The 112,982-nt window shown below is 44.5% G+C and overlaps 4 protein-coding genes across 4 annotated transcripts in view; 3 read left to right on the top strand and 1 right to left on the bottom strand.

The window, feature by feature from the left end:
• Positions 1-11,979, top strand: part of LOC135873247 (high-affinity choline transporter 1-like) — a 14,130-nt gene extending 2,151 nt beyond the window's left edge. The window contains exons 3-8 of the mRNA XM_065397642.1: positions 4,669-4,824; positions 5,313-5,461; positions 7,065-7,208; positions 7,660-7,813; positions 9,492-9,709; positions 11,503-11,979. Coding sequence (XP_065253714.1) covers positions 4,669-4,824; positions 5,313-5,461; positions 7,065-7,208; positions 7,660-7,813; positions 9,492-9,709; positions 11,503-11,979 — 1,298 coding nt within the window. The remainder of the gene's footprint in view (positions 1-4,668; positions 4,825-5,312; positions 5,462-7,064; positions 7,209-7,659; positions 7,814-9,491; positions 9,710-11,502) is intronic.
• A 9,606-nt stretch (positions 11,980-21,585) lies between these two features.
• LOC135895231 (high-affinity choline transporter 1-like) lies at positions 21,586-63,721 on the top strand. The gene is made up of 8 exons (XM_065423309.1): positions 21,586-21,763; positions 35,599-35,712; positions 44,322-44,477; positions 47,256-47,404; positions 52,412-52,555; positions 57,352-57,505; positions 60,247-60,464; positions 63,188-63,721. Exons 1-8 carry the CDS (start codon positions 21,586-21,588, stop codon positions 63,719-63,721), a joined length of 1,647 nt encoding a protein of 548 aa, XP_065279381.1.
• Positions 63,722-69,003: 5,282 nt separating this feature from the next.
• Positions 69,004-88,753, top strand: VSTM5 (V-set and transmembrane domain containing 5). Its single transcript, XM_065407084.1, has 4 exons — positions 69,004-69,322; positions 86,548-86,877; positions 86,970-87,107; positions 88,710-88,753. The coding sequence occupies exons 1-4, from the start codon at positions 69,004-69,006 to the stop codon at positions 88,751-88,753; spliced, it is 831 nt and encodes a 276-aa protein (XP_065263156.1).
• Positions 88,754-94,518: 5,765 nt separating this feature from the next.
• On the bottom strand, positions 94,519-111,782 carry MED17 (mediator complex subunit 17). Its single transcript, XM_065405929.1, has 12 exons — positions 111,545-111,782; positions 110,378-110,544; positions 109,491-109,710; positions 107,206-107,342; positions 107,023-107,107; positions 104,348-104,500; positions 103,280-103,410; positions 100,520-100,704; positions 99,597-99,734; positions 97,612-97,729; positions 95,954-96,113; positions 94,519-94,972 (listed from the first exon to the last, which is right to left on the bottom strand). The coding sequence occupies exons 1-12, from the start codon at positions 111,780-111,782 to the stop codon at positions 94,767-94,769; spliced, it is 1,938 nt and encodes a 645-aa protein (XP_065262001.1). The 3' UTR covers positions 94,519-94,766.
• Positions 111,783-112,982: the final 1,200 nt, after the last annotated feature.

A 112,982-nucleotide genomic window follows, 5' to 3' on the forward strand; every position in this document is an offset into this window, starting at 1 on the left:
GGTAACTGTCAAATACTCAGGGCTGTTTAAATTATTCTGAATGAAGTGTCAGATAGTGGACATCCAAAAAGTGATATCATTGGCCTTTATTGGACTATTCTGCATACATACAATAGATTCAGGATGAGAATTCAAGGGATTAATAATTGCAGGATCAGGGCCTAAAATGCAGAACTCAATGGGGCTCTGTGCAAGTGCAGAGATTCACCTGCATGAGACAATCTACAGCAAAATAATCTTACTTGTGTGTTTTGCTTGCATGTGATATTCTGTGAATAGTGTTTTTCTCCAATATCCTTTTGGCAGCAGGAACATCAGGCCCTCAACAAAATGTAATTCTTTCTTTGAAATGTTTCGGGAGCTAAAAAGTATCACCATGATTTCCCCACCAAAATACATTCTCCTAACACCTTCAATCTCAATGCATGTTTGTTATAGAAGACCTATCCAAGTCCCTTAGTGGACAGTCATCAGTCAACTGTAATTGTACTGATTTTGGGCCCATGTGCTTCCAAGCCAGCTGGATCTGGTCAGCATCCAGTCACTGCTTCTAACTCTGGGCCTCTCAGGGTATGTCTACACAGCAATGCAAGCCTCAGATTAGTGGGACTCAAGTTGACCTGACTCAACCTTGGGTCTGAGCTTTTATATTGCATTTTAACCCCAGGTTAAGGATTTTCTGACCCCTGGTGCGCACACTTGTAACACTGACAGACCCTGGTCAGCAGCGGGTAGGATTGAACCTGGGATCTCTGGAGCTAAATACATAAGCCTCTACTGCAGGGGTCGGCAACCTTTCAGAAGTGGTGTGCCGGGTCTTCATTTATTCACTCTAATTTAAGGTTTCACGTGCCGGTAATACATTTTAACGTTTTTAGAAGGTCTCTTTCTATAAATCTATAATATATAACTAAACTATTGTTATATGTAAAGTAAATAAGGTTTTTAAAATGTTTAAGAAGCTTCATTTAAAATTAAATTAAAATGCAGAGCCCCCCAGACCGGTGTCCAGGACCCAGGCAGTGTGAGTGCCACTGAAAATCAGCTCGCGTGCCACCTTCAGCACGCGTGCCATAGGTTGCCTACCCCTGCTCTACTGCATGAGTTAAATGCCATATGGCCCTTAGCTAAGGCTGTAGAGCAGATTCATTAATCTCTCTCTAAGTGGTATTGGTGCCACTAGATGGGACAGAACACCACACCCAGGAGGTGTGTGGGTTTCTCACACACACACACACCAGTGTCAACACTCTAGGCTTAGGAATGTGTTGCACTGTGAGAAAATTCTACTGCCCATGCTGTTTCCTAACTGTGGCGGAGTTATTGATGGGACTCAGGTGCCCATAAGGATAGGGTGACCAGATGTCCCGATTTTATAGGGACAGTCCTGATACATGGGGCTTTGTGTTATATAGGCGCCTATTACCCCCCCACCCCCGTCCCGATTTTTCATACTTGCTGTCTGGTCACCCTACATAAGGATCACATGAGTACATAAGCTGCATAATTAGCTCCTTTGGTGGCTGTCTCAACAGAATGACTGGGGTTTGAGATGGCTTTATACTGAGCTACCATCTAACCAGACAACTAGGCTGTCCACCTCTAGGCTGAGTCACTTTGGCAGGAAAATGCCCCTGTGCAGCTGTCCTGAGGAGAATTAGCACATCAGGTTCCCAGGCTGTCAAGCTATGAAAGTGAAACTTGGCAATTTTTAATTTCTAAAATGGGATGTTCAGTGCAGGTGTTTTTATTTGGCTGTTTTTTTATTTACTTTTGTCTGTTTGTTTCGAAGTTTGACATAAAAGGCGGGTTTCAGAGGAAAAACACTCCAGCCCAGCTGGCAGCAGAGCAGTGAAGTGCATCCCCAGGGCTTGGGGTACCGTGTGCTCCAGCACCTCCCAGGATCCCTTATCCCTGCCCTGACACACCCTGGGAGGCACGGATAAGAGATCCCTGGGAGGCTGTGGGGAAGTTTTGGGGCTGGCTCCCACTTACTGCCCTGACAGCACACACTGCCTGCGCACTCTGCACATGCAGCCCCAGGGGGGCCAGAGAGAGGAGTGGAGACCAAGCAGCAGCCCTGCAGGGAGTGGGAGCAGTCAGGGTAATGGGGGTCATCTGTCCCCGGGCCATGCTGAGCTGGGAGCTCTGCTCTCCCCTCTCCCTGCAGGGCAGTCGCTTGATCCTTGCTCTGCTCTCAAGGGCCCCCGCCTTCCCTAGGGTTGCATGTTCAGTAGACAATGGGTTACCCGCTAATTCAACCTGCTGCCATTTGCAAAGGGAGGTGCAGCTTCCATTTGCAATAGAGTGCAACAGATGACATCACAGATTGTCGGCATAGAGAAGACTAAGGAAGTTGCCCCAAGGAACTCTGGGATACAGCCGGAGGACTTCCAGGACCCAAGTCAGGCTGGGACCCTGTGCACATAGGAAAGCAATAGGGCTCGAACCCCAGGTCCCAGTGCCAGCTTAACATGGGCTCCGACCCTCCAGCACCTGCAGGATCCTGGGATCCTAGGTCCGAGCCCTAGGTTAGCACAATTGGTGTGTGGACGCAAGGGGAGTTAGATTTGAGCCCAGGCTCAAGCCTAGGCTTACACTGAGGGGTAGACATACCCTAAGGCCCACTACTGGGTGCAGACCTCTTGTCTGGCCCCCTCTCTGGGTGCTCTGGATTGTAATTTAACTCTTTGGGGACACATGGCAGGTAAAGTAAGGAACACAGGCTTTGCTTTGGAGTTTTTAAAATCACAGTAACCTTTGCTGTCAAAGCATACAAGAGTTACAGATCTCTAGGAAAACAACAGACGCCTGGATGCTCTTTTCCCTGCGTCTCTGCCCATCCCTTCTTGTGAGTCCTTAGGCCTAGTCCATGTGTCCAGCAGTTAGGCCCCGTGGGCCCTTTACCTTCTGCAGTATCAGTTGTCCAGCAAGAGAGTGAGAACCAAGAGCAGATCTTGCCTTTAAATAAGGTTTCAGTCCCCTTTGTCATGCTATCTACTGACCAGCTTCATCATCTCAGTCAGGTGGTTGAAGTCCTACTCCCCTGGGAGACAACCTGGGAGAACCAGTTTCCTTTAGCCTGGCCACTGGTTTCAGCAAATCCATTGTTCTGACAAGCACCATTGATGACTCTTGTGTTAGTTGCTTCAGGGGGGCTCCCTGGATTACAATAAGCTGCCTTGGTCTGTCTTTGGCATCTCTAGGCAGGCACAACTACACACTCCAATGCAAGTCACATTCTTCAAAATGGCAGTTACAATGTCAAGGGCAGGTCACAATTAGATACAGCCGTACACCAGCCCATCACATAAAGCTGGAGTAATGGGTGTGCAACAGTGCCATTTGTGGGCAGTTTCCCCCAGAAGTGTGTAGTAGGAATTTAGTAGAATCCTACAAGTAGAGACAAGGAAGAGCTGCTCTTACACTGGGAAATATCTGCCCTGTGAAGAGAACTATGAGCATGAGCCAAAGCCCATTGAAGTCAATGGAAAGATGCCCATTGACTTCCATTTCAGTCAGGCCCTAAAGCAGTAGCCTATGGGCACGGCAACCCTTTCTCATGTGAGTAATCCTTACCAACACAAGAAGCCCCATTCAGAGACTGCAGGTCCAGTCCAGCACCCCTTCCTCATGTCAGTAATCCCCAGACAAGCAGTCCTGTAGGCATCAGGATTTGGCACTACATACATTCATCAATTGAAATGGGACTACTTGTTTGAGTTAGGAGTGCTGATATGAGAAAGGAGTGTAGGACTGGGCTCAGTTCATGAGATGCTGACATTAAAAACAAGATAATTTAATTTTGGAGGAGGCATAGGGGAGCTGCAGGTTTCATTGTATGTAACTGAGGGCAGCATTTATCTCAGTACGTTGCATGGCATCTAGCATTCACAAAATCAAGGACAAACCTATTGTTTTCTATTGACCAAAGCGGGTAGTATAGGCAGGGGAAGGTTGTGCCTCCCCAAACAGCCTGGCGTGATCCTGCCCACGCTTCGCCCGGAAAGCCCCCTCCTGCTTGCCCTCATCCTTCTCCCTTCACCCCAGCCCAGCTGGTCACTCATCTTCAGGGAAGCATTCTGGGGCTGGGGCTACGGTTAGGGTGGCCATGGCCGGGACTTGGGGTGGCTGGGGCCACCCAGCACTGAGGGGCCCCCGGGCACTTGGGCCACGCCACCCAGTGCTGGGGGGAAGGATGCCAGAGCTGGGACTGTCCGCCCTGTGCTTGGGGGCGCTCAGGGGCTGGGGGGAGGGGTTGGCGGCCATGGGGAGGGTAGGGCTCTGGGATCCAGCAGGGCCTCGGGCAGGGGCTAGCCTCCCTGAGCCAACGGGTCACCCGCCACCCATGCCAAAGCACATTTTTTTCAGATAATGTAAGACCCTTTACAGTGAAAACTCTTTAGGGCCTTGCATTGCCTGAAGGAGATGGTTATTGATGAGAAATGCACTTTAAAAAGCTTGGTAAATGTGGATATTTAATGAATTGTGGAGGTGATCAGCTGACGGACATTTTAATGGGGAACATTAGCAAATTATTGCAGTGTGACCTGTGAACATTGACTAATTCTGGCTTTAATACAGATGTCATTTAGAACAAGAGGACAGTTCTGACAATTTCTTAGGAGATTGTATAAAATTCAATGACAATATTATCATTTTTGATAGGTGGCCTCTTCTTTGTAAATCCAATGAGATCCAAAAATTATGTGACAATGATGGATCCTCTCCAAGAAACATATGGGAACATGATTGGAAGCCTTCTCTTTATTCCACCATTAATAGGAGATATATTCTGGTTTGCAGCTATTCTTGCTTCATTAGGTAAATATATTTGCTCTGCTGTTGTATTTGATAGAAAGACGATGTAGCAAAACACAGAGGACAAGGGAAAGCCAGCCATGGATAGCTCTGCTTTACACCACCTTTTGCGGATTATGTGTTCATCGCTCATTCATGAAAATATATTGTTTATTCCCTTTCCTAATGTTTCTTGTGCATATTTAAAGTAAAACTGATGGAAATATAAAATTCACATCTCCATAGTACTAAGTAATGCTGTGTATTTATTTATTATCATCTTGATATTATAAATGTGGACTGAAGTGCAGAGAGCGGAAGTGACTTGGCCAAGGTCACAAAGTTAGTTGGTGGCAGCACAAGAAATAAAACTCCGGAATCCTTGGCTTCTAGCCAGGTGCATAACCACTAGACTGCATTGCTATTGGTATCATTTAACCACTTATTTGTATAATAAGAAACTTGCACATATAAAACCTGTTATGATTGTTCAAAACTGTCTTTGTCTGCAGGGGCAACAATGAGGGTCATTTTGGATATCAGAGGCTATTTGGCCATCATCATATCGGCATGCACTGTTATACTCTACACTTTACTGGGAGGGCTGTACTCAGTTGCATACACAGATGTGATACAGCTGATTTTTATTATGCTCAGCCTGGTAAGTTCAATGCATTTCTGGGTTTTCAGTTTTCTCAATATTGAACAACTAAAGATGAGACACAAAATTCCTCTCGCATTTTCACCGGTCTCAGTCCAAAGTAGGTCCATTGACACTGGTCTCAGACCCCAAAGCTCTACTTTAGGTGTAAAAACAAAAAAGGCCCCAGGACTACATTAAGCCAGTTTTCCAACTCTTACTTGGGTTGAGTAGCATTTACTCATGGGTGTAGTCTACTGTCTATTCACATGAGTAAATGCTAATCCATTTAAGTAAAGATTGCAGAATCTAGCCCATAATTATCTTGGTTGGAAATAAACAAAACTCAATAAGACGACTAGCTAAAAACACCAATTAATTTAAATAAAGCAACCATGCTCTTAACTACATGATTCAAGACACGAGACGTAATTCTTCCAGTCTACTCTGCATTGATTAGGCCTCACTGGAGTATTGGGTTCAGTTCTGGGAGCCACATTTCAGGACAGATGTGGACAAATTGGAGAAAATGCAGAAAAGAGCAACAAAAATGATTAAAGGTCTAGAAAACATGGCCTATGGGGGAAGACTGAAAAAAATGGGTTTGTTTAGTCTGGAGAAGAGAAGACTGAGAAGGGGACATGGTAACAGTTTTCAAGTACATAAAAGGTTGTTACAAGGACAAGGAGGAAATTTATTCTTGTTAACCTCTGGTTGGACATTAGGAAAAACTTCCTGTCAGGGTGGTTAAGCACTGGAATAAATTGCCTAGGGAGGTTGTGAAATCTCCGTCATTGGAAATTTTAAAGAGTAGATTAGACAAACACCTGTCAGGGATGGTCTAGATAATACTTAATCCTGTCTTGAGTGCAGGGGACTGGACTAGAAGACTCTTGAGGTCCCTTCCAGTCCTACACTTCTATGATGACCAGGCAGATGCAGGACTGGGCCCAAGAATGGGGGCAAACAAATGACTCTTTGCACCTCCTTTGTGCCTGGTGCACAGCTGAGAATGTGCTCAATCTCTCTGTGTCTGAGTTTATCCAACATTACAACGGTGATAATAATTCATATATGGTGGCCCTTTCTGATGGACTCTACTTTTCCTGTTGATAACTGAACATTGACATACCACATTCTTGACATAGAGGTCATGATACATGGAGTGAAGATTTTAACCTTAATGCATTAGTGAATTACACTGGGCTGGCACTAGGGTGACCAGATAGCAAGTGTGAAAATCAGGACAGGCGGTGAGGGATCATAGGCACTTATATAAGACAAAGCCCCGAATATCGGGACTGTCCCTATAAAATCAGGACATCAGTCTAGCTGGCACTGAAAGGCCTTGTAGAACAAGAAGGAATTTGAATGAGCTTGAGGGAAATGCTTAGGAAAAAGGAGAGGGAATGAGATACAGGAACAGGAATAAAGGGTGGCATGAAATGAAGATGAGCAGGAGGAGGAGACAAAAGGGACAGTTAGGCAGCAGGCTTGGGATGTTTGTAGGAGGCAGGAGTGGGAGAGGAGAAATTAGAGCAAAGGCAAGGCCAAGAAGCTTGAATAGGATATAGAAGTGAAAGGAAGCTAGTGAAGAGATTCAGTGTTTCCATTTTAATCCCAGTGGATCTGTGTCCCATTTGCCCTGCTCAACTCTGCAACAGAAAGCATTTATTACACTGCTGCTCAGGAATCCTACCAAGCCCCTTGGATTGGGCAAGTACAAACAGAATATCTTGGACGGTGGCTGGATGACTTCTTATATCTGGTAAGAAATCTTTCTTGGAAGGGCTGGTGGGGTGGGAAATTGGACTGGGTGAATGGTTTCATCATCCATTCCAAAGCCAGTCCACAGAGTTGGCAAAAGACTCATCCCTGAAACAAAGGCCACCGCCCTGCCAAACTTCAGCTCTCTGCTCCCAAGCATCAAGGCGTTAAGAAAGAGTCACAAAAAAGGCATTTTTCAGTGGCCACATTCTCAGGAAACAGCTGGACCATTCTGGCTGAACTTAAAAAAAAAAAAAAATCAGCTGGAGGCAAGAATTTCACCCCAAACAGTTAAAGTTTGTTAAAGGTATAAGCAACTTGAAACTAAGCTCTTATAATGATAAGTGTCAGGTAACCTTGATAACAGAAGGTGCTACTAACCTACCAATAAATAAAATAATACTAATAGGCGAGGAATGTTGTCTCACTGCATTAACATTTAAACATTTCAGGTTCTTGGTAGTATCCCGTGGCAAACTTATTTCCAACGAGTTCTCTCAGCGTCCTCACCAAGACAAGCAAGGCTCATTTCCTATCTCTCTGGACTGGGGAGCTTTTTAATGGCCATCCCCTCTGTGCTCATAGGGGCCGTAGCAGCATCCACAGGTAAAACTAAATCATGTGGCTTTAAGAAATGTACTTTTTTGCTCAAGATTTAAAATCAGTGGCCATTTATTAAAATGGGGCCTAAAGATAGGACTCCATTGTCCTAATTTAGGCACCTAATAAAGCAGCCCGGTTTCAATGCTGAGCATCTAGTAGCTCTTATTGACATCTGTTGGAGCTGCTGGATGTTTAGCATTTTTGATACTCAGGCCACTTATTTAGGGGCCCGAATCAGAATGCTGGAGCCTTAAAGCTTCTGATTCAGGTGTTCAAGTACCTAATATATATTTAAATCTCAGTTGTGGGATCTCCATTAGAGTATCAATGTCTTCCTTATGTTTTATGTTAGGTAAAGAAGGGGGCTGCCATATTTCTATTCTGTGCACAGTACAGTACATACACTTGAGCGCAAAAAGAAAAAAAAGACCAATAAAACTTATTTTCCCTCACTGCTTTATACTCACTATCTTCACTGAGTTGTGTCGGTATCATTGATCATGTTCAGGGGAGAAAACGCTCAAAGGAATGTAAAGGTTCAGTGATAAAACCAAAAGAAACAACTCCCTCTCCCTTCCCCTCCAAAAAAATCACAACCACCCTAGTTGGAGCAGGATCAAGCTCTTGTGGAGGTAAACAGCTTAGTAAGAATCAGAAAAGAATTTGATATTTATGGGCTAAAGCTGTCAGAGAAATCAGTGCAAAGACCCCATCTCTGGGCAATCAGGGTCTGGAGAGCAGACAGACCTCTCAGTGCCCCGTTCCCAGAAGCAGCAGAGGAGACACGCCTGCAGGCACATTGTGCACTGGACCAATCATCCCTCCAATTGGTTGACTCAGTTCACTGCCAGTTTACCCAGCACTATTGAACCATTGTGCCCCTTACTTGTCTTAGGATTTGGCATTAACAACATATACATGCTTTCTAGCTAGGTTTCCAAGGACTTTCAGTTCTCGTGCTTCAGGACATACGAACATAAGAATGGCCCTACTGGGTCAGACCAAAGATCCATCTAGCCCAGTATCCTGTCTTCTGACAGTGGCCAGTGCCAGGTGCCCCAGAGGGAATGAACAGAACAGATAATCATCAAGTGATCCATCGTCTGTTGCTCATTCCCAGCTTCTGGCAAACAGAGGCTAGGGACACCATCCCTGCCCATCCTGGCTAATAGTTTATCTAATTTATCTAGTTCTTTTTTGAACCCTGTTATGGGCTTGGCCATCACAACATCCTCTAGCAAGGAGTTCCACAGGTTGACTGGGGGCATTTTGTGAAGAAATACTTCCTTTTATTTGTTTTAAACCTGCTGCCTATTAATTTCATTTGGTGACCCCTAGTTCTTCTGTTATGAGAAGTAGTAACCAACACTTCCTTACCTACTTTCTCTACACCAGTCATGATTTTATAGACCTCAATCATATCCCCTCTTAGCCATCTCTTTTCCAAGCTGAAAAGTCCCAGTCTTATTAATCTCTCCTCACATACTGATACACTGATACATGATCACTGATACACATACACTGATCACCAGCTGGAGTCAGGAAACAACCTAATCTAAGTACTAGAACACAGTTTTTAGCTGCGCAAGGATGGCTCTTTGTAGAAATACAGCTCTGAAGGCAACAAAAGCATGAATTAAATATTTAATTCTTCACCTCCTTTTATTGTTCTGTGTTCAAGACTGGAACCAGACGAGCTATGGTCTTCCAACACCAGTGGAGAGAGGAGAGTCAGCTATGATACTGCCATTAGTGCTGCATTATCTCTGCCCGGCCTACATTTCCATTGGCGGCTTGGGAGCTATCGCTGCTGCCGTCATGTCTTCTGCAGATTCAGCCCTTCTCTCTGCCAGCTCTATGTTTGCACACAACATCTACAGAAAAATTCTTAGGAAACAGGTGACAGATTCATCACTAGTATTTACAGCGGGGAGAAACTGCTGAAAATCTGTGCACATTTTTTGCCATCATTTCACATGTCTGATTTCAGATTCCCAAAATTTCAACTGATTGTCAAATTTAGGGAGACTGGAATTTTCACATGACATTTGCTCTCCCCACTACAGCACTGCTCTCTGCTGGAAGCCTGGAGACCCCAAAATTGAATACTTGTCTGTCATGCCTGGGATATGTGACCTTGTCCAAGTCATTTAGGCCCAGATTCTTAAAGGTATTTAGTCAATTGCTGTACTCAGCATTGTAAGGCCCAACTGATTTAGGAGCCTAAACTAATTTTCAAAAGTGATTTAGGCCCTTAAGAGTCTAAATCCCATTGGCTGCCTGGTATTTTGGCTCCTAATTGCCAAAATCCTGTTGGAAAATGAGATTTGGTTAGGTGCTGCAACACTGAGCACAGCAATGCCCAGTGCTTAATTTGTAAAGAAAGAGGTGCCAGGATTCAGGCAGTTAGGTGACAGGTCTCAAGCAATTATTTTACATTCATAACTGATGCAGCAAGCCCAGAGGTGCTGGGGCTATGAACTGCCAAGCCTAGAGATCTGGCACAAATTAAGTACTGGCAATGCCTAAAAACCATTAAAAATCTGTGCCTTGCCCTCTGGGAGCCTTGTTCTCCTATCTTTTAAAATGGGGGTAAGAACATTTAAGTAGAAGTGTTGTGAAACATAAATGTAACTGGGGTTAAAGGTCACAAATTATGTTGTAAAAAAGATGAAATTTATAGATCACACCTCCATATCTCACAACAACCGGGACTGATTAATGCTTTAACAGACTGTATGTTATTGATACAACACTGAGGGACTGATCCTGCTCCCATTGCAGAAAATGGGAGTTTTACTATAGACTTCAATGGGGATAGCATCAAGTCCATAAAGGTATATAAGTCAGAGGCGGTAACAGAGTCCAGGAGCTACTGATTCCCATTCCTGTGGTCAGCCAGCTAGCCCATGATGCCAAAGTCAAATTGGGTTTTGCAAAAACAACGGAAGTTTGCAGAAGTTCTGTAAACTCAAAATGGCAAATGTTTTGATTATGGGTACGTCTACACAGAAACTAGACACCCGCGGCTGGCCCATGCCAGCCAACTTTGGCTTGCAGGGCACGGACTGCTGGGCTGTTCTATTGCTATGTAGACTTTCAGGCTCAGGTTGGAGCCTGGTTCTAGGACCCTGCGGGGTAGGAGGATCCCAGAGCTCAGGCTCCAGGCCAAGTCTGGAAGTCTACACAACAATGAAACAGCCCCACAGCCTGAGCCCCGTGAGCTTGAGCCAGCAGGCACAGGCCAACCACGGGTTTTTCTTTGCTGTGTAGACATACTCTATGTTGCTCAGCTCCAGTATTTGATAGTAAGTTCTTACTATATATTTTACTATGTACTTTTTTATTATTATTAGCTACTCTAATTCCAAAGATGTCTTTCAAAATGAACATGGCCCCGAGGTTTGAATGTAGAGTTTTTCTAAGTCAAGACTAATTCAAATCCAGCCCAGGTTAGTAATGCTTACAGATAGGTTTCAGCTGAAGAATTTAGTTCTAGATCCAGATTTTGAACACACCTACGTTCTGAGGTATTTGGATCTAGAATTTTGGTTTGGCCCATCAGAAGCTATTTGTAAAATTTGGATCTGGATATTATTTATATGATCACTGTAAACTTGAGATTGGATTCAGGGTGAGATTAAAAAATGAGCCAATGATGATTTCTACAACAATACTCTCTTATTTTACAGGCTACGGAGAAAGAAGTTGTCTGTATAATGAGGGTCTCCATGGTGGTTTTGGGGACAGCAGCTGCAGGCCTTGCTTTTTATTCCCATTCTATTTATGATCTGTGGTTCCTGAGTGGCGAGCTGGTGTACGCCCTTCTCTTTCCCCAGCTCTGCTGCGTCCTCTTCATTCCCAACACCAACACATATGGGTCAGCTGCTGGATTCCTCTTCGGGTTCCTGTTAAGGCTGTTGGCAGGGGAGCCTTCCCTGAAAATCCCCCCTGTAATCCACTACCCAGGCTGCTCCCTTGTGGACGGGGTCTACGTTCAGCTGTTCCCTTTTAAAACCTTCACCATGCTTCTCACTTTGGGGACTATCGTCGCTGTTTCATACCTGGTGGCGTTTTTGTTTAAGAGAAACATCCTCCCTCGCAGATGGGATGTTTGCAGTGTAATAGAAGAAAATAGTGCATTCACCCACCCGCCCTGCGCCAGATAGAAGAACAGGTGGATTTACAAGCAGCTATGCTACTAGAGAATCAGGCTTAAATGCAGGGCATCACTGAGCATTCTGCAGTTAAGTTACCAGGTCGATGACATTTCTTTTCCAGTCTTCTCTCGCCAATCATGAATTATTTGGTAGATTCATAAAGAAAACAAGAATTCCATTTGCACTATGAAAAGGAATGAAGTCAGAATATGCAATGATTTAAGGGCCTCTGGTGAAGGAACTTGATCCTGCAGTGGTTAGAATTGTTAATATAATGAACTAACTCAATGCTTCTGTGTGTGTTCTTGGTAGCAGGAGCTTGAAAAATGCAGTAGGGATGAGAGGTTACAAAGTGAGTTGCCACAGATGTGAACTTCGTACATGACACCTCCACATCGCACAACAAAGGGGACTGATTGATCCTTTAATAAATTGTATTTTATTCATAATACACACACAGGTTGATCCTGCTCCCATTGCAGCAAATGGGAGTTTTACTACAGACTTCAATGGGGATAGCATCAGGCCTATGAAAGTATATAGACAAGTATGCTACATTTTGAATTTGATATAGTCCCCAGTGAAATGGCAAAGCCATCTGTTGGGGGAGAGATCAGATGTGGAAAAAAAATAAGTCACCCACTACTTTTACAATGCATAAATTATACATTGGACCAACCAGGCTATTGAAATCAATACTTTACATTAGTTATACTGAATTTTATGGAGCTATGGTCTAATCACAGTTTAGACAGAAGTCTGGGAGCCAGAAATTCCTGAGTTCTATATATACCTTTGCCAGTGACTCCCTCTTGTGGTCTTAGTGAAGTCATTTAAACTATGCTCCCCAGTTTTATTATCTGCAAAATGGGGATAATGGCCCCAATTCAGAATCTCACTTAATCACATGCTTACCTGTAAGCAATTGAGCAATCTTATCTCTGTTTAACAAAGCACTTAAGCACATGCTTAAAGTTAAGCATGTGCGCAGTCCCTTTGACTTCAGACTTTGAACATGCTGATGTGCTTTGCTGAACCAGGCACGACAATACTTATCTACATCACATGAGGCAGTGATGATTAATTAGCTAAGGTTTGTAAAGAGGTTTGAAGATGAAAAGTTTTAAGTAAGGATCCACCCACTCCAGCCTGCTAACCATGCTGGTGGCTAACATGGACAGTTGTCAACTAGGATCTTTATTTAGACCAACTCTTTGTGTATAGGTTCTCTGATCATCAGTCAGATAAGGATTCTTCATCATTACTAGGGCCCTACCAAATTCAGGTCCATTTTGGTCAATTTCACAGCCATAGGACTTTTAAAAATAGTAAATTTCATTATTTCAGCTATTTAAATCTGAAATTTCACGGTGTTGTAATTGTAGGGGTCCTGACCCAAAAAGGAGTTGTGGGAGGGTCGCAAGGTTATTGTAGCGGGGGTTGCGGTGCTTCTACCCTTACTTCTGCACTGCTGCTGCTGGCAGTGGCTGCCTTCAGTGCTAGGCAGCTGGAGAGCGGCAGCTGCTGGCCGGGAGCCCAGATCTGAAGGCAAAGATACCGCCAGCAGCAGCGCAGAAGTAAGGATGGCCTGGTATGGTATTGCCACCCTTACGTCTGTGCTGCTACCTGAAGACCTGGGCCCTCAGTCAGCAGCCACCACTCTCCGGCCGCCCAGCTCTGAAGGCAGCAGTGCAGAAGTAGGGGTGGCATGGTATGGTATTGCCACCCTTACTTCTGTGCTGCTGCTGGTGGGGTGCTGCCTTCAGAGCTGGGCACCCAGCTCTGAAGGCATCACAGAAGTAAGGGTGGTAATACTGCAACCCCCCCTAAAATAAACTTGTGACCCACCCCCCCCCCCCCCCCGCAACTCCCTTTTGGGTCAGGACCCCCAATTTGAGAATCGCTGTTCTCCCTCGTGAAATCTGTAAAAGGGTAAAAACACACAAAAGACCATATTTCATGGGGGGAGACCAGATATCATGGTCCGTGGTGCGTTTTTCACGGCCATGAATTTGGTAGGGCCCTACTCATTCCTGAGCTGGCTGGATTGGAAAGACAGCCCTAGAGGTAAAAATCTATTACCAACTTGCTGCACCATCTACTGCCCACTTCTGTGATCCCAGCCATGCTAAAGTTATGCTAAGCAGAGGAAAAGTTTCTTGGGAAGAGACCTCTTCCTCAGTTGTTATTAATATACAATGTTAAAATGCAATAATTTTTATGTGACTGAGTGCTATTGATTATCATTTTACTTTACCCAGACAAACTCTATGATGTCATGGCTTAAACTTAATAACAATTGGACCTCTCTGAACCTAACCCAAACCTTTACAGACCTGGCTTCCAACCTGATCATGTCTCCTCAGTTTCTTTCCATATTCTCTTTCTAATTTGCTGTTGATAAAGAAACAAGGCTTGTGGCCTAGAGACTTTACAACTTTCTCTTCTAGTAGGGAACTTGAAAAAGCTAGCCAGGTAATATTACTATTTACATTATGGTAGGCCCTAGGGGCCTGAGGACCCTCATTGTGCTAGGGACTGTAAAGACATAACTAAGAGGCAGCGCCTGCTTTCAAGAGTTTACAGTGTAAGCCAGGTGTCTTACTGCAAATGAAGACTTAAGCAAATATCCCTGGTGCTTTTGTGAACTAAAGGACTTTACATCTACTTATAACTGCCTGCAATTGCGATTGAAGAATGTCAATCAGTGGACACAAAGAGCTAACTAGACTTGCCAGTCTTGTCAAAACCTGCCTAGATGGATGAGCAAGAGGTGGAGGAGCGAGATAGAAGAGGAAGTAGACTGAAAGACTACCAGATGAACCTTATCTGATGGAAGGTTTTTTATGCTCTCTCTTGGCTTGTCTGTTTTTCTTCAACCCAAAATGAATCATTCTAACTGTGGAAAATGCTTTGAATGCAGGAGGTTTGCTCTAATTAAGATTACAAAGTGCATGGGTGTTTTTAGTTTCCTTTAGAAAGCAAAAGCAAAAGAATCCAGGCTTTAAGATCCACGTAAGTTGCTGTTAGCATCAATATAAAGCTACAGTGGGAGCCAGTTAGGCTGCATGTTAACTAAAAACCAATCATCATGCTAGAACCCATCATTCTGATTGCAAGATGAACTCTCTCACCCAATTCTAATGATCAGGTTTGCAGTATTGACAACCCAAATCATGATTGGCTTAGAAATCATCAGAGTTAAAACATAAGCTTTTCACTGCAACCATGAAGACTAGAAATTTACTTTTTAAACAAAATTAAAGTTGGGGGTCTCATGTAGTCACATGACTCCAGTAGCTGGGGTTTTAAGACAAAAACACCATATATTGTGAGACTTGCAATAAAATGGTGAATCTTGGCAACACCGCACTTGGGGACAGATCCTGGCATGTTATTTCCTTTCTAGGCTCCTCAGTTGCCTGTCCCTCATATGGAAGTTGGATCAGGCTCCTATATGGAGGATAGTTTCCACTAGCAACTTTTGCTGCTACTGCAATCACATGGAACTACCAGCAGTAGGGCATCTGTTTCAAGCACCAACCCTTCCTGCTCTTTTCCTATTGCACAAGACTTACCACCAGCATCCTGGCTTTCTCCATCCTCCCACAATAAGGGGAGAGTCCCTTTTGCCCCTGGTAGCCCACAGACTAAAGAAAAAAATGTAAACACTTAAAAACTTTTCCCACAGCAGGTATCAAAGCTGACCAGCAAAAGCCACAGCTAGTGCCTTTCTGTCCAGCACCCAGCTCTGCCCCGCTTTGCTCCATGGGGTATGCCTCCCCACAAACACTAATATGTTTAATGCTTTTATCCCAGTACCACATCATGGCGTGGTGTTGTGCACGGGCCTGTACTCTACGTTGTCCAAGGTAACAAAAGTCCAACTCAGCCTCTTACATACAATTGTTTATAAAAGTCAGCCACAGTTAAAGACAGCCAGCCTGAATTAGCCCAAACAGAAAGGTCTGCTGATACCACCCAAGGACTGTGATGAGATTATCTGTGGTAAACAAAAGGAGGATGGAATTGGTGTATTGGAAATTAGGCCTAATGGAGAATGAAATAATGAGGGGATGCGCCATTCTACCCACCACCCCCTTTTAAGGTCCTTTAAAAAAAAAGAAAGCGAGACTCTGGTGGGAATTGTGGATGGTTGGACTGGTAGAAATGAGTTTTACCATCATGGCAGTCACCATCTCCTGGGACCCTAGGCAGAGGTGTCATTTCAGATAAATCCAGGGGTTGGGGGGGAACCTGCATCAGCATAAAACATTTTATGTGAATAAATTGAATCCTGCAAAATCTCCCCCCCCCAACCTCCCTCACAAAAGTGGAAGATATAATGGAGCACACAGACTTATGAACAATCTGGGAGGAGACAACTGCCCCCCCTTGCTTCATAGCAAATGATGCCCCAACCCCAGAATCCATTGTGACACCATTGGGCCTTTATCGCCCTGATCCGAAAAGGTGTTCTGGGTAGACTGGGCCAGAGAGTGAGCTCTAGATGACACAGTCACCTCCACCAGTTTTGGCTAAATCCTGAACACCACCTGGAATGTGAGACTTGGGTTCCTGCCAGCCCCCCCCCTGTGTCTTTTCCTTCCCCCACTTTATTCCTTCTCTTTTATCCTCCTTTTTCATGCTGTTTATAAAGAGTCTGGCTTAGCCAGCCAAGACAACTGCATCTTTTGCAACACTCCTGTGAGCCCATGACCAGAGAGGCAGCTAAAAGCACCACATTTGACAGCCTAATGCAAGTTTGCCAGGTCTTGGGGTGTCTGAAAAGACCATACGCTGTGCCCAGGCTTCTCCACCCTGAGGTTACAATTTAGAACTACAAGTCAGCACCAAAGATGGAAGTGCATTTTCTATCTTTAGTGTTCTTTTCTCTCCCCTGCACAGGCGCCAGCTTCCTCCTTTCCCCAGGAGTGCTCAACCTCAGCTCAGCCCCAGGCCCCACCCCCACTCCACCCCCCAAGTTCCCGCTCCCACCCTGCCTCTTCCCACCCCCGCTCTGCCCCCGCCTCTTCCTACTCAGTTCTGCCCCCTCCCCCAAGCGCACCCTATCCCCGCTCCTTCCTCTACCCCCAGTGCCTCCTGCATGCCGCTGAACAGCTGATCACGGAGGGCAGGAAGTGGGAGGAGTTGATTGGTGGGGCTGTCAATGGGCGAGAGGTGCTGGGGGCAGAGGGAGGAGCTGGCTGCCGGTGAGCCCTGGAGCACCCATGGAGTTGGAGCCTATACTCCCCCGCCTTTTGTGGGTGTTTGTCTTCAAGGAAGCAGGATCAGACTTAACAGCTCCAGCCTATCTCAATTATCTTTTTCTCTTTTCCTTCCGGAAAGGATAGTTATTACCATCTTTAGCACCCTTGAACATACTGTGAAATGGTGGTTTCCTTATATACAATCTCTACAACTACAGGGAAAAGCAATAAAGGGTATTGTTAAAATGAAAGCCTGACTTAATATTTTACCTTTACAATGCTTTTGCTGTTTTTCCTTCTTTTTCATCATATGTAATGAGGTAATAACGATTTTAATGAGGTATTCACCATGGAACTAACGGGCCAAAATCTCTGTACTCAAAACCCTAAACCTTGTTTAACTGTTTAGTGCTGTACAGTGACAGGGTCATGTTAACATCTTTGGCTCTCTGGGCCCATTTACTCCACCAAAATTAACTCAACAGTGGCAACTGAGCTTTGTCCCTGTATGTGTTGCTAATGGTAACCCCAGTGCCCCTGCGAAATTGGAATATCCTCTCCTTTATCATGGTCCTGTCTAGGCTCCATCACAGATTCCTCCATCAACTGTTGTCTTAACTCCCCCTGCAAACATATACAAATATACCACTTCTAGAGACATTTAGGGGGGAGGGATAGCTCAGTGGTTTGAGCATTGGCTGTCTAAACCCAGGGTTATGAGTTCAATCCTTGAGGGGGCCACTTAAGGATCCAGGGCAAAATCAGGACTTGGTCCTGCTAGTGAAGGCAGGGGGCTGGACTCAATGACCTTTCAAGGTCCCTTCCCGTTCTAGGAGATAGGATATCTCCATTAAATTTAACTATTCCCCCATTCAGTATGCAAGATGTGGGGAATAAGACTCTACACCAACTCTTGGGCTGTGCATCCAGCAGTGGGCTACAAAGGGCTACTTTTGCTTGGAATAAGCACTCTTCTCTTTGGGTAATGGGCTGAGTAGAAAGAACCATTAGCATGCTAGCACTGTGATGTGGAGATAGAACAAGGGCTGGCCTTGTAGCAGAAATCTGCTTGTTCTCACTGCAGTTCCATAATAGTTGCAGGGAGAACAGCAAACATGGAACTACCGTGTCAGATTACACCTATATTCAGAACACACAGTGCACTTCACATTCATTAATTTTACAATGTTGGGTAAAAGCATCATTATCCCTGTTTTACAGATGGGGAATCCAGGGCAGAGAGAGATTAAGTGGCGTGGTGGTCACAAAACTAAGTGATGACACAAACAGGACTAGAACTCAGCTCCCTGGCCAGTCTCCATTTTACTGGACCACTCTGTGGAACGTTTGGCTGAAAGGCAAGTGGAATGCATTTTATCAAATTATGATTATGTCTATTGCTTGATACCAAGTTGTTCTCCTTTTGCTGTTGTTCCACTTCCATATCCTATTTGGGGGAAAAAAGGACATCCAGGACCTTAAACATTTAACCTACTTGTGACATCACACTGGGATAGTCATAACTTCCCAAGGACAGACTTGACAGCATACTTTTGCTGACAGCAACTTCCCAAAGACAGCATACTTTTGCATTTCATGCTGCTGGCTATTGTATAAGCAGAGGGAAATGGGGGTTTTCCACTTATGAAGACCCAACCTCACTGTACAATTACAAAGATACAATCACTTGCAACACTCTTTAATGCTTATATCACACTTCCCATTTTCAAAGCATTGTACAGTTACTAATCAGTCCCCAGAACACCCCCATGAGGAAGGTGGTGAGTGTTACTATGCCCATTTACAGATGGGGAAACTGAGATGCAGAATGATTTAGGGACTCACTCTGGACTCCATATTAAGAAAAAGTGAACGCTTAAGGTGCTCAGGTACCATGCTGATGCACCTGGTCTAAAAATGTAGAGTTGAAAGACACTTGTTGGAATCACAGGTTCAAATCACACTATGATCAATTTGGTCTCTCACTTTTCTGAGGTACAGGGAAACCCGCTATAACGCGCCCCGCGATAATGCGAATTCGGATATAGCGCGATCATAAGGTGGCTCCCGCTGCCCCAAGCACGCAAAAAAAAAAAAGGGAACGTGCCTTCCCCACTGCCTCTTCCCCCTTACCCCTGCTTCTCCTTTTGGCGGGAAGAGCCATTCTCCTCCCCAGCTGCTCCTCATTCTTCCTCTGCCCCTTGCACATCTCCCCTGCTCCCTGCCCAAGAGAAATTGACCGGCTTGAAACTGACCGGCTTGAAATGGTAAACTTTTCGTAACCCCGCTATACCGCGACCCCGCATTTATCGCGATCGAATTTTTTGGCCCCCAATCATCGCGTTAGAGCGGGGTTTCACTGTATCATGGATAAAGATCCAGTCCTAAAAGCCTTTATTGTTTAGCCCAGACTTGAAGAAGAGGAGCTCCGTGGAACTCGAAAGCTTGTCTCTTTCACCAATAGAAGTTGGTCCAATAAAATGTATTACCTGACTCACCTTGTCTCCCCCATTTATTCAGGTGAGCAGTCTCTTTGAAATCAATGGGTGAGAGTATGCCGGATCAGACCCAAACAGAAACTCTGGCAGCTTTACTGGGTGTGATGTTTTCTTAGGAGACTTTGAAAACTGAGATCCTATCAGCTTTGCACAAACAGTAAAGATCTTGTATCTCACTTTCCAAGAGTGGATGGGGTGGGATCTACTGCCCTTAGCCAAATTCCACCTCTCTCCCACTATGAGTCAGTTGCTTTATTGCATTTCAATGGTGACAGATTATAGAGATTAGATAAATAGTAAAGCTCTTGGGGATAATGGTGCTCTATAAATGTAAAACATAATTAAGAAAGTAAGGCCATTGTTTTCTGATTTGAATTTTAAACACATGAATTAATTAAAACCAGCTATAAATAAAAGTGAATTTAAATCTTCAGACCTTCAGCTGTTAATTAAAACCCTGACTCAGATTTGCAGGAGGCAGGGATATTGCAGATTATGGTTTGAACAGTATAAAATACCAAGACTCCTGGCTCTCTTTTTTAATATCTATTTTTCCATTGCTATGACAGCACAGTTCTTGAAATATTATTTAATATTTTGGGATATCGAGGTTTTTAACTATTGTAGAGAAGAGACATGGTGATCATTACATTGAAATTGAATATTCAGGCTGATCTGAAAGTGAACATCAGTTCAATTTAGGAGCCTAAGTGACCTCGGAGCACAAGTCCTATTGAAAGTCAGTAGGACTTATACATCTAAGTGATTTAGGTGCTTTTGAAAAATCTCACCCCCTTACTGACTAGGACAGTCACTTGTGCCAGCCAAGTTTTCTGTTCTATACCTAAGGACAAAGGCTTATCTTTAGCTTTAAACCATCTATCATCTATTATTTTATATTATGATGTTTAATTACATGTGGGGAAAACCGGTTCACAAACTTGAACTAGTTTTCTGAATGCAGTATTACAAAAAAAAAAAAAAAAAAATGCTTAGATTCTTCACAAATAGAGCTGGAAATAGGGTAGGCAAATTGTCAGAGAATATCCGTTCAGATTTCAAAGTGGATTTAAACTGACTTTTTGCCTTCCACAAACATTCGATCCCCAGTGACAATTAAAAAGACAGACTTTGGAAGGACAGTCTGATCCCTTCTGCTCAGGACAAGCACATTGGCAGTGCTGTCTGGGGAAACCTTGCCTTGCTATATCTCTTCTGGAGACAGAGGACTGGAGTCTCCCAGGTTCTGAAGACTTGATGCAAAGCCCATTGACATCATTGCAAAGACTCCCATTGATGTCTATGTGCCTTGGATCAGGCCTCAGTCTGGTACTTTACTCAAGTACCACATTCAAGATAATCATTTGTAAATGCTTTGATGTCTTATTTTGTATTCATTTTGTGCATATTTCATAGTCTGTGTCATTTCCCAGCTGATGTGGGCCTGGATTCTGCTGTCATTTAAGTCATTAGCAAAGCTCCCACTGACTTTAATAACAGCAGGATTTAGCCTAGAGCCAAGAAATGTCTCTTCTCCTTGACCTATCTACCGATGCAGGACTGGCTATTTCTTCACTGAGGGCGGAGTCTGAAAAGAGAGTGAGAGTCTGAAGGGAAAGAGCATGTTTCTCTTGGTGCCAGTCTGGGGCATGCTGAGTGCACGTCAGCTTTTGGATCATGTAATCATTCCTATCACTTTGGGAGACCACTGTTATTTCTTCCTCTGGGTTCTTACAACTCAGCAGGAATTCAAAGTGAGCTAATTCACCACAATAGGGCATTTGTATATAAAAAACAAAACAAAAACCCTTAATGCTTTTCCAATCATAAGACTTTTAATCTTCTATGAGGTGCTTCGTGTTAGTCCTGGTGATCAGAATTATTTTATAATACAGCCTTTGCAGAAAATGGCTCTAAACATCCCCGGTCTGGTAGCCACGATTGTGTTCTATGCGATAATGTTGGCAACTGGGATTTGGGCTGCTTGGAAAACCAAAAAGGAGGAGAAGAATGCAAACCGAAGTGAGGTTGCCATGGTGGGAGGCAGAAACATGAACATTTTTGTGGGATTATTCACCACAACTGGTGAGTTTGTTTCTTAATATTAATTCCTGTTCTAGTTTATAATCTATATTTAGATCAGTAAGTGTTTCTTAAATTCTGTTGTGTATTCTCCTTATATAATTAACCTAAGGAGCTGTCCTCTACATGTATTTGGTTTCAGATTTTTTGGCTAGAGGAATTGTTCTTCTATGTACCTACTTTAATTTTATTAAAAAGCAACGGAGGGTCCTGTGGCACCTTTAAGACTAACAGAAGTATTGGGAGCATAAGCTTTCGTGGGTAAGAACCTCACTTCTTCAGATGCAAGATACTTCTGTTAGTCTTAAAGGTGCCACAGGACCCTCTGTTGCTTTTTACAGATTCAGACTAACACGGCTACCCCTCTGATACTTTAATTTTATTGGCGCTCTTGGTTTGTTCTTTTTTTCCAGTAGCACAGGATATCAACAGGTGATCAATGGCTCCATGTCTAGTTGGCAGCCGGTATCAAGCAGAGTGCCCCAAGGGTCAGTCCTGGGGCCGGTTTTGTTCAATATCTTAATTAATGATCTGGAGGATGGCGTGGATTGCACCCTCAGCAAGTTTGCAAATGACACTAAACTGGGAGGAGTGGTAGATATGCTGGAGGGTAGGGATAGGATACAGAGGGACCTAGACAAATTAGAGGATTGGGCCAAAAGAAATCTGATGAGGTTCAACAAGGACAAGTGCAGAGTCCTGCACTTAGGACGGAAGAATCCCATGCACTGCTATGGACTAGGGACCGAGTAGCTAGGCAGCAGTTCTGCAGAAAAGGACCTAGGGGTTACAGTGGACGAGAAGCTGGATATGAGTCAACAGTGTGCCCTTGTTGCCAAGAAGGCTAACGGCATTTTGGGCTGTATAAGTAGGAGGATTGCCAGCAGATCGAGGGATGTGATCATTCCCCTCTATTCAGCATTGGTGAGGCCTCATCTGGAGTACTGTGTGCAGTTTTGGGCCCCACATTACAAGAAGGATGTGGAAAAATTGGAAAGAGTCCAGCGGAGGGCAACAAAAATGATTAGGGGGCTGGAGCACATGGCTTATGAGGAGAGGCTGAGGGAACTGGGATTGTTTAGTCTGCAGAAGAGAAGAATGAGGGGGGATTTGATAGCTGCTTTCAACTACCTGAAAGGGAGTTCCAAAGAGGATGGATCTAGACTGTTCTCAGTGGTACCAGACGATAGAACAAGGAGTAATGGTCTCAAGTTGCAGTGTGGGAGGTTTAGATTGGATATTAGGAAAAACTTTTTCACTAGGAGGGTGGTGAAGCACTGGAATGGGTTACCTAGGGAGGTGGTGAAATCTCCTTCCTTAGAGGTTTTTAAGGTCAGGCTTGACAAAGCCCTGGCTGGGATGATTTAGTTGGGGATTGGTCCTGCTTTGAGTGGGGGATTGTACTAGATGACCTCCTGAGGTCCCCTCCAACCCTGATAGTCTATGATTCTATGATCATGTCAGAAATCCTCCCCTTTCTATCTCTTATACCCTGGAGGCAGTGCCATCTAGGGGTTAGGGTCAGGGGACTAAGTATCATGGTTTCTGTTCTCAACTCCATAACAGACAGTATCTTAGCTACCTCTGTGAAGTGTTTTGAGATCTTCAGAAGAAAGCTGCTATGTAAATGAGGAGTGTTGTTATATGAAATACAAGTGTCTGTCTGCAACTGAAACACATACAGGCTTCACCACCCCAAACTGTTGAAAATTCTACTCAGTTCTTACACATAAGTGTAATAAAATAAGTTGAGCCCTCTATTCACTAGGACAGTGGTTCTCAAACTTTTGTACTGGTGACCTCTTTCAAATAGCAAGCCTCTGAGTGCAACCCCCTCCCCTATAAATTAAAAACACTTTTTATATATTTAACACCATTATAAATGCTGGATGCAAAGCGGAGTTTGGGGTGGAGGCTGACAGCTCACAACCCCCCATGTAATAACCTTGCGACCTCCGAGAGGTCCCGACCCCCAGTTTGAGAACCTCTGCACTAGGAGAAATGACAAGTAAGGCTGAATATCAGGCAGAATGTCTTCCCATTGAGACTGTGGAACAGCCTCCCAAGCGGAGTGGAGCGGATCCCACTGGCGCCTGCAGATGTTCAAAACCGGACAAAGCCTTAGAAAATAAACGGAAGGGAACACTGCATGGCAGGAACATTGACTATGGCCTGATCCTGCAAGTCACTGAGGGGGAGTTTTACAAAGGCACAAAGGGGAGTTAGGCGCCCAACGGTGAACGCCTCGGAAATCTCCCCCAAGTGCCTCCTGCAAATATCAAGCATCCTCAGTGCCCATTGCAGTCAATGGAAGGTGTCAGTCATTCATACATTTGAGCCTTAAATGACTTAACAGGGTCTTTTCCACCTCTCTGATTGGTTAATAGAACTTCAGCAAATTGATCCAACCCTACCTGGAGCAAGTAAACAGAAGGTTCAGTAGAACCACCCAGAGGCAGATTGAAAAGAGTTACCTGAACTAGGGATAGGAAGGAACCCATTAAAATTTTAGATACAGGGTTTCCTAAAATGAGATTTGGCCTCATAACCACATCAGAGACATGATTGTATATAAATGTGTGTATGGTAGTTGTGAGGTTTGTGCCAGTGAAAGTATAATGTGTGTATAAATGTGGGGTATAGTAATTGTGAGGTTTGTGCCAGTGGGTAGGTACTCTTAGGGTACTTAAATTTTCACATCCTTGCTTCTGTGGGTTGTGAGAGTTATGTTGCTGTGTAGCAACCTTACCTGTTTCACCACAAAGTTTTTTGTGTATAATGTTTAAGCATTTGATGTTGTGCCTACATTCAGATTATCTGGTGTCTCCTGCTGGGAGAATGGGGGAAGGTGGAGCTGCATCTGTAGCTGCCAAGAGGGGTAAGGCAAGGATGTGTGCCAGGGGGGCTGGGATCCCTGACAGCTGTGCAAGTGGTCTGATAGCAGAATTTAGACAACTTTCTATGATGGCCATTGCTGATAATTTCAGCTATTTAATAAATGATTGGCACATCAGGTGGCAGCTCCCAGGGGGTTTCTGTGATCCAACCCATCACAGACATATCTCTCTATAGGGATCCAACCCCATAGTTCACAGATGGGTTGGATCACAGAAACCCCCTGGGAGCTGCCACCTGATGTGCCAAGACTACTTCTGCCCCCTGTTTTCCCTACCAGCTCGGGACCCCAGCATCCTGTCTTGCTGAGCCAGACACTCCCCTCTGCTCCAACAAAGACCCAGGGTCTGAATTACTTGCCCCAAAGCTGCAGGTTTACCTGAAAGCAGCTAACAGAAGTGTCCCTGTCTTTAACACTCAGATGCCCAACTCCCAATGGGGTCTAAACCCAAATAAATCCATTTTACCCTGTATAAAGCTTATACAGGGTAAACTCATAAATTGTTCGCCCTCTATAACACTGATAGAAAGATATGCACAGTTGTTTGCTCCCCCAGGTATTAATACATACCCTGAGTTAATTAATAAGTAAAAAGTGATTTTATTAAATACAGAAAATAGGATTTAAGTGGTTCCAAGTAGTAACAGACAGAACAAAGTAAGTCACCAAGCAAAATAAAATAAAATGCGCAAATCTATGTCTAATCAAACTGAATACAGATAAGATCCTCCCCAGTTCCAGAATGCTCCCTTTTACAGACTAATCTCCTTTTAGCCTGGGTCCAGCAATCACTCACACCCCTTGCAGTCACTGCCCTTTGTTCCAGTTTCTTCCAAGTATCCTGGGGGGTGGAGATGCTCTCTCTTTAGCCAGCTGAAGACAAAATGGAGGGGTCTCCCAGGGGTTTAAATAGACTTTCTCTTGTGGGTGGAGACCCCCTCCTCACCCCTATGCAAAGTCCAGCTCCAAGATGGAGTTTAGGAGTCACCTGGGCAAGTCACATGACCATGCATGACTCACAGTTTTTACAGGTAGTATCCATTGTTTACATGCTACCTTGAACATCCTCAAGTAGACTTCTTATGTGGATTGGAGCATTCCAAGATCTATTGTCCTTTAAGTGTTTCTTGATTAGGTACTTAATTTCAACATTCCTTTCTCCGGGAACTGACCAAATGCTCTACTAAGGTTATTTAGAAATCAAGCCAGTACACAGCCAACATTCATAACATTCATAACTTCGAATACAAAAATGAGACGTGCATACAAATAGGATTAATACATTCAGTAGATCATAACCTTTGAGATATGTTACATGGCATAGGTAGCATAAAACACATTCTAAGCATATTTCCATAAAGCCTTATGGGAGATACCGTCACACATGGTTACTGGGCTAATTGCACGTAATACACCTCCTGGTCTCTCCAAGCACACCTCCTTCTAGGCTTGAGAAAGAAGTGATGGCCTTAGTGTGGAAACTCTCAGACCAGTTGCTGGGCTGCAGTTCCTGGTGTGTCAGCCATGATCACCTTAGCAGGTCTGACTGCTCAGACCCTGCAGTTCTATTCCCTCTGGGACGAATTAAGGTTACCAACATTGTATTTCAAAAATAAGGGACTCTTTTCTTAGCACCCCTGCCCCACCCACCTCCCGATATTATTATCATTATTATCTTCATGATTATTATTATTAATAATAAGCAGTACCCACCTACATTCACCAGGGGTATTTCTTGCTGCTTTTTGTAGCACTCAGCAACTCCCAATCTTGTTGTGCAGAGATGAAGAAATAAGAGACGTCCCTTCTAATAAGGGACTGTTGGCAACCCTACGAGGCAATGACAGTGGTAATTAGAGATCAAGCAGCTTCCTCAAAGCAAAGTATTATTTACTTAGAACAGTGGTTCTTAATCAGGGGTGTGTGTACCCCTGGGCGTATGCAGAGGTCTTCCAGGGGGTACATCAACTCATCTAGAGAAATGTGTCTTAACTGGGGGGGGGGGGGTCACAAACCCTAGGGGGGCGGGTTTGCAGGATAGGTTTAAGGCGGTTGCAAGTGCAAGGCTGACATTAGAGGGGCAAGCAGGACAATTGCCTGCAGAGGTGGATTTACAGTAAAACACAGGGTGCCCTGGCACGGGGGCCCCCAACGACAGGGGGCCCCAGGCAGGGCCGGCACTTCCACTAGGCGACCCTAGGCAGTCGCTTAGGATGGCAGGATTTGGGGGGTGGCAGGATTTGGGGGGCGGCATTTTGCCGCCCTCGGTGGAAATTCGGCGGCGGGGGGTCCTTCCGCTCCGGGTTTCGGTGGAAATTCGGTGGTGGGTCCTTCACTCGCTCCAGGACCCACCGCCGAAGTGCCCCGAAGGCGCGGAGCGGAAGGACCCCCGCCGCTGAATGCTCAGAGGAGGAGCGCTGCTGCCTAGGGCAGCAAAAACCCTGGCGCCGCTCCTGGCCCCAGGGCCAGGTGGCTGCGGGGGCAGAAACTTGGTCCTGCCAGCTCCAGGGGCTCCTGCTGCAGGCTCCACCCCCACTGGCAGCCAAACTCCTCCCTCCCCCACCTCCTCCCCTGAGCATGCTGCGTTCCCACCCCTCCCCCTCCCAGCTGTTTCCCTGCATTCAGGTCGCTCTGGGAGGGAGGGAAGCAGGGGGAGGAGCGGGGCCACAGCGCGCTCGGGGGAGGAGGGGAAGAAGAGGCAGGGGTGGGGCCTTGGGGAAGGAGGTGGAATCGGGGCAGGGTGGAGCAAAGGCGGGGCCCCCGCACTCTCTCTGCACATATCCCACCCCAGCCCCAGGCCGTGAGCCGCTCAGAGCAGGGGGCTGGGAGCACCCCCACGACCCCAGCCCCCCCACACCCCATGCCCTGACTCCTGCACCTCCCCACCCTGAGCACCAAATGGGAGCTCCTGCACACACACACACCCACATCCCCACCTGCACCCCTTGCACCAAATGGAAGCTGCCCCAGGTAAGCGCTCCACACTCCAACCTCCTGCCCCAGCCCTCTCCTGCACCCTAACTCCCTCCTAGACCCTGCACCCCCAGCCGACTCCTGTATTCCCCTCACACACACCCAGCCCTGACTCCTGCACCCCCCTCACACATCCTCAGCCACCTGCCCTCCCCAACTCTTTTGATCGCTAGTTCCCAGCCTGGCAAAACAAGGTTTACAGTGGTTTGGGATCACAACAGAGGTGAATTTTAAGTGCGAACAGCAGGGTTTAGATGAGCGTACTCACTACTAGAGTGCCCCCTCACGGCTGGGCATAGCAGCTCTCTCCTTATCTAATGCTCCCCGCCAACACTCGCTCTGGTCCTACAGCTGTCTGCCTCTTCTCACAAGTCGGCCCTCATGCCAGTCCCACCCATCCAGAGTAATAAAGTCCAATAAACAACCATCCAATGTCCTTACAAAAGGTCTTCAGGCCTGACTCTGGGCCCCGTGGCCCATGCACCCTTCTCTCAGGGCTCTTAGTCATCCTTATCCCTTTCTCAGGGGCTTCACATCACCTTATCAGGGGCTGATGGGGAACCCAGGCCCACCCTCTACACTGGTCTCCCGTCCAGGGACCCTAGGACAGGAAGTCAAGGTTCACGCTGCCAGACTTCTTGCTGCTGCCTCTTTGGACTTCAAGAAGGCTTGCCTGTCAGCAGGCCTCTCCCACAGCCTCTCTAAGTTCACCCTTCTCTCAGGCCTCCCCCTGGAATCCCACAACAAAATCCAGAACTAAATGTAAATCCATTTCTGCCCTCCTCAGGCTTCATGTTTCATTTCTCTTTGCTCATCTGATGAACACGTCTCAGGGCTCTCTCCCTGGAAGTCCAGATCCTCCCCTATTATCAGGGCTCCTCACCAGAACTTGCTTCACCCCAGTTGCTGCTCTGTGTCTCTGCTGGCCTCCCACAAGACTTCTCAGGAGATGATCTTGGGATCCTTCCCCCGGGGCTTTCTAATCACAACCTCTCTAGTCCCAGAGAGTGACTACAAAGTTCTCCCTGCAACTAGGGTTGCTCACAGTTCCTTATTTCTTCATCTCTCTTCAGCAAGATCAGGAGCTGCTGAGTGCTGCAAAAAGCAGCAAGAAATACCACTGACAAATGTAGGTGAGTCCTGCTTATTGTTAACAATAATATCAGGAGGAGAGGGTGGGGCAGGGGTGCTAACTAAGAACACAGCCCCTTATTTTTGAAACACAATGTTGACAACCAGACCTGCAGCCCCCTCCATGCGGTACTTCCCTTTTTTATAGCCACTGCTCAGCTCCTTCCCCAGCTGGGCTTCATCATTCATTAAACCCTCGCCCACCCTTCAGGTGCAACCGGAGAGCATAATTGGCCTGGCAGGCACACATTAACCCTTTCATTGCCAGTGTGGGGTACATATCACATCACACAGGGAAAGGAAGTATTGTAGTAGAAAAAAAGCCAACAGAAAAAAATACCTTGTAGTCTTTTCAGGAAAGAATAGGAAAAAACAGGGAAGATGAGTTCTGAGCAACTCAGGAAAAGTCAGTTGGTGCAGTAATGCAGGGAGAAGAAGATAAACTCTCAAGAGCAGACAAAGACCAGCTGGTTTGCCTACTGTACTCCGAGGACCAGAGAGACTGATATTCCACGACCGGGAGGGGACTCAAGAGGTGCACTGGAGGCTGAGGGAGAAGGAGACCAGAACAGCCCCGCAGGACTGGAAGATCTTGGAGACAACCTCTTAGAGGATGGCAGAAGCAGCAAGTTGGCACCATCTAAGCCAAGCTCACCTCTCCATCAGCAACTGTCATTGCAAAGGCTGCAGGTTGAGGAGTTAAAGCTGCAGCTTCAAAGAGACAAGTTGCACTTTGAGGCCAAGCAACTTGCCAACTGGGAGTAGCAATGGCAGCATGCACAAGAAGAGAGAGTACAGAGAGAAAAGGAGCATCAGCATGAACCTGAAACGGAGAAAATGCTCCAGTTGCACCCTTATGCTGGAGGTGGGGGCAGACCTCAGATACCGGGGTCCTCAGACTGCATCCTTTCTAAACTGCTGCCTAGCCTCACTATAGGAGGGGGCTGACATGGATGTGTTATTAAATGCTTTTGAGATGAGCTCTGAGTTAAATTGGGCAGCCATCGAGGACTGGTTCAGTATCTGTCACCCTCACAGGCGCCGACTTTCCAAAGTGCTGGGGGGTGCTTGACCCCCAGCTCTGCCCCAGGCCCCACCCCAACTCCACCCCTTCCCCAAGGCCCCACCCCCACCCCACCTCTTCCCACCCAGTTCCACCCCCTCCAGTCCTGGAACACTCACGGAGTTGGTGCCTATGGTCACCCTTACTTATGGGGAAGGCCCTGTAATCTCTTCTGCAAAAGTTAAACTGACACCCAAATCACTGTAAAAGCTTGAGAAGGTTCAGGGAACCTGACAGTGGTTATACTGCAGGATATGCCTTTTGATCTATTGCTGGGATGTGATATAACTGATTTGAACCTAGAAGGCTCAGATGCAAACCCCAGTGCTGATAGGGAAACTGAGGCATGGCTGAAAGGTGCTGTGAAGACAAACTCAGGTGAGAGAAGGGAAACCAAGGCAGCTAAGGATCATTATCAAACCTATGGCACCCATCAGAAAGAAGGAAAAGCACAAGATAAGTTAAAATCATTGCTTGGGAGAATGCAGAGACTGCAACAGCTAAGAAATAGCCTGATTTTCAGAGGCACTGAGCTCCCACAGTTCCCACTGAAGCCAACCAGGCACCAGAAAAGCCACTTGCCTGCACCACCAGAGTTGGACAGGATGGAAAAATACTGCTTACTGTCATTTACATACTGAAAGCACCTCAATCCTTTTCTCCTCACTAATCCTCCTAATGGTCCCATACAGGGGCAGCCTGTCCATATAGGTGTACTAGGCAGTCACCTAGGGTGCCAAGTTAAATGGGGCGCCAAATTCAAGGGAAAAAAATCAAAATAAAAAAAAAAAAGATGAAAAAAAATACAAATAAAATAACGAAGATGACGTCACACTCCAAGCGGGTAACCGTGAGGAAGGGGATTACTTTCCAAACAACCAGTGTCGGGTTATAACATCAAAAAAGGTCATTTTGTTTCCGTGTAAATGCTGTAACTAACTGTTTTAATAGGTAAGTGAGTGTATGTTACTAATCGTTGAACGTTTAAGCAGTGAAAAGACGTGTTGGGATGGCTTAGGGTGACCAGATCACCCAAGTCAAATATCGGGACGCGGGGGGGAGGGAGGGGCGTGATGCGGGGGGGGCGTGGCGGGGGGGCGGGGCAAAAAAAACAACACCACCCTTCCTCCACAAGCTCTGGAGGGAGGCCCTGGAGACGCAGGGGAAGCGCGGGGCCAGGGTGAGTGAGAGTCCGGCCTGGCCCCGAGCAGGCAGGACTCAGTCGGGCAGTAGGGAGAGTAGGGGGGCGGCCCGCGGGACCAGGCGGCGGCTGTTCTCCCCCCCTGGGCAGCGGGACTCGGGAGCAGCCGCTGCTGCAGCTCCCACTGCCGTGGGGGGAGGAAGCAGCCATGGCGCTTGGTGGCTGCGGCTCTGGCGCCCGGGCCCGAACCCCCCGAGCCCGGGCCTGTTGCGGGGACCCAGCAGCGCGCACGCTGCGCCCAGCCCCGTTCGTTCCCCTGCGGGACCCAAGCAGGATGGGGGGGGGGCTGGGGCCTGCTGCCCCCACTCCGGGGCCGCCGTGGGATAGCACCAGCTGGGCAGCAGCCCAGACGTGACTGGCCAGGGGCTGGGCGCAGCGTGCGCGCTGCTGGGTCCCCGCAACAGGCCCGGGCTCGGGGGGTTCGGGCCCGGGCGCCAGAGCCACAGCCACCGAGCGCCATGGCCGCTTCCTCCCCCCGCGGCAGTGGGAGCTGCAGCAGCGGCTGCTCCCGAGTCCCGCTGCCCAGGGGGGGAGAACAGCCGCCGCCTGGCCCTGCGGGCCGCCCCCCTACTCTCCCTACTGCCCGACTGAGTCCTGCCTGCTCGGGGCCAGGCCGGACTCTCACTCACCCTGGCCCCGCGCTTCCCCTGCGTCTCCAGGACCTCCCTCCAGAGCTTGTGGAGGGAGGAGGAATGGTGAGCCTGGGGAAGAGGCGGGGATTCGGGGAGGGAGCCAATGGGGGGAGGAGGGGGCGGAGTCGGGGGGGGGGCGCGAGCACTTCCAGGCTCCGAGCATTTCCTTGTTTGTCCAGTGTCCCGACCGCACATTGGTCGGGACGCGGGACAAACAAGGAAATATCAGGACAGTCCCAATAAAATCGGGACGTCTGGTCACCCTAGGATGGCTGCAATGTGGTTTAATCGCCAAAGATGTGGTGTGTCAGCCATCCTTAACGCTATAATGCTTGCAGTCGGGAGCACACTATATAACAATATTCAAATGCCCCATGGCAGAAAGAGGAAAAAGAAAACCCTCAGGAGCTGAGTATCGTAAACGAAAGGCTGAGAAGGAAAAGGACCAAGCAAAACAGCAGGGATCCTTCCTGAAATATCTTCTCTTTAATCCAAATAAAGATGGAAGTAGTTCACAGCATCCAGATGAAGCAATTTTACTTGGAGAGAAGGTTAGCTCACATCCGCATGGAAGCAGTTTGGAACATCAAGATGAAGGTATATTACTTCGAGATGAGGGTAGCTCACATCCACAAAAAAGGAGTTTGGAAACTCAAGATGATGGAAACTTACTTCTAGATGAAGGCAGCTCACAGCATCAGACTGATATGGAAGTGGAGAAAATGTATTCACCTTCAGAGACACATGCAGAAATTGAAGTATATGAAGTAGCAGGAAGAAAGGATGAGGAAGTTACAAATAAGTTACAGTATAGGGACCCAGCTTCATGGCCCAGATGTGATGACAGTGTGCGGCAAATTCTTGTGGAACATGGACCTGAACAAGTTCATGAATTTCCCTTCCCGAAGGATGGAAATAAAAGAAAATTCTCTGCTCAGCATTACAAGAGGAAACTCATTAATGGGGAAGAAATTCATCGAAACTGGTTACAATATTCAGCGTTGAAGGACTCTGTGTTTTGCTTTTGCTGCAAATTGTTTAGAAATCAAGCAATTGGTACATCAATTACTGAAAATGGTTCCAAGGACTGGAAAAACATATCTTCAATTCTCTCTTCACATGAAAGAAGTACAGAACATTTGGAATGTTTTCAAAATTGGAAAGAACTTGAATTACGATTGAAAAAAGGAAAAACTATCGATGAAGAAAATTTACGTGTGATCAAGGACAAAGAAGAATATTGGCAACAAATATTAGAGAGTCTGATTGCTTTCGTGAGAGTTCTTGCTGGGAAAAATGTAGCATTCTGCAGCCACAGTAGAAATGAAAAAGTATACACTCCAGGTAATGGAAACTTTTTTTAAAATTTGTTGAATACCTAGCTTTGTTTGATCCAGTCATGAAAGAGCATCTACGTAAAATAACTGATCATGAAACACAGGTTCATTACTCAGGAAAAAATATGCAGAATGAACTGATTCAAATCCTAGCAAATGCCATTAAAAAGAAAATTGTAGAAGCTGCCCATTCTGCAAAATACTTTTCAATAATACTGGACTGTACACCAGATGTGAGTCATGTTGAACAAATGACGATGATCATTTGTTTTTTGGATATGGAAAAGTCTGCGGATGAAGATAATGTTGAAGTGCTCATAAAGGAACATTTTTTGGGTTTTGTACCACTGAAGGAGACGACTGGAGCATTTATGACTGAAACTATTCTACAGGTGCTTGAAACAATGTCATTATCTGTTGAAAACTTACGTGGCCAAGGCTATGATAATGGAAGTAATATGAAGGGTAAAGACAATGGTGTGCAAAGGAGAATGATGGAAATCAATCCTAGGGCCTTTTTCGTTCCTTGCAGTGCACATTCTTTTAATTTGGTTGTCAATGATGCTGCTAGATGCTGTTTGGAGGCAAGCAGTTCCTTTGACCTGGTGCAACGTGTTTATGTGTTTTTCTCAGGCTCAACACGCCGTTGGGAGATTCTGACTCGCCGTGTGAATTCTCTAACTGTGAAACCATTTAGTCAGACAAGATGGGAGAGTCACATTGATGCTTTGAAGCCTCTTTGCTATGAACTTGGAAACATTTATGATGCCCTAATTGAAATTTCTGATGATACTACCTTTACTGGATCATCTGGCAGTACGGCACGTTCAGATCAGAAGTTCTTGCAAATGGCCTTTCCAAGTTCAAATTTGTGACTTCACTTATTTTGTGGTATAATATCCTTTTCAAGATTAACTTCCTGAAGCTGCTTACTAGTGAGAAGAACTTGAACATACAGTCTGCTATTCAAAAACTGCAGCAAACTAAAAATCTTCTGGAGGAATTCAGAAGTGATGAAGAGTTTAAAAGAACACTAGTAGATTCTCTCGAGCTTGTTGAAGAAATAGACTTTCTGACAGAATTTGAACCAGAGCCAGTTCGCATTCGGCAAAAAAACCAGCAGTTTTTGTATGAAGGATGAGACATACCCATTCAGAACCCAAAATAAAGGTTCAAAGTGAATTTCTACTTCACAGTCCTTGATACTGCTATTCACTTGGTTGACAAAAAATTTCAACAGATGCAGCAGCTAGAGTCAGTATTTGGCTTTCTATATGATACCCACAGCTTGCAAAAGAAAACAGCAAAACAGATAAGAGAATTTTGTATAAAACTGGAGTCAGCATTGACTCATGAAAATTCAAAAGACACTGATGCTACAGATTTGTGTAGTGAGCTTCAGACTTTTTCAAGATGACGTAAGAAACATTCCACTCCTGAAGAAGTACTGAAGTTTGTTTGTGAAAATAAACTCAGACAGTTCTCCAAACATTTTTATAGCTCTACACATTTTTTTAACTTTGCCAGTTTCCGTAGCTAGTGGGGAACATAGCTTCTCAAAGTTAAAATTGATAAAAACATATCTTCGTTCAACAGTGATGCAAGAGAGACATGTTCGACTTTCCACAATGTCAATAGAGCATGAAATAGCCGGAAAACTGGATCTAAAAGAACTAGTGACTGAATTTTCAAAACTTAAAGCAAGAAAAGTCATATTTTAAGAGCATAGAGTGTTTTTTATTTGGAGTGTTTTGTAAATACAGGTTAAAGTTCATTGAAGAGTTTTCTTATTTCTTTCTATATTGGATGTGGTGGTAATGGCAGTTAAAGCAGGATAGCATAATGGATGATTTTGGATTTGTAATAATAAAAATTATAATTAACATTTTTAATGCATTTTTATTTGAAATTGGACTGAAATATAATCTAGCTGTTGTGTACAAATCTATTCTGAAAATTTCATGTCTCTATTTTATCTGAGCTCAGAAACATTGGTTGGACAGACAGATGGACGGACAAACTGAATAATTAAGCCTCTGTTTAAAAAATAAAAAAACGCTTAAAAAACATTAAAAGGAAAAAAGCAGCAAAATGTTTCCCAGTTTACCAAAAACCTCAGCCTAGATCTGCCCTTGGGGGTGGGGGGCATCGATTGCATGGTTCGCCTAGGGCGCCAGTTGCTGGCAGCTAGTCTAGGGCCGCCCCTAGTCCCATACAGGTTAAGTAAGAGCAGCAACTGCAGAACCATACATCACATCAGTGGCCAGCATGAATTATTTATCAAAGAACTTTTCTAGTAGCTTAGTAGCTCCTAAGTGTCTTGCTGAATAGGGATGGATTTAAGTACTTGTGCTTAAGTGCTTTGCTGAACTGAATGATAGGCACTCAGCATCTCTGAAAACCAGCCAACTTATTTAGATGCCTACCTTTAGTGGCCCACATTTTGAAAATTCGCTCTGTAACATTATGTCCTTGAAGTTCTATCTTTGCTTCTGCTTCATATGCCTTATCTTCTAGCACAAAATATGATGGTAGCTCTGAAATAAAGGAAAACCATATGCTTTCTTCTTTTTCTCAATTTCCTCCTGCTTTTCTTTTTTTCCAGCAACTTGGGTTGGAGGTGGCTACATCAATGGAACGTCTGAGATCGTGTACCTTCCTACACGAGGGCTGGCCTGGGTCCTGGCTCCAGTAGGATATGTTCTAGCTTTTATCATTGGTAAAAACAACAATTCGATTCTTAAATGTTCTCATTGCAAAGCAGTTTTAGCAACATGAAAATTTAGCCTTCTTGTTGTTCAGATGCCTGTAGTCTGAGTTGTCCAACTCCAACGGTTGCATAAAAGTGGTTATGAAAGTCAGCAAAAGTTGGACACAGACAGGCACAAACTGGATTGTTCACATTAAAAGAACTCTGTTGAGGGGTCTTCAAGGATCCTGTTAAACTCCTGGTTTGGCTTAACAACAAACTGAAAGATTCTAGAAATGGGAGAAAATTATTATCATTTAAATCACCAAAATGCATTTTGATTGGTTAATTTTAACAAAATGAGGTTGCTCCCCCTTCTTGGACACTGCTTATTTTGGGGACTGGTAGGAGTGAACTTTACCATCGTGGCTGCCTCTCCCATCATTTCCTGGGGTTACCCGCACACAGTAGGATCACCCACCTTTACCCTGCTCCTAGGGCTCAAGGCATAACCCCACACTCTAGGGCAAAGGTGGTCAAACTACAGCCTGCGGGCCACATCTGGCCTGCGGGACCGTCCTGCCCAGCTCCCGAGCTCCTGGCCCGGGAGGCTAGCCCCAGCCCCTCCCCTCGTGTTCCCCGTCCCCCGCAGCCTCAGCTCACTCGCTCCGCCGCCAGTGCAATGCTCTGGGCGGCGGGGCTATGAGCTCCTGGGGCAGCGCAGCTGCAGAGCCCAGCCTGACCCAGTCTCTGTGCTGCGTGGTGGCGGCAGCGGCATGGCCCAACTCCAGCCGGGTGGCACGGCTGTAGCGCTGCCAGCCACCGGTGCTCCAGGCAGCGCGGTAAGGGTGTGGGGAGCGGGGGGGGGTTAATAGAGGGCAGGGGAGTTCAGGGGGGTGGTCAGGGGGCGGGGGTGTCGATAGGGGTCGGGGTGGTGGTGGGGGAACAGGGGGTTGAATGGGGGCAGGGATCCCGGGGGGGGCAGTCAGGAAGGAGGGGGGGTTGGATGGGATGCCAGGGGGCAGTCAGGGGCAGGGGTTCCGGGGGCAGTCAGGGGACAGGGAGAAGGGGTGGTTAGATGGGGCAGGGATCCCAGGGGGGCCGTCAGGAATGAGAGGAGGCATTGGATGGGACGGCAGGGGTCAGGGAGCAGGGGTGTGTGGATGGGGCAGGGGTCCCAGGGGGCCATCAGGGAACAGGGCGGGTTGGATGGGGCAGGAGTCCTGGGGGGGGAGGGGGGGGCAGATAGGAGGTGGGGGCCGGGCCATGACCCCTTCCCCTAACCGGCCCTCCATACAATTTACAAAACCCGATGCAGCCCTCAGGGCAAAAAGTTTGCCCGCCTCTGCTCTAGGGCACCCACCCACCCTTACCCTTCCATGGGCTCAGGGCATAACCTTACACTCTATGGGTTTGCAGGGTGTTTTACCAGTGAAAGAGCCTCACACAGTAATATCCTTAACCTCTATTTATTAACAATCACCAAAACAAAATGCACATGCAAAGCATACAGTGCTCACCACTCCCAATAAAGCTGATGAGCTTTTCCTGCTGGCCTGTCAAGATCAGGTCATCCAGGGACTCCAGCTTCTGCACGATATAGTTGGCAGGATGTTGAGGCTATGTCCCGGAGTTGGTTCCAAAGAACTTCCTTTTGGACCCCAGTTTATATAGTAAAACTTGAGTCCTGCTTAGCTATTCCTTAGCCAATCATTTTACTGAAGTATTACATAATAATTCTTTGACCAATCCTAACATATTGTGAAACAATTCTTCACCCAACCATGTCCCACCACTTTAGTTGATTTACACCTTGCAAAATTAGTTATGTAACAGACAGAAACAAAGAACCAGACAGAAACCATGCAGATAAACAATAGAGAAGTAGGGACTATCAAGGCAAAACAATAGCGATTTCACAATCACAACTGTTGATAAATGATTCCTTGCCAGACAGAATGCTATTAAACAAAGTTTTCTTTAAACATCTTAAGATCTGTTTTTTTATCTGGCGATGGTGGCTACTATTAGAACAGGATCTCCTTCTTAACAGCCTGATATTACATTATTTTAATGTAATTTAGACGGAATGTGAGGATGTGACTTTCTGCTTCTTGGCTCATGACTACTGCTCTCCTATTATGGTTGCAGAAAAAGGCCTCAGGCCTTACACTGGGGCCTCAGAATCTACCTTGATACCATTGGGTTGTAATCATTCTGATCCTGAAAGGCTACCAGAGCAGACTTAGCCAGATGAAATTACCACCTCCACCATTTTCATCTAAATCTTGACCACCCCGTGAGTTTTGAGATTTGGGTTCCGGCCATCATCCACCTCCCTCATATATTATTTGCCCTCTCTATCTTGTTTCTTCGCTAGACTATCTTTCTCATCCTACGTTCTGTCTAATAAGAGTCTGGCTTAGCCAGACAAAACAACTCTACCTTTTGAAACACTGCTGTGAGCCTGTGACCAGAGAGGCAGCTAAAAGCAGCGGCCTCAGACAGCCTGACAGAGGTACAAGTTTGCCAGGTCTGAGTGACTGATAAGATGGCATGTGCTGGACCTGTGTTAGTCTAGAAGGGAAGTTACATGTGAAAGTCAGCACCAGAGACAGAAGCTGCGTTTTCTCTCTTTGCTATTCTTGTCTCTCCCCTTTTGTGTGAGTTTGTCTTGTATTTGGTTTCAGTGTTGTAACTGCTTTTCCTTCTTTTTCTATGTTTTGAATAAAAGATTTAAAAATGGCTAATGGTGGTTGTTATAGTGGAAACAAGCCAGCTAAACCTGAATACCTGAACTGCACATAATTATTTAATGTTGTAACACTGAACAAGGGTTTTATTAATATTTTATCCCTTATTGGGCCCCAGACACTGTCCTATCAGCACACCAGATACCAGAGTCCAAATCAGAATGTGAAGGTTCTACTCATTTGTGCCTGATCCCATTGAAGCCAATGGAAAGACTCTCATTGACTTCAATGAGTGTTGGATTAGACCCCAGCAACCTATTATTTATGAAGCCCTAGCCTTGTTCACCTCAACTTAATGACAAAACTCCCATTGACTTCCAAGATGCAAGACCATCATCTTAAATTATTATTATTGTTATTGTTGGGCCAAAACTTGAGGTCTTTGCTCAGTACATACTCAGACACAGTTCTACTGAAGTCAATGGAAGCTTTTTGAATGGAGCTTTCAGTTTTCAGAATGGAGAGAGGTAAATAGTGGTGTCCCCCAGGGATCTGTACTGGGCCCAGTCCTATCTAACATATTCATAAATGATCTGGACAAAGGGGTAAACAGTGAGGTGGTAAAATTTGCAGATGATACAAAACTACTCAAGATAGTTAAGTTCAAAGCAGACTGTGAAGAGCTACAAAAGGATCTCACAAAACTGGGTGACTGGGCAACAAAATGGCAGATGAAATTTAATGTTGATAAATGCAAAGTAATGCACATTGGAAAACATAATCCTAACTATACATATACAATGATGGGGTCTAAATTAGCTGTTACCACTCAAAAAAGCGATCTTGGAGTCATTGTGGCTTCTTCTCTGAAATCATCCACTCAATGTGCAGCGGCAGTCAAAAAAGCAAACAGAATGTTGGGAATCATCAAGAAAGGGATAGATAATAAGACAGAAAATATCATATTGCTTCTATATAAATCCATAGTACGCCCACACCTTGAATACTGCATGCAGATGTGGTCGCCCCATCTCAAAAAAGATATATTGGAATTGGAAAAGGTTCAGAAAAGGGCAACAAAAATGAATAGGGGTATAGAACGGCTTCCATATGAGGAGAGATTAATAAGATTGGGACCTTTCAGCTTGGAAAAGAGGCGACTAAGGGGGAATATATGATAGAGGTCTATAAAATCATGAGTGGTATAGAGAAAGTAAATAAGGAAGTGTTATTTACTCCTTCTCATAATACAAGAACAAGGGGCCACCAAATGAAATTAATAGGTAGCAGGTTTAAAACAAACACAAGAAAGTATTTTTTCACCCAATGCACTGTCAACCTGTGGAACTCCTTGCCAGAGGGTGTTCTGAAGGCCAATACTATAACGGGGTTCAAAAGGGAGCAAGATAGATTCATGGAAGATAGGTCCATCAATGGTATTAGCTAGTATGGACAGGAATGGGTGTCCTTAGCCTCTGTTTGCCAGAAGCTGGGAATGGGTGACAGGGCATGGATCACTTTATGATAACCTGTCTGTTCATTCCCTTTGGGGTACCTGCCACTAGCCACTGTCAGAGGACAGGATACTGGGCTTCATGGACCTGTGGTCTGACCCAGTATGGCCGTTCTTATGTTCTTGAGGAAGGAATTCAAGATTTTGCCCATTATCTGTTAGCATTTATATAGCACCAACAGCATACTAGGCACTTCAGACAGAAGATAGGCCCCTTGCTCTGGGGAGCTTACACTGTAAATATATGGCCATAATAGATGAAGGAAATGACAAAAGAGGGTGGAACAGCGAAGAGGATAAGCATTCATCTTTGTGATTCCAAGGTTTTCTTTGTTATCCTCTAATAAGAGAAAGACTAGGGCCTGATCCACACTACTCAGTTAGGTCAACTTAGCTATGGAAGTATCTTCACTTAAATTTGACTCAGAGGGAAGAGTGCCACCTACTGCATTTGGTGTGAACAGTTTCTTCTACTATATTGCACTCTTCTGATGTGAAATTAACTCAGCCAGACAAAGATGGGTTTATACATGCTTGAGGGAGCTGAGCTAAGAAATGCGCCTCCCTGTAGGAGGTTGGGAGCCCCTTGAGACTATGGTTTGGGTTGCTTGCATTTCTGGAACTGACAGAGTCCTTCCGCTGCTCGGGGTATACAAGATTTTGTCCAAAAAAAGAGTTCCTTTCCCCCTATCCGAGGGCAGGGAGGAACAAAGTAAAGACAGGAAAAAGAAAAAATAGATGCTCAGTCTCTTGGGCAGTCTTTCTGTCACCCCCCTGGGTCCCAGATTGTCTATAGGCTTTTAATCATCCTGATCAGCGTTAGAATCCTTCCTTAGATGCCCCACCCCTTTTGGTGACACCTGATCTGTACCTAGTCCAGGCAGTCTCAGGGGTGTCTGGGTCAGTGACTGTCTCCCTCTTCGCTGATCTATCTCTGTAATCAGCTGTCTGAGGCACTGCAGCTTCCCCAATTAACTGCCCCTTCCTGTGACAGGCTTTCCCTTTTCCTCCCCCACCAGGCATAGGAAGCCTTGCAGGTGTGTCTAGATAGTGCTGGCCAAGCCCATAAGAGCTTGTTAGTTTCCTCCTTGATAGGGAGAGGGTGTACCCCCTCACATAGCCCGCCACTCAAGTTGGGAGGGTGGTCTGGGGAGGGCTGCCTCCATCTCCGACGTCCCATGAATAAAAAAATCAGCGTTAGCATGGGCCTTTCCCACCCAGTGTTGCTCCCTGAAGCTATAGTGCTGCAGTACGAGGTACCATCGCATTATACACAGTTCAAGTCTTTCATGGTACGGAACCAGCATAGAGGAACATGATTCATGATCAAGGAGAAGGGGCTGCCCAGCAGGTAATACCTCAGGGAATCCATGGCCTGTTTAATTGGTAGCACCAATTCCATAATTGAGTAGCCTTTTCTCTAGGGAATTTCTCCAGCGCATCAGCTGGGAGGTGTAGTTAGTCCCTTGAGCTGAGCTGATTTCCCTAAGGAAATCCCATGCATCAGAAGAGGTTCAGGAGCTCTAGGGCTATCACTGTAGCTTTCACTGAGTGAAGGGGAACAGCCTCTGGGGAGCTTGTCACATAGTTGAAAATTACTAATATGTACTGGTGCCCCAATGTGGTCCTTTCCAGGGGCCCAACTATGTCCATTCCAATTCTTTCAAAGGGTGTCTCAATCCAGGGCAAAGGGAGCACAGGGAGCCCCCTGGCTGCTGAACAGCTGGCACTCCGGGCAGGAGGAGCAGTATTCTCTCACCTCCTGATGCCGCCCAACCAGTAAAATCGAGCTAGTACTCGTGATAGTGTTTTCTCTCTTCCCAGGTGTCCAGCACATGGGAGGATGTGCTCAGACTGCAATACTGTCCAGTGATACTTGCGTGGCACCAGCAGGTTGGCCCTTCTTACCCCATTCATGGATCTCTTTCAACTCAGTAGAGGTGCTCTTTCTTGAGCATCAAGCATGGATACTGCTTGACCCTCTGATGTGCCATTACTTCCCCATTTATAAATGCCAGTTGATTATATGCATGAACAATTGGCTATATGTGTAGGATTGCTTTTTTGTTCCTGAACAAAATTCCTGCCCTGTAGGAGCACTTCCTCATCCAGGCTGACAACCTCTTCCTTCTCTGCGGGGGTCGACGATCATGTTGCTCGTGATGTTCCTTCTTTGGGTCTTCCACTTCCCCGAGGTTTACCAGGCTTTGAGAGTCACGCTGCAACAACTGACCCTGAACCCCATTCATTGGGCAGACCTGTACAGTAACAACTTGCCAAAAAATGGCCAGTCCCAGCCTATGATTACAAGTTAGGCCAATTTCTTGGCCAGGGCTACAGTTATCACCTGACAACATGTCCACAGGGTCAGCTATAAATGTTGGCTGGGGTATGTTTTCATGTTGCCATATATACACTGTGGGTAAATCGACTTTCTGGGGGACGTCGTCACCTATAGCTGGAGTCCCAGAGTCTTGGAACTCTTTTCCCTTGGATCATCACCAGCACTGTCAATTTGAGGGGTGCCATTTTTTGTGCACTGGTTTCTGCAGTCCAGAACCCTGGTTGTACTCACATTCATTAAGAGAGACTCCTTTCTTTTAGTATCCTGTCTGTCCAGAAGAGTAGCAAGTCACGCAGGGGCACTGAAGGTAACCGTTCTAGCTGGAGGTAAACTTGGCCCTGAAGTAGTGGCCAGCCTCTGTTCTGCAGGTCCTGCTTCAGCTGCTTGAGATGACTGATGGTCCCACTGGCAGTGTCATGTCCGAGCCTGACCCTCTTGTTCCCCGCTGGTCTTCCCATGGTCTAATGGCTGGCCTGATCATCCTGGAGGACATCCCCAAGGTGGACCCCTCAGAGTGGGTGTTACCACTTCGAGGTTGCCTTCACGGGTTTTTCTCAAGCCTGTCCTGGGTGGCATCAAGGCCTTGAGGAATTCTGTCTCTAGCGGCCCTTTTGGTCTCTAGAAAACTCTCCATTAACCATACTATACCTGACAAAGTCCCAGGTCATGGTACAATACCCACTCTCTGCCTTTTGCTGCCAATATCCTTACAAATTATTTGGTCACAATTGATTTAGCAACCTGAGCCCAAGACCTTTCTTCTGGGTGGAGCCGTTTCCAACAGTATTTCTTCGAACACTGAGCTACTACCGAGGGTCTAGCCCCCTTGGGAGGGGTTTCGGACCTAAAAGATAAACAGTCAGTTTCCCTGGAAATGTCCAAATAGTCCAAAAAGCTGGATTTTACTTGTTTATAATCCTAGTCTGCTCCAAATCCAGGTTATGGTAGGCCGCCTGTGCTGGACTTGTCAAGTATAGAGCCAAAAATCAAAGCCCACTGCTCAGGGGGCCACCAGAAAGCTCAGTCTACTTTCTCAACGGTAATTAAAAAGGCCCTAGCATCATTGTCTGGCCCCATCTTGTTTAGCTTCATGGGTATTGGTGGGGGGACACACTATGGCAGTACTGTGCCCAGCAGGGACTCCTGAGGAGTGCAGGGTTGGCACAATACATTGTGTCATCTTCTTGTGGAACTCCTGCTGCTGGGTCATCAACTCCCTCAGCAGCAGTCGTATGAACTTGCTCTTGGGTGGTCCGTTGCTGCTGAGTTGCTTGCTGCTGCTGCATCTCTGCTAGCCACTTACACCACTGCTCAGGTTCCATCTTGCTCAGAGCTACTGAGGTCTGTCTCCCTCTGTGGGCTTCTCCCCCACTTGTATCAGGCATAAGCTGCCCGCATTCTACACCACTTGTGGTGGGTGGAGGCACCTTGAGTCCCCATGGTTTGGGTTGCTTCCATCTCTAACACTCACATATGCTCTCTCAGTACCATTATGGAAAATCTGAAAAAATAGTGGCTTGGAGTCAACTTTAACCTCTTGCCATGTTTGATTTCTAAACACACACAAAACAATGATTTTCTGTGCTTCTGAATTGGTCTTTCATCTCTACTCTGAAGTAAAGTCAATGATGTAATGATAAGCTTAATGTAAAAAAATAAACAACTTTGTAATAGTGACCCATGAATGTTTTGGGGAGGAGAGAGGAAACCATCCAATTTTTATTAGGAAGACATTAGTGAAAGGATATGATATAATGTATAGCTCTTAGTTTTAATACTGATGTCCTCTAGAAAGACAAGATAGTTCTGATCAGGAGATACTCTATGCATAATTAAATGCATAATTTAAATGTATTAAAAATCATAGAACTAACATGAAGTTTGCAGACACCATATTGTTCACTCTGCCTGTTATATCCCTTTTCCTCCCCTGTGTCTGTCTTGTCTATTTAGATTATAAGCTCTTTGGGGCTGGGACTGTTTATTACTCTGTGTCTGTACAGCACTTAGCACAATGAGGCCCCATTCTTGTTTGGTTCTTAGGTAATAATTAAAATAATAATTCACCTTGTCATTTGATTTTTGCTAGGGGGCCTCTTTTTTGTAAAGCCAATGCGATCCAAAAGCTATGTGACAATGATGGATCCCCTCCAAGAAACCTATGGGAACACTATGGGAACCCTTCTCTTTCTTCCAACATTGATAGGAGATGTATTTTGGTTTGCAGCTATTCTTTCTGCTTTAGGTAAGTATATATCTTATACATACACTCATTCAGAATAGATTTCCTTTTCCGCTCGCATCATGTAGCTTTTTTTAAGAGTCAGTAGTCTCTGGATCCTTATAGTATTTGTGCAGATACACAGAAATTTGAACAGAACACAACTGTTAAACCATAATAGGGAAATAAGCAATAAAAATCCGCACAAAAGATCCATAGAACTGTTATTACACAACTGTAAGCTGTAGTATCTGAACTACTGCTGCAGAGCATTTGGACTACTACTGCAGAGAGAACACTGTAGTGTTTTATTTAATATAAGGGTGGGGTTAATTTTGTTCTAGTACTGGGCAGCGGTTCCCCGGGGGCAAGGGTGACAAACACCTAGATTTGTAGCCCTCATGTTTGCAAAAGAAACTTTCTACGTGACCTAGGACAGGGCAAACTTTTCCCATCAAAACAGTTTTTGATGGGAAAACAGAAAAATTCGGTTTTCGACTAAACAAAAATTATCATGGAAAGTGAGAGGAAGAGAGGCAGGGGGAAAGGAGGACTGAGAAGGACGAGTGACAAAGGGTAGAAATAGCAGTGATGTTAAAGGTAGAATATTCTCCCTCTCGGTGATGCTGAAGGTGACGAAAAGGTACTGAACAAATAATGATAAAAACTAAACATTTACCTACTACATACTTCCACCCTGTGCAAACCTGCCATTGACTTCAGTGGGAAATCCACTTGTGCTAAATTTATACCCCTGCCACAGAGCATGATAATAAAGGAAAATTTGTTTTCTCCTCAAAGTGGTAGCTAGCACACTACAGGAAGTCCATTACAAGCAGCTGGACTCTGACTGCTACAGCATGGGTGTGGCCTAAATCTGTCCATGGATCCAGTGGTGAAGAAGCTCCATGAGGGAGAGAGAGAAGCAGGGACAAAATGACACAGTGGAGAAGCAGAGAGGGAAAAGCAGAAAAACAGCCTCGCTCTTAACACACTGGCCATTGGGAAAGAAAGGGGAAGCTGTGGCAGCAGTCTTAATAAGAAAGAACAACTGGGGTAGGACAAAAGAGGGAAGAGAAGGACTGAAGGTGCGTGAAGGGAATAGAAAAGGAGAATGACTGAGGGGGATATAAAGTGGAGAGCTAAAGAAATGAGCAGGGGGACTTGAGGAGGAAATAGGAGAGACAGAGAAAGAGTGAAAGAGGTGGGCACAAGTACAGAAACATGGGGAAGAGGATGAGAGACAGAAGATGAGAGAGACCAGGGGAAGTGTCCAAGAAGGAAATAGAAAAATTGAGATGTAGAAAAGAATTAAATTGGGAGATAGAAAAACAGGAATGGTTTGTTGGGGTGTTTTTTTCTGGGAAGACTTGTAAAGAGAGTTTTCAGAGACAGGCAGTGAGAATGATTAAGGGCCAGGCAAAACTTCCATGTGAAGAGAGAATGAAATGATTGTTTACCCTAAAGGGGAAGGGAATAAAATGGGACATGATAAAAGCAAACAAAATAATGAGTGGCCTAAAGAAGGTAAGTTAAGAACTTCTATTCACCCTCTCCATAATACAAGAGGAATGGGATGTTCAATGAAATTGCAAGACAGCAAATGTAACACTGATAAAAGGAAATACTTTTGCACAATGCACATTTAAGCTGTGGATCTCATTGTCACAAGATATTACTGAGTCCCAGAGCTTACCAGGATCAGAAAACGATTAGATATTTATATGGATAATAAATATATCCAGAGTTATGCTAGTAAAGAGTTTTTTTCCCAAAAGAACAAAAGTTTGAATAGGATAAGCCCTCATACTGCAAGACATAAGCCAACCTCTAACTGGCAGGGTTAAGGAGCTTTCCGTATGAATAAGATATTCCACGATTTCAAGTTTTCTTCCACCTTCCTCTGAAGCATCTGGTACTGGCCACTGTCAGAGGCAGAATACTGGGTAGGATGGAGCACTGTTCTGACATAGTCAGTCAATTCTTAAGTTCCTAGGAAACCCAGACAGAATGACCAGATTGAGAGTCTGGAGATTTAGATGGGGGAGGAGAAAGTATGTGGATGTTGTATGGATGGGAAATGTGGAATACTGAGGATATATTTTACCAAAGATTTTTTTTCTGGGCTAAAGCCATTTTACACATCACCTCTGACTGTTACACATTGGTAAATGGGTGTAAGTGAGTTTGAAGGAGCCTAGAGGAGTTTAAGCTGGTGTAACTTACACACTGACAGAGCTGGAAGATAGGACTGTAGCACGAAAACCAACTCAGAGGAGGATTTAACTTAAGTATGCCTCATCTTCCTTTAACTCACACTCTTTTCCAGCCTCTGGGGGCATAAATGACACCAACTTAGACCTCCTTAAACTCCTTTACACCATCTCAAGTATCATTTCTGAAATTGGTCCTTGGTGTTTCCACTCACAGAGGAATCAAAAGGGAAAGGGAACATTGAGACTGAGGACGGTTTGTTGCACTGCTTGAGGCTAGCCAAATTTTAGTACTGACCGAACTGTAAAAATGGAATATTCACAAAAACCACCATGTTGGGGAGTCATTTAAAATAAAATTTTAAAAATTGTATAATAATTTCTGCTCCATTAGATGCATGAAGACTCCTTGCATCAAGTTTTGGTTAATAACAGGAGGATTGATTGCAGTTCTGTGACTGGTATGGTGCCAACTGTGTAATTATAGTGTGTGTGTGTGTGTGTAACCCACGCACCTGGTTACATATGTATGTATGTATGTTCGTGTGTGTGTGTGTGAGTATATATATAATGCTGTCTTTCTTTGCAGGGGCTACAATGAGTGTGATCTTGGATATCAGAGGATATTTAGCTATCATCATTTCAGCATGTACTGTTATACTCTACACTTTACTGGGAGGACTATACTCAGTTGCGTACACTGATGTGATACAGCTGGTTTTTATGATGGTCAGCCTGGTAAGGCCTATACACGTCTGTGATTTTAGATTGAAGTGTAGAAGAGGGACAGCACAAGAAACCTGTTTATGTAGAGAAGGGGCTTTTTTATTATTTCCTGACCTCATTATTGCATGGTTAATAACAATCTAAGGCCTCATTAAAAAGCAACCTTTGCTCCAAAGGCAATTACATACAGGATGTGAAACAGAGCAGTTCTGTAGTCATAAAACCAATGCCATTTTATCCACCATTTAAATGCAGCCACTTCTGGGGTGGATGGTAGTAACTGTTTAACAGCACATACATACGCTACACAACAGTTTAGGAGAAGAAGAGAAAATACCAGATATAACTGAAACTACAGGAAGAATTTAGTTTGATTGTACTAATTGCCCCACTTGGAATCGACCCAGTCACTGGGGCTAATGCTGCTACTATTGTGAAATTGCCATAAAATCCTATAATGTACAGTGACAACCTCAGGGCAGGTCTACACTACAGCCGGGATCGATGCTCTGAGATCGCTCCACCGGCGGTCGATTTAGCGGGTCTAGTGAAGACCCACCAAATTGACAGCAGATCGCTCTCCAGTCGAACCCTGTACTCTACCCCCAACGAGAAGACGAGAGAGTTTCTCCCATCGACCCCCCGCGGTGTAGACCCCACGGTAACTCGACCTAAGGTAGGTCGACTCCAGCTACGTTATTCACGTAGCTGGAATTGCGTAGCGTAGGTCGACTTATCATGGTAGTGTAGACATAGCCTTAGTTTTACATCTTATCTGAAAGATGACACCCTCCAGCAGCACAGAAACCCTGGAAGGCCATACTGCAGCTATCAATTGACACGGGGGAGGGGAGAGGGGGTGAAGAGCTACCTACTGAATTCCCAGAAAACAGCTGGAGATTGAATCCAAATAGAGGGAAATAGTTCAAGCAAGTTCATGCTCCTTTGGGAAAAAACAGCTGACTCACATACAGTCCATGAAAGATTCTCTGATTTACACCAGTATAAATCTGGAGTAATCCCACTGAAAATACTCTGGATTTACATCTACAAAATCCAGAGCAGGATTTGGCCTCATAGATTTATGAGTGTAACTAGATCAGAATCTAATCCACAGTTTCAGTCCCAAGGATCTTTCAGTATGTCTTATTAAGACAAACACTTCACTGGCTTACAAGAGGATTTACAAAGCAGCATAAATCATTTTTAAAACCCTTAATGAGGCTCGGAGCAGAGCACAGCGTGAACAATAATTCTTTTATGAGGCTGTAGTGTTGTAGTTTCTAGGTCAATTCATCAAAAGACCAAATTTCCTAAGTCCTTCCAAGCGCCTTCCCCAGTAGCGTATTTTTAAATCCAGAAAGTGCGAGACTGCCAGAAACCACCTCAAAGTCAGAATTTATTAGAAAACAATTCTTCTTTCTGCAAAGCTGGAACATGCCATTTTCTACATGTCTGTGTTAAAACAGCAACAGGTTTCTCAAGCAATATACTATTCAGACTCACAAAAACCTCAATTCCACCCTCTCTCCAAATCACTGTAAAACTGAGGTACAGTTTTAAAAATATAAATAGATTTAATAACTTAAGGGGGAAATATCTTCAGAGAATATTTTAGGTATTTTTTAAAAAAGATTCAAAATTCAGATTAAGGTGACATTTGTGGGGGGAACCACGCACACGTTGGAAGATTTGGAAATGCAGATTTCAGGTACCCAAGTTAGGTGAAAGTTTAAAGAAAAGACTAAACAGTCCTTGCCCAATGGTGCTTAAAAACAACTCAATTCTATAAGCACAAGTGTAACTTTACTCGTGTGAGTGACCCCATTCATTTCAATTAGAGTTATGCACATGCTTAAATGTTTGTAGGACAGGTACCTACCTTTCCAGTCCTACACTGAGTTCTACGTGGGAGGATCCCTGTATTTACATAGAGCTCCAGTGAAATCCATGGGTCTGCAGGCAGGCACGGGGGTCTGTGTAGGATGTGGGTTTCAGAGCACAGTCCTACAAACACTTACATGAAGTACTTAGGCAAGCAGTCCCATGGGACTAATTCACATACATAAGTATTTGTAGGATGGAGCCTTTATGTTTATCCAAAACAATCCCAACAAAACGAGCAGTAGGAGGTGACTGTCAGAGTGTCACACTTTAATTTGTAATGAACGGGTCTGTAACAGCACTTCTAAATTAGATGGGCTGAAATTAAAACTCTTTAAATCAAAAACAGTGTTTAGTCTTAGCATATTAGAAAAAGATCATGATGATTATGACTGTGTATCCACTCTGGATCCAACACCACCAATCACTGGAACTCTGTCTTTGAAGGGTCAGATTACTGCACATATTTCTTAAAACAGTTACCCCACATATTCTAGAGACAGGGAGTGCCTACACAGGCTCTTCTTATGCCAGGATTATTATGAGTATTCCGAGTGGAAGAGGATGCATTCCATAAGTGGTAAATAAGACACTAAAACTCGCACAACCTACAGCTTCCGACCCCAAATCCCTTCCACAGAATACTCCTCCAAGGCTTAACATGGGAGCAACTCACCAAGCTCTGCAGAATATTAACTCCATGCAGCCTGACTCTCCTCTCTCTGACACCAACTGTATGCCAATGTAACTCCATGGAGCTAATCCTGATTTACAGTGATGTGAGATGAGCTTCAGGTTGCGTGGGTTTTGGAAGAGCTAGGTTTAGGACACAGCAGCTGCGTCCCTTCTCCTGGCTATAGTTTTTCAGGTGCAGAGATAGCATAAGCCAGGATCTGGCATCTGCATTTTTGTTCAGACCGTTTTACTCTAATATCACAAACAAAATAGTCACTAGGGAATTCAGGCAGGAAGATCCGCACAGGCCAAAGTGGGGAAACTTTAGTCTTCAGTTTATCTTTCCTTAAATGTTGCAAGAAGCCTGGTATGACCCAAGGGAGAGACTTTATTTGAACTATGCAAGGTTTTATTACTGCAGTTCTCCAACTGCTTTCATGGAACAGCATGGGCCCCCTCTGGTGGCTAGGTTAACTCTAGTCACTTAACTGGCAGCTCAGCCTAATGTGATCCAGAACATGGCTATAAACAAAACAGCTGTCTTCAAAAGGTTTTAGCCATTTAGGCAAGATTGATTTTTTCACCCAGAATGGGTGCTCAAGGTGGGGTGAGGGAAGCAGGAGGCACCAGGAACCGTTGGGTGCCACAAGCACACTCACACATAGCTAGAAATAACTGCTGCACTTGTGTCCAGAGAGCGCAAGGAGAGTGCAGGCTACCACCCACATCGGCACCAGCCTCTCCCAAAGGGGCAGGACAGACAATGCCCTCACCCTATCTACGCCAGCCAGCAGAGATGCTCCCCACCGTGGGCAGTGTGGTGTTCTTCTTGAGGCCCAGAGAGCTTATATTTAACATGACATTATTACTTAAACACTTATAACACAGCAACAAGATCCTGCTATAAGTAACAGCCAGCCACAGCTTGCTCTGGCCCGGCAGTCTGGAACCCCACCTTCCAAAATGGAGGATGACCTTTGGTCTCTGCTGCCACACCCCACATCCTTACAGCACAATCACAGCTGTTCCCCACTGGGAGGGCACTATGTACCAGGGGCATCCAGGTTTACCCCCTCCAGCCCGGCTCTGCTCCGGCCCCAGCACTTGCCCTGTTCTGCCCACCCGCCGGCACTCCAGCCAGGGGTTAGGGTCAGGGCGTGAGGGCTTGCCCCGCTCCACCCACCCAGTGCTCCAGATGGGGAATGGGGTCGGGGGCTTGCCCCGCTCCACCCGGCTGCCTAGCACTCCAGTCGGGGAGCAGGGTCAGGCGCTTGCCCCGCTCTGCCTGCCCGGTGCTCCAGCCAGAAAGCAGGGTCAGGGTGCAGGTGCTTGCCCACCCACCCAAAGTCTGGGCCCACCCAAGTGTCCCGGCCTGGCTACGCCACTGCTACGTACAGTAGTACAACATCAAGGGGAGTGTACCAGTGACACTGCTCTTAGTCTTGTATTCTACAGGGCTTGTGTCTTCACATCGCCACCTCCATGGGCCTTACAGCCAAAGCTGAGCTCTTAAAGATTTAGGGCAAAAGTAAACCTTCAGTTTTTAGGTATGTTCAGGACAGCAGCCTCATGTGCAGATCTGTAAAGAGGGTCAGGGCAATGCTCTCCAATTTGAGTGAGTCACATCCAGGATTCTCAAGGGGGAAAGTGCTTGCTGTACCTTTAGAAGGCTCTCTGAGTTATAACAGTGTTGAGTTACCAGTATCTATTTCAGCGGGGAAAACAGGAAATTGCATTATCACTGCTTAATCATCATCATTGTTCAAGAGGCTGCATGATTAATATTTCAGCTGCTGTTTTGTTAGAGTCAAATGGGATTGATTCCATTTGATTTGCCACTGGCTGTTCCCAGACCCATAGCAGTGTATTCTGTCAAGAAGCTGAGGTAAACTGCACTGGATATGACTACACGGGGTCAGGACTAGGCGAGGCTATGCCTTAGAACACAGCAAGACACCCACAGGACCTGTGCAGCAGACTTTCTCCAGGTTTATAGGAAACCTCAGGTGTGAAGAAGAGTCCTCTGACATGCTTCCCCACTTAAACCAGCTTTAGGGCTGGTTTGTAGCACCAGAGCAATGCAAAGCAACCTCTCTATACAAAACCAGCCACGTTATAAAATGATAAGGACAGAGTACCCATGTGAGCTATATAAAAAGAGCTCTTGAAAACAAGAGAGAAGTTTAAATGGAAAGGTTAAACAGGACTAGGTTAATCCCAGTTAATTTCCCCCTTCCCAGCTTCAGTCTACTCACACCACCACCCTTAACATTAGAAAAATCCCATATGAAAGTTTAAAGGTGGGAGGCAATTTCAGATTTCTGTGGAATCCCAAGGTTTGGTGGTGGTATGGTATGGGGAGGGGGAATTGCAGGTTTATAGGGAAAACAGAGGAGTTACAAATGTTGTCTGATGTACATTAGCCTATTGTACTGATAATTGTTTTCATGCTAAACACAGTGGACTTGTGTGCCATTTGCGCTGCTGAACTCTGCAACTGAAAACATTTATTATACTGCTGTTAATGAATTCTATCAAGTACCATGGATTGGCAAACTGGAAACAGAGTATCTTGGAAGATGGCTAGATGAACTTCTGTATGTGGTAAGATCTTCTTTTTTCCATCCTTTCCTTCTAATAGTTCACCTGGAGTGTCAGTAAAAGCAAAGCACCTTTTTATAAACCCACTAGTACAGCCTGAGTTTTACATGGTAGAATAGAGGAAGAAAGATACTTCGGAATTTCAGATATTTGTATGGATGCAGGGCCGTCCTTAGCCATACGCAAAGTACGCAGCTACGTAGGGCACCAGGAAACTTGGGGCACCAAATTTCCTGGTGCCCTGCGCAGCTGCGTGCTGCTCCAGCCCCTGCTCTGCCTCTTCCCCAGGCCCCCCACCCCTGCCCTGCCTCAGCCCCGCCTGTTCCCGCCCCTACTCTGCTCCAGCCCTGCCCCCACTCCACCCCTTCCCCCAAAACCCCCGCCCTGCTCCACCCCTCTCCCACCTCTTCTCACCCCTGCTCTGCCCCCACCCTGCCTCTTCCCACCCCGCTCTGTCCCAGCCCCGCCCCCACTCCACCCCTTCCCCCAAAGCACCTGCCCTGCTCCCCCCACCCCGCCTCTTCCCACTCCTGCTCTGCCCCCGTTCCGCCTCTTCCCGCCCCTGAGGAGTGCAGCAGGGCTGGGCCTGCACTTACCGGTGGCAGGAAGTGCAGGGACCCGACCCCAGCCACACCACCAGTGAGTGCTGGGGGTGGTCCCCCCCTGCCCCCCAAACCAGCCCCCCCTGCGGAGGCCTACCCCCCCCCACAGGGGGGGCTGCGTAGGGCCCCAGAATAGCTAGGGATGACCCTGTATGGATGCATCTTTATTATGGTTAAGGCTAAGATTTTGTCATGGGTATTTTTAGTAAAAGTCATGGACAGGTCACGGGCAAAAAAGAAAAATTCACAGAAGCCGTGACCTGTCCGTGACTTTTACTAAAAATATCCAGGACAAAATGGGGACCTGCGGATCCCCACACCTCCTGAAGCAAGGCAGCTGCTTGGGGCTAGGAGCTGCTTGCAGCTGCTGGGAACTGCGGGGTACTCCTGCCACCTGCAGCTCCAGGGGTCCCCCACTGCCTGTGGCAGCTGGGAGCTGTGGGGTGCCCAGGCCTCCCATGTCAGTTGGGAGCTCCAAGGTACCCCCGCCGCCCACAGCTCCAGGGGCCTGCAGCAGCTGGGAGCTAGGGGGTTCCCCTGCGGCCACAGCAGCTGGGAGCTGTGGGGTGTCCCCACCACTCACAGGGGCTGGGAGCTACAGGGTACCCCTGCCACCCGCAGCTCCGGGAACCCATGGTGGCCAGGAGATGCGGGGGGTACCCCCATTACCTGCGATGGCTTGGAGCAGCAGGGGCCACCCCACAGCTTCCGGCCACAGCAGGCTGAAGTCACGGAGGTCGCTGGAAGTCACAGATTCCATGACTGCCACAACCTGTGACTAAATCGTAGCCTTAATTACGGTGCATTAATGTCAGGTGCACCTCACAGTTGACACATTGCGTTCAGGTGGGCACTCCAAATCTGGATGTTTATCAGAACTACCTGAACCTCTTTGACCTGTAGAACTGGACTGTAAATTTTAAGAGCATAGGAATTGCAGGGACACGTAATATACATTCCGGGCCAGATTCTCAACTGGCATAGCACCACTGACGTCACTAGAGCTTACAATAACGGAGAATCTGGCCCCTCCCACTAGCCAGGCTGGGAATACCATTACCAACAGCCTTACTCACAGTATTTTGGCATGGCTACTTCAGGACCTGAACGGATCCTAGAAATGCATAAGGAAAACAATTAAACAGCAACTTCTCTTTTCCAACTTGCCAGAAATGTTTAGTTCATATTCACTTCAAGGGAGAGGCGAAAGGTTGGTTGAGTTCTTATTTTACCAGACCATTTCTCCTATAGCCACAGCCTACAAAAGATTTCATCACTCATTCAACAGCAGGAGTGAGAGTGCCAGGGAATGAAACAGGTGTAATATATATATAAATAATAAATAGGGCTGTTGATTAATCGCACTTAATTCATGCAATTAACTCAAAAAATTTAATCACGATTAATCACACTGTTAAACAATAGAATACCAATTGAAATTTATTAAATATTTCTGGATGTTTTTCTTAATTTTCAAATATATTGATTTCCATTACAAAACAGAATACAAAGTGTACAGTGCTCACTTTATATTATTTTTATTACAAATATTTGCACTGTAAAAATAATAAACAAAAGAAATAGTATTTTTCAATTCACCTCATACAAGTACTGTAGTGCAATCTCTTTATCATGAAAGTGTAACTTACAAATGTCGATTTTTTTTGTTACATAACTGCACTCAAAAACAAAACAATGTAAAACTTTAGCGCCTACAAGTCCATTCAGTCCTACTTCTTGTTCAGCCAATTGCTAAGACAAACAAGTTTGTTTACATTTACGGGAGATACTGCTGTCTGCTTCTTATTTACAATGTCACCTGGAAGTGAGAACAGGCATTTGCATGGCACTTTTGTAGCTGGCATTGCAAGGTATTTACGTGCCAGATATGCTAAACATTCATATGCCCCTTCATGCTTCGGCCACCATTCCAGAGGACATACTTCCATGCTGATGATGCTCGTTAAAAAAATAATGTGTTAATTAAATTTGTAACTGAACTCCTTGGGGGAGAATTGTATGTCTCCTGTTCAGTTTTACCCGCATTTCATGTTATAGCAGTCTTGGATGATGACCCAGCACATATTTGTTTTAAGAACACTTTCACAGCAGATTTGACAAAACGCAAAGAAGGTACCAATGTGAGATTTCTAAAAATAGCTACAGCACTCGATGCAAGGTTTAAAAATTTGAAATGCCATAGGGGCTGACTTTCCCTCTGCCCCGTGGGTGCTCGACCCCCCCGCCCCGCCCCTGGTCCCACCCCTGCCCACCCCTGCACCACCCTTGCCCCACCCCAATTCCACCCCTTTCCCCAAGTCCCTGCCCTTGCCTCGCCTCTTTACCGCCTCCTCCCCCGAGCGCACCACATCCCCACTCCTTCCCCTCCCTCCTGGAAAGTCCTAAGCGCCGCCAAACAGCTGTTAGGCGGCGGGCAGGAAGCGCTGAGAGGGGGAGGAGCGGAGACGTGGCACTCGGGAGAGGAGGAGGGGGTGGGGGCGGGAGGAGCTTGGCTGCCAGTGGGTGCGGAGCCCCCGCTAATTTTTCCCCGGGAGTGCTCCAGCCCCACAGCACCCATGGAGTCAGCGCCTATGTGAAATGCCATCAAAAATTGTTGTTTTGTTTTTGAATGCAGTTATTTTTTGTACATAATTCTACATTTGTAAGTTCAACTTTTGTGATCAAGATATTGCACTACAGTACTCGTATTAGGTGAATTGAAAAATACTATTTATTTTGCTTTTTACAGTGCAAATATTTGTAATAAAAAGTAAACATAAAGTGAGCACTGTACACTTTGTATTCTGTATTGTAATTGAAATCAATATATTTGAAAATGTAGAAAACATCCAAAAATATTTAACTAAATGGTAATTCTATTATTGTTTAACAGTACGATTAATCGTGCGATTAATCGTGATTAATTTTTTAAATCACACGATTAATCGTGATTCATTTTTTTAATTGCTTTACAGCCCTCATAATAAAGAATAATAATGCTGTATGAGGAGCAGGGTGCTCTTATTGCTGTGACCCTTGTCCTGCCTCAGCCCATCCCTCTCCAGGAAGTTTGTTAATCTCGGCTTGTGTTTAAACCTAGATTGTAAGGTCTTAGGGTAGGGCCAGTCTTATTATTTGTCCTGTGTACTGGGTGCTGTAAAAATAATAAATGACAACAAAGGAGTTCCTGTGCCAAAGACACCCTGAGTGCCTGACAGGGAAACTCCTGCTACTTTTCCCACAAAAACAGTGGAACAAGGGCAGCTCTGCTCAGGGCTGCCCAGAGGATTCAGGGGGCCTGGGGCAAAGCGGGGGGGGGGGGGGGGAGCGGACCTAAAAAAAGGCGCCACCCGCTGCGGCGCTTGTACTCACCAGGCGGCACTCCGAATCTGCGGCGGCGGCGGTGGGTCCTTCAGTCGCTCCGCATCTTCGGCAGCACTGAAGGGCCCCCCGCCGCTGAAATGCCGCTGAAGACCCGGAGCGACTGAAGGGCCCCCCACCGGGTGAGTAAAAATTAAAAAGGCGCCTCTAGCCAGGAAAGGGATTCTCGGCCAGGGCTCGCGGGGCCCCTGCGGGGCCCGGGGCCTGGGGCAAATTGCCCCACTTGTCCCCCCCCCTCTGGGCGGCCCTGGCTCTGCTACAGAATGAAGGAAGCCTAAGCAAGGAGCATACACCCCTGTGTGCTATGAAGCCTTGTTCTCCAGGTATCTTTCCTGGCTGCAATGGAAAGGGATGGGGTTAGGAGAGGGACAAGCCAAGGGAGAAGTGGGGGCCAAGATAATGGATCTGTGACTCCACAGATCTACCAATCACCTTCCCCTGCAAAAGGACAGAGTGACAGCCAGAAGGATTATTACAACCCCAAGGTTGCAGTAGCAGTAGTAACCCCAGAATGACTACTGTCTGGAGGGAGGAACTGCCTTCATGAGGATAGGTTTGTCCCAAATCAGAGGTGTCATTTCAGAAAAATTCAGGGGAGGAGGGTGAAGTTGCGTCGGCATGTAGATCATTTTATGTGATTATATTATATCCTGCAAAGTTGGGAGGGAGGGGGACAAAGAGTGGAAGACATAATGGAGCATATAGACCTATGAAAATTCTGGTGGGGGAGGGGGCAAATGAAGGTCTATAGCAAATGACACTCCAGCCCCTAATAGTGATGCATGAGTTATTTTTAATGGTTTACCTTCATTTCAGGCTCTTGGAAGTATTCCATGGCAGATCTATTTCCAAAGAGTCCTTGCAGCCTCCTCATCCAGACAAGCAAGGCTCACTTCTTATTTTGCAGGGTTTGGGTGTGTTTTCATGGTCATTCCATCTGTTCTTATTGGCGCAGTAGCTGCTTCTACAGGTAACACAAAAGCTGTTTCTTTCCATTAGCACCTTGAGGCCATAATCAATGGCCTATTTTGCTAGGCACTGTACACACACACACACTTGTCCGTGCCCCCAAAATCTTGCTGTCTATATGTATGAGGCACAAATTATGGATAAAACAAACAAGTGGAGGAAGAAAAAGTAAACAATGACACAATGAATAGCAAAGTAAATATCAGTCTCACTGTAACAGGCATCTTACCTCTTCCACACAGAGATGCAGTGGCTGTCTCAGTTTCCCAATACGTGGTGATCTCCTTTTAGCTGGCTGGAAGGAGGTCTCAGAGAGCCCTGTTGTCAAACTTAAAAACATCCCAGTATACAAAAGTCACAAAGAAGAGTCCAAACAAAATGGAAAAATCCAAATCTTCCACCCAGTCTCTTTTGCTTTCTTTCCAGGGCCTTCTCCTTAGTTGCAGAGGTTCCCATCTCCTATAGGTGGCACCATAAGGGAAGTCCAGGTCCATCATCTAGTGCAGTCTTCAGCCCAGGCTTCCTAAAACACTAAGGGTAAAGTCTACACAGCCATTAAACACCTGTGGCTGGCCCAGGTCAGCTGATTTGGGCTCCCGGGGCTTGGGTTGCGAGGCTGTAAAACTGCTCTGTAGACGTTCAGGTTTGGACTGGAGCCCGATCTCTGGGACTCTGTGAGGGGGAGGATCCAGCCTAGGCTCCAGCCTGACCCCAAACATCTACACCGCAATTTTTAGCTCCACAGGCTGAGCCCTGTGAGGCTGAGTCACCTGAGCTGGGCCAGCCATGGCCGGGCCAGCCGCAGCCACGCCGCAGGTCTTTTATTCCAGTGTAGACATACCCTAAGCTGCTTTGCACTGTATTAAAATCCCTGCCCTGCTTCACTTTTTTCCAGACACTTCCTACTTTGGCCCATCTCATCCTAGGCCTTCTGAAATGTCTTCAGCAGACACCCTCCCAGGCTTCTTCCCTGGCTCTCTCTCAAGAAGGAGTCACACCACCTTCATCCCAGCCTCTGAAGAGCTTCCTTAAGCTTCTGCTTGCCTGGACCTTCTGTCCACTCTAAGGAAAGCATTATAGCTATCCCCAAGCATTCAAAAACCATGAGTCATGCTTCAACAATCATGCGACTAGTTTAAAAATCATGAGATTTTTTTAAAAGGTTACTTTGCCTTCTGGTTTCTGAGCCTTAAAGCTTGGGTCACGTTTTCAAACTTTTCTCCATGACCATATGGCTAGAAACGAACTTTAGTTTATAAATGGAAGTTGAGCTTCTATATAAGGAATCATAGAATACCAGGGTTGGAAGGGACCTCAGGAGGTCATCTAGTCCAACCCCCTGCTTAAAGCAGGACCAATCCCCAGACAGATTTTTGCCCCAGATCCTTAAATGGCCCCCTCAAGGATTGAACTCATAACCCTGGATTTAGCAGGCCAATGCTCAAACCACTGAGCTATCCCTCCCCCCAGGGAGGCTTTAAGAAAGTCACCCAATCTTGTGAAACTTGTGATAAGATCACAAGAGTTGGTAGCACTGCAAAAGGCTGCCTCTTATAGTCTCTTCCTTTCCCATCATGCATTGCAGCCTGGCCTACAACTCCTAGAATGTCTGGCAGCTGTAGGCTAGAACATGGAACAGGGCAGGCTGGACCCAGGCCTGCTATCCTCGGTCTCAAAATTCTTTCTACCCCTAAGATCATTCTTTTCACTCTGGAAGTTATATTTTCCTCATTAATTTTTCAGTTATGGTACAAAGAGGCTTGTTTGTTTTAATCCCATGTCATATATAATGGGGGCTAGATCCTCAGCTGGTGTAAATCTGTGTAGCTCACACCAATTTACAATAGCTGAGGAACTGTCCCTCAATTAAAAAAAAAAAAAAAAAGTAAGCTCATTGCAATATTAGGCTTACAGAATTACAGTCACAGAGATTCAAAATCTCAGCATTGCCAACTCTCATGCCCGGAACAGTACTTAAGGTGCAATCTCAGCAGGCAGAAGAATGGCCTCAAGGTTAAACCATAAGAAACTCAGAAAATCTGAGCTTTGTTCCGAGTTCTGCCACAAACATATACTTAATCCCCATGCCTCAGTTTCCCATCTGAAAAATCGGGATATTACTACTTCCCTATGTCAGAAAAATATTGAGATGCTAAACTCATTGGTGTTAGTGAGGTGCTCAGATACTACGCTGATGGGGCCTAAGTATCTATATAGAACAGTGCTATGTAGACAGGAGCATATCTCTTTTTCTGCCTGTGCATCCCCAAATTGCATCGACTTTTGTTTGTTAACCAACTGATTTGATGAAGTTCTTGTGTTATGACATTCCAAATATCTTCCTTCTATGCTGTGCTTTGAATTATTTTCCTTCAGATGAATGTTCCAGTGTTTTTCAAGGTTGAATTTCATTTATTTTCTTCTTCCATTTTCATAACCCCAAAACCACAGACCTCAAAGTATGATGTAGCTTAGAAAGTTTTGGTGGATTTTTGACAATTTAGAGATCTTACAGAGCCCAGGGATGCTGACAGTGTTCCTAATGATCTTTCCCTTCAGTGTTATTGATTGTTGCAGGGGAAATAAGTATCTTACTGCACCTTGCAAAAAAAAAAAAAAAAAGGTCAAGATCAATGCAGAATTTACTGTTAGCTATTTCAACACAGAAGAGAGTAAAGGAATGAAAAATTAACAAAGCAAATCCAAAACTCCCTGTTAATTAATGTTCTTTTCTTTTTTAAGACTGGAATCAGACAAGCTATGGTCTGCCAACCCCTAATGAAAGAGGGGAGTCCAGCATGATATTACCCATTGTTCTGCAGTATCTTTGCCCAGCGTATGTTTCCGTTGCTGGCTTAGGAGCCATTGCTGCTGCCGTCATGTCTTCTGCAGATTCAGCCCTTCTATCAGCCAGCTCCATGCTAGCTCACAACATCTACAGGAAAATTCTTAGGAAAAAGGTGAGGAGTCTTTGTGAGCCTCTGACACCATGAATCACGTGGGGAAAGTAATGGAAGGTTTTTAAACTACTCCTCTGTATACCCCCAGGAGATTTCTCAAGGTGAATGTTGCTGTAAAATGGTGTTATTGGGCTCTAGACATGGGATGGAATAACTCCAGAGGGTAGACTTTGAACTAGTCATTTAGCAAATGACAAGGCTGTGCCTCTATTTCATAGTCTCAAATGAAGTCAAAGAGAACAGCAAAAAGCCTTTGGGCAAAGCACTTCAAAGCACTCATGCAGCATTTTAGAGAGAAGAAGGCGCTTTTTGGCTCCTCTCTGACTATTGTTCCATTTGTTAAAGTGGTTTTGTTTCATTATTAATGACTCCAGAAAGAGAAACCTGGCCTTCCAAACAAACTTCAGATGCTCTCATATGACACAGAGGAGGCAAGAAAACTTAAAAAATTGGAACTAAAAAAAAGTGACAGAGAAGTTTTCTAGCCGGGTACAGCATTTCAGTGGTGGTGAAATGATTTATCTATAAAGCTTGTAAATCATACTGATATCCTGTAGTTTAAAGGTACATAGTAAAGACAGGACGGTAAATTGAATTTTTGGGGGTCTGTACTTTTGTTACTTGATGGCCTGAGTTTTTTATTTAAACTCTGGCAAGTACATTGTGTTATGACAAAGGAAAAATTAGGAGGCCAAGATTAATGCACAAGGTGACTGTATCCTAGAAATGGGTATTATTAGTCTAATTTGTATAAGATGTGTAGCTAGGTTTTCAATATCAAGCTGCTTTAGAAAAAGATATCACTAATTTGACTAGGCAAGTAATCCTCCAGAATTAACAGGCTTGTCTGATTTTCTTGAAAGGTTATTCTCACTTCATTACTAAATCAAAATGGCTGCTAAAACAATGGGGCCTAGACAGTGCACCCTTTACTCATGCTAGTGAGCACTTGCTCACACGAGTAGTCACACTGAAGTCAATGTCAATATCTTGAATTGCTGAAATCAAGAGGTTGCATGGGAATCTCAGCTTTCTTTTAAACAGAAGTTTCTAATCCTCATGGTGATGGAGAAAAGCTTGAAAATGGGGAGTACATATTGAAGGTTTAGACATGAGAATGTAAATAAAAACAACCCAAAATTTATTTATTTTTTTAGGTTTCGTGATTTTTAAGCCAGTCTTGTGATTTGGAGGCGGGGGGGGCTGACTCATGATTTTTCAGTGCTTTGAGTTGGTAATTGTGTCTGCCAAGGCGAGCACAACCACATTCAGGGCCTGTAATGCTCCATGTGGGGGAAGGGATAGCTCAGTGATTTGAGCATTGGCCTGTTAAACCCAGGATTGTGAGTTCGATCTAGGGCAAAAAATCTGTGTGGGGAGGTCCTGCTTTGAGCAGGGGGTTGGACTAGATGACCTCCTGAGGTCCCTTCCAACCCTGATATTCTATGATTCACTGAAGTCAGTGGTAAAACTCACCAGGATATTTTAAATAGATTTGGCCCAAATCCTCATCTGCATGAGGGATGGGGATGGAAACTGTACAGATTCCTCACTTAGGGGAGTTCTGTTTCAAACAGCAGTACATCCAAGTGCACCACAGAACAGCTAAGGGAGTCCCCTGGCCTATCTATGCTACAGAGCGTTTGCAGGCATAGATATGCTGACAAAGCCCCCTAGTGGAGACACAGCATATGCCACCAAAAGGAGTTCTGCCAGCATAGCTACCCCCCACCTCCCTGAACATTAGCTCTGCCAAATAAAGCACTCTTGTCAGCACAGTTGCGTCCACATAAGAGGTTTTGCTGGCATAACTATGTCAGCTGGAGTGTGTGATTTTTTTCATACTCCTACCTGACATAGCTGTGCTGGCAACACTTTGTAGTATTGGCCAAGTTAGCATAACTTACACACTGAGAATTCCAGAAGGTGTAAGTTATAGTTGCTTACACTCTCTTATGTATGTTCATTTAGACTTGCTCTGATTTCATCCCACATAATCTATCCCAGCATGAGGCCCACCTGCGGGACTTAAAAGCAACTCAGAAAAGCTTTCTAGTGCAAGGATGCATGATAAACGCCATTCAACAGGGTTAAAATCTACCCTGACTTCTGTAAACATTTCTTAAATTTATCAGTTTTTAATATGGAAAATTCCTTACCACAGACAAATAATACAAATGTAAAATCTGTAAGGATCAATATTATTAGTTTGGTAAAACATGAATTCTGACCTGGTTTGATATTAAAAGCTAACGTCCTGGCCTCTCCATTTCCATGCCTCAATTTTTGGGAGCTCAGCTGCAGACATATGGTGTGGTGTGATGTTGAGAGGAGCTGAACACCTGCAGCTTCCATTGGTTTCAAATGCAGCTGTGGGTGGTCCATACCTCTGAAAATCAGGCTCTGGCATCTAAAGTTGGGCATCCAAAATTCAAGGCAACTCTAACTGATGTGCTGGCCTCAGTCATTAATCAACAGTACAGCTAATAAAGTTTCTCCTTTATTTTAAGTGGTGGAGGTCCAGGCTTTGGTGCTGAAAGTTCTGAGTTCAAACACTACTGGCAAGGTGGGGGTTGTTACACAAGCACTAGCGTGCACTGTTCTAGTAATGCCAGCATCTATTTATAAACTCCTCTAACTTTTGTAACCTTGAGATCTGATTCAGGGTGAGATTAAAAATGAGCCAATGATGATTTCTACAACAATACTCTCTTATTTTACAGGCTACGGAGAAAGAAGTTGTCTGTATAATGAGGGTCTCCATGGTGGTTTTTGGGGCAGCCGCTGCAGGCCTGGCTTTCCTTTCTAACTCTGTTTATGATCTGTGGTTCCTGAGTGGCGAGCTGGTGTACGCCCTTCTCTTTCCCCAGCTCTGCTGTGTCCTCTTCATTCCCAACACCAACACATATGGCTCAGCTGCTGGATTCCTCTTCGGGTTCCTGTTAAGGCTGCTGGCAGGGGAGCCTTCCCTGAAAATCCCCCCTGTAATCCACTACCCAGGCTGCTCCCTTGTGGACGGGGTCTACGTTCAGCTGTTCCCTTTTAAAACCTTCACCATGCTTCTCACTTTGGGGACTATCGTTGCTGTTTCATACCTGGTGGCATTTTTGTTTAAGAGAAACATCCTCCCTCATGGGTGGGATGTTTGCAGCATAATAAAAGAAAGTGAGGCTTCTGTTCCACTCCCTGAGCTAGACGAACAAGCGGGCTTACAAATAAATGTAGTTTATATTAATCCTATTGAAATACATACTTAATATTGTGTACTTCGTAATATGGGTCAAGGTATTTTTCATTACATGCTGAGTTATTTTTTATTCATGATTATTTATAATATCCCCCTAGAAAGCTGGAAGCTAAAATCTCTTTTCTGATTAACATTTTGTTTCTTTCATTATACAGACATATATTGGTTTGTTATTATAAGATTGAACGTTTGCGATGAAACTGAACCTAAACCCCAGAGCCAAACACATCCACATTTGGGGAGAGTTCGAGATGTGGATCTGAACTTTGGGACTGGTCTCTGTCTGTATAATAGATTAAACCAAATCACCTGAGCCAAGGTAATACATTTAAAACTAATAAAGGATTTATTTTTTTCACAATCACAGAATTAACATGTGACATCGCTGCCACAAGCTATCACTGAGGCTACAAGCTAAAAAAAGATTCAGAGAAGGATTAGAAGTTTATAAAGATAATGAAATAAATCCACAGTTCTATTAGATAGGATTTTCTTTAAACAAGGACATAAATCAACCACTAACTGATGGGAATTGGGAATAAACTTCCCTATGGGCATTTTATTTCATAGCTGTCTATTATGGGGTTTTTTGCACTTTCCTCTGACAGATCTGGTACTGGCCTCTGTTAGAGACATGAGGACACCGGACTATATGGACCTCAGCTGTGAGCCAATACTGTAATCCTATGTTATTATGTAAAAGGTGCGTCAAAAACAGCCACATGAAGAATATTTTGAAAGGCAGGGATTGTGCCCTTTCAGTAAAAAAGAGTAGAAGTCATTCATTTTGGCTGCATAATAATGAAAATGAAGAATCTGAACTCAGTTCATTTTTCCCTCTAGTACTCAACTTTGAAAAATGTATGAACAATTACAAGCTTTAAGAGATGCATATATGTTTTATTTAAACATATTGGGGCCTGTTTCTGATGTAACTGTATAGACTTCAGCTGAGTTGCAAGAGGAATGAATGGGTGTCACGAACCAGGATGTGAGTGGTCAGGCCTAGTGGTTGGAGCAGGAGTCAGGAGCAGGGCCGCCCAGAGGATTCAGGGGGCCTGGGGCAAAGCGGGGGAGCAAACATAAAAAAAGGCGCCACCCGCTGCGGCGCTTGTACTCACCAGGTGGCGCTCTGAGTCGTCGTCGGCGGCGGCGGGTCCTTCACTCGCTCCGCATCTTCGGCAGCACTGAAGGACCCGCCGCTGAAATGCCGCCGAAGATCCGGAGCGACTGAAGGGCCCGCCGCCGAAGTGCCGCCGAAGACCCGGACCGCCGCCGGGTGAGTAGCCAGGGAAGGGATTCTCGGCCAGGGCTCGCGGGGCCCCTGCGGGGTCCGGGGCCTGGGGCAAATTGCCCCACTTGCCCCCCCCCCCCCCCCTCTGGGCGGCCCTGGTCAGGAGCCAGAGTCGGAGTCAGAGCTGAGTCAAGAAGTCAGTAACCAGAGCCAGGGGTCAGCATCGCATCAGGAAGCAGAGCTGGAGCAGACTGGAGCTGGGCAGGAACGAGGCTTTCACAGGAGCAATTGCAGCTGTGGACATGTACATTGACAGCAAGAGATCAGTTGTTGCTGTTGGGCTAAAGCGCAGGCTTGCTGACTTCCTTGGCCAATCAGTGGGAGCGGTCAATCAGGTGGCCCTGCGGGGATCAGCTGTGCTCATAGGCTGCCCAGAGACTGAGCAGGGAGCTGCACGTCCTTATTCCTGACAATGGGGCCTAAATGTCTCAATTCATTGTCCTCCTAAATGGCAGGTGTGATGATACAGAAGCAGGCAAAATAGTCGAGGCACGTATGAGAAACGGAAATGTAATCGGCACACTGCAGTGCAACTGTGGTCCGAATCCCCTTAGTTGAGCCATCTTTACTGGGCCAGGGGAGGAGACACGTTCATCGTTTCAGACAGCTGTGGGGGTTCGTGCAGCTTTTAAGCAGATGAATGGCATCATCTCCTTGAAATAGGCTGACCAGATAGCAAGTGTCAAAAATCGGAACAGGAGGTGGGGTAATAGTGCCTATGTGAGAAAAAGACCCAAAAATCGGGACTGTCCCTATAAAATCGGGACATCTGGTCACCCTACTTTGAAAGAGCCCAATTTCCAGTTCAGGCTCTTACAGACCACAGACACCCGGAGAACCTTTGCATGGCCTGAAACCTAAACCAGTGACAGATCCGCTGGTCCCTTTTCTTCACACGATTCAATTTCAGTGTGACATCCTGCCAGGTGCGAGAAACAGGAAGGCAGATGCCCTGTCCCAAAAGGATGAACTTGCTGAGTCATGCACAACACCTTGTACAACCATCCTTAAGCCATACACACCGCCTCAGGAAAAAAGAGGGAAAACATAACAGGAGTTAAGATTATTTCTCAGATGGAATAGAGGATGATGAAGTAAACAACAGCAACCAATTACAAAATAGCCACTGTAGAGCTGCAATTGCTTTTCCCTGCCAAATATAAAGGGCCAACCTGAGAAAGGGATGCTGAGAAAAAAAAGTCCTTATACAAGGGCAACCCTGCAGCTGGGAGAGGGGGAATTGACAGGGATTGGGGAATTCGATTACCAAGGAAATGGCTCTTGGAGAAAAGGCTGCTGTGTTATACACCTCTCCAATCCTTTGCCTATAGGAAATGTGTGACTACTAAAGATAGCTACTTTGGTGCAAAGAAAAAATTCTTAAAATGACATGGCTACATATCCTTGCTGGAGCTGGAGCTGTGGCTCTAGTGGGGTGCTAGTTGTTCACAGTGGCAATCAGTAGCACAGTCATGTATCCTTAGTTTTATAAATTCCGTTTTTGTCCCCATTATTGGCCCATTGATTGACACATTTACACATCTATGCAAAAAACCACCTCTGGCCTCCAATGAAGAGCTGTCTTTGGATGTGATTGTGCTGTGTGAGCATATCAAGCAAAGCAGTCAATGCTCACCTGCAGATGCACCATTACTGCTCCTTGCTTATTTTCACACCTGCTGCCACTCACACTCCTTGGCATTGAAGAAGGTATCTATGCCCATCTGGGCATTGTGGCTGCATAATTTTATATCCGCCTTGATTTTATTAACAATTCTCTCAAAAAAAGTTTAGGTTGTACAGATAAATTCTCGTCAGGAAATGACAAAACTAAGGATGTATATGTAACATTAACGCTGCCCCCTTTTGCACATACATTACCCTACCATCTTTAATAACAAGATCACACACCATTTCTAAAATAATACAATATCATTTTTCTACACCTTATATACACATATGTAGCATGCTGCTCTGTGGAGGCCAGACATACAGAATCCATGAAAGTCACTTATATCCAAGAAATCGGACCAACCCAAGTGGTCAAAAATCATGAGTTAAGCCCCCCAAATAATATATTTTGGATTTTTTTTATTTACCTTCTTATTTTTAACCTTGAAGGGGTCATGTTTTCAAGCTTTTCTTAATGGCAACATTACTTAACTGAATAAGGAAACAGCTTCAGACTTCAGTGAAGTTGTACCCACTTAACACACTGCTATACTTAAGCCTAGCATCTTGCATCTGAAGAAGTGAGGTTTTTTACCCACAAAAGCTTATGCCCAAATAAATCTGTTAGTCTTTAAGGTGCCACCGGACTCCTTGTTGTTTTTGTGGATACAGACTAACAGGGCTACCCCCTGATACTTAAGCCTAGGAATCCCTCACCTGGGTTGAGCAAATTAGGAACTACAGAATTGTTGCTTTTTGCCTGTTTAGAGCTGTCACTCTTCCAAGGAAGCAAGATGGTAGCTGTTTTTGAGACTAACTTATACCTGTGGCCATTACCAGCTAGTATATGACTTCACAGGACTTCAGCCAGTATCCCTAGCAGGGGTGCTGGTACAATTTGTATAGTGGGGGTGCTGAGAGCCATTGAACCAAACTGTAAACCCAGTATATGATGGAAACCTCTTCAAGCCAGGTGGTGTAGCAGCACCCCTAGTTCCAGCACCGAAGAGCCCTAGGTACACAGATAATGAACTCTCTTCTCATTCCTGAAGGAGCTCCCTCCAGTTAGTGCTAAGGTCTGCTGCTGGATGTGTGTAGGGAAACTTGCACTGCTGTTGTCTATGCTGCACCTGTTCTGTGATCAGAGGACTTCAATCTCTAGGGTTGGCAAAGCCAATCTGGTGCCTTTTTTGAGTTTTAAATGCCACGAGGAAAAGAAAATACAAGCAAGAGAACAAAAGAATCCTACTTTTGGCCCAGTTCTGCAAACCCTTCACTCATGCGGGTCATCCCGTCGGAGTCAACGGCATGACTTGTGAGAGAAAGGATGGATTATTCTGCCACCCACTGAGGAGTCCCTTACCCCTGAAATAGCCAAAGTGAATAAGGGTGCGAGACTGGGGCCTTCAGTGATTGAGAGTTTTCAGGATCAGGTCCCAAATGTGTATCAAGCTTAATTTCAGTATGGAAAAACTCATTCTGATTGTTGTTACTGTTTGTATTACCATAGCGCATAGGAGGCCTAGTCATAGACTAGAATCCCATTGTGCTAGGTGCTGTACACAGGACAAAAAGGCAGTCCCTGCCCCCAGAAGCTTACAAGCTAAGTAACTCATGAAGCGCTTTCTTATTAATTTCTGGAGAGAGGGGAAACAACGACCCATGAGTGGTGGAATGAAAAGCAGTCACTCATCTCTGTGGGGGAAGGTGCGCTGGAGGTTGGGTGGTTCTGCTGCACTCTTTGATCATGCATGTGTGGAGGAACACAGAGACGCTGTTGTACAGGCTTGCTCATGTTATTTACATCACCCAGTGAGTTCCTGGATATTACAGTAAAACAATCCAGTGTGCCTAGAAATAAAAGGGACAGCAGCCTCACTTGGGATTTGTCTTCTGAGGTTCTCTAAGGGGAGTCGCACCAAAGGGTGTCTGAACCTTGGGCCTAGATGTGGTGGAGGGCAGAGTTAGAGGTCTATGGCAGGACATTACACCCCATATAGTCTGTTTCCCTGCCACTGTGATGTATTTCCTCCCAGACAAAGGAAATGGCACAAACTTTTCCCTGATCTAACTCCACTGAAGTCAGCAGAGTTCCACCAGGGATGAATGTGGCCCAGTTCTAAAGTGGTGAGGTGGAATAGTGCATAGTAACGGAGCAGCATTGCTGGCTCCTCTGCAGAACTGCCAATTAGATGCTCATTTCCTGGCTGTATTACAGCATAGCTCTGTATAGTAGTTCCTCTTCTCATTGCCGCCCTCAGCCAATTGCATCTTAAATCAATACCAGAGGATCACAGGGTGTGAGCAATGGGAGAAGCCTATCACTTATGTGTGTGCTTTGTGCGTGGCCGGCAAAACAATCTCAGGCAGAGACAAAGAGTGTGAGAACTGGTTTAGTCAGAGCCTGCAACCAGCTGAACTGGGTCTGCCCTAGGATCAGTGGCAGCAACTCAGGAGAAGGAGAGAGGCCTGATAGCTCTGAGGCAGCCAGCCCTCGGAGCCGGTCATGCTGGCCCAGATATCCTGTTAAATGCAACCCCCTGGGTTTGCTCTCCTCTCTAATGAGACCTCTACAGGGCTGCAGGAGACAAGGCATCATACTGGGGATCGTGACCCTCTGCCTGGCTGCTGGGTGGGCTCTACAGAGTAAGTGTCCTGGATGAGTTTAATCTGTTTGCTTTGTGCTCTCCTCAACTTTGTCTCTCTCTTCCTCACCCTACCTTCTTTTCTCCACCTCCTTTTACTTGTGCCTTTCTCTCCTTCTTTTCCCCTTTCCCCCGTCTCCTTTCTTCCCGTCTCTCTTCCAAGCTTTGTTTCTGCTCTCTCTCTCTCTCTCTCTCTCTCAGCCCTTTGAGCTGTGTATGAACAATGTAGTTCCTAAGTCTTTGAGAGCAGGGGAATGTTTACATTGCGGCATATGCACTTCCAGCCCCTGATGCCAAACTGAACTCAGCTGACTCGGGCTTGCGGCGCTCAGGCTAAGGGGCTGTTTAATTGCAGTGTAGACGTTCGAGCTCAGGCTGGAGGCCAGGCTCTGGAACCCCACAATGGGGGAGGGACAGCATGGGGTGTAAGTCTACACAGTGTTTGGCCTTGGAAAAGTAGCCAAGACAGTTCTGGCAGTACTTTTCATTCACGCTACTGGAGTTTGTGTGTTGTGGGGAATCAGATCTACTTTGCTGGTCTTTACCCTGACAATGTTAATAGTTGGAGACATCTAGCCCCAGTGTCTGTTCCCTACTCCTTCTGCAGAAGTAAGAAAGCAGATGAGCATTCAGCATTGGGTGAGCTTCAGCTCCTAGACAGGATGAGAGCACATGGATTTAGTAGTGACCCAGCAGAACTGGAAACCAGGTGTAATTCCCATCCCTGGCTGAGAAAGAGGAGGCTTCTACTAATCATATTTTTCTCCTTTATATTTAAACAAAAGAGAGGAAACAAGAACATTTAGTGCAAACAAACCGTACTTAGCATGAAGGGACAGAGCAAAATTGAGAAATATGACAGTGCAGTCAGCAAAAAGATAAATGAGACTTAACTCAGAAACACAAAACATCCCGAGTACATTAAAGACAGTGAGCCAAGCTCCTCCCGGTGTAGTACAGTCAGTGGAATTAAACCAGGTATGTATTTGACCTGATGTTTCCTGTGTTACTTCCAAGGAGAGGGTTAATAGAAGCAGCCAGGACAAGCAGAGAGGTATTCAAATTGGAGTCAGGAGTGTCTGCCTCTGATAATGACTTGCTGTGCAACTCTGTGCAAATCACTTCACTTAACAGTCCTTCAGTTTACATCTTTGTAAAGATTAAATTCCATATCTTCAGCTACAGTAGGATACAGAAGGGGAGTGATGTAGCCATTAGCCCTTTGGTAATGTTACTAACGGTCAATAACATTTTGTTTCAAAGCTTTCTCCTCTTCACGAACAATTTCATAGCTGCCAGCTTTTCTCCAAACACATATGCTATCAGCATGATGTAAACTCAGTTTATGTAGCCATGTTAAGGTCCAGTATATGGTGCATTAGTTTCAATTTTGAATCTCTGCAGGGTGAATAACCTGTAGTCCAGCATTTATAGTCTGCAGGAGATGGAGATCTCATTGTACGAGCAATGGTGTCTTCCTGTCAGTTCAGTCTATTCATATTTCTGTGTTGAATGGATTTTTAGTTATTCTTTGCAGCTCAGCACATGTACACACAGACCATCTTGCAGTCATTCACAAGAAAATGGATTAGGGTGTGATATTTGCTTTCAAGGCTGTCTGTTTGGATTGGGCAAGTTCAAGAGATCTAAACTGATTGCATGCTAAAATATATTTATATGTTTACTTTTCAGATTGCCAGACTTGACTATGTATGTTAGACAAAGATTTTAAAATGTTTGCAATTATTTTCTGGCAGAAAATTATGCCAGAAAATGCATTCTGTGAAAGGAATACATTTACCATGCAATTACCATGTTCAGAACAATACCATGCATTTATCAAAGCAAGTCACTTTAAAGCAGGGGTCTCAAACACGTGGCCCGGGGGCCGCATGCAGCCCGCGGGGCTGTTTTCTGCGGCCTGCGAGCTCCTCGCGGCCCCCCCCAGCGTTTACCTAGAGCGGCTCCAGCCCGACGCGCACCGGGGGAAGGGCAGGCTCCCTGCCTGCCCTGCCCCCTGCCGCTCCGGGAAGCGGCCGGAACGTGGGGAAGGGGGGGCACAGAGCTCTGTGTGTTGCTCTTGCTTCAGGCAGTGCCCCCAGCAGCTCCCATTGGCTGCAGTTCCCCTTTCCCAGCCAATGGGAGCTGCTGGGGGTGGTGCCTGAAGCAACAGCAACACACAGACCCCTGTGCCCCTCCTCCCCCAGGTTCCGGCCACTTCCCGGAGCGGTGCGGGGACAGGCAGGCAGGTGGCCTGCCCTGCCCCCGGTGCGTGTCGGGCCGGAGCCCGCCCCCCGAGTCCCCTCCTGCAGCCCAACCCCCTGCGTACCCCGCACCCCTCCTGCAGCCCAACCCCCTGCTGTACCCCACACCCCTCCTGCACCCCACACCCCAATTCCCTGCCCTGAGCCCCCACCACACCCCACACCCCTCCTGCCCTCTCTGGGGGCAGGAAGGGGGCAGAGTTGGGGTGGGGATTTCAGGGAAGGGGTTGGAATGGGGGCAGGGCCTCAGGGAAGGGGTGGAGTGGGGGCGGGGCCAAGGGTGGCAGGGGGAGGTGACAGTAATGTGGCCCTCGGCCAATGTACTAGTCCTCATGTGGCCCTCGTGGTCATTTCAGTTTGAGACCCCTGCTTTAAAGAGCAAGGTAAAAGGACTACATTTGCCAGGCACCACACCAACACACAGACCAAAAAACAGCAAAGCCCCTTTAAATAAACACCTGATGTGGGGAATAAATCTTTTAAAACAATTTTGAATTGTCACCAGAAGAGAAAACTGACCTTTTAACCTCATTTTCATGGCTCCTATTTACTCTTTCAGGAGTAAAAAGTGAAATTGACCCATGTTCAAAAGACCTATGAGGAGGGCCTATGTGAGGAGAGCCCTATGCAGCCACAGCAAATGTGGCTTTACCCTGAAAAATTACATTGTAACACTGGCATTGAGGGATTCCATGTTTATCATTTCTTGATGATTCCAGATCAAATGTGTTCAGTAAACAAATACAAAGATGGGGTTTTATCCTTAGGGCTGATCTTACAAACCTGTGATCTGAGAATTAAACTGTTTTTTCCATCTTGCACAACACCACCAGTAATAACGATTCTGCACGTTAGATGCTGTGCTGCTGTACTGAAGGCTGATAGGCGTCACAGCTATAACTGAGAGCGGAAGTTGCTGGTAATTTATCCCATTTATTTTCTTAGGTTGGAAGGAAATTGAATTTTGAAAGTACAATTTTTCCATTGAGAATTTTATTCTTTTTGTGTTTGCCTTTGCTGAAATCAAATTTGTGAACTCTCCACAAAGCTCCAAACACAGTCCTAAATGCTCTTTTCTGTGGAGGTCATTTACACTCACTGGAAGGTACCTTTATGCAGCCATAGTGGCATAGAGTGGCCCTAATGTACCGGAGAGTCAGGCTTTCTGTGTTTTCAAGGGTACATATATTTGCAAATTTATATTTTTTTCAATTGAGTACAGCAAGAAGGGCCATGAAAAGGCTTTAAAGGAGACATGCTCACCAACAGCTCCCCCAGACAAGAAGATGTTCTAGTAACAACATGAAACAACCCTTCAGTAGTGAAACTTACCCTTTACTCTTCCAGGTGTTTTGGGTCAATAACTGAGGATTTCAGTCTCCAGCTCAAGCATCAAAGAATCATAGAATATCAGGATTGGAAGGGAGCTCAGAAGGTCATCTAGTCCAACCCCCTGCTCAAAGCAGGACCAATCCCCAACTAAATCATCCCAGCCAAGGCTTTGTCAAGCCTGACCTTAAAAACCTCCAAAGAAGGAGATTCCACCACCTCCCGAGGCAACCCATTCCAGTGTTTCACCACCATCCTAGTGAAAAAGGTTTTCCTAATATCCAACCTAAACCTCCCCAACTGCAACTTGAGACCATTACTCCTTGTTCTGTCATCTGCTACCACTGAGAACAGTCTAGATCCATCCTCTTTGGAACCCCCTTTCAGGTAGTTGAAAGCAGCTATCAAATCCCCCCTCATTCTTCTCTTCTGCAGACTAAACAATCCTAGTTCCCTCAGCCTGTCCTCATAAGTCATGTGCTCCAACCCCCTAATCATTTTTGTTGCCCTCTGCTGGACTCTTTCCAATTTTTCCACATCCTTCTTGTAATGTGGGGCCCAAAACTGGACACAGTACTCCAGATGAGGCCTCACCAATGTTGAATAGAGGGGAATGATCACGTCCCTCAATCTGATGGCAATGCCCCTATTTATACAGCCCAAAATGCCGTTAGCCTTCTTGGAAACAAGGGCACACTGTCGACTCATATCCAGCTTCTCGTCCGCTGTAACCCCTAGGGTCCTTTTCTGCAGAACTGCTGCCTAGCCATTCAGTCCCTAGTCTGTAGCAGTGCCTGGGATTCTTCCGTCCTAAGTGCAGGACTCTGCACTTGTCCTTGTTGAACCTCATCAGATTTCTTTTGGCCCAATCCTCTAATTTGTCTAGGTCCCTCTGTATCTTATCCCTACCCTCCAGCATATCTACCACTCCTCCCAGTTTAGTGTCATCTGCAAACTTGCTGAGGGTGCAGTCCACGCCATCCTCCAGATCATTAATGAAGACATTGAACAAAACCAGCCCCAGGACCGATCCTTGGGGCACTCCGCTTGATACTGGCTGCCAACTAGACATGGAGCCATTGATCACTACCCGTTGAGCCCGACGATCTAGACAGCTTTCTATCCACCTTATATCCATCCTTCACCAGTACAATTTTTGTTAATTATTTGCCTACTGAAATTCTGATTTTCATATTTCAGCTGTTTCATCCAAATCTGCTTGCAAAAAAAGTGCATGCACAATTGTTGTGCTTACCCATGCAAGTTAGTATTTGTACATTCAACAGGCTTATTACACTCATAACTGGACAAGGTGTGTGTCTGTACAGCTCCCTGATTTGATCACGCAATCCTGGTAACTGTGCGTGCAAGTTAGGTGTGCTTTTGGATTCACCGTTGTCCTTGAAAATCAGGCCCTAAACCTCTGTGAAAATGCGTAGTATTTATTACGTGTGAATTACAACTCTGACAAATAACTGACTGCCTTTTTGTAGTTTATATATTGCTATTGTCTCACATTATTGATTATACTTTATAACAGTGATTTATAACCAATTTGATAGCAGTGCTTCTGTAGTCCTGAAAACAGTGTGGGTCAATTGCTAAGTGACTGTGCACTTAAACCCACTATAGTACTTGCTTTTTTGGCCCATGCAATTAACTTACACAGCAGGTTACCCCAGCAGTGTTAAATAATTTTTCTATTAAATGCAAGATTTTAGAGTAAAGTCCTTCCTGACAAATATGGAAGATGTATATTTATTTGTATTGTTGTTTGTTCCGTGGCATGAAGTAAATGGTTCAGTTTTTATAAAATTATATTTATATTCACGGTGTACCTGATCATGCTAGTTATACCATTTGGTAGAATTGGCATGTCTGAAAGACACATAAAAATAGTATTCTGATATTTGTAACTGGGACAGGGCTTTGGAAATTTCAAGTGTGACCTCCACATTTTTAGTTTCAAGAGTCCAGCAAGTATGTTGTAACATGTCACAGTGTGAGGTACTGACTTTGGGTGGGGTGGGGAAGGGCTAATGTTGACCGCAGTCAATAGGAATTGGGTTAGTATCCCTTTACATATTTTGTGAGCACTCTAGTGGCCCTCACTGTATTCTGTGTTTCAGAAGCCACCACAACCCAGACAGAACAGCAGTGTGTATATGTAGCTAGGCCTTGCATATTTGATATATTTAGAAAACACAGTTATTTGGACCTCCCTGTGCCCATGGGGTTCCTTCATATTATGTTTATTGGTAAAGAGCAAGAGACATGACAGAATGGATAAGGGACTTGCCACTATGATAAATGGGTGACTGCTGTTAAGCTCAGTTGATGGAGCTGTGTGTTTTGAGAGATGAAGAAACAGAGTTCTTGTTTGGGGCCAGTGGGTCATCATGTCTGTTTAAAAAGCTTGTTTTTGGAATCTCCTGTGCTTAGTTACTCTTGTGCACATCTCTTTGTGTCTAAGGACAGATGCTTTATAAATGCAGACAGGTGATAGACACTGTTTGGACTTTGTAGTTTCAGCCAAAGAATATTCTTTATATACTTTATTCAGACTTTAGTAATAAAAAGATGTCCATCCAATGCTCAGGACAGATATGCAATGCTTAAAAATTATACAATAACAAATAGGATCAATGAAGAGGAAAAATAAGTCTCAGGCAAAGCAGGGACTTGAATGTGGTCTTCTACATTGCAAGTGAGTGCCGCAAACCTAGGCTATTTGGGAGCGGTGGAGGTGTCACTCTCTCCCCAATGCAGAATAGGATTTTTTTTTTTTTAATCTGACAGGATGGGAAAACTGTTTCCCTCTCAGATTTAGTCACAGAATCTCTTTGTAAGTTATCATAGTCTGACTGTACTAACAGAGTCGGAACTACATTCCGACAGCATCCTCTTGAATTGCCATTGCACTGAGAACACTGACGCTGATGTTCTAATGAAACTATTTTTAATGTGCAGTAATTTCCCCATGTTATTGTTTACAAGGAACAACTTCAGGACAGTACTTTTCAGCGGTCTGTGGAAAGCTGTTCGGAGAGCCGCAAAGCTGTTCGGCACAAGAGTGAAGCATCTATCAGTCTTTGGTAGGGACATCTGCTGCTTGCTGTAACCCAGTCCAAGTCTATTTTAGGATTTCCATAAGATTTTTTTAATCTCAACCATCATGTTAAAGTGAGCTGATTTTCAGCTTGTTTCCTTAATAGTGGCCTAATATTACTTTTCATATAAACAAGTTACACAGAGTCTAGCTATGAGAGAGGAAGGATGGCCCAATGGGATGGCACCAGTCTGAGACATGGGAGACCCCAATACAACTCCCTGCTCTACCACTGGCTTCCTATCTGAGTCATTTAGTTTCTCAGTTCCCCATCTGTACAATGGGGTTATTAGCACTGCCCTCCCACACAGAGGCGCTGTGAGGATAAATGCATTAAAGATCATGAAGAGCTCAGATTCCTCAGTGATGGGGCCCATGTAAGTACCCCAGATAGCTGCCTCGAGGGCTGCGAAGGGCGGCATCCATAAGAGGGGCTCTAGCCTAGGAAGCGTTCCGCTGTGTGAAAAAGTTTCCGAGCCCTGGCTCTGCAGGATATAGTTTCTATATGACAACACTACACATATTAAATAGCTGAAGGCACAACACACACACACACACACACGTCTGGATCAAAGCTCACCTTTGCTAGGGAATATATAACAGCCCAACCCCCTCTATCTTACTCCTTGATCTGTATTCCTCTATTGACGCATTCAGTTTTATTACAGCTTGCGGCAAGAGACACATTTGCAATACCGCCTAGCAAGTGCTATATATTGGCATGATATTCCTGTGGAAATAGGTTTTGCTTCTGCAAGAATTCCAAACAAATCCAACATTAAATAGAGTTAATATTCATCATGTTGAGTTCTTTCACTTTTCTTGTGAAAGTAAAACATATTGCTGTAGGACTATAATTGTAAACATTTCTTCTTTCTTATAAGTATTACTGGCAGGCCCAGATTAAAGAATTTTGGGACCTATGCACTATGCAAATTGCCTTCCTCTTCCTTAAACTAGACAGACCATGTGATATACAAGACAATTGCCTCTCTAGGCAAAACTTCTGTGTGCTGCCCGCCTGCCCCCTTCTGCTCCCTAGAACAGAGGTTCTCAGCTGAGGGGGTTCTCCCCCTTAAGGGCAGCATCTGACTTTCTGGTGGGGCATGGCAAGCCTTCTGATAGTTTGGTGGCTATGGCAGAAGTGAAGGGGTCCAGCCCCTGGTCACAATGTCACTCATTCAGGTTTGGCCCGGCCACCTCTCCGTCATGAGAGGCAGCAGGGACAAACCTGAGTGAGTGGTGTTGCAACCTGGCATATGGGGTCGCAGCACCACTCAGGTTTGGGGGGGAGTTTCCTGTGGTCAGTGGCCCCCCTGATTAGGGACCTGTGCACGGGCACCGAGTGCACATTGGTTAATCCGGGCCTGATTATTGGCATGTTTTAAAAATGTAGGCCAAGATTTTGAAAAGTAACTAGTAATTTGGGGTGCCTGATTTGAGGTAATTCAGTTTAGCTGTAAAGGAAGGTAAGTGCGTAAGTGCCCTAGATAGAGACTGAGATTTTAAAAGCTATCTGTTTAGCCAGGGATCAGCAAACTTTGGCACGCGGCTTGCCAGGCCAAGCACCCTGGCGGGCCAGGCCAAGCACCCTGGCGGGCCAGGCCAAGCACCCTGGCGGGCCAGGCCGGTTTGTTTACCTGCCTCGTCCACAGGTTCAGCCGATCGCGACTCCCAATGGATGTCCTAAGGACATCCCACTTAGATCTTAGGCCTTTAGCCATCACCTTTCTCGGAGCAGGATCCTGCACTCTGCTTCCTCCAGACTGGGACATAGGCTACAGAATCTTGTAATTTACTATGATTATCCTTGCAGGTCTGACTTTAGTTCAGCACCTGCAGTCCTGTTCTCTCAGAGGCAATAACAGGGTTAACCAGTGACCAGCCAGTTTTCCTAAAGCAAAGTTATTCAGAACAAAAGCATTACAGAAAAAACATACCTTTAAAAGCAACGAAGACTATAGACTATAACAGAGTTCAAAAAAGAACTAGATACGTTCATGGAGGACAGATCCATCAATGGCTATTAGCCAGGAGGGGCAGGGATGGTGTCCCTAGCCTCTGTTTGCCAGGAGCTGGGAATGGGCAACGGGGGATGGATCACTTGATGATTACTTGTTCTGTTCATTCCCTCTGAAGCACCTGGCATTGGCACTGCCGGAAGACAGGATACTGGGATAGATGAACCTTTGGTCTGACTCAGTATGGCCGCTCTTATGTTCTTAATGAATTGAATATTTGCAGACTTACCAGGCAGACATCCATCATCCATATAGGGACTCTGGTATGGTAGGATTAAGTACTTCAGGGTCTGCCTTTCTTGGTCACAGTCTCAGGTCCATTGTTGAATCAAGGGTGAGCAGTATCACCGAACCCAAATTTCAAAAGTCATGACTCAGATTCCCCCCCCCCCCGAGTCATAAGATAGGTCCAACAATAATTAGATAGATAGAGGTGGATTTTTTGGTCTGTCTTGACATTTGAACTCCCCCTGCCCATCCCCAGTATGTGTCACCAACTCTCCCAAAGTAACACGTGTGGTGATTTTAGCCTCTGTTTCAGAGCTCTCAGCCCCACATCGGCCCATCCCCCCAGCAATGAATTCTTCCCCCAATCTCCAAACCAGTCCTGCCCCCCCACCGCCACCCCCAACCCCACCCCCCATCACAGCCCCACCTCTGCTCCTCCTGCGGTTCTTCACCCACCTCTCCCAGACCTGGGGGATGCTGCAGCGGGGTCCCTCTCCCCCTTCCAGGTTGTGGGGCAGCTCCAGGGGCTCATCACCCCCCTATGTCCCTTCCTGGGCTGGATGCTGCAGGGAGGCAGAGGCACGGAGCAGAGGTGCTGTCCTGCCCCTGTTGTTCACAGGAGGGGAGGAGGGAGCCAGCTGAGCTGTTGGGCTCTTTCTGTTCCCTCCTCCCCTCCCTTTCTGTGAGAATGACTTCAGGTTACTATGGAGAGAGAGAAAGAGCTCTTCCTACAGCAGCTCTGATTGGTTGCTCAGCCCCAGGAGGTGGGAAAGTGAGGCAGACAGCCAATCAGAGGGGATTTCCCCTCAGGCAGGGCTCAAACAAATAAATTCACTGTAGGGCTGGAGACTCTGGCCTCAGGGCCAGAGTGGTGTCAGCCCCGGCCAAAATCCCATCATTCATGAAAAAATGGTCAGAGTTAGCAACACTGAGCGAGCAACCCCCTGCCCCACATCAAGGAGGTCTTGTTTGGCAGACGTCTCTATACTATCTAGACCAGTCTATACTATCGCCCCCAGGGTGACACTTCCCCAGACTTGTTATCTGCATTATGAATTTGATTAATTACTTCCCCAGTGACTTTAATTCCTTCAGGAAACCCTATGACTCCTCCACTGAGCCAGGGATATAGTCACTAGCCTGCCCATAATAATACATATAACAGTTATAAAATTGATACACTAGTTTTTTAATATGCCATGTGTCCATAGCATTAGTCAGAGGGAGTTTTGCTATTGACTTGGATGGGACCTTGTGTGGCTCATAAGGATTCTAATCTCAGCCACTGTGCTAGTCTATGCTCTGTTCTCTAAAGAAATAGCTAGTAAGCTGTTTCAGAATGAGACAACCAAGAGGCACATGGTAGATAAAATGCGTAAGCAGAAACCCACGTATGTGTAAGGTATGAATAGTGTTTGCCAGAAGAGTGTACGTGAAAACCCCACCCACTGGCAGATATTCACCCATGCCTACCAAAATAAACAGCCTTTTACATTATAGCGTTAGTTACATAGGTTTATAGCCACACCTAGTTCTTCCAGTTATAAGTGAGAACTGTTAAAGATGTCAAGGAGCCAACACAGTAGATAATCAAGTTGACTCCCCACCTCTGATCCAGAAAAGGCAGGAGACTGCCATTCAGGCCTGGTCTACACTACAAAGTTAGGTCAGTGTATGCCGCCCTGCATTGACCTAGCTGTTCATGTGTCTACACTTAATTTGTCTCCTACCAGTGTAAGTACCCCATTACAGCGATGCAGTAACACAACCTCCCTGAGTGGTGTTCAGCCGTGAGTGATGTACTGAGGTTGATGCAGTGCGAATGTAGACACTGCCTTATTTATGTTGACCCTAACAGTCCTCCAGCAGCTGTCCTATAATGCCTGACACTGACCACTCTGGTCACAATTGCGAACTCCATTGCCCAGAGGTCATGGAGACTGGAAGGCCCCCCTCCCCTTTAAATCCCTGCAAGTTTTTGAAATGCGTTTTCCTGATTGTCCAGCTTGGCGAGCACATCTAGCAGCTCTCCTTTGTTGTGTGCAATTGCCTAGTTGACCATGCCGGCTACACTCTCTAGATGTGCTCTAGCTTGGAATAGATAGGAGATATTGGATCTTCTGGGCCTGTGGGGAGAAGAGGCTTTGCAAGCACAGTTATGGACAAGCTGTAGAAACATGGGCATCTATGAGCAGATTGTGTGGTGGATGCAGGAGAAGGGGTACAACAGGGACCAGCACTAGTGCTGCACGAAAGCAAAGGAACTATCAAAAACCTTCAGTTATTCTTCACTTGCAATTTAAACAAATCCATGATGAGATAACTGGCTCTGTGAATGAGGGGAAAGCAGTGGATGTGTTATTCCTTGACTTTAGCAAAGCTTTTGATACTGTCTCCCACAGTATTCTTGCCAGCAAGTTAAAGAAGTATGGGCTGGATGAATGGACCATAAGGTGGATAGAAAGCTGGCTAGATTGTCGAGCTCAACGGGTAGTGATCAATGGCTCCATGTCTCGTTGGCAGCCAGTATCAAGCGGAGTGCCCCAAAGGTTGGTCCTGGGGCCAGTTTTGTTCAATATCTTTATCAATGATCTGGAGGATGGCATGGACTGCACCCTCAGCAAGTTTGCAGATGACACTAAACTGGGAGGAGTGGTAGATACACTGGAGGGTAGGGTTAGGATACAGAGGGACCTAGATAAATTAGAGGATTGGGCCAAAAGAAATCTGATGAGGCTCAACAAGGACAAGTGCAGAGCCCTGCACTTAGGACGGAAGAATCCCAGGCACTGCTACAGACTAGGGACTGAATGGCTAGGCAGCAGTTCTGCAGAAAAGGACCTAGGGGTTACAGTGGATGAGAAGCTGGATATGAGTCAACAGTGTGCCCTTGTTGCCAAGAAGGCTAACGGCATTTTGGGCTATATAAGTAGGGGCATTGCCAGCGATTGGGGGACGTGATCATTCCCCTCTATTCGACATTGGTGAGGCCTCATCTGGAGTACTGTGTCCAGTTTTGGGCCCCATACTACAAGAAGGATGTGGAAAAATTGGAAAGAGTCCAGCGGCAGCCAACAAAAATGATTAGGGGGCTGGAGCACATGACTTATGAGGAGAGGCTGAGGAAACTGGGATTGTTTAGTCTACAGAAGAGAAGAATGAGGGGGAATTTGATAGCTGCTTTCAACTACCTGAAAGGGGGTTCCAAAGAGGATGGATCTAGACTGTTCTCAGTGGTAGCAGCTGACAGAACAAGGAGTAATGGTCTCAAGTTGTAGTGGGGGAGGTTTAGATTGGATATTAGGAAAACTTTTTTCACTAGGAGGGTGGTGAAACACTGGAATGGGTTACCTAGGGAGGTGGTGGAATCTCCTTCCTTAGAGGTTTTTAAGGTCAGGCTTGACAAAGCCCTGGCTGGGATGATTTAGTTGGGGATTGGTCCTGCTTTGAGCAGGGGGTTGGACTAGATGACCTCCTGAGGTCCCTTCCAACCCTGATATTCTATGATTAACTGCATCAGGCGTACCAGAAGGCCAGGGAGGCCAACAGTCAATCTAGTGCCAAGCCACAAACCTGCTGCTTTTACAAAGAGCTGCATGCCATACATGGGGGAGACCCCACTACCACCCCACAGACCACCACGGATACCTCCAAGGAGACTGAGCCACAGGCTCCTGGGCTGAACAGCAAGGATAAGGAGGGAGTGGAGGAGGCCTGGCTGATCTCACTGCTCCCAAGGGACTGGAGGGATTCTCAGGATGTGTGTGTGTTGGGGCACTAGGGAATGGGGGGTTCTGTGTGGGGTGCTGGGCAGTTGTGGTGGGGCTATAGGGGGCGCTGGGCAGGGGTGGTGGTGTGCAGGGCACTGGGCATTTATGGTGGGGGGATTTGTGGGGGGGTGCTGGGCATAGCGGGTCCGGGGGGCACTGGGCATAGGGAATCAGGGGGGCGTTGGGTGGGGGGGCTGTGTGGCACAGCATGGGCCCGCCCCCAAGGGGAAGTGGCATACTGACAGCACAGAGCCAGGCGGACCAGTGTGTGTCTGGCCATGCCATGCCCCATTGCCCCTGGCTGGCCTCCTGCTCTGGGAACTAACCTCCCCACACCATGCTCCATTGCCCCCAGGGGGGCCCACAAATATGTTTGGCGCCAGGCCCACAAAAGGTTAATCCAGCCCTGGGAGGAAGAGGAGGTGGATGGGGCACATGCTACAAGCCAGGACCTGTTTGACACTCTACCACAGTCCAGTCAGTCCTGACAGTCAAGCACACGCGAGACCGATGCAGGGAAAGGAACCTTGGGTAAGTATATAAATTTATTTCGCATTACAGCGATGATGTCCCCTACTTAACAGGACGCAACCATTGACTTTTCTTTTAATTTACTCATACTAGAAGAGGTTGAATAGTCATCCTGGGGGATCCAGCCTACCTCTTGCTCCCTGGGCTCATGAAGTCATACTATAACCACCTCAACAGCACCAGAGAATATCTCAACTACTGACTCAGCAGGTGTGGAATGACAGTTGAATACACTTTTGGTAGATTGAAGGGATGCTGGTGTTGTTTACTCACAAAATTGGATGTCAGTGAAAAAAATATCCCAATGGCCATAGCTGCCTGCTGTGTCCTGCATAATATCTGTGAAGCAAAGTGGGAAAAGTTGCCACTGGGGTGGAGGGAAGAGGTAGCTTGGCTGTCTGCTGTGTTTAAACAGCTAGACACAAGGGCTATTAGAAGAGTTCAGCGTGGAGCTATATGGCTCAGGAAGACTTTGAAAGAGCACTTTAACAGTGAGCCAGAGTAATGTGGTATGGTGTAGTGTGCTCTACCTGACCCTGCTGTTTTGGGGCTTGTTAGGAATTGTGTGGTGATTCCTGTACTTTTATGATTATTAACCTGTGTTTGTCACTGATCCTATGAGTTGAAATAAATGCGTGCTTTCAGAACTGCTAGGCACTCTGCAACATATGCTGTGACCTAATAAAGATGAATTATTTCCCAAACAATAGAATTTTATTCAGTAGCACAGCCAGTACAAAAAAACCATCTGTGCAATTTAAAAGCAAATACATTAAAAACTTAATATACTAATGGAACAGAACTTAACAACGTCCACTTTACCTACACATACCACAACCGTGGCTTTCACAGGTCAGTGTATGTGAAGCTGTGTTTGTCCTTAATGTTCCCTGCAGTGGAGCGGTGGGGATAGGGCCCCTGATGCCATGTGGAATGTTGAGGGAATAAGGAGGTGCTGTAATGGAGTTCTCCATGGACTGCAAAGGGTGGCAAGTCCATGATTGTTGAACCTGCGGGTCCACAAGAACCTGCAGCATTTGTGTTTGCTGCCAGAGAAGTCCCGTTATGTCCTGGTGCATCTCCCTCTCCTTTTCTTACTGGGAATCCTGGGCCTTTCTCCTATCTGTGCTTTCCTTCTCCAGGCTATCTGAAATGTTCACCCTCCGGCCTTTGCTCATGGTCTGAGGCAGCACTGACTTGCAGGATCTCACTGAACATATCATCCTGAATCATCTTCTTTTTCCTCCTTATCTGGTTCTGGTGTTCTATGAGTGTGAAGGGAGAACCTCTCAAGGCTGCAATGGCAGTAGCAGCGCATAAAACATACAGAGGTACGATTGTCAGTATCGTCATAGCGGAAAGTGAAACTTAAGATTCAGAACTCCCCTTGCTTACTGGCACCACTCACAGCACCAGACTTGATGAGTTTGACCCACCAGGGGTGAGAGAAATGAGGAGGGAATTGCTCGGTTGCTTGAAACTATAAGTATAGGGCAATGGCAGTGAATAATGGCACCGTTAGACACAGACAGTTGCGATTTTAGCTGATATCTCACTCCTAATGGCAACAAAGGCAGAGAAAACACAGCTGCTGCTGGTGTCCCGAAGCTGCCTGGGCCCACATGCTGCTGGCCTGTGTACTGCAATGGTACATGCTGAAGTTATCACTGACTGGCATGGTAAAGTCTTCAGGTTTCTCCCTTCAATTGAATGTCTGCTTTTTGGATTATTTCTCTCCTCTCCTGCCCCTGATCTCTCAGCTTCCTTCCTCCCCCCCATCCCCAAATCCACATATCCAGATCCCATAGCCAAAGCCACAACACCCATATTCAAGTGATAAATGGACGATGATCTGAAATGGGATTCACTGTTGCATGACCTCTATCATATCCTCCCTTAGTCTCCTCTTTTCCAAGCTGAAAAGTCCTAGCCTCTTTAATCTCTCCTCATATGAGACGCTCTCCAAACCCCTAATTCACTATTGCATGGTGGAATCTGTAAACAGTAGGGAAATCCACACGTGGTTTTCTTTGATAGAAGAATTTTTCCTAACTGTTGCTGAGGATGGATTCTAACTGCAGTTCCAATGGCAGGTGGCCATTGCTTTTTCTATAATCAAATCGGTCTGCTAAATCTCTTCTAAATTGTTTTAAAATTGTAGCAGTATAGCACATGAGCATGTATATCTCTTTGCCAAACTCCAGAAGAAGGAAATTCGAGCTGGAAAGGGAGGGACAGAACCTGTTTGCTGATTGTTTTTCTCTGGCCAGGGGCTCTATGTTTTTTGCCGCCCCAAGCATGGCAGTCAGGCAGCCTTCGGTGGCACACCTGCAGGCGGTCCGCTGGTCACGCGGATTCAGTGGCATTTCTGCGGGTGATCTGCCGGTCCCACGCCTTCAACGTACCCACCGCCGAATTGCCGCCGAAGCCGTGGGACTGGTGGACCTCCCGCAGGCATGGCGCCGAAGGCTGCCTGACTGCCGCCTTCACGGCGACCAGCACGGCTTGCTGCGTTGGTGCCTGGAGTCACCCCAGTCTCTGGCAATTGGGATAGAGAAGAGGACACATTGAAATTCACCTGAAATGGCTGTTTTTAAAATGAATCAGTTGGGTGAGCATCTGATTTTTAAGAGAAAGCTGCATCTCCCCTAGGGTGACCAGATGTCCCGGTTATATAGGGACAGTCCCGATATTTGGGGCTTTTTTTTAATATGGGCGCCTATTACCCCCCAACCCCATCCCAATTTTTCACATTTGCTATCTGGTCACCCTAATCTCCCCACAACAGCACCCATCCCTCCATGGGAAGTACAAGCTAATCCAAGGGAAAATTGAAACTTTTTGCTTGCGTAATTGTTTTCTCTTAGTCCTCAGGAGAAGCAGAGCCATCTAGCTATTGCACATGGAAAAGTCTATAAATTCATGGTTCCCAAACTGTGATTAGCAAAGAACTTACTGATGTTGCAAAAAAAAAAAGCTGTCTGGTCACATGGTGATGCCTCATCTTCCTCATTTCCAGCTGCTAAACTGTATTAAAAGAAGTTTAAAATACATGAACCTAATATTACATTCACATGTCTGCATTTGCTCTAGTTGCCACTGGGATGTGATCTGATCATGATTGAAAGAGGAAATGCCATTGTAATCACAGATGGAAGGAGAGGTGATAACTGAAACAATCTCTGTATTAAGATTGTATATGAAAAGCCTGAAAACTCCTGATTCTGTGTTTATGGAGAGGAAGGGTGGTTCAGGGTTAGAGTGCTAGGCTTGGGACAATCACGTTCAGTTTCTTCCTTTACCACAGACTTCCTTTGTGACGTTGGGTTAGTCACTTAGTCTTTCAGTTCCCTATCTATAAAGTGGAATAATTACACTTCCCTACCTCAAAGGGGTGTTGTGAGGATAAATACACGAAAAGATTGTGAGGTAGTCAGATACTACCGTGATGGGACCACGTATGTACCTAAGATCGATAAACTGAAAACAAATCAGGAAGCAAAAATAACAGTTTCTCCGTTCATACATTTAAATACAATCCATGATTTTAATATATATATATATATATATATATATATATATATATATATATATATATATAAAGCCAAGATTTCTAAAAGTAAATAGTGATTTTGGCTTCCTAACTTGAGCCACCTTAAAGGGGCCCAGTTTTCAGAGAATGCTGAGCATCCACCCTTAGACCCCACCAAGGTGTCTCCAGTCGGGCACTCAAAGACTGAGGCACATAAAATCACTAGTCACTTAGGAAAATCTGTACCTCTGTTCCCTGTACCTTAAAGGAGGAATGCTACAGTATTGTTTAAGCCTGGCATTAGCCTGAAATCTGATCTGTTCCTGACCATTAGCCAGTCATGCTGATCACTCTAATACAATGTATGAACTGCCCTCACTATAAGTCATGCTTGCTTAGTACTGCATCAGCACTCACTGCCCAACCCTCCTTTGTTTTTCAGCCCAACGAGGAGTATCTTTACTAGTCCCGCAACCCAACATAAATGCCACCGTGGCACAAAATATTCTCCTCTCTGTTGAATATTCTTGCAAAGGCATAGTTTCCATTGAGTGGAAGCATGTGTCGAGTTGGGGCACCAACAAAATTGTGGAGTGGAAACCAGGGAGTTATACTAACATATCCAAAAGTTACAAGGACCGAGTGAACACTTATGAAAACGGCTCTATACAGCTTCTGAATGTAGGCGTGAGAGATGCTGGCTATTATGTTGTCACCGTAACAGAAGAGTTGGGAACCAACATCTACGGCACCATCGTATTAAGTGTCTATGGTATGAACTAATCAGTAGTTCTTTTATTCTACCATTGAAATGCATATGTGCTCATGACCAACTTCATCATGTTATGTTTTTTCCCCCCTTAGAGATTATCTATGAAGATTTACATTTTGTAGCTGTCTTCTTTGCATTTCTCACTGCTGTGTCTGCAGTTTTAGTCTGCTGCATGTGGTTCTGTAATAAATCTGTGCATCTATTCCAGAATAAGAGAGACAAGCTCAAAGGTAATTTTCTGTGCGTGGACATCATGATGTAATGAGGTTTCCATGCCTAAATTATGAACATTTGTTCACTTGTGATTTGGTCCTGGGAGGTGCTGAGCATCGATACCTCCCACTGACTTCAATGAGAGTTACTGATCATCAAGATCAAGCCTCTAATGTAGGCCAATGAAGAATGCTCGCTGTTGTTAAAAGTCCTACTTATAATTAGACTTAAAAAAAAACAAACACTAGGAAATATACTGTATGGAACAACTCTCGAATTGCAACTCTTCAGGCAACTTTTGTACTGGCTAAGTAACAAACCAAGATGATACTGGATTATGCTACAGAGAATATACTTCCTTGTCTATCCAGATCCTACCTAACCCTTCACTAGTTTCAGGCCATCTACCTTCTCAGTGTAGACCTTCCAGTGGCTTTTTCCTGTTGGTAAAAAGTCGATGTTTTTGCCTATCTGGGCACAGTTTGAACTTTTTAATTGTGACCAAGCAGGAAAAATAGACCTTTTACCAGACAAGTAAAGATAGTTTAAGTTCTGAGGCAGTGTGGTCCAAATCATCTTTTTTTTTTTAACTCTGCTGAAGTCAGTGAGTTCTAGAAGGGATAAATTTGGTCCAGTAGGTCTTTTTCATCTCTTACCTCTATGCTTGTAAGACCCCAAAAGGTTTTCATACATACATGACATATTTCTGTGATTTTGTTGCAGCTAAAAACACTTTCATTGTGTGCACTGAATATACATTTCCATGGTTTACCTAAGATGAACATTTACTCAGCCTCTTAGGAGGGGGCCATTTTGTACAAGATATTCCCGTGGGTACAGATCCAGAAAACAGGATATTTGACTCAACAACAAACACAATTTGTTGTATCAGATCCAACCAATGATCCATCAGCTTCAGTACCTCACCCAGGGGAATGGTCTAAATAGAGCTCAGTTCTGAGATTTCACCCGTTTCCCCCATCTTCCATCAAGGCATTTGCAACCTAATGCTATTTTTGCTGTGAGTCCTGATTTAAGGAGTTTGTTCAGAGAAGGTCCCCGCCTCTGAAACCAGCCAGTGCTGACGTTCTGCTAGAGCCAGAGCTTTGTAAACTTCAGAGTAAAGTGCCACCCTTATCTGTCTGGTCAAACTTGGGAATGACAGTGTGTAGTCAGTCACAACAGGTTATGGTATCTTAGTGGTCTTCTGCTCTTTGAAGAAACCAGTATCATAGAGTCATAGGATCTCAGGGTTGGAAGGGACCTCAGGAGGTCATCTAGCCCAACCCCCTGCTCAAAGCAGGACCAATCCCCAGACAGCTTTTTACCCCAGTTCCCTAAATGGCTCCCTCAAGGATTGAACTCACAACCCTGGGATTTTAGCAGGTCTATGCTCAAACCACTGAGCTATCCCTTACGTTTTTAAACATGGTGAGGGGCACTGTATGTGGTTAACTAAAATATTTTTAAATACCTTTACAATCCCAGAGTAATCATATCTGAGCAAGTTTATACTAATGACAAAAGGTTCAGATATTAACATTAGGTGAATTGTTAATTTTGGAATGTTGGTCTTCTAATTGATTTTCAGATCAATAAATGTATCTTTCTATTTGCAGCAAGAACAGCTGAAGAGATAGAACTGCAAACCATTGAGTGTTAGCCAAGAACATTTCATAACAAATAACATTTCTACCTCAAGAAAAAATAATGGTAAAGGAAAGGGGGGGAACCCACAAAAGGTAAAGTTTTTATACAATCTTTTTTTAACATGACTGATATAGAAACTTCCTGACTTGCAAATAAGACGTCAATTGGAGATGGAATCAGAGCTGCATGTATGGAGCCTCTTGCAAGTGTGAAGATTTCAGTTCTACCATTTACACTGGACAAGGTCAAAGTGAACAGAATGCTTACTTTGTTGAGCATGGGGACTGTTTATGGGCTATATCATAAGATCTTTAGTCTGTATCTCTCTCAAAAAAACAAACCAACCATGCTAGTTTGGCTACATAAAACTGGGAAATATAAAGAGGACTTGGTTAGGGTCTTAATGGACATTTGTTTTGCTAATGAGTATCCCAGCTAGTGCAAGTTTCCCATCACAAATAGGCAGCAGACTAGACCTCAGCATTCTTCAACATGCTGCAATTGTGCATTAATGTATTAAATTATTAATTTTAAAATAAATGAAGGACAGTATACTGTATACTGCATATTATGCTGCTATTTTCAGGCAAAAAGAATTTGCTGAAGCCTCTGAAGACTATTATAATTCATCATGAGACAAAAGTGAATTTGAGCCAAAGACCCCATGGTTGAAATGCCATTACTCAGTGTCTTTATGATTGTTTACATTGTTTCGTGATATTAATGCACACTTAACATTCTTATGGAAAGTTCTTAAACAATGAACAATGCAAATGTACAGAAGGTGACACCATCAATAGACTATGATTAGAACAGTGAGAAAAGTTCTGGTGGGGTCAAAAAGTGACATGGAATTGTATCCAGATTTAATACAGAGCACCATGGATTCCACAAACTCAGGCCAGGGAAGGACTGAGTCTATCTTGTATGGGAGAGCTGCTTAACAAGGTGGTGTTGTTTTTTCAGAATTTAAGTTTTAAATGACAGCAAAGCCTCCTTTGCTTTTATTTTTTGTAAGCAAATATTAAATGAACTAACGAATACTGGTCTGTAACTGTGTGCTGCACTTAAGGTTATTATATAGGTCTTCTGGGTGGAGTAATATTGGCTTTTTGAAACAGAAAGCACTAAAGTCTGTTTACTTAAGTAAATTTGAAAGCATTAAGCTATAAATTATCTTGTTTTTGTAAAAAGAGAGGAATACTATATTATGAAATAAACCTTGAAAATGAGACACACTGGATCAGTCTGTATCTGAACTGATATCTATAATCTTAAATACTTATATGGTTCTTATTATCATAGTATCTAAGTGCCTCATGCTCTTTAATGTATTTATCCACACAACATTCCTGTGAGGTTGGGAAGTGCTATTATTGCCATTTTACAGATTGAAATCAATGGAAGCTAGGAACTTTTGAAAATCCCAGTAGGCACATATCTGCTTCTTAAAGCACCTAAATACCTTTACAAAGCTGGCCTTAAGTAACTTGCCCAAGGTCACATTGGAGGGTTGTCATAGAATAGGGACTTGAAGCCAGGTCTTTCAAATGCTGGACTAGTGTCCTAACCACTAGACAAAACTTCCTTTCATGTTAGATTTTATCATCTTAATAAAACACCACAAAAGAATGTCATAAGTTTCAGGGGAGTTGCTGTGGTCTGCAGAGATGGCACCTGAAACACTTGAAAGAATGCATTCAAAATGTAACCTGCTAAGCAACTTGGGGGGGAAAGGAGGGGGGAAAACAACAACATGTTGTTACATTATGCAGTCCTGCCACCATACAGCGTAAGGACGGGTCTGGATGTAGGCAGACCTTCAAGCAACACCCAAGTGCTATAGGAAGTATTGTTGAGGATTCAGGAAGCGGGAATTTTCCCCATTAGTGTTGAATCAACATGCCAGTATGGAGCGGGGAGGAAGATTATGCTACTTGAGATGCCAACTTTCAGATGAAGCATGAACTTTAAGTTTACCTAAGTGCAGTCATGCAAAATCCCATGCCATTTTCTGTAAGAATGGGGGTGGGGGAAAAGGGGGTACAGGAGGAAGTCTTACTATTCTAGCCAGATTCCAATTCAGGTTATTACATTTTGCCTGCTCCCTGAAGTTCCAACTGGACTTAGTATCCACCACTTGCTATTGTGCTGCACTGTGTTTCATTAATGGATAATGTGATTCCAAATCTTCCTGAGAGCAGCACTGTGACACCTTAATATCGGTAAAGCAAGACAATCACTACTGAAGCCTTCAGTATTTGTTACTTTTAGAACCCATTTCACAAATATATTTGCATAATTTATAGGTGAAAATCACAGAATCAATAAAATACAAAATGTACTTGAATGATAAAATTGCTCTACATTTTTGTGTTGTGGACATTCCTACTGCCCCTTCTCTTAAAGCTAAGTAGAGGAATAACTATAAAATGGACTACAAATTTTGGCCAACAAGAAAGTATCTGAGCCATAAAAGAAAAACATAGATAAGCTTTATAAAAGATTTAACTACCTGTGTCTGGCAGGCTATATTGCATTAATTTCCTCACTGGCACCCACTGAGTACGTATCATATCCTGGGGGCATCATACGGATTCCTTTTATCCCTCATATCTGCTACAGTAGGCTGCAAGGATGTAGACAAGCATTATTACTTCAGAGATGTAATGCCTAGAGCTTTATCCCCTGAAAAAAGAAAAGTGGACCTGAAATTTATTCTTGCAGAAAGTACACAATACATTGGGAAAATCTTTGACTATGAGAAAAAAAACAACAACATATGGCACAGAAAGGAATTGGGTTTTGGTCTGTTTGTATAACATCCTTCCTCACAAAGTGCTTTACAGTGACTATGTATACATACAGCATAATATTGATAACGTTACAAGACACAGAACAGCCTACAGTTTTTGTTGTGTGAACATTTTGGTTGTTTTTGTGGCTTTATCCTTAAAGATTTAAGCCTTAAATGTGAAGTCGATCACTAAGGTAATCCAAGTGCATATAGTTGGACTTACGTTGGACATCAGCGAACAAAACATAAAATAAGAAACTGGTACTATCATACAGGAAATACCAAAATGTCATCTCATCGACTGATATTTGCCCTCTTAACAATTACAGGGAATATTCAGCAAATGCTTATATGTAAAGTAATGCACTAAGAAAGGCTATTTGCATCTATACCTTTGAGTTACAATACTAAAAACGCTAAGAGGAAGTGTTAAAAAAGGGACAATTTGAAAATTTAAAATGCATTATAACAGCATGAAAACTTTTCACAATTTTGCATTTTTTTCAGTTTGGTTAATGAAATATTGATTTGGTGTCTCTCCCCTCAACTCTTCAATTTCGCTTATAGGTGCTGTCATCCACTTCCAGATTCTAATGCACTAGCTGAATACTACAATGGGTGGGTTCCAAACAGCACAGGAATATTTAAAGAGTAGTTGCAGTAGTTTATAAAAATAGTAGCATTTTTACTGTTTATCTTACAAGAATACTACATTTTAATCCAAATTTAACCTGTCGGTCTCCCTTTATGGAGAGACCCATTTATGAAATAAAAGATTTTTTCCACATGTACCATCATTGCCAGTAAGGTTGGGCAAAGCTAAACAACCCTGGAATTACATCTCACGTGCTAATGGTGGGATAATTAAGATATTTATAGTTTTATGGTTAAATAGTTGGGGGGGTTCAGTAATTGAAAGGTGTGATATATACTAATGTAGCTACCACAGCACACTAACGACAAGATTTCTGCTTGGAATATTTCAACCTATCTGGGGGAATTAAGAAACCTTCCATTAAAACATCCACTTCTATTAGACTGCTTTGAAAATCTTAACCTTAATGGCTGAATTGCCTATCACTGTAGTGTTTAGAAATGTAGGAGACACTGCCAAAATTTTCAAATTTAGGTGTGTGAAATTAGGTACTTAGCACTTGTGAAAATAAGGCTCCTAGGAACTCCCATTGACATCTGTGGAAACTCAGCACTTTTGAGACAGGCTCCTATTAAGGTGTCTAACCATGGGTTTAGGAACCTTGTAAGAGGGGGAAAAAGTACCTTTAGTATTGTTATGGAAAAGTCATGTGTATCCTCCAGTAAGGTTTCAAGCACCTGTAAACTATTTTCAATTGCTATTTTTTCATTTCCTCCCCTTGAAATATCCCTTTGATAAGAGGCTAAAAGGGAAAGTTTTCACCTTCATAAATCAGTTATGATACAAACTAGTGCTTCAATGTGTTGAAAAAAAACATGTTCCATATTTGTGATTAATATTGTAATTAAAATACCTGCCTTGGAAACACACATTGAAAAACAAATTTGCAGAATGTATTGTCTAATATATAGTTGCTATAGCTAGTCTCTATCACTAGAAGATAGCTGAAATAGTCACTCTTACCATAGAAGTAAAATGGTTCAATCAATCCACACATTTTATCTGTGATTTATAAGATGTACTAACTCACCTCAGTGTACAGTATGCACATAATTCTAGAACAACTTATAGATGCCAAAACAAACCACTAGGAATTCAACTTCAGGCAAGAGAGATAAGCTTTGCACCGTAACCTAAAGATTAACTAAAGGGAGGTGTCAATATCAACCAGAAATGGTCCCCCATTCTTTCCTGTTTGGTTTTAGTGGTACCTGAATCACCCAAAAAAGTTATTGTGTGAGTGAACATTGGTGTCACCCAAAGTAACTGCAATGCCAAAGTAGACAAGAACAGTGTTAGCTTGCAAGCACACTTACTACAAGAGATGTTCATCACAACAGTTCCCATCTTCAACCTAGTCTGGGATTTGCACACACGGAGTCCATACAAACAAATTCAGTTAGGAGAGGGGACTTCTTGCATCTGAAGGCAGATACAAACACAGAAAGACCCTACTTTTTGCCCTCTTTTGGGTGCTACACAAAAACACTTCTGGAGAAAGCCAAAATCTGAATCACGCCCAGGTAGGTCCATTCCAGGTCAGTGACCTCCATCCATGATTACTGGTGGTAGAAAATTTGTCAAACAGGCATTAAGGAGTGCTCCCAGATACATTCCCACATATGCTTGCCCATACCTTCAGGGTGAACAAACTTCTTTTCTCTTAAAACAATAGGGGAAAGAATGTCCAGAGGCCACACCAAGGTAGGGTCCCACGGAGACACTCCAATTTAAGGGCACACATCAGAGACTCACTCCGTAAGGATGACACGAATTATGAATCTTATGAAGCTTTAATAATTCATTATGGGCTCTGCTGTCCCCTTCGTTGTCTATTTCCATCCAAAAAAAAACTACTAGCAGTCAAGACGAGCAAGCCCCTGAACATGCTATGAATATTAGGACTGCTCCCCCAAATGCTCAGTGGTAACATAACATATACTCTCTCTCAAGACCAAAAATCACCACCTCTCAGAAGAGCTTATAGGCAGTCTTCTGAGGAAAACTGCAAAGTCACAATGAACAGAGGTTTTTCCATACAGGAATGAACAGGCTATTGAGCTTCATTTTATAAAGGAAAACTGGGATAACCAATTGGATCTGAACCACTCTAAAATATTACCAGAAAGCTGTATTATGTTTGTAGTTTATTAGCTCAAGTATCTTTAGAAATTTGATCACGCGAATTAGGCAGGTGTTCTCTCAGTAACTTTCGGTAGTCAAATGCAAACGCAATTTTAGGCATCTGCAATAAACAGCAACCTTCAGAACTGCACCCCGGTATCATATGAACACTCCAAGCTAGAAAAATGAGGTAATCTTTTAATGGTATTTTTAAACTTTAATTGAAAGGAACATTTTAAAAAAATCATATTTATTTCACATAGCAAGTAACATAGTTCTGACATAATCACAATGGATACATATCTATAGAGAACTGCAAAACTGAACACTTTTGCACTGTTTTCTATTTTCATGTATTGTCTCCCAGGATAGGTTTCCCTTTGTTGTGATCATTAATACCACTACAAATGAGTGGCAATCCAGTGTCCTCCTTAGTAAGATGTCAGGCAATTAGCATGGAGTTAGGGCAGCCATGAGGAGCTCTAATTTATATACAAAGTTACGCCCTTCCATTTTATTCCACTGAACTTCCTTGAATGGCCCACGAAGATGGTTCCATTTACTGTCTTGTAGCACATCACTTTTGGGGAGGTCTTTGCACTGACACCGTGGAAACTGAACCATAACTTTGCTGCCACTTTCAGGACCATTACGTACTGCAATGAACAGAAAATACATCAGTATAAAGCCTTTAAAGTTTTTTTAATTCATCATATTAAATATCCCTATACGTAGTACACTAGCCGTACATTTCCCCTTTAAGTACATTTCCATATTGTAACTAAACAAAAAAAATAATTAAAACACTGTTATTTCTAATGAAGTCTTCTTCTGACTTGTTCTCAAGGTTTCCCATTTTCCCTGCATGTTTTCATTGCTCTTTTGCACTACATTTTCCTGGTCAGAGCAAACCAGCAGTCAACAACTGTATTCAGGAGAGTTAAATGAGCACAGGAATACTAACGTTTTTCTACCAATTCCCACTGAGCTTTATCCAAAGTCTGAATCTTAGGAATGTATTTATGTGCCTTCTCAAGAAGATTTTATAGATGAATTCTTTTCCAGTGTACTCATCTGCTGTAATCTTTCAAAGAGACAATTATGAAGTCTCCCAACATTTTTGTTACATCTACTATCAGAGAGATCTTTGCAATTCTTTTTTAAAGTACTGTGGGAGTCTAGTTTCTCTAAGATAATACAGGCAAACTGATTTAGTGAAGGGGCAAAGCTTTTCAGTGCAGCATTACAGTGCATATAGAAGCATAAGGACTAGTGATCAGAGCACAAGACCAGGAATGATGAATTCTAGCAGACTTATACTATGTGTAATGGAAACAATGAAACATAAACATGCAACTATCTATTTCTCCTGCATTTATTACAGAACAAATCTGAAAACAGTATTTTTAAAAATGCTTTAAGCCGATTACCCCCACGTACTAAACAGCAATGAGTAGCAGACTTGATTGAATCAGTACTTTGCATAGATGTCAATTCTACACATAAAATAAAAAGTTTGTTTATAAATTACTTTGTTATATAATGATGCCATAAACTCTCAGGATTGATTCTATAATCAAACTGCTAGAAAGTCTATAGTTCTCATACATTTCTATTATAATCATACAAAATTCTACCTGAAATAGCATAGTCTCCACTTGGCGATGCCACAGTTATTGCTGATGCATTGCCGATACTCTCTACTGGTCCCAGACCCACATGATTACTGAAACTTAACACGTGCCATCCCATAACTTTAGCCAGCTGCTGAACTGCATGTACTTGATGTTGGGACATCTGAAAGAAGACTGAGGATTAGGTTTTTTTTAATCTTTGTCTCTTACTGTTTTTGTTGTACTTGGTTCCTATTCTTTGTTTCCTGGCCTGTATTAGTCATTTTAAAAAAAGTGACTTCCACCTAAAATGCACCACCCCGTTTCAGAAGAATTGATCATTTTATAGAAATACCTCAATACATATAATAGCAAGTAGAAATCTGCCTTCATACATGCCTGTTACTAGCTCATTTGGGGATGGAGGTATTCAGTATACACAAGCTACACAGTTCAATAGATCTAGAACTCTTTAAAACTTATAGTTTTTGTGAGGTTCTTTTACAAGTTCTGGTTTTTAAACTAACACAACACAAGTCTCTAAAGCTACTCAAAAATCTTGAATATGGTTAAGGTTTCAGAAGTGTCCTTCCTCTACTCCCACATCCAATTGAGAGAGCCCTAACCCTTTTTGTAAAGCATTTACAGGATATTATGCAGAAAAGTGGTAATGAATCATTCCTACATGGCAAATTTGGGAAGAGTAGAGTTGGGGTTACCAAACACACTTTACACCTGTGTAACATTCTAGTGGAAACTACAGCAATTGTTTATAAGAAAAAGCATTTTAGCTTGCTTTTAATATTATTTATTTGTTGGACACAGGGAGGAACCAATGCCATGTAACCAGCCAGGTCTCTGTGAACCAGTTTGAAAACCACTTTATTAGAGGAAAATGATACTGCCCTCAACAGAATCTGTTCCAACTTGTTTTCTTTGACTGAGAGTTCCACATTATAAACTGTAAAAAGGCAAATGATCTGTAAATTAATACAATGGCTGCATCTTTACTACACAATGTGTATTGGACAGACTGTCACATTTGAACAAAAACAACAAGACTCATTGTAAACAGTTAAGAAACCACAGTTCATTCAAATGTCAGCTGATTTAGTAGTGTCACATGCAAAGTTGGAAACCCTGACACAATGTTGAAAGTGATGTTAATTAAGGGCATGTTAGCTATTAAGAACTCTACTCCTGATGAGGTTTGGCTAGAACAAGTTTGTTTTACATAAAAATACCTTAGTGTCTGACATGGCTCCCACCAACTAAGTAGAATCTTATGATTAAGAAAAGCAGCATGCTTGCTAGATCAGCACTGTGTTCTGAAGGCTCACACGGTGAGAATAGCACAAACAATGCATTTAAATGTATTTCAAATGAACTTCTTTGTTAGTATTTCTGAACTCACATCCACCTGGCTAAAACGTGATACAGTTCTCACAGTCGATACACAAACATTTCTTTATGAAGAATGTGGTCAATCATTCCTAAACCTGCAAAATTACTGACATTCTTGTCTGCACAAGTGGAATTTCTACCTAGTTTCTATCTTTCTGACAATAAACAATACTTTTGTTTCAAATACACTCATGCTACTTATTACTGTTCATCCCAATCGCAGACACAAGACAAACACATGCAAGTAAAAAAATCCCAGGAATTGAACATGAGTTTACCTGAGACAGAAGGAAATCCTGTAATTCTTGCTCTTGATGGGACAATGTAATAACTCTTCCATCTCTGTGCACTACCCTGATCTGTTCAATTCCAATGTTCAGCTGTAGCTGAATGGACCTTTTAAACAAAGAGATACAATCGGTATATTTATTGAAAAAATCATCTAGAAGTTGGCAGTTCACAACTACATTTTAATAGGAACTTTTAATAAAAGTCACTTTTAAAAGCATCTTACACATGCTAAAGAACAATCCAATAGGAAGCTACCATCTTGACACCCCCATATTCTTGATTAGGGCAGACAGGGAAAACAGTTTATATCTGAATGAATAACAAAGCATGAACCTTGTTAGAGATGGTAATATAGTATTGAGGCCTGTTTATTAGCCGGAGGTAGAATTTTGGGTTTTGTTTGCCTGTTTGACTTTTGATATTCTTATATCCTTACTAACCTATGTGAATAAGAAACAAAGACACTGTGTGTTGCTTCTGCCTACAACCAGATGGGGTTTTTTGTATAATGAGAAAAGATAAGAAACAGAGCTAAAGTGTTGTATGGTGGGAGTTTAATATACGACTGCCTTGACTCCCAGTCGGGAGGGGCTGTATAAGAAACCCTACAAACCAAAGAAAGGGTAGCCTTGGCCAGTACACAACCTTACTCCCTACCCCTCCCATGGGGTACAAAAGAGGTGGTACCGAAACCCAGAGACTCAAGACTCTCCAAAATGGAACATGACCATAAATGTAAGGGGCGGTACCAGGGGCGAGCATGACAAGTATAATTAAGCCTGTTAAGAAGGTGGTGGTGGGGAAAAAAGAAAAGCTCTACTGGTGTAAAGAGCTGGGATTATGCTTGTTTGGTAACCCCAATAAACATTGCATTGCCTGTACTTTGGACTCCGGCCTTCTGCTTTCTGTCTGTGTGACGAGAAACAAGGACGGGCAGGGGAGCCCTAACAAACCTTTCAAGGTTGCTTGGTAAATTCTGTTTTTAAAATATTTTGGTTAACTTAGAACAGTGGATGTGGTTTATCATCAGAGATGCAGGGGACATAACATGCATCCTCTCTCTCTCTCTCTCTCTCCCAGTGAGCTCTATTCTTGTCAATATCAATCCCAAGCTAGCTGGTAAGATTCCTGTTCGCTGAAGTGCTCCAAGAGCACAGAATCTCACCAACTGCAATTCCCAGTCAACTTAAAAGAACAGAGCCAGCAGAGGGTGAAGACCCAGACAAGCCACATGGGACTCCTCTGTGCTCTCAATAAATTCAGGGTCACCCAATACAGCACAGAACTGAAGACTTACCAGCATGGCAACTAAACCAGTTGTAATTCATGCCTTTAATTATTTAACTGCAAGTCTGTGTGTGGACATTTAATTCTGAAATATAATGTCTATTTGCACTGATATAACTAAAGGCGTGAATTACAAGTGATTATTTTAGTTCCAGTTTCCATATAGACAAGCCCACAGATTTTAACAAGGTTGCAACTGCTGGTTCGGAGATCTAGCAGTTTCTCCAGCCCACTAGTGTGGAAGTAGAGGAAAGCATTTTAAAGACACTTTTAGTAACCAGGCCCAACATTTGACTCTTCCCCTAAAGGAATACTGTCATAGTCATTTGAAGAAAAAGGTAATATCTATGTACTAAATTCCTACACTAATGTAACATTTTTGCTACAGGAGGCAGATAGCTTTTTAACTTTAGGGTTTCTCTTCTGAAAGCTGTTTTGGCTGAGTGTTACTTTTAAGTCAAGCTTATCTCAATCTATGGAAAGTTTAATTTTCTCTCATTCTCTGCAACCACATTAGTATTCCATACCTGAACATATAAAGCAAATACACAAATACTGGGCTCACGTTGGTCTGCCTGAAGTTGGATTTGATCTCATAGGAGCAACAACGTTATATGCACTCAATCACCACAGCTAAAAGAGACAACTCTATCTAAGTAGAGAATATTTTAGTTTTCATACGTACTTGCATATCTGCTCATACCCTTGGGAAGTTATTAGAACTTTGACACTGGATTCATAAACATCATTTATGTTTGACCAATGGGCCTGAATCTGTGGATCCTCAATACGACTAGCTAGGCTGTCAATCGTTCGAGCAGTTCTAAACAAAAAAACAAGAACAGAAAAACCACACCCCGGTAATCTTATTTTTTTTTTTTAATCGCTTGATATCCCTAGTTCTATTATGACGTCCGTGTCTAAAGTGGATAGGGATAATAAAATCATGGTCTAGATATCTAGATAGTGTGTGCCACCATCTTTTCTCCAAATAAAGACAAGGTAGTGAGTAGACATCAGTTTGATCTAGCTGGTACTGTAAAGTACACTTCGTTTGTAAAATAAACTTATTTCACAAACTAAGTTTTATGACACCTAAAGCTATGTTTATTTGCGTTATAAGGGGAGCAGTTTGGGCACACGCAAGGAGACCAAAACAGTTTTGGTGCCTGAATTGCAAAGGAAGTGTATCTGCTTAAACTTTATACTTTACATGCACCCCCAAAGATAGTCTTAAACAGGTTATTCAGCATAGAGATCAGCTACGTGTTTTTACACAGCGTACAGAGGAAAGTACTGAAAAGGACTGAGGTAGTGCTTTTGTTAAAGCAGAGACAACTATCATTATATTATAAGTATCCTGTAGAGGGGTATCTTACAAGTAGTATTGAACTTTCTGTGTTTGCATTCCATGGGTGTCACTATACTCACATACTTGGAAATGGGATTTTTAATCTTAACTATTAGGCGCCAATAAAACTCTTAGAAAAGCATTCTGGCATAAACAGTAATAAGTTTTGGGAACATTTTCAACAATTAATTCACAGCCTGTGTGGAACACAGTGTTAGTTTTACTATGGCTTTACCAAAAATAGCTTGTATGCACACCTGCGTCTCAGAAAGATGTGTTTTGCCTGTTTAATGATCTTTTCCAGAAGCCCTTCATTTGGTTGTAAGGAGCTGATGTCATTTTTATCAAACGCCTGAGGTCCTGCCATTCTCATTCTCTTATGGCCAAATGGTGCACTAGCTGGATGTGGCATCATTGTAGAGCTCAAAGTTTGCTTGTGGAACTGCAACAAACAAGAGCTGTTAGGAGGGATGACTGAAGGAGAAGATAACAAAACTCAAGCGTGTGCTCTTCTAATACATACAGCTAATCAATTATAATACACTGCCTCATGTTTCATAAGGACAATTTAAAAAAGTCACACTTCTGAAAAAAGTGCTGCATGCTATTTTAACACCTATAACCACAGTAATAAAAATTAAGAAAAGTATGCTTCATTTTTCCAGTTTTACTTTGTGCATTTGACTGCACTTTATGTACAGTCAATTTCATATTTCCCTGTATAGTCTGCTTCCCTGTTTATATGGATCTTTCGCACAACCGGGAAGGGAAAACTAAAAGGGAGGAGGTGTTGCATTATGCATCAAGAATATATACACTAGTTCTGAGGTCCAGAAGGAAGTGAGAGGCAGACCAGTTGAAAGTCTCTGGGTAAAGATAAAAGGGGAGAAATATAGGAGAGTGACATCATGATTAAGGCTGCGTGTCTGTCATGGAAGTCACAGATTCCATGACATTCCGTGACCTCTGCGACTTTGCAGCGGCTGCAGCCAGCTGCACCAGCCACTGCTGGGGCAGTCTCGGGCCACCATGGCCTGTGGGCCCCCCTCTCACTGCCCAGCAGCAGTAGTTTGGGTGGGGGAGAGGGCTCAGGGCTGGGATGCGGGACGGCGCTTACCTCGAGGGGGTTTCCCGGAAGTGGCCGGCATGTCCCTGCAGCTCCTAGGTGGAGGGGCCAGGGGGCCCTGCGTGCTGCCCTGCCTGCAGGTACCACCCCCACAGCTTCCATTGGCTGTGGTTTCCAGCCAATGGGAGCTGCAGCGCCGGCGCTAGTGGTGGGGGCAGTGTGCGGAGCCCCACTGGCCTTCCCTCTCCCTAGGAGCTGCAGGGACATGTCAGCTGCTTTTGGGGAGCTGCGCAGAGCTGGGTAGGGAGCCTGCCAGCCCCGCCAATCTTCCCCTCCCACCACCAGCGGGGGTCCTAGGCCAGGCGCTGCCACCCCGCACTTCCCCAGCACCTGCGGAGGTCCCAGGCCGCCTCCCCCTGCCCCACACCACCCGCGGCCCAAGTTTTACTTAGGGGTAAATAGTAGAAGTCATGGACAGGTAACGGGCTGTGAATTTTGGTTTACTGCCAGTGAGTAGTCCATGACTTTTACTAAAAATACCCATGACTAAAACGTAGCCTTAATCCTGATAGAAGTCTGCTATAGACTAACAAAAATCAGGAAGAGGAAGTGGATGAGGCATTTCTAGAACAAACAACAGAAAAAACCAAAACACAAGACCTGGTAGTAATGGGGGGGTCTAAGTGCCCAAATGTCCGTTACAAAAGTAGTATGACCACACACAAAATTTCCCATAAGTTCTTGGAATGTCCTGGGTACAACGTTTTGTTTCAGAAAGTACAGGAAGCAACTGGAGGACAGCCATGTTAGATTTGATTCAGACCAACACGGAGGAGTTGGTTGCAAATCTGAAGGTGGAAGTCATCATGAGATGATCGATTTCATAAGTCTAAGGAAAGTAAAGAGTAAGAGCAGCAGAATAATGACAATGGACATTGAAAAAATAGACGAACAAACTCAGAGAACTGGTAGGAATGAAAATGGGAAGAAAATCTAAGGGATAAAAGGAGTTCAGGAGAGCCGGCAGTTTCTCAAAGAGACAACATTAAAGGTACAACTGAAAACTATTCCAATGTGAAGGAAAGATACCAAGAATAGTAGGAGGCCAATATGGCTCCATCAAGAGCTCTTTAATGACCAGAAAAATCAAAAAGGAATCCTACAATGAAGAGAAAACATGGACAAATTGCTAAGGAGGAACACAAAAGAATAGCACAAACATGTAGGGACAAAATCAGGCTAAGGAACAAAATGAGTTCATCTAACAAGGGACATAAAAGGCAAAAGAGGTTCTTTAAATACAGTAGGAGCAAGAGAAAAGATGAAGGAAAGTGTAGGTCTTCTACCCTGAGGGGAAAGAGAGCAAATAACTGAGGACATCAAGAAGGCTGAGGTGTGTAATGCCTATTTTGCTTCAGTATTCACTGGAGGAGATGCACACATCCTGGGCATAAGATCTCAGAACTTTCTAGAGTAAAACTTTCTACTGTTTTTTAAGGCTGTGCATGTCCTTGTGCTTCCCTTGCCCCCAAAGAGATATAAGGGAGCACAGCCTCAACCACAATGCAGCTCCTTCTAATAAATCAAGAATTTATAGTAAGACAGAGTGAAAAAGAGGAGTGGGGAGAATGATCTCAGAAGAACCACAATTATGGTAAGTAACGGTTCTTTCTACTTTAAGCATTGCCTGCATGGACCATTCTCCTGAAATGAGCATCCAATATAGAGGCTACATCCAAGAAACAATATCCCATGAAGGTCCAAGTGGAACTCCTGGTATCAGCTTTGCGTATCTACACAATGGTGGCATTTCTCAGATATGCAACAGAAGCTGCCTTATACAGGTGGATAGAAAAGGACTGGCCTCTGGCAGTATTATAGTAATATGATGTGCTCAGAGACTATGAATGGGAAATAAGAGAAGTTCAGTGTTCAACTAAAAATGCATTACCTCTCTGATCAGCTGATGCAAATTGTGTTCCAGAACATAGAGGTGATCCTCCGGACTTTGTTTTTCAGAAGCAGCTTTTTGGGATTTCTTATCATTAGAAGAGTGACACAAAGAAATAGACAACTGCAAACCTGTATAAAGCAAATGAAAAGCAAAAACATTGTCAACTTTTTCATGCTGATAAGTAGAAACAAGACAGGATAATTTATTCTTCTCTTTCCCTTATCCCCTTTCAGAATCATTAGCTCTGCAATCAATGCTGTTTCAGAGAAATTCAAACAAACCATCAGGTCACACTGTGAAAATCAGAAAAGAAAACATGATCATTTTGCCAATTTGTAATTCAAGATATAATTAATAAAGTGCCCAGGGATCAACTAGTGACTTAATAGGTTTTTTTCATTTATAATTCCTTATCAAGTGAAGAAAAGGGAAGTCTCCTAAGAGCGAGACCCTGCAGCATACTGGGGAAGAAATAATTCTCATATCACCCAGTTCACCAACCATTATATTTTTTGAAGCAATCCAAAAAACTCTTCAAAAGATGGAGTCACAATCACCCTCACCAGGGGTGGGGGAATCCCAAGGCAACTCTGAGCATAGAGGATGCTTTCAGAGTCCCCATATTGTTGGACCAGCCTGATTGAAGGGTATTAGACTTAGCTCTATTCAGGTACCATTAACACAAGTCAATCAGAAGCCTTGTAGTCTCCCATAAACCTACCTCTGGAGAGGAGGACTGATAAAGAGCCTCAAATTCCAATCCCCACAAGGTGGTGCACTGGACCACCACAACTTTTGTTGTTGCTACCACTACTACTGAAATAATACAAGTGCACCATGAGAGTCATTTTAAAAAGCACTCTTTAGTCAGAAAAGATCCTATGCATAATGTGTTTCCAGGGAAGTCTTACCTTTAATCCAATTCTTCATTTGGTCTAAGTACAGAAACAAGGAGGTCAACTGACCTTGCCTAAACTTCATACAAATCAAAGTTTAAGTCTGGATTAAAATAGACAATTCTGTGGATTCCATGTTCCATGACAAGAGTCTCGCAAGGTTTCCTACCTGGAAAAGGCTGGGAGATGATCTGGTTCTTCACAACAATGTGAGGAATTTGTGATTTAATTTGAACAGCTTCTCGAGACAGCTGAGCAAATATTTCTTTACATAAGAGAACATTTTGTGCAGCCTCCAGTTTTGTCTGCCAATGTGGAGCACCTGAAAAACACGAGCCATCCAAATTTTCAAAGAAACAACAAGAAGCAACCCATTTTACTAATTCAGATGTCAGCTGTTAGAGAATGACTAAAGCACCAGGTGATCAGTGTGACTGGAAAAATCTAGCCTACTGTTCCCACCTGAGCTGAACCTTGTTATAATATTATCTCAATTACGTGAGTGAACACAACAAAATACTAGTGAATTTTAACCAAGCTTACATGTGCATATTAACAACTATTTGTACTGCACTAGCACCTAGATGGCCCTGCTACACTGTACAAACAGTTAAGACGACAGTCTGTGCCTCAAAGAGATTGCAAATCGAGTAAGAACTTTCAAAACAGTATGTTTAGACTTGCAAAATTAACCGATGCACAAAACACACACAACATTTTTTAAAATCAGGCAGGTGCTATAGTATGGATTTAGAAGCTAAAATTTAGGCTCCTATTTTTAAAAACATTGGCCTGAATAAATAGATGGGCCTTATGCCCTGAACACAAAGATTACCAAATGAGATCAGACCAGTGGTTTATCTAGTACAGCATTCTGTCTATGAGTGGCCAGCACCAAGTTTCTTTCTAAGTCCAAAACGTAGTGACTGGCTTCTGAAGCATGAAATCTCATGTCTTAGTTTGAAACTGTGGAGGTCGTTGTTCACAAAAACATCTAGTTTTTTTTTAAATTCTGCTGAGCTTTTAGATTCACTGATGTCTTACAGCAAAGAAATTCCACAGATTCCATAAGTGTTAGGAAAAAACATTTCCTCTTATGAGTTTTTAAATGTATCACCTTTCATTCAGACTGGATGTCCTCTTGGGCTTGTATTATGAGCAAAAGTAAATAGGAGCATCCAATTCACCTGCTTTATACTGGTATTCCCCTTATAACGGTCTCCTCGCTAGACTTAACTCCCAATGTTTTCATGCTCTCCCTGCCTCTAGTACTTTTTATTGCTCACCTTTAAATCTCTTCTAATCATACTAAATCTTTTTTGAAATAGAGTGGCCAGAACTGACTATAGTATTCCAAATGAGGGCATACCATCAATTCACATAAACCACTGGTCTGTCAGGCAAATGGGAAAGTTAATTCCAGCACTGAGCACTCCCCACTTAAAATGCCCTGCCCTGAAACATTTAGATCTCAGAAATATGCAAGAATATCTAAGCTGACCTCAGCTGTCAAGAGACTGCCTCTCCCCATGCACTGGCATAAGCAGCCAGCACAGGCAGCTAATGCATACCTTAAAGAGCTGGCATAATATGCTCCTTTCATCGACTATTTCATGTCGTTCTCTTTAATCCTACTGTGTTTTTTCCTGCGTTTAATTAATAGCAATACAAGAGATTGACAGGAAAGATTTTGTGTTCCCAATTTATAAATATCTTCTAAACACTACATTTACAGTAGACCTCAATTTTATGAACACCAATCTTACGAATGACCAGTTATAAAGATCATTCTTCATAACCGGGGTGTGACTGTGTGTGAAATCACGTAACAAAAGTGATGTTGATGAAGAACAGGTCAATATGCCTTCACATTCCAAGCCTTTAGTGCACTGGAAATTGCTTTGCAATGGGTTAAAGGACAAGAAGAAATCAATGCACCGCACCTACTGTAATTCTGAGATGTTCAACTTTATGAGCTCCTCAATCCCCAATTAATTTGTAAAATACGGGCTGTCCTGTTTTATATAAATAAAGCTTACGAACTTGCTCTTAACAGTTTCTGAAACAGTTTTTTAAATGGTCTGAGCTGACCTGACATCTCAATCTAAATTTTGGCTTGAAACAGAAAAATAAAAGTGAGTTACATTTTCAGGCAAAATTTTGCTATTCAGCTCCATGAACTACAGCAGGCACTTGATGTGCTTCTTTCTCCCCGCTGCTCGTCCCCGTCAAAAGCACGATTATACCTTAGTTCATCCTATTGTATACTTGGAATATTTAAAATATATATAAGTAAAATAATTTGAGAAAAAGATTTAAATGGAACCCATACACCTCTACCTCGATATAACGCTGTCCTCGGGAGCCAAAAAATCTTACCGCGTTATATGTGAAACCGCATTATATTGAACTTGCTTTGATCCACCAGAGTGTGCAGCCCTGCCCCCCCCGGAGCACTGCTTTACCGCATTATATCCGAATTCGTGTTATATCGGGTCGCGTTTTATCGAGGTAGAGGTGTATTATATACGTGATTTTCAATTAACCTCAAGTTAGATGGTTGACTCTCCTCCTAAACAAAAGCCAAGCATGTGCATTAGAGTCATTGAAGGAATTGTAACACCTTCAACAGCATCATATCCACATGTACATTTTGAAGGTGTCACATTTGCAAAGTCTCATTTTGCATTTAGGTGAAGATTTCAGTTAAACCAAGAATGAGAAAATTATTTCCCCTTTTGTTCTTATTTTCAGGTACTACTCAAGTATTTCTCCATAATGAGATTCACCAATTTAGTGTCAAATGCAAACTCAATCCTTAAGACTGGAGCTTAAAGAATGTACCTGGTTTCGATTTTGGCAGAGGTCTTTTAAACAGGTTAACTGTGCCAAGGTCACCTATGTCTGGAGCTTGCTTTTGAATAGAAACCTATACAAGAAAATGAAAAAGAATGTTAATTGTCTTGTGTTCTGTATTACAACTACATGAATAGTACAGAAACTATACAACATATGTTTTTGGCAAACCTTTATATAGGCTGATCCCTCTAAATCACTTGGAATCTGAACATCCAAAGGACAGTAATCCTCTGGTATCTTCTTATCCAGATCAATATCTGTGTTCTTTATCACTTCAAATGTCCCATGATGAGGGAAGAGGGATCCTAAAAAGGGAAACAGAAAATATCATGAAAACATCTAAAAACTTTCACGAGACAAAGTTTTTATGGATTAGAAGTCTTCTCATCTTTGCATCATGAGAGATATTGCTTACATTTGACTAACATTGTTTCTTGGGGGGAAAAAGTTCAATTCAGTAAAATGTCTTCTCTTCACTCCATAATTGTCAATTGAAGAGACTCTACATGTTAACACTAAGAAATACAGTAGAACAATATGATCTGGGCTATATGGTTTCCTTTCTTTTTTTCTGGGCATTGGGAGAGGTAAGAGAATGAGAGGGGAGTTGCTGGCTTAAATGTCATGGTACCTGTGATTTTACCAGTAAGAGACACTGCATCTGAATATTTTACTCCCAGCTCAAAATGATCATGTTATGTTTCACATAATACTTAAAACTCTGGATTTTTTTTTTCCAACATAGATTATTGTACCATCTAAAAATCTGTACATTAAAGTGGTTCTCTCATTTTGTCATGGTGATGCCACATTCTCCGTGAACAATTACACAAGGGCTTACCTTTAAGCACATGTATACTTATTGATTTCAAAAGGGACTATGCGTGTGTGGAGTTCATCACTTGTTTAATTACTTGCTGAATCAAGACATTAGGACATTATTAACCTTGTATGAACAACCATACAACCAACCACCTTTTGTGTATCGTACTATAACTCTTTCCCAGGTTATAGTACCTAGTAGGTTCTATTCAATAACATTTATAATCTCTCATTTAATATTTCATAAGCTACATTTTAGTATTGTAAAGGCTGTACTTTGGAATATGGGGACTGTATATCAATTCAGAAAAGAATAAAAGTGACTGAATATCTTTTTAATAATTTTTACAGAACAAATCTAGATAATAGAAATCAGAGATGAAAAAAAACTACTATTCATCTAACCCAACCCAATGCAGGATTGTTCCTTAAAAGTACCTTCTCTAGTGCTCCAAACAGTCTACAGTAACTCCTCACTTAAAGTCGCATTTTTCAGGAACATAACCACAACGTTAAGCAAAACGACGTTAAGCGAATCCAATTTCCCCATAAGAATTAATGTAAATGGGGGGGGTTAGGTTCCAGGGAAATTTTTTTCACCAGACAAAAGACTATATTATATATATGTATACACAGTATAAGTTTTAAACAAATAATTTAATACTGTACACAGCAATGATGATTGTGAAGCTTGATTGAGGTGGTGGAGTCAGAGGGTGGGATATTTCCCAGGGAATGCCTTACTGCTAAATGATGAACTAGAACTCAGCTGAGCCCTCAAAGGTTAACAGATTGTTGTTAATGTAGCCTCATACTCTACAAGGCAGCACGAATGGAGGGAGGGGAGACAGCATGGCAGACAGACAGACAGACAGACACACACACACACACAGAGAGAGAGAGAGGTGTGTGTGTGTTGCGCATTGCCCCTTTAAGAACACTGGCCCACAATAAGTACACTGCCTTTTTAGATCAGGAAGTTGAGACAGCAGTTTCCACCTGCAGGCTCCCTCCATCCTGAGCCCTGTTGTCTCCCACCCCAGGCTCCCGGGAGCAGCTCCGAGGCAGAGGGCAGGAGCAGCACATGGCAGTGGGGGGAGGGACAGATGAACTACCAGCAATTGATAGCCTGCTAGGCGGCTGCCGCACAGGGAACTTAGGGGAGCGGAGAGCTGATAGGGGGGCTGCCAGTCCACCCTGGTTCCAAGCCCCCACCAGCTAGCTGCAAAGGGCTGCTCTTTCTGCAAGCAGTGGACAAAGTAGGTGGCTGCCAAACAATGTTATAAGGGAGCATTGCACAACTTTAAACAAGCATGTTCCCTAATTGATCAGCAACGTAACAACAAAACAACTTAACCGGAACGACTTTAAGTGAGGAGTTACTGTACTTTTAATGTACCAAAAGTGATGCAGCTTTATCACCATCTTTGAGATCTCAATATCAGGATGTTTCTCCTGGTATTAAATGTAAGTTCTCCTTTTTCTTAGTTCCTTCACAGAACTCTTAGTTATAGTATTTTACCACTTCCATCATTCCTTTCCAACTTTGGTGTTTACAATTAATTATCAAAAATTGTTTAGTGAAATAAAAGATTTAAGATTCATTCTTGATAACAGGTGACCTGCCATACCGGCGCTTCTGTAGCTCAGGTCCCCAAGGATTTTGTCTCCCACTTTCCTCAGCTTCCAGTGCTGTCTCAATCTCAAGAGCTCAGAGTTGAAATCTCGTTGTCGCTTATTTTCCTGGTTTTCTGCAACTGATTTGGATAATCTTTCTGCTCCTTTCAACAGGATTTGGGCTGCTCCAGCTAGTGACTTCTTCTTTGAAATTAACTGTAAAGTCTGAGGATTCTGGAAACATGAAAATAAATTTCAATTTTGAACTGTTGTAAATATTTTTAATTTTTAAACAAATCCTCACAGTTCTAATTATTGGAAACTGGTAGTGACTAATAATTATCATCTGCTGTGCTATTTAGTAATTTATTTTGAAATTAGGCTACGTCTACACTAGAAACTTTAAAGCGCTGCTGTGGGAGTGCTTTGAAGTGTGTTCACGTGCAGTAATCCACCTCCACGAAGGGAATAGCTCCGAGCGCTGCTCCCAGCACTCGGAGCCTGTCCACACTGGCGCTTTAAAGCACTCTAACTTGCTGCGCTCGGGGGTGTGTGTGTGTGTGTGTGTGTGTGTGTGTGAGATTTTTTCACCCCCCTGAGCCAGCAAGTTAGACCGCTATAAAATGTAAGTGTAGACAAGCCCTTAGTTTCATATGCAGGTATCACACTACTATAACTGGCACACTTGTTGGCAGCCTCAGCAGATACATCATTGAGACTGAGCTACCCTCACTCCCCCAGAAGTGGTCCCTACAGTTGAAAGATGAGGCACTGTGGTAGAACAGCATGGGGAGGCTTGCACTAGGCTATACCTGTTTTGTGGTTATGTAAAAAGTCCCAGTTGTATGGGATCTTCAGTATTAAGTTATCAAGATGTACTAAGCAATAAAATGGTTTATACCTGCTTTGGGGGAAGCGGATCCTGCACAACTGGATCCAGAGTCATGAATTTTTTATCCTTGACAATGCTGAGAACATCATAGAGTACACACATCTCAGTCAAGGCACCTCTTAAATTGTTTCTCACTGAATCCCAAGGCCAAAGGGATGGTTGAAATTTTACCAGCCCTAAAGCACAAAAACAAAAGAAAGGTTTATATTCCAGTAGCAAATACAGTATCTATACCAGACTGGTCCTTAAACTGAAGACAGAGCATAAACAGTCTGCAAATAATCTGAAAAATTTGCATTTTAAAATATATTTTTTATTTATGTAAATTATGTTAAATGTCCTCCTCTTTTCCTAATCCAGAGAATAAGAGTCTTATAGCCCCAGCTAGAGAGCCATAGCTCTTCAGCTCAAAATGAAGCAGCACATGCTTTTTACTTTGGAGTCTCTGGTACACTGGTCAAGTCATGTAAGTGGGAGCTTGTTGAAGATGTGAACTGCTTTAGGCCTCAAATGCACAGATGAGGTTAAATTAATATAAGCTATGCAATGAGAGGACACCCAAACTCACATTTTGACCAGTATGTGTCTCCCAGGAAAGAGTTACCATGATAGTTTGCTCAGCTATTGAGGGAGGAACATCTCTCATACTACATTCAATGCAGAACCCACCACCCTCTTACAGCTTGGCTTCAAACACTAGTGGTCAGGATACCCAGGCTCAGACAGGGCATGTACCATGACAGCTCTGGACTCTGCCGAAGGCTAGTTTAGTCCCGGAGTGGCATTTTCATGACAGCTGAACCACTTCGTTGCACAGATCCTACCCGCTATGCCACACAGGTGGGTCTGCAAGGATCCCAGCGCCGTCAGCAGGGCACATACGCGCCGGGGGCCACCCGTGCAGCACAGCTCTCGGATCCGGGCCAACACGGCAGGCCCATCAGGGGCTGGCCACAAATCACATAACGCACCGGGGCGGGTGGGCTGGACTAGTACGTTGCCCAGTGTGGATGGCTGTCCCTGGGGATCCAGGAGGGGCCCTGGCGCTGCCTCCCTGGAGGCTGGGTCCCAGCGCGGGGCAGCGGGTGGTGGTGGGGAGCCCTGCGGCGGGGAACGCCGGGTGGGGGCGCCCAGCCGGGGGAGTCCTTGTTGCCCCCCCCTCGTCCTCTCGCTCACCCTCCTCGTCCTCGGCGTCCCCGGGCGCGGCCCAGTCGCGGGCCTGCGCCCCAGGCGGCGGCTCGTCCTCCTCGGAGCCGGAGCCCTGGCTGAAGTCGATGCGCTGCGCCAGGCGCGCCAGGTTCTGGGACATGGAGAGCGGCTGCAGGTAGGTCTCGCTGCCGTCCAGCCCCACCTCCTGCACCTGCTTCTCGCTCGCCGACTCGATGCTGATCCGCACCGCCGGCGCCCCCGACATCTTCCCGGCGGCTGGGGCGCCGCTGGCCGCGGGGCGAGAGTGCGCAGCCCCCGAGCCGACACTGACAGGCCCCGCCGCGCATGCGCACAACCACTACGGGCAGCGGCCCGGGACTTACCACAAAGGGGCGTGGCCACTGCACAGCGGCTGCTGCGGGCTTCGGCTCTTTCCGGAGGGGCCTCGGGGGAGTTCGGAATTGCGGGTCCGGGCGGGGAAGTGGAGACCAGAGGGAGGCGCTCCCTAGGTCGAGGGGGAGGGGCTAGACCCGGCTGCCTGGGCCTGGGCTTCGTTCTGTGCCTGTCTAGAGTCGCTGCCTAGTTAACCCACCAGCTGCCCCGCCCCAGGCCACCGGCAGGCGGCGCTCCAGTTGTCAGGCCCTGCGTGAGGAGGAACTTGCCTCAGGCAGTTGGAGCGCCCCTCGGCAGCACCACCTTGCAGCTACTGCCACAGAGCACAGCTAGCCTGGGGGAGGGGGATGCTGCCCAAGGTGGGTGGCTCAGCTCCCCTCTCCCCCATTACAAAAAGCGCCAGCTGGTCTCTTTACCACCCCGCCACCCTTTTTCTGTATGAAATGGAAAGATCTAGTTTCAACACACTGAGTTGCTGCCACCTGCACTGCTGGGGTAGGGGAAGCCAGCAGGAGTTGTGCTGAGACTGGTAGTGTGGCTTGGCATTTTCAGCTCAGCACACATCTGTAGGCAGCTCCTGCCACGGGCACAGAGAGCCCAGAACACTTTTGAGTAAAAGCCCTTAAATTTTATAAACACCCATGCTGGGAGCAGCATAGCCAGGTCAGTGGCCAGACTTAGTTATCACTCCTTCCCAGGAGTAAGGGGTTACAAGATACAGATAAGTTAATGCTACACAAAGCAGTTTGCACCAGACACTACTGCAGGTTTGCTAAAAAATTGTCCACAACTGGTGCTTGACAGCTTCACCAACTCTCTTTTCAAGTACCTGTGCTATCCCAAGGCCCAGAACACATGTTCTGTATTTTCTTTAGTTCAATTAACACATGGTGTGTGTTGTACTAGGTATATGCATTGCTGTTCGTATATGTGGCAGGCTGGGGAGTTTGTGGCTTTAAGTTATATGTATGTTAGTGATTTATACATATGTCTTACTTTCAGCGCATAGCAGGTAGATATTAAAAAAATATTAAATACACTTCACATCTACATGTTTAGTGTGTTTTTGCTA

Source organism: Emys orbicularis, chromosome 1, assembly GCF_028017835.1.
Source record: "Emys orbicularis isolate rEmyOrb1 chromosome 1, rEmyOrb1.hap1, whole genome shotgun sequence".
NCBI lineage: Eukaryota > Metazoa > Chordata > Testudines > Emydidae > Emys > Emys orbicularis.

Bases quoted from the DNA above. Each gene is read 5' to 3' on its own strand.
- LOC135895231 (XM_065423309.1), top strand. From the start codon at position 21,586: ATGGCTCTAAACATCCCCGGTCTGGTAGCCACGATTGTGTTCTATGCG. The intron at 21,764-35,598 runs GTGAGTTTGTTT...CTTTTTTTCCAG, and splicing joins GGGATTATTCACCACAACTG to CAACTTGGGTTGGAGGTGGC. The intron at 52,556-57,351 runs GTAAGATCTTCT...CCTTCATTTCAG, and splicing joins TAGATGAACTTCTGTATGTG to GCTCTTGGAAGTATTCCATG.
- VSTM5 (XM_065407084.1), top strand. From the start codon at position 69,004: ATGTGTGTGCTTTGTGCGTGGCCGGCAAAACAATCTCAGGCAGAGACA. The intron at 69,323-86,547 runs GTAAGTGTCCTG...TTTGTTTTTCAG, and splicing joins TGCTGGGTGGGCTCTACAGA to CCCAACGAGGAGTATCTTTA. The intron at 87,108-88,709 runs GTAATTTTCTGT...TTCTATTTGCAG, and splicing joins TAAGAGAGACAAGCTCAAAG to CAAGAACAGCTGAAGAGATA.
- MED17 (XM_065405929.1), bottom strand. From the start codon at position 111,782: ATGTCGGGGGCGCCGGCGGTGCGGATCAGCATCGAGTCGGCGAGCGAG. The intron at 110,545-111,544 runs GTGAGCGAGAGG...TTTGTGCTTTAG, and splicing joins GGACGCCGAGGACGAGGAGG to GGCTGGTAAAATTTCAACCA. The intron at 107,343-109,490 runs GTATGGCAGGTC...TTCCCTTTTTAG, and splicing joins CCTGAGCTACAGAAGCGCCG to GATCCCTCTTCCCTCATCAT.